Raw genomic sequence first — 134,358 nt, forward strand, 5'->3', positions numbered from 1 at the left:
CTGGTGGCACCCGGACCACTCCCCAAAAGCTCTCCCTGGCCAGGGGTAGCAGCGAGGACACGCCAGTGACCGGCTCCTCCCCCGCCATGATGGACCGACTGACTGACACTCAGGCAAGCAGTCGGGTGTCTTCTCCCGGATCGGATTAACCGTTTAACTCCTTTGTGCCAGTGCGCGCAGCGGCTAGGCAGGGTGCTCCGAAGAAAGCTGAGTTCCGGCGCCCCCTCCCCGCCCAGAGCGGGGCTCTGCGTGGGCGGAGAGGGGTCCCCTCCTTAGGTGGCTGCCCCCCACTGGCCCGGACGGAGGAGGAGGGGGGCGGCGCTGACAGCCGCGGCGGGCGGGGGGCGGGGAGGGGCGGGACGGGGCGGAGGAGCCGGGGCTGGCGCCGAGCGGGGCGCCCAGCGCGGAGAGCGCAGCCGGGCACGGAGCAGAGCGCCAGGCGCCGACAGGAAGCCGCGGCGCCCGGCCCGGGGGCGATTGGCCCACAGCGCCCCCCGGGGCGCCATGGCCCTACCGCGGCCGGGCGCACCCGCGGGGCCCTGGGCTCGTCGACTCGTGCGCAGCTGAGCGGGGTGCAGCTTGGAGAAGCCGGGGCCCCCCAGGGCGCAGGTGGGGGCCGGCGCCATGGAGCCCCCGGCCGCCCCCTCGGAAAGGAGCCTGTCTCTGTCTCTGCCCGGGCCCCGGGAGGGCCAGGCCACCCTGAAGCCACCCCCCCAGCACCTGTGGCGGCAGCCTCGGACCCCCATCCGTATCCAGCAGCGCGGCTACTCCGACAGCGCGGAGCGCGCCGAGCCAGAGCGGTCGCCGCACCGGCCCATAGAGCGCGCCGACGCCGTGGATACCAGCGACCGGCCCGGCCTGCGCACGACCCGCATGTCCTGGCCCTCGTCCTTCCACGGCACTGGCACCGGCAGCGGCAGCGCGGCGGGTGGAGGCAGCTGCAGGCGGTAAGACTCCCGGCCGCTGATGCGCGCGGAGCAGATAGGCGCGCAGAGAGCACGCAACTCGACCCGCCGACCGCAGGGGGCGCTATGATGCGGGTGGGGTCAATGTGACTCGCGGGGGCGGAAGGGGGTAGTTGTGCTGCGGGGGCGTCGGGGACCTGGCCCCCGGTTGTGCACTGCACAGGAGGCTTCCTACTGAAACCACTTCTGGGGTCCACTTAGGGGGCGCCATGCCGCGTGTGGTATTAGTGGGGTCTGGGGAAAGGGGCCACAGCTTTAGGGGGCTATATTCTTAGTCGGTGACAGTGCAGCAAGCACAGCAGCTAGACTGGGTACCATTTGGAGGGACTTTCTTGGGGGCATTGTCCTGAGGGTAGACTCGCTGTGTTTGGGGTATCCTTTGGGGCACTCTGTTGCGGACGTCTTCTAGGACTACAATGTTTACTCCAGGATGCGGGGCTCTCAGGGTCCTTCTAGGGGGTGGCAGACTGTATGGGGGGTGCATTCGTGGACTGTTCAGCAGCTGGGGTCCGAAATCCAGAGGGGCCTCTTGGGGGGGGAGCACTGTGTTGGGAGCCTGTGCATTGAGTTGGAGCCCCCTTCTCAGGGCAGGAGTGTTAGGGTCCAGTAGCTGCCCAGAGGCAGGGGATAGTGCAGAGGGGGCACCTGGTCCCACAATAGGGTGAAGGAAGGAGTCCCTCCCTCTGCCAAGGTGACAGTGTAGTAGGGGTGCTTGTGTTGGGCTTGCCCTGGCGCTATGCTCCAACTGACCTGAGTTTGCTCCAGCTGTTGGGGTATGAACAGCTGTGGCTACCGCAGCTGTATGCCTGGGCTTCTGGCATCTTATGATTGTGACACAGTGACTGTGTGTGTTCCAGGGACAGTGTGACAATGTGATAGTCACAGTGTGGCTGTGTGCTTCCAGGATAATGTGGTTGTGACTATGACTGTGTGTGCTCTAGGGCCACAGTGATTTTGCAGGGTGACTGTGTTCCTGGGACAGTGGTTGTGACAGTGACTATGTGTGCCCCAGGGATGCTGTGACTGTCACAGGGTGACTGTGTGTCCTCATGGGACTTAGTTATCATGGCACAGTGACTGTGTCTGTTCCTAGGACAGTGATTGTGAGATGGTGTCTGTGCTGCAGGCACACAGGGATTGTGAAAGTGTGCGTGACTGTGGCACTGTGATGTGTACATTCCCAGGGACAAAGTGACTGTGTCAGTGGAACTGTCTGTGCTCCCTGGGACACTGTGATTGGGACACTGTAACCATGCTTTCCTCTGTCTTAGATGCTCACATCTGCGAGTCAGTGCTCTTACTGGGGGGCTGTGTCCCCGTCTGCCTGGTATCTCCAACCACCTGGTGTTCTTAGTTATTGTATCTGCTTTGATGGTGCTCCGGGGTCTGACAGTGTGTGCTCCAGTGACGTGTGTGACTGGCACCCATGGGTGCCTCACTGCTTGGGACATTACCAAAGGTGGTCAGATTTGGGCTTCTCAGCCCTGAAGTTTCCAAGTGAGTCCCCTCAAGGCTGTGACTCTACTCTTCCTAGTTCTCTCTGGGGGTCTGCAGCAGCCATCATAGTCCCCCAGGCCACCCCCACCTCTGTCTCTGGCACCCCCAGCCCCAGCACCCTTGCCCCCACTAGCAATCAAGTGTCGCAGGCCCAGCACATGCAGCCTCATAGTTCCCAAAGGGAACTTCGTAGATGCTGGAGGAAAACAAAGCTGGAATCAACAGGAAATGCCAAGACTAGGGCAGCAGGCCAAACTGAGTCAGGTCACTGTCCAGAGAGACCAAGGAGGGGGTGGGAGGCAGTAAGATCTGGGCTACATTCCCTTTCAAGGCCCTGGAGACCAGGGGTCCCTGGGGTACTGCCTCTCAGGGAACAGTGGCTGAGTGGTAATAATCATCATTATTTTAGTGGAATCCATTTAGCAATGTCTCACCCTCAGGTTCCATGCCGGGGACTTTTCCATACATCCTTCATGAGATATTCCTATTGGACAGATGGGGAAACTGAGGCCCAGAGACCAAACCCTGTCTCCTTCTCGCCTAAGCTCACACAACCAACCAGCAAATAGCAGAGCTGAGATTCAAATGCAGGTCTGCCTGACACCTGTGTGCCTTTTTCTTTTTTCCTTTTCTGAGACAGGGTCTTGCTCTGTCCCCTGGCTAGTGTGCAGTGGCATTTTCATAACTCACTGCAACCTCAAACTCCCGGGTTCAAGTGATCCTCCTGTCTCAGCTGCCCGAGTAGCTGGGACTATAGGCACATGACACCACTCCCGGCTAATTTTTCTACTTGTAGTAGAGACAGGGTCTTGCTCTTGCTCAGGCTGCTCTCAAACTCCTGAGCTCAAGCAATCTTCCCCCCTCCACTTCCCAGAGTGCTAGGATTACAGGCATGAGCCACTGGGCCTGGCCCTGTGTGTCTTTGCATAAGTGTCTTACTATCTCTGAGCCTTGATTCTCCCATCTGTAAAGTGGAGCTGTTGTTGGCACTGCCCTGTGGGGATCAGTTTGAGAGATCTGTGAGCTTGGGGACGTGTGTAAGGGACTTAACACAGTGAGTGCTTTGTAGATTTCGCTCAGGGACTGAGATTCAGGTGGGAGGTGGGGCCTGGGTAGACCCTACTTCTCCCAGGTGGGAAGAAAATACGAGAACCTCAACCACATCCCCACATGGACTCAGGTTTGTGTTTCACTGTGGGCCTGTGTAACCTTCGGTGTCTGTACGAATGTCCACAGCTGGGACCGATGGGTGCGCTGTGGGCTGGCATTGGTACCAGGGTCCTCCCCTGGCCCCCTAGGCAGAAAGAGCAAAACCTCCAATGGGAAGGTCTTTCCTTAGAACGGGCATTTCTCCAGAAAGAGGGGTTCTACCTGTGCACACACAGGGGGTTCCAGCACTGTCCAGCTTGAAGTTCATTCATCCAGCCACCAGAAAGGGGGTCCAGCGAGCCCTCTCGATTTGAGTCAGAGGAATTCCCAAAGGGAGGGCACTCCGCCCCCACCCCCACCCCACCCCCGCATGGCATCCAAACCTCCCCTCCGGACCTGGGGATGTATGAGGCGGCTGAGTCACGGCACCGCCACGATCTGTCAAGAAGCAGATGGAGAGGGAGGAAGAGGACTCTGGTTGTGGGTGGGGGGTAGGGTGCCTGCATTGGGGGCGGGGCCAACATAGCGACCTGCCCCCACCTTGGGCCCCCAAACTCTCCCCATCGAGAGTGGCGCAGCGTGGCCCCAGGTGGGGTGGAGGCAACCAGGCTGGGGTCTCTGGTCCGTAGTCTCTGTCTCCACTTGGGTCCCCCGCCTCCCCTTGTCCCTGGCACTCCCACGTCCCTGGATGTGTACTGAGAACGGGTCTCTCCTCGCGCCCCTCCTTCCGCGCGCCCCCTGCTGGACGACGAGAAAGGGACAGCCCGGGTGGGCGCTCCGAGCGCGGACCTGCCTCCGGGATGCTAGTCCTCGAGCATAGCAAAGTCGCCGCCGCCGCCACTGTCGCGGCGCCCAGTATTATTATTTCATACTTATTGAGCGCCCTGGAGAGCGGGCGCTAGGCCGGCCAACCGCAGTATGCGACTGGGGTCCTCGCCCTCGCGGGATTGGGACCAGGCGGGTGCTCCGGTGTCCCACACTCCCAGCTAAGCGGGGTGGAGACTGCCGCCTGGCGGAGAGAGATGAACTTGGCCGAGAAGTTGCCCCCGCGGAGTCCCCTTCCCGCCTCCGCGTGCTTGCTCCCCAGGCAGATGCCAGGGCCTCCCGACACCCCTGCGTTTCAACTCCCAGCATCCTTGGCTCTGCACTCCTGCCCAGGAAACAGAGACAAGGGGACTTGCCCAAGGTCACGCAGCGAGGAAGGGGAGATTTTGAGGTTAAAAACCAGGTCTCCTCCCCTGGGGACCAGTAGTTAAGATTCACATTGCAGCCCTCTCCGCTGACTCGCTGTGTGACTTGGGGCCAGCCATTATATTTCCTTGTGCCTCAGTTTCCTCATAAATCAAACTGGGGTTGAAAAATAAGAACTGCCCACCCCCAGGCCTGTGGTAAGGCTGAGTTGGCTGACGTAGGTGCTGGGCCGCCAGGAGCTGGTGTTTGAAGAAAACACTTCCTCAAATGACATCAGCAGAGCGAAAGGGGGCGTCCCCCAAAACCGCAAACCCGGCGGGATGGGAGAGTGAATGTCCCATCTTTCACTGGGAACAGATTGCCTGCAAGCTTCTGTGCGTTGTTCACTGCCTGGGGGGGGGGGGAGGACAGAGTTTTGGGGGGCCTCTGAGCCCACTGTTTTCACTTCTGCGTACGTGAGAGTTCAAATCCAGCCTTTGCCCTTCACCTGCTGTCAGCTTCAGCCTTCGTTTCCTCGTCTGTAGCAGAGCTATTCATTCCATAAACATTGACCATCTTTGGGGCTGTGGCTTAAAGCCAGAGTTCCAGTCCGTGCTCTCTCCTGGAGTTCTCAAGCTAGGGGCTGAGTCAGAAATAAAGCCAGTAAAGCTATACAATAATGCCAGTCGGTGACACATGAGATATGAAGAAAAGAGAGACCCTGAGGTCAGGGAAAGCCTCTTGGAGGAGGTGTCATTTGAACAGAGACCTAAATAAAGTGAGGAAGGATGCTAGGAGGGTGTCTGATGGAAGAGGACATCAATCAGAGGGAACAGCCAGTGCAAAGGTCCTGTGGTAGGAGCATGTCTGATATGTTGGAGGCAAGTGTGTCTGGGGACACCACCCAGGTCAAAAGATTGTCCCAAACTTAAATGTCAATAGTGCCAAGGCTCAGAAGCTCTACATTCTCAGTGAGGTGATTTCACCTCAAAGGGGGTGAAATTTGGTTCTTGCTGGGGAAGGATGAAAAAAAAATCTTACTTTTAAGTAAAAAGCATAGATATAGTCACAGTCCATAAATAGGCGTTAACATTTTGTGGGGGAGGAGATTAGGGGGAAAAATGTCTACAAAGGCTATTCCATAGAGGGTCAAGAATGAAATAAAGGGTGACAAGCATTGGTTTACAGCCTGGTTCACCCACACACTGGTTGTGTGACCTTGAGCAGGTTGTTTCTCTGCAAGACTCAGTTTTCCCATCTGTGAAATGGAGACAATAGGATCACCTCGTGGGTGTTTTGTGAGGATTAAATGAGATCATAGTTAGTGGCACTGCATGCACAGAAAGCATTCTAAAACTGTTATCATCATCATCATCTTCATCTTCGTCTCTATCCTCTGGCCAGCGTACTGACTTGTGTATTATAAACCCTTAATAAATGTTTTGTCAAATGATGATAATAACCATAACTCATATTTAGTGAGTGCTTACTATGTGCAGATAATTTTCTGAGCCTTTTATGTGTCCACCCATGAGGCGTGTAGTAGTAGTGTGCCCATTTTACAGCTGGGGAAACTGAGGCTCAGGGAAATGAAGCAACTAGCCCAAGATCATATGGCTAAGAAGTGCCAGAGCCAGACTCAAGTCCAGACTACCTGTCTCTGGGCCCCATGGCATCGGAGTGCACAGCTAGAGAAGGAAAGGTATTTCACAGAAACGGGAACGTAAAACAGATATTCACCCCCTTTTTAAAATTTAAAACAAGCATCTCTCCTTTCCCTAACCCCAAAGGGCTGCAGACAGGTCGGGGTAGGCTCTGGAATTATAACCAGCTGGTTGACTTTGTTCAAGGTTCTTCACTTCTCTAATTCTCAGTTTTCTTATATGTGAAAGGGGATAATGTGTGCCCCATGAGGTCCCCGTAGTTGGGCATACAGAGCCACCGCTGGGGCCCCAGAAAGTTCCCATCTGCGTGTACTTCTGTGCCTGCTGCTGTGGGAAGGTTGGGTTGTTGGGGCCACCTCACGAGCTGTAGCACCCCAATTCTAAAAGGTGCCTCTGGGATTCTAAGGAGTGCCAGGATTTGGGAGGTGATCTCAGGGGTGCCTAGGGGCGGTGGGCACACTTGGGGCTTCTAGGGGTGTCAAGAGTTATAAAGCCATCTCAGGAGTTGTGGGCAGCATTCTGGGTTGTCCCCAAGGATTTTGGGCGCATGATGAATTCTGGCCTAGGGTGTGGGACTGTCTCAGGCGCTGTGGAGGAATCAAGTTCTGCCCCTGGGGTCTGTGGGGCATCGCAGAATTTTTGGTGGCACCTGCGTGGTTACAAGGGCATCTCCTATGTCTGAAGTCACCCCTGAGATTGTGTTGGGATTCTCTGCACTTGTGGGGGCATCTCAGGGGTGCTAAGGAGTTGAGGGACATCTGAGGGACAATGGAAGCATTCCAGAGGTCTGTGAAGGACTCTAGGATTTGGGGGCACCCACATGTGGTCTGTAGAAACGGCTCTGGGCATGTGAGGAATTCTAGGGGTGCTCTGGGAGGTGATGGAGCTCTCGAGGAGTTTGGGGACATCTGAGAAACTGTGGAGGGACTCCTGGGGTCTGAAGAGGTTTCTCTTGGGCACTCAGAGCACTGCTGGGGTTTGTGGGATGTCTCAGAAACAATGAGGACACTGCTAGGATTGTGGGGACATCTGGGAAGCTATAGGAGTGCCGAACTGCTTATTGGGGCCTCCCAGAATACCTAGGGGTTGTGTGGGGAAGCCCAAGGATTTTAGGGGTACCCCTGGGTTGTGTGGGGATGTCTCAGGGACAGTGAGAGTGCTACCAGGGGTCTAAGGGACTGTGGGGGCAGCTGCTGAGGTCTGTGGAGCCTCTTAACACCACAGGGAGTTTGTGGTAGCCCCAGTGATTTGGGGGGCAACCCTCGTGTTTGTGGAGACGCTTCCGGCTATTGTGGGGACATCATAGGGACTTCAGGGTGGCCATGGGGTCTGCGGGGGGAGTCCCTGCCTCAGCTCTGTGGGCGCCCCAGGCCTGCCCCGCCCCGGGGGCGGCCCTAGAGCGAAGCCGGAAGGGCCGAGGCGGCCGGGCGGGGTGGGGCCGCGGGCCCCGGGGCTGGGCGACCGGCCTGCGTGGGCCTCGCGGGGCGGGCGGTGCAGCTGCCCAGCGCCCGCCGAGGCGGGGCCGCCTCGCGGCCATGGCGCGGTCGCGCGGCCTAGGCCGAATCCCCGAGCTGCATCTGGCGGCCGAGGACGAGACGTTCCTGCCTGAGTCCCTGGCCCCGAGGGCGCCCCGCCGCCCGCGGTCACCGCCTTCCTCTCCGGTCTTCTTCGCCAGCCCGTCCCCAACTTTCCGCAGGCGCCTTCGGATTCTCCGCAGCTTCCAGGATTTTGGCCGCCAGGCGTGGGCTGGGTAAGTGCGCGCTGGTGGCCGTGGGTTCGAGTCTCCCCTGGCCGCCTGGCGCGCGCTGGGGTGTCCGTTGGTGGCTCGCCCTCCACAGACTCACTTTTCCTCTTTGGTCACATGGCAGTGATAAAAATCATCCCTGCCTGCCAGGGTTGCCAGGGAGAGATCTGATAGGGCATGCAGTAGATGCTCAATAAATACTATGTCCCTCCCACTTCCTGTGCAAAGCTGAAGGTGCGGTCACGATTTGGAGGAGTGAGATCCACCTGCCATCCAGGGTGTCCTGGGGACATGTGTTCAGTTCTGTTGGCCTCAGTCTAAGGGCCTGTGAAATGGGGCCAGCGGTGCCCTCCCGGTGTTGCCTTGCGGCGAGGCTCGATGTCACCGTGTGCACCGGGCATCAAGGGCAAATGCAAGTTCCCTTCCTGGCCAGACCGGGGGTGGGCTGCGGAGGCGGGAAGCCTGGGGGTGACAGGCCTGGAGGCCACATCCGGTCTGGTTTCCTAATGCCCCATTTATCCTGGAGGCTGAGGGTGGCAGCCCACAGGTGGGCAAGGGCTGGCGCTAGGGGCTTCTCCCCTCTGCTCTCCGCACGCACTTGTTTGGGAGCCCGGCTGGGGCGAAGGTACTGCGGGCGGGACCGGACCCAACGCGGCCCGGGAAGAGATGGGGGCGGGACAGAAGAGGAGGAGGGGTAGGGGCCTTTGGGAGCCCTGAGTGGGGTCCTGGGGGTGGAGGGAAGGTTACTGCCTCTCTCCGGGTCTCTCTGTCTATGTCTCTCTCTCCACTTCTGTCTCTCCCGTCTCTGTTTGGTCTCTACCCCTCCCACCTCTCAGTTATACCTGCCCGCATTCATCCGGCTTTTGTCACCCAGCCGCGGGCACTCCGCGGGGACTATCTGCGATCTGAGACCTAGAGCAGGCCGAGCTTGACGTCAGGGCAGGGAGGAGGGAGGCGGGGCCAGAGGAGGTGGTGGAGGGGGGCCCGGGGGAATGGCCCAGAGCTAGGAAACCGGAGCCCGGGGCACCCCTGAGGCCCAGGAGGGAGGGGAGCAGGCGGGAAATGTGCGCCGGTTCTGCAAGACCCCTGCAGGGGTGGGGCATGCATGGAGCCCTTGCGGCCCTGAGCCCCCACGCTATCCTCCCTGCTGCCCGACCGCCCCGAGTTGTCCCTGGGGGGGTCACCGAGGGCGTGGAGGCGGGTGTGGAGGCGGCGCCGCTGGCCGCGGCCACAAACACCTCGGGCCTGGCGAGCAGGGCATGCCACACTGCCGTGCCTCCGTCCCCATGCACGCCCCGACGGCTCTTGGCTTCCATGCGCTCTAGTGCAGCGCCCCGGGCCCGGCCCCGGCCTCCTGCCTTGGCATTGCCCCCTGCGGGCCCTGAATCCCTGACCCACTTCTCCTTCAACGAGGAGGACACCCGTCGGCGCCCTCTGGGCAGATCTGTCAGGTGGGTGTCCCATGGCCAGTGCCCTCCTTTAAAACAGGAGGGCACTGGCAGCGCTATGGGGGCTTTGAATCCATCTTGGGGGAGAACCCTAAGTGGCTTCCAGGATCTGGTTTGAGCCTCACCCCCTTCCCTGGCCCGAGAGGTCTGGGTACTGCTGAGGGCTTCCTGAAGGTGGCAGCCCCCAAAGTGGGTGCTGGGTCCTGCTCCATTCCTGTCTCTCCAAGGTGAGATCCCTTCACCCCATTTGTGCCCCTAGACCTGGGCTTCTGGCATTCACCTTGGCGGCAGTTATGGGTGTCCAGCGTCACCTGGGCTCCACTCCCAGGCCACTGGCCTGGAGCCAGTCCCTAGGGCCTGCTGAGTATGTCCAACTCTACCTCCCCCCACCCCTGGCTGGGGCTGCCAGGCTGAAAACCAAGCTGAGTGGGGGCGGGGCGGGGAGGTTCTGGGATGCCTGGAGGGTGTTTGGAATCAGCTGGACAGAACTGGGGCCATAAAGTGGCCTTTAGGTTCTCTGAGTACTCAGATACCCAACGCAGACACGCACACTCCAGACACAGCCATGCGCAGGGCAATCGAGGTCGCCTGGTGTTTACTGAATGAGGTACGGGTCTCCTGGCTGGTGGGGGCACCAAGAGAACCCTGCAGGGAACTCATGGCCACACACAGGTGACACACAGATCACAGCAACCCTGGCCCACCCCTCAAACAGCCTTGTCTGCACTGCGATCTCTGCAGGAAGTGTTGTCACTGAAACATACACCTGCAGGTTCCTGCAGGCTGGACTCCCACACCTGCACCCAGACACACACGGGAACACACCTTGTACCCGTTCAGGGGTCAGAGACAGTTACAGCGTCTGTGTGGCACACTGTCATAAGGTCACACAGACTGAGAAACACACTGATATAGACACTCAGATGCACACAGGCATGAACACTCAGCTCCCACTCACACACACAGATGTACAATGCCACACAGACACCTACATACACACAGGTCCCCTCCCCCTTCCCCCAGACTCTTACATACACTGACCCTCCTTGCACACCCAGCCCCACAGACAGCCGTGTCACCTGGCACCACGCGCCTGCCTGGGAGACACACACCAGCGCCCGCCCTCCGTGTGACCTTCACAAAGCAAATGCCAGGCCTTTCCATAAAGGCTGCCTGTCACCTACGAGTGAGCGAGTCAGGTGGAGTGGCGCAGGGATCCCGGGGAAGACACCAGGCCTCCCTGCCCTGTTTGTCTGCCTTGGGGGCAGACAGTGCAGTGCAGCTTTGTAGTTCAGTTGCCCAAGTTCAAGTCCACGTTCTAGCACTAACAACCAAGTTATTCATCCTTTCTGTGCCTTGATTTCTTTGTCTGGAAAACTATGCATTAATGCGTGTCCAAGCATAGCACCTAGCATGTGGCATTCAGTAACAGTTGGCGACATTCATTGTTATTATAATCTTTACCAACTGTGTTCCCTCCCCTGCCCACACCGCACACATCATGCTTGTTTGTTTCCCATTGGTCCCTGCAGCAGAAGTCTCCAAGGCCTGGATTGCCCCTGGGCTGAACACGCCCAGATCCTTGGGGACCCCAGGTGGGCAGGCCTAGGACCCCAGAGAGGTGGAAGCTCAGGTAGCAACTTCATTTGAAAGTGCCACCAAATAAATGGTCAGCCTGCCTGAGGGGGAGTCTTGGGCATGTCATTTCACCTTGAATAGAGTGTCTGGGTGCCTGGCTGTGATGTGGTTTGTGGCTTTGGGTCCCACTGGGATGTCACCGGAGCAGCCTTTAGCCTGATTTTGGGGCCACCCTGAACAGTCAGAGTGGTAGGCCAGGGAGGGGAGACTGTCCGTGGTCCAGGGGTCTGATTCTTGGGAATGGCTGAGACACCCCCTCCCAACTCCCAGGCAGCAGTTGTACAGCCACAAACCCCTCCCCTCTTCCTTCCCTCAACCCAGGGGACATCTTCCTGAAGCACAAACAGCAGGGCCCCGGGGAGTGTCCCTCTTCCCATCCAGGCCTCTGGGCCGCTGCTGACGTGAGCCGAGTCCCCTGGGGCTGGTGTATCTGCCAGCCGTGCTAGCTGGATGCCCTCTCAGCGGCCGGGGGCTCACCTTCCCTAAACTGCAGTGCAGCTTCGGCTCCTGGCCCCTGGGTCTTCTGTATGTAGGTATGTTCCTGTCCCCTCCCCTGAAGCCAAAAAATCCAGGCTGGGCCTGGCCATGGTTCTCAGGCAGTGAGGCCACCAACCCGTCGCAGCCCGTCTGTGACTCAGCCTCCCTCTGGAACAGGGATGTTAACCCGCCCCACAGAGGTGGTTGGAGATATAAATGGGTTAATGCATATAAGGCACCTCAGTAGCGCTGGGCACACAGCAAGAGCCCACTAAATGTCTGGTTGTTTTTACTGTATACATGAAAGGATCTAACCTGGCACCTGGTACACAGCAGGTGCTCAGTAAATGGGCATTATCATCAAAGGCCCAAGTGGTGGTCTGTGAATATTCCACCTTGAGTGTTTTTTTATAAATTTACTTTTAAAACCAACATATAGTAAAATTTGCCCTTTTTTGTTTGTTTGTTTTTTGAGACAGAGTCTCACTCTGTTGCCCAGGCTACAGTGCCATGGCGTCAGCCTAGCTCACAGCAACCTCAAACTCCTGGGCTCAAGCGATCCTCCTGCCTCAGCCTCCCAAGTAGCTGGGACTACAGGCATGCGCCACCACGCCCGGCTAATTTTTTCTATTTTAGTAGAGACGGGGTCTTGCTCTTGCTCAGGCTGGTCTTGAACTACTGAGCTCAAGCAATCCTCCCACCTTGGCCTTCCAGAGTGCTAGGATTATAGGCATGAGCCACCACACCCTGCCTTCCCTTTTTAATATACATTCTTTTTTTGTTGTTTGAGATGGGATCTCACTATGTTGCCCAGGCTGGTTTTGAACTCCTGGCCTCAAGCTATCTTCCCACCTCAGCCTCCTGAGTAGCTGGGATTATGGGCTTGAGCCACTGGACCCAGCTTAGTTAGTATACATTCTATGAAGTTTTTTTATTGTGGAAAAATACACATAACAAAATGTACCATTTTAATTGTTTTTTGAGTATACAGTTCAGTGGCATTAAGTATAAAATATTTAAAAATTACCTGGGCATGGTGCACCTGCCTGTATTCCCAGCTACTTGGTAGGCTGAGGCAGGAGGCACTTGAGTCCCAGAGTTAGAGGTTGCAGTGAGCTATGATGATGCCAGTGCACTTCAGCCTGGACAGCAGAGTGAGACCCTGTCTCAGTAAATAAATAAGAAAAAACTGTCCTTTTCCTACTGAATGGTCTTGGGGGTTATACTGGCCAGTGGACTTCAGGCTGTGCTTTGAGTGGGTGCAACAAGGGAGAGAGAGAGGAAAGGAAACTCCCAATTTCCAGTCCTACCCATTGAGAGTCCAAGATTTTATTGGAATGGTCCCACTGCTAAGAAATAAATTTGAAATCTCCTAGACCAAGACAGCAATCTCAGCTTCCATATGTTGAATCTTTTTTTCTGGGCCAGTCTTGGGAAGTAGGAAGACTTCATTGACTTAATTTCCCAGGTGAAGAAACTAGGCTCAGATTGGAGAGTGATTAGCTCTTGGTCACACAACAAGATCAGAATTCAAACCCAGACCTTTTGACTCCTCTGGCCAAAATGTTGACCAAGTTGCCCTCTGCCTACTTGACCCTCTTTAGATCATCTTCCCTCAGTGAGAGCAAATGCCTGCCAGGGCCAGGCAGCCAACATAGAAACAGAGTGGGGCTGGGCACAGTGGCTCATGCATGTAATCCCAGTGACTCAGGAGGCTGAGGTGGGAGGATCACTTGAGGCTAGGAGTTGGAGACCAGCCTGGACAACCTAGTGAGACTCTGTCTCTGAAAAAATGAAAAAGAATTAGCCAGGTGCAGTGGCACACGCCTGTATGCCTGTAGTCCCAGCTCCTCGGGAGGCTGAGGCAGGAGGATCACCACTTGAGCTCAGGAGTTCAAGGCTGCAGTGAGTGATCATTGTGCCTCTGCACTCCAGCCTGGGTGACAAAGCGAAACCTTATTTCTAAAGAACAAACAAACAACCCCCCTCCCGCAAATAAGTCACTGTGAAACTTCTGCTCTGCAAAAGGCACTACCAAGAAAATAAAAAGACAAGCTCTAGACTGGGAGAAAAAAATATATGATAAAGCACTTGTATCCACAATATACAATAAACCCTCAAATCTTAATAATAAGGAGACAAACAAGTGGAAAGGAATGGTTTCTATCCTCTCTGTAGCTGCGTCCTTGTCACAGTCCTTGTCTATATCTCCACTCCAGCCACACCAGCAAAAATCAAATCCTGCCCCAGGGCCTTTGCACTTGCTGTTCCCTCTGCATGGAGTACTTTTTGCCACCTCCTGATTCTTGGCTGGCTCCTCCTCATCCTTCAGGCCCTGCTGAGATGTCACCTCCCCAGAGAGGCCAGCCCCGACCACAGCATAGCACAATCCAGTTCATTCATTCATTCATATGTTTAATGATTCTTTGGGTGTCCACTGTGTGCCAGGCCACATTCTTGGTCCCAAAAACACAGCAGCAAGCAAAGTGGACAAAAATCCCTGCCCCACAGAACTTAGTTTTAGAAGGGAGGTTAAATGGTAAAAATAAGGAAAATATAGATTATGCCAAGTAAGTAGGATGATTTGGGGGGTTTGGGGGTTTTTTGGATTTTGGTCTTTTTTGAGACAGAGTCTTGGTCTGTCACCCTGGGTAGAGTGCAGTGGCATCATCACCATCATCATAGCTCACTGCAACCTCAAACTTTTGGGCTCAAGCGATCCTCCTGCCTCAGCCTCCTGAGTAGCTGGGACTGCAGGCATGCCACTGTGCCCAGCTAATTTTTCTATTTTTTGAAGAGACAGGGTCTTGCTCTTGCTCAGACTGGTCTTGAACTCCTGATCTCAAGCGATCCTCCTGTCTGAGCCTCCCAGAGTGCTAGGATCACAGGCGTGAGTCCCTGCGCCTGGCATTTTTTTTTTTTAAAAGGAAGGGAAATAGGAAATATCAGGGCAGAGGCTGAAATTTTAGATGGATTGGTTAGAGGAGGCTTCTCCGAGGAGGGAATATTTTAGCTGAGGACTGAAAGAGATGAAGGAGGAGCCGTTGGACATCTGGGCAGGAGAAACAGCCTGTGCAAAGGCCCTGAGGCAGGACCATGTACAGAATGTTTAAGGAACAGCGAGGAGGCTGGAGCAGAGTGAGTGGGAGGGGAGGGGGGAGGTCATGGGACAGGACTTAGGTACGGCAAGTGGGGACTTTGGTTCTTGTTTTGTGTGAGGTGTGAGCCATAGAAGGTTCTGAGCAGTGGAGGGACTTGACCTCACTCAGGTGTATACAAGCCCCCTCTCGTGGCCATGGAAGGAATAGACTGGGGAACGAAGGAGGAGGTGAGAAATGGACAGATTCTGGATGGATTTGGGCAGCAAGGATGATTTGAGGTGCAAAGGAGACGGGATGAGCCCACAACTTTTGGCCTTCGGGGGGTCCCCAGGACCAGCAATGGGGACTGATGCACTTAGGTCCTCAGCAGGTGTTCGATCTCTGCAATGCCCTCCCATCTCTTTGGGGGTGTCTGTCTCTCCTTAACATCCTCCATCTGCCCCCCAATCTCTGCCAGGAACTTCCTGGCTTCTCTGACACCATGTCAGCACCCTCTGACCCCTCTTTGCACCCACTGCCTGCAGCTTCGAGGCGGAAAATGGGCCGACACCATCTCCGGGCCGCAGCCCCCTGGACTCGCAGGCGAGCCCGGGGCTCGTGCTGCATGCCGGGGCGGCCACCAGCCAGCGCCGGGAGTCCTTCCTGTACCGCTCAGACAGCGACTACGACATGTCACCCAAGACTATGTCCCGGAACTCATCAGTCACCAGCGAGGCGTGAGCAACCCCCCTCCCTGCCTGCCAGCTCCCCCATGGCCACCTGCTGAGGTGTGAGCACTCCCTAAACCTGCTCAGCCTCCTCCTCCCTTAGTGGGTCTTCCAGGTTCCACCCCCACCCATTGAGGTACCCACCTCAGCCTCCTAAATCGCTTTCCTGTCCTCTGCTCCCCCCACCAAGCCCAGCATATTCCCGTCTTCCCTCCCCAGACGACTCAGGGCTGGTCGCCTCTGCTCCCCCCACCCACCTGAGCCACCCTCCCTGACTGCCTTTCCCTCCTCTGCCAGCTCTGGAAGCATGTCCACCCTTGTGCGGTATACGTGCCCTCTCCCCCAACCCCACAGAGTCCTCTCCCTGGGTGCAGCCCTCAGAGTTGCTTCTCTGGGGACCCCTGACTTGCCACTGTCCTTGGTTGCAGGCATGCTGAGGATCTCATCGTAACGCCATTTGCCCAGGTGAGACCTCCTTCCCGAAATGGTTGAGGAGAGAAGGGGCTCCAACCCTCCCCTCCACTTGGGGACAGGGCCCAGCCCTGCTGCCCCTCTGGGTAGACACTCACTGCTCCTGTCCTTCCCAGGTGCTGGCCAGTCTCCGGAGTGTTCGCAGCAACTTCTCTCTCCTGACCAATGTGCCCATTCCTAGCAACAAGTAAGTTGAGACTGGGCCCCCAAATCCATGATCATGAAGCCAAGAATACCTGGGTTCAACTCTAAGCTGTGCTGTGTGACTTTGGGCAGGCACTTGACGTCTCTGAATCTCTAGTCAGCCAACAAATCTCTTGGAGCCAGAGAGCCATTGTGTGTGGTTCAAGGGCCTAAGACACAGAAACTCTTATAAATAAAGACCTAGGAGTTCAGATGCACAGTGGTGAGGCCACAGCCCCAATCCCAGGGCCACTCAGGGCCCTGACACCAATTTGCTGGGTGAATGGCATCCTGTGGTGCTTCTGTTCCCCCTCTGTAAAGGCAGAATTACAATAATGCCTCCCTTAGATAACTGCTAGGACAAATTCAGGAGATGGTATACAGCAAATGCTAGAACACTGCCTTGCACATAGGAAGGGCTCAATAAATAGGAGTGGTTCTTATTATTTTAGGGAAAGATAATAAACAAATAATTATTATTTAGGGACTGTGGCTGAGAGCTACCAGTCCCTCTGGGGGTCTGGGGCTGAGGGGACAGAGCCATCCTTAGATAGTTGGAGGAATTTGAGGACTGCAGTCAAGGGAGCAGAGACCTGATCCTAATTCAGATCAGCCTCAGTTTCCTCATCTGTAAAATGGGTTCTGCTGGGGATCATTGAGAGGCTGCAGGCAGAGGACATGGCAGGATGCCTGGGACAACAGTGAGCACTAAAAAAAAGGAGAATTAGCACTGTTCATGGAGAGGGGAAGGGAGGGATCTAGAGGTGCCCAGGCTGATGTTGGAGCCCTATTTCTTTGCAGGAGGTCCCCGCTGGGTGGCCCAACCCCTGTCTGCAAGGCCACGCTGTCAGGTAGCTAAGCCCTGGGGGGTGGGAAAGGGCCCCTCTTGCTGCCCCAGTGGGGGGTCCCTCACCCCAGGTGGCTATCTCAGCTCCTTCCCCAGCACTCCACTCACCTGACGGGGTCACCACAGACTGGGGTCTCTGGGGGTCTGCCTGTAGACCTTCTGAGTCACCACCCCAGCTGCCCCTTCCCCAGAGGAGACGTGTCAGCAGTTGGCCCGGGAGACGTTGGAGGAGCTGGACTGGTGTCTGGAGCAGCTGGAGACCATGCAGACCTACCGCTCTGTCAGTGAGATGGCCTCCCACAAGGTGTGCAGGTGGTGCGGTGGGCAGAACTCCTGGGCAGGGCTGGTGGGGGCGGGGGAAATTGGGCGTGGCTGGTGGGTGGAGCCAACTGCTAGGTTGGACCTGTGGGTGGGGATAACCATTGGGCGTGGCTGATGGGGCGGGGCCAATCACTGGTGGGGGCAGGGCTATGGTGGAGCCAACCATAAGGTTGGGTCTGTGGGCAGGGCTGACCGTTGGGTGTGGCTGATGAGGGCGTGGCCAATCCCTCTACCCTTGGGTGGCAGCTTCAAGATTTGTAGCTGCTGTGTGTTCTGACTTTCCCCAGGGATGGAGGAGCCTGGTGTGTGTGGGTGTGTGCGTCTAGTTGTAGGTATGTCAGTAGGTGACCGTCTATCCCCAGGAGGTTGTATGCTTTTGTGATCTATGGGTGTGCATCTGTGGCTATGGGTCTGTGTAGCTGTTGATTTGGCAGCTACCCGTTTACAGCACTGGTGTGTTCCAAGCCGACTCTGAGGAGTGGCACACAGGTGTGTACCTGTGGGTGGGTGTGGGGTATGGGATCCACAGGAGATTATGCAGGGGTATGATATTGTAGGGTTAACTGTGTGGGCTGTGTCTGCAGGTGTGGGTTGGTCCAGGTCAGAATCTGAGTGTGTATCTCAATGTATTTATGACTGTGTGTGTGTTTGCAGGGCTGCAGGAGAGGATACAAGGCTTCCATGTACAGTTGTGTAGACCGTGCACTGCACAACTCCAGGGGATACCATTCAGAAACCAGGCAGTATGAATGATGCCTCCTGGAGTTGTGCAGCGTGGTGGTAGCCCTCGTGGGTGGGTTCCTATCAGCAAATAATTTGCAAGTGGGGGTGTCTGTGTTGGGGGATGCATATGTCAGTGGGTGGTGAAGGCTTGTTTGAGAACATGCAAGTCCAAAAGTGATTGTGTCCCCGAGGACGGGTCAAGCATCTGAAATTGTGACTATGTCTCTGGGTATGGGGTCTGCAGGTATTTCTGCAATGGTGCGTGCGTGCATGTGTGTATATTTGTGCATTTGTGAGTGTGAGTATTCCCTTATGGATGTCACGGTATGTCTGTGTCCAAGGGCATATGGATATTTGTGTTGGCTTGAAAGTGTGCCTGTGGGTGTGTTGAGTGTGTATCTGTAAGTGTGGCTGGCATCTTAGGTGTTTGTCCCTAGGTATGTGTCTGGGTGTGGATCTGTGTCTTTGGAAGGGGCATGTCTAAAAGCATTTGTGTCACTGCATGCTCAGCTGTGTACCAGTAAATGTGTCTCCAGGTGTGTGTGTGCACACACGTGTGCATCATGCAAGTGTAGAACTAAAAGCATTTGGGTATGTGTGTGTCCAATTGTGTGTTTGAGTGTCAAGCATCTGGGTGTGTGTCGTTGTCCATGGAACATCTCAGGATGTTTGTTGTATCTGTGAGTATATGGACTGTCTGAGTGTGTGTTTCCATCTCTGGATGTGTTCATGGAAGGGATATGTCCTCACAGGGGCAGCCCCACCTGGGTTCTGGCTGAGGCCTGTGGGCTCCGATGCCCCTTTAACGCCCCCCCACCCCTAGCACCACCTGATGTCGCATGCAGCCTGCCAGTGCTGCAGTGAGCACGCACACGCACACACACGGACACACACACGGAGCCCCGAGCCTCCGCAGCCTCCTCTTGGGACCCTTGCCCTGCCCCCCCCCATGGGCAGGGGCCCCCCACTGCCTCCAGCCACTGCCTCTGGGGGGCCCATCAGGGCTGGGGGCTGGCAGACCATGTAACCAGGGCTGCCACCGGGAGCGCGGAGGGGAAGGGAGCCCCCAGCCCTGCTGGGCCGGCCCAGGCCCCTCCGCAGCTCCCCCTTCACTACCCAGCCACCCAGCACTGCCCCTCCCCCGCCCCCGGTGGCTGTTAACCCCGGGCCTCCCCAAGCCCAGCCTCTGCGTCCAGCAGCCCCGAGCGGGGCTAAGGCTCCAAGATGCCCTTGGTGGATTTCTTCTGCGAGACCTGCTCCAAGCCTTGGCTGGTGGGCTGGTGGGACCAGGTAGGGGAACACAGGGTGGAGGGTGGGCAGGAGCCCCAGACCAGCGGGGCCAGACCCTCTAGCCCCTGATATGGGCTTGTGTGTCCAGCTGTGCACGTGTGTGGCCTGGAGATGAAGCCTGTGACTCTCTCTGTGTGTGGCCCAGGGCTGGGCGTGGATGGCGGGTAGTTGGGGGTGTGTGGCTCTCTCAGGGGTGTGTTGGGTCTCCTGATGGGTGTGACTGTGTCAGTGCCTGGATGTGTGTTGTGTCTGCGATGGTGTGTGTCCACCTGACCATACGCTTGTTTTCCTGGGTCATGGCATGGCCCTGTGTCTGAGATCGTATGGTTCTGACTGTGGTGTTGTGTGTTGGGCCGTGTCTGTGAGCCCGGAGCTGCCTGATATTTCTGGGGCATGTGACCCCAAATGTCACTGGTTGCCTTGCTGTGTGCCCTCTGCTTTGTGTGTCTGGGCTGTGTGACGCTGTGTAAGACTGGGAGCCTGGGACTCTGTGTGCAGTTGTGTGAGATGTTGTGGGTCCATCTCTGTGTGTGTGTATGTGTGTATGTGTGTGAGTGTGTCTTTTTGTGTGCCCAGGGTCTCTGACAGAGGAGTGAGTGCCCATCCCAGCATGGGCCATACAGGCTCACCCTTCCTGCCCTGTGTCCCTGACAGAGTCTGCTCCTGCTTTGGGGGTGCCTTGGCAGAGCTTGGAGGTGGGGAGCTGATGCCCTTTTTCCTCCAGGCACAATGTCACAGCAGAGGCCTGTGACAAGTGGCAAGGGGTGGCCCAGGAGGGGCCCTCAAGCCCGATTTGGGGTATATTCCATTCATTTGTGTGTCCATCCACCTCCCTGGGGTTGGGGGAGAGGGGGCTATTATGGGAACCCCCTTCCCCATCCGCTGGGTGAACAGACTGGGCTTTCCTCATCTCATCATTCTCCCCTGCCCCGGCCAAACCTCTTCTTCCCCCAGAGCTTGAGTACTCCATTCTCTTCTTCCAAATTGGGCTGGGGGCTAGGGTCAGGACCCCCAGGATTGCGGACCACATCTGGCATGACATGGGCCAGGGGTAGCTCTGGGAAAGCAAGGGTTAAGGGGCTGCTGGCCTGCCCCCCTTCCTTCCCAGCTCAGCAGCTGGTTGGAGGGGGAGTTGCTAAGGAGACTCCCATTGCCATGGTGACGGGATTCTCCTGCTACTCCATTGGCTTCCTGTTAGGCAGGAGCCCCTCCCTTCCACAGGTGCTCCTCTGGCTCCTCCTTGGATTAAATGGGGAGGGGAGCCCCTCTTTCCTCAGGCAGGGAGAGGTCTGCTGATCTGGAACCTGCCAAGCCTGGGGACCCCCATCTGGAAATAGGAGGGGAGGGAGGGCTGACCCTCCCCTCTAGCGGCCTAGTAGGGGCTCTGCTGGCTGAGCAGAGAAATAGGAGGGACCCATGGAGTCTTCAGGAGTTTTTTGGGAGGGACTGACACCCCTACACAGACTCTGTGATTCTCCCATCATCCCTTCCTTCTTGACTCCTTCACCTTAGTTCAAGAGGATGCTGAACCGTGAACTCACGCACCTGTCAGAAATGAGCAGGTCAGGAAACCAGGTGTCAGAGTACATTTCCACAACATTCCTGGGTGAGTGAGGGGCAGCATATGGGTGGGGGGGGGGGGTGCTAGAGGAGGCTGCCCCCGACCCTGAGTCTTATCGCCCATATTTTCCCAGGGACCCTGACTCTAAAATCCCCAAAGATTGAAGTAACCACACTCAAGAACTCCCATACTTGGGATGCCTCCAAACTCAGTGGGACCCCAACTTCTATAGAATCCCACATTTGAAACATCTGTGAGATTAAAACCCCCTCCAAACTCAGTGGAACCCCAGTGGATCTCTCAAACTTAAGACCCCAAGAGACCTCCAAACTCAAATAGGATTCTTAAACTTTGAAAAGCCTCCCATCTGAGGCTGGGTTCAGTGGCTTATGCTTATAATCCCAGTTTTTTGGGGGGGCTGAGGCAAGAGGATCACTGGAGGCCAGGAGTTCAAGACCAACCTGGGCAACATAGCGAGACCCATCTGTACAAAAAATAAAAAAAATTAGCCAGGTATGGTGGTGCATGCCTGTCGTCCCAGCTACTCAGGAGGCTGAGGGAGAAGGATCACTTGAGCCCAGGAGTCTCAGGCTGCAGTGAGCTATGCCATTGCACTCCAGCCTGGGTGACAGAGAGAGACCTGTATCAAAAAAAAAAAAAAAAAAAGCTCCTAGCTGAAAAGCCTCTTTGGGAGGTTTTCAATTAGAATCAACAACCTTGTATTAGACTCCCTGAACTCAGAAGAACCCCCTCAAACTCAAGAGAGATGCCCAAATTCAGTAGAGTTCTTAAACTTAAGAGAAGCTCTGTGCTTTAGAGCCCACAAAAAAACCCCAAACTTTAGCCAACTTCCAAGCTGAAAAGCCCCTCAAATTCAGTAGAATTCCCAAACTTGATATGAACCCTCCCCCACCAAATTCAGTAGACTCCCAAAACTTTTGATCCCCTAACTCAATAGGATTCTCAAGCTTAACCACCTGTAAGAAATTCCCTAAACTTAGGAGAATTTTCTAACTCAGTGGAACCCCAAGTAGAGTAGACTACCTTAAACTCATTGGAAACCTTAAGCTCATGGGTACCTCAAAGTCATCGTAACCTCTGAATCTAAGATCCCCCAAGCTAAGGGTATCCCCCTAAACTCAGGAAAATTTGATCCTCACAATTTACTGCCCAAACCCAAACTCACGATTTACCACCGAAACCCAAAGGTACCCCAAAATTCAGGAGCCACCCACCCAAACTCCAGAAATATGTTCAGGATTTTAAATGCTCCCACCAATGAGGGCGTGGTATGGCTCAGAATTCTAAAGATCCAGCCAATGGGAGCATGGCATGCAAATGACCCCATTAAGCCCCATAATTGACTGGCAGCCCCAGGTCACAAAGGGTGGCCTTGGCTGGGCTCTGGAAGCCCTTGAAAGCTCAGGAAAAGTATTCCTGGGGCTAGGTCCCAGGCAAGGTGGTGCCAAGGGAGGGTTGGGCAATGGAGCCAGAGACCACCCTTCCCTCTCTCATCCCAGCGAAGCCCCCCCCAACCAGCAGTCTTGGCCACCATGGGGATGCCTTCTCCGCCCTAGACTGTTCCCTGGGCGTCCCGGGCAGGAAGCAGCTTTCCCCAGCTTCCTCACCCCACTTCCTGACTTCCTATGCCACCCTCCAGCCAAACCTGGCGATCGGACTCGGGCCATCCCATAGCCCTGGGCCGGCCCCAGGGTCCCCGTTCCAGCCCACCACCTCCCAGAAGAATTCCTATGTCTCTTTTGGCTTCCCTCCTCTGAGCAGCCATCAGTGTGACACCCAAAAGGTGTCTGTCCTTTCTGGTGAGGCTTCCCAGTACGTGGCAGAGGGCTAGAGGGATAAGGGGAGCCCCCGGGGCTGGTGGGGGTTGGGGGGCACTCAATGCTTTTGCCCCCACCTTCTGCAGACAAACAGAATGAAGTTGAGATCCCATCACCCACAATGAAGGAGCGAGAAAAACAGCAAGCGCCGCGACAGAGACCCTCCCAGCAGCCCCCGCCCCCTGTGCCGCATCTCCAGCCCATGTCTCAGATCACAGGGGTGAAAAAGTTGACACATAGCAGCCTGAACAACTCTAGCATCCCCCGCTTCGGGGTGAAGACAGACCAAGAAGAGCTCCTGGCGCAAGTGGGTGGCGGATGGGCAGAGGCTGGGCTGGAGTGGGGCAGGGGTCTCCTGGGGCCCAAAGGAGAACTGAATATTGGGTCATGTGTTAAGCTGGGTTCCCTGGAAACAGAGGCTGAGATAAGGATTTGGGGGGACACCTGCTTTATGGAGAGGGGCTTCAAGAGGAGGGAGGGTTTAAGGAAGAATGGAAGGAAGCCCAGACCAGGCACTGTGGCTCACACCTGTAATCCCAGCACTTTGCGAGGCCGAGGTGGGAGATTGCTTGAGGCCAGGAGTTCAAGACCAGCCTGGGCAACATAGCCAGACCCTGTCTCTAAAAAAAAAAATAGAAAAATTAGCTGGGCATGATAGTGCCGTAGTCCTAGCTGCTTGGAAGGCTGAGGCAGGAGGATCACTTAAGCTCAGGAGTTCAAAGGTGCAGTGAGCTATGATCACACCACTGCACTCTAGCCTGAGTGACAGAGAAGGCCTTGTCTCTTTAACAAAGAAAGAAACCAAGCGAGGAAGTCGTCTCAACTGGAGTCCCCCATATCAGTGATTGTCTGGGGGCTGCCCCCAGAGGGGCAAGAGGAGCTTTCTGAAGAAAGGGGTAGCCATGAGCCTTAGCAGGCAACATCCCAGCCACTGGGGGATTGGTGTACAGGCCAGTGACATGGGTCTGGTCAGAGCTGTGCTGTTGAATATGTCACCCACTGGGTGAGCAGTAATGGTGCTCCCTTCAGACCAGGGCTCCAAAGTCCTACGAAATGTTCTCGAGGGCCCTGGGCCTTGCAGGCTCCTGACCTCTGGCCTTTCATCTTCCCCAGGAACTGGAGAACCTGAACAAGTGGGGTCTCAACATCTTTTGCGTGTCGGATTATGCAGGAGGTCGCTCCCTAAGTTGCATCATGTATACGATATTCCAGGTGATGCCTGCAGTGGGGAATGGGCTGGGGTGTGCACGGCACAGAGCACGGGGTGGGGGGTTGGCACGGAGGGGTGGCAGGGGTCACCACCCTGCCCCTGCCTGCCCTCAGGAGCGGGACCTGCTGAAGAAATTCCGCATCCCTGTGGACACGATGGTGACATATATGCTGACGCTGGAGGACCACTACCACGCCAACGTGGCCTACCACAACAGCCTGCACGCGGCCGACGTGCTACAGTCCACCCACGTGCTGCTGGCCACGCCTGCCCTGGATGTGAGTGCCTGCCACCTGCCCTGTCCCCCAAACCCCTGCTCTCTTTGTGTCACTTACTGCCCATCTCCAATGTCCTGCTTATCTCTCTGATCCTGTGTCCTCTATTTCTCTGTGACCCTGTTTTTTATTTCTCATCTCTCTCTCCAGACTCCTAATTTGTTTGTTTGGGGTTTTTTATTTGTTTGTTTGTTTTCTTTTTTTATTTTCCCTTAGATTCAGTCCTGGGATTTTTGTTTGTTTTTTGAGACAAAGTCTTACTCTGTCACCTTTGCTGGAGTGCAGTGGTGTCATCACAGTTCACTGCAACCTCAAACTCCTGGGCTCAAGCCCATCCCCCTGACTCAGCCTCCTGAGTAGCTGGGACTACAGGCATGTGCCACCACACCCAGCTAATTTTTCTTCTTTTTTTTTTTTAATTTTTCTTATTTTTTGCAGAGACGGGGTCTCGCTATGTTGCCCAGGCTGGGACTCCTGTCTTTCTTGACACCCCCCTCCCCCAATCTCACTCTGACCCCCTCATCCCTCTTTTGCCACGTCCGTCATTCTAACATCAGTCTCTCTCTGCTCCTAGGCCGTGTTTACGGACCTGGAGATTCTTGCCGCCCTGTTTGCGGCTGCCATTCACGACGTGGATCACCCTGGGGTCTCCAACCAGTTCCTCATCAACACCAGTGAGTGGTCCTCCCCGGGGGCGGGGCCTACAGGGCTGGGGGCGGGATCGGCTGGGTTGGGTTGGGGGCGGGCCTGCCAGACTGGGGGTGGGATTGGCCGCGTTGGGGCGGGGCCTGCCAGGCTGGGGGCGGAGCTGCCCACATGGGCCTCCCCCTGACTGCTGAGGCTCGGCCACAGATTCGGAACTGGCGCTCATGTACAACGACGAGTCGGTGCTCGAGAATCACCACCTGGCTGTGGGCTTCAAGCTGCTGCAGGAGGACAACTGCGACATCTTCCAGAACCTCACCAAGCGCCAGCGGCAGAGCCTGCGCAAGATGGTCATCGACATGGTGGGCGTGGCGGGAGCAGGGACAGGGACATAGCGGGAAAGGAATCCTTCGAGTCCTGGGCTTTGGGGAAGGGAAGGTCTGAGTCCCAGAGGAACCCTCTGGAACCTGGTGGGTCCTGTGGGTGGGCTCCAGTGGCCCCTCTGACGCCCCCTTGCCCACAGGTGCTGGCCACGGACATGTCCAAGCACATGACCCTCCTGGCTGACCTGAAGACCATGGTGGAGACCAAGAAAGTGACCAGCTCGGGGGTCCTCCTGCTGGACAACTACTCCGACCGCATCCAGGTGCCCCCCGCCCGCCGCCGCCCTACCGCCATATGAGGAGACTGGACCCTTCTCTCCATCTCCCCCTTCATTTTCCCCACCTGTCTCCATCTCCCCCCACCTCCTCTCTTCCCTCTTCTCCCCACGCCCAGACCCCCTTTCCCGGTGGGAGATAAGAAAGCTTGCGGGTCCAGACTGTACAGAGGCACCGCCTCTGAAGGTCCTCCACCCATCCCCCCCACCCCATGCAGGTCCTTCGGAACATGGTGCATTGCGCGGACCTCAGCAACCCCACCAAGCCACTGGAGCTGTACCGCCAGTGGACAGACCGCATCATGGCCGAGTTCTTCCAGCAGGGCGACCGTGAGCGTGAACGTGGCATGGAGATCAGCCCCATGTGCGACAAGCACACGGCCTCCGTGGAGAAGTCGCAGGTACAGGCTCTAAAGGCCCTAAAGTGTGACATGAGACTTTCTCACCCTCCCCACTTTCTGTCCTGCCTGAAGAAACCCAGACTTCTTGGGTTGACGCGTCTGCCCTTCCAGACCTGGGGCTTTCATCCTCAGGAACGCCTCTCATGGTCACAGATGTTGTCAAAGCTCCAGCCATTCTGGCTACATTCCAGCAGGGAAAGGCCTCTGCCAGCAGAGGCAGCCCCCAGCATCTTCCATCTACAGGTGGTCACACAGCCACCATCCCTTTGCAAAGGAGCCTGGGAAATAGGTTTTAGCTGGATCCATTTCCTCCCACAAGAAAAATCAAGGTGCTGTCACTAAGCAGAAGCGATGATATCTGCACAGCAGTATCCCATGAAGTTATTTCTAGTGTCTCTTTCTTGCAAAAAATACCATAATGAATATCTGTGATGTACCATGATTTTTTTTTAAGAGACAGGGTCTCACTCTGTCACCCAGGCTGGAGTACAAGTGGCACGATCATAGTTCACTGCAACCTCGAACTTCTGGGCTCAAGCGATCCTCCTGCCTCAGCCACCTGAGTAACTGGGATGACAAATGTGAGCTACCATGCCCGGCTAATTTTGTTTTCATTTTTCTAGAGACAGGAGTCTTGCTATTTTGCCCAGGATTTGTTTTTTGGTTTTTTTTTTTTTTGTTGTTGTTGTTGTTGTTGTTGTTGTTTGAGACATTGTCTCACTTTGTTGCCCGGGCTAGAGTGAGTGCCGTGGCATCAGTCTAGCTCACAGCAACCTCAAACTCCTGGGCTCAAGCAATCCTTCTGCCTCAGGCTCCGAGTAGCTGGGACTACAGGCATGCGCCACCATGCCTGGCTAATTTTTTCTGTATATATTTTTAGTTGTCCAGATAATTTATTTCTATTTTTAGTAGAGACGGGGTCTCGCTCAGGCTGGTCTCAAACTCCTGACCTCAAGCGATCCACCCGCCTCGGCCTCCCAGAGTGCTAGGATTACAGGCGTGAGCCACCACGCCCGGCCCAGGATTTGTTTTTTAACTAATCCTCAATTGCTGTATGTATGGAGGTGTTTCCAATTTTTGTTTACATCTTGTATATGACTCTTTTTCTTGCACAAGTTTTTCCAGGGAGTCACAAAATGAATACATCAAATGGTACAAGTATGTTTTTCATTTTATTAGTCCCCACGATATAGTAGTGCCATCTGCCCCAGGGGCCAGCTGTTTATACCCTCTCCCCCCTCCCCCAGGTGGGTTTCATAGACTACATTGTGCACCCGTTGTGGGAGACATGGGCAGACCTTGTGCACCCAGATGCCCAGGAGATCCTAGACACATTGGAGGACAACCGGGACTGGTACTACAGTGCCATCCGGCAGAGCCCTTCACCACCGCCCGAGGAGGAGCCAGGGGGGCTAGGCCACCCACCCCCACCCGACAAGTTCCAGTTTGAGCTGACGCTGGAGGAGGAAGAGGAGGAGGAAACATCTACAGCCCAGATACCATCCCCGGCCCAGGATGCAATGGAAGGCCAGGGATTGTCCACCACTGAGGAAGGATCCCCAGCTCCGGATGAGACCTCAGCCCAGCCTGCATTCTCAGCAGAGGAACAGGACATGTCTCCGGAGATCGAGGTAGAGGAGGTGTATGTGATAGAGCAGCCACACTCAGAAGGCAGTGCACCTATAGCCCTGGATGAGCCCATATGCCAGGAGGGATCGGTGGATGCCGTAAGCTGCAGCAGCCCCCCTGCCCTGTGTCTTGGAAGCCCCCTTCTGCCTGCCTTGAGGACCCCGTCCATTTCAGAGGAGGCCCCGGGCCTCCCGGGCCTCCCCTCCATGGCGGCCGAGGTGGGGGCCCAAAGAGAGCATCAGGCTGCCAAGAGGGCTTGCAGTGCCTGCACAGGGACCTCTGGGGAGGACCCCCCGACACTTCCAGCTCCTGGCGACTGGGAGTCAGGCAGAGACCCCACCTGAGCCCTAGCCCCTGCTCCCTGTGGCCCTCCCTGCTCCCCTGCCCCCACCTGCCCCCACGACCACCTCTTCCTCCGCTGCCTCAAAGACACTTGGCCCTCCTGAGAAAAAAGAAAACAGAAAAGTGGGTTTTTTTCTCTTTTCTTTTTTTCCCCTTTCCCCCCGCCCCCACCCATGGGGCCCTTTTTTGGAGGTGGGGGCTGGGGAACGAGGGGCTGAGGTCCCGGAAGGGATTTTATTTTTTGAATTTTAATTGTAACATTTTTAGAAAAAGAACAAAAAAAAAAAGAAAAAAAAAAAAAGGATGCAACACAGCAACTGTAGACGCTCCTGTTCCTGGTTCTCCTTTTCCACCTCCAGACCCCTCCCCTCCTCCCTTCCCGCCCCTGTCCCCCAAGTTCAAGACTGAGTCTTCCGGGCCTCTTAGACCTCTGCACTTGGGCCCAACAGGCTGTGGCACCTCATTCTAGGCTTTTCTTCTGAATTTCAGAGGGTCTCTCGAAACCAGCCAGGAAAAGCCATTCTGGGCAGGGCTGGGGGACGGTGGGGACGGGTTTCACTCTGGGAGGCCCCAACTCCAGCCCCTCTCTGGCTCCTTGTCCCCCCCCAACAAAAGTCTTCCGCCTCATTTTGCACAACCCCGGCAATACTGACTAGGGGGTCATCGAGCCGGGGGAGCTGTTCACTTTAGGACGCAGGGGGTGGTGTAGCAGGGGGTGGTGTGGTCAGAAGGGCCTCAGGCCTGAGATTTGAGGAGGGCCTGACCCCCCTTGCTTGCCACTCCCTTTCCCCTCCCACTTTGGGTTCACTTTGAATTTTCTCCGTTTGGGGGGGGCGGCTCTGATCCGCACATACCCCTCCCCCCTTCCAGCTGCTTGTCCTCTTGTTTCTGCCTTAATGATTTCCTTGGCCATAGGAGAAGGGGGTTGCAGTGGCTGCCACCTGCACCTTGTGTGCAGGCCCAGAGCCCCCATCCTGGCTGTCCCCCCCGTTTCCCAGCGTCCTCCTTACTCCCTTCCAGACTCTGACCATAGCCCCCAACCCTTTGCCCTAGGAGGAAGCAATAATGGTATATACCCTCGTCCCCCATCCTGGGCAACTGTTCCCACCCTGCCACCAAAGTAATTTCTCCTTTGGCCTAACCTTGCCTTGCCGATCCTCTCCCTACCCCCCCCCCTCCACCCCCAGCTAGCCCCTGAGCAATACGACAGACAGATGCAAGGCCATTTTTCTCCAAGCCATGGGGGACTGTTTGGAAGGAAAGACCCCCTCCCTAGCCCCCAGCCCCCGTCCCCACACCCCTCAGCCTGGTTCTGCCACTAGGCAGAGCAGGGACTGTCTCATTCATTGCCTGCCCCCACCCAATCTGAGCACACGGTACTGTAGCCCCCAATTTCTCCCTAGCCTTCCATCTGTCTGTCCCCCCTACCCCAGTGGGGAGTAACCCCCACTTCCCCCTCCCCCACGATGCTGTACAGGGTTCATTTTTGTAGCGAAAGTAGTTTCCGTCCCAGCCGGCAACCGGAGTGGGCCTTTTCCTTCCTTTCTTTTCGTTCGTACTTTTTCTTTTTTTTTTTTTTCTTTTTTCTTTTTGTACATAACTGTAAGGTTGGTTTGTAAATTATTCTACAGAGGCAAAAAGGGAAAATAAACTTGCCCTTCCCTGGCTAACCCTGTCGGGAAGGTAGGGAGGGGGTCTCCCAGAAAGAGAGACCCACTCCTGCTGTATTATACAAATTGTACCATAGTCCTGGGGACGGGTGGACTCACTACCGCTGCTGTTTTTACGGGAAGTCGTGTCATCACAGGGGGCGAGCACTAGGCAGAGCCTGCCTCCTCCCCCTTCCCCAAGAGCCAGGGGGTGACTGGTGAGACAGACCCCCACCCCAATCAGGGCTCCTCTCCCCAGGGTGGGCGCAGGACCCTGTGAGCTGCTTGTGTGTTGTCCACTTCGGCGATCAATAATTCGGTCTGTTGATCGATAATCCTTCAATCTTGTCTCCAATTAAATTGAGGCTTTCACTGATTGTCCTGGCTGACTGTGGTTTCATTCCTCACCTTGTACCTTGAGGTACCTCCTTCCTGCAGTGTCTGCTTGAGCAGGGGAGGGAGGGCTCTATCACTACCTGTCCCCAAGTAGGTGGAATTGTGACTAGAACTCAGCCAGAGGCAGCCCCCAAGCCTCAGCCAGGTTATAAAATGGAATTTCAGACCATGCAGTCTTTCAATGTCAACAGACACAGGTAAGCCCCACTTCTTGTACTCAAAGTATTTCTGATACAACTTTTGAGTTCTGAGATCTAGCAGTTACCCCTGGAAAACTCAAGGGGGCCACATAAATGCCACCTCCACTATCTGGCTACCAGGTTCTGATGAAATGTCTCAAGTGAAATTCTGCCAGGCAGACATTAAACTTGATGTACAGACACAAAAGAATTTATACCTGTAAGTTGCATGAATTCGTAGCATTCTGTCCTTGCTGGTGTTGCAACCTTCACATTGCATTTAAAAAAAAGAGGCCAGGCACGGTGGCTCACACCTATAATCCTAGCACTCTGGGAGGCCGAGGCGGGTGGATCATTTGAGCTCAGGAGTTTGAGACCAGCCTGAGCAAGAGCAAGACCCCCATCTCTACTAAAATTATAAAGAAATTATATGGACAGCTAAAAATATATACAGAAAAAATTAGCCGGGCATGGTGGCGCATACCTGTTGTCCCAGCTACTGGGGAGGCTGAGGCAGGAGGATTGCTTGAGCCCAGGAGTTTGAGGATGCTGTGAGCTAGGCTGATGCCACGGCACTCACTCTAGCCCGGGCAACAAAGCGAGACTCTGTCTCAACAGCAAAAAAAATAAATAAATAAATAAAAAAGAAAGAAAGAAAGTGAATATCTCAAAGGCAGGATTCTGTGTCCCTTCAAGCCTGTAAGCTTTATGGGTAGCAGGCAAGTTGAATCCTCCAAACACCCTGACACAGGATGACTCAGGATTTACATTCTGTTTTTCTAATCTGTGTATGCACATGAATCTCAGATATTTTAACCAATCCACATATTTGGTGGTTTTTTGGAGGTTTTTTTGGTGAAGAGTAAATGAGCTGATACATGGTAAAACACTTAAAAGTTTAAGTGTTACGTTCTTTTTTTTTTTTTTAAGAGATGGGATCTTGCTATGTTGCCCAGGCTGGTCTCAAACTCGAACTCCTGGGCTCAAGCAAATCCTTCAACCTCAACTTCCTCAGTAGCTGGGACTACAGGTGTGTGCCACAATGCCTGGCCCAATCCACATATTTGAATACTGCTAATTCCACCTATGGGAGCCCATCTTTCCAACATTTATTAGGCTAATTAGCAAGCACCTGGTTTCACCAATAAAACAGTTCTGACACTTGTTATGCTCATGTGCAAAAATTTAGGCTTTGGGTAAAGATATGGATAGTGGAAATGGTTGTGATGTGGACTTTGATTAGAATACTGACCGCCTCCGGGGTTTAATAAACCGAGATACACATGGACACACACATAGCGCCTGCAGGCACACTGGGATGGCTAGATGTATATATTCATAACATGAATGTCGTGAAATAAGATGAACACATCTTGCCCGAGTCCGAGAAAAGGTTGACCCACCTACTTTGCCATTTGTCTTCAGTTTCCAGGGCCTCTGGGTTTGAATTCAGCTCAAGCTGGGTGACCTTGGGGTGATCTCTCCGAGCTTCAGCTGTTCAATCTATAAAATGGGGATAGCAACACCCCCAGACTTACAGGGTTGCTCTAGAGTACAGCTATCCAATAAAACTCCCTATGATGCTAAGAATGTTCTATATCTGTGCTACCCAATGAATTAGCTACCAGTCACATGTGGTTATTGAGCAGTTGTAATGTGGCCAATGCAACTGAGGGACTGGAGTTTTGATTTTTCCTATCCATAGTGTAGCCACGTGTCGCCAGGGGCTACTCTATTGGACTATGCTGTTCTGGGACTGAAGCTAGAATTAATGGAAAGGATTCAGGCTGCACAAAATGAGCTCTGCTTGACAGTGGCTGTAAAGATTCACAGTAGATATCAAGGCCCAGAGGAGTGGGGCCAGTCTGGACCCAGAGAGGAGAAGCAATGCTGGGAAACTAGGTAGAAGTTTTCAGGGAATCTGAACTTTGTGCAAGAAGCCAAGAGGAGACACAGACATTGTCCCCAGGGTGTTTCAAAGGGAGGCAGAGTCGGGGAAAGGGTGTTAGGCTGGAGGTCAGGAGGCTACAGCACCAATCCCAGCCAGCAGGGGTTGGTGGATGCCCCTGGGTGAGACTTCTTGCTCCAGGTCTCAGTTTCCCCAAGTGTAAAAGGGCAGATGTGATGTCCCAAACACCACCTTTATTGGGACAAGGGGACAGACTGAGAAGGTAGGTCAAAGGGTACGGGTGGTATGTGACCACCAGCTGGCTCTCTAAAATTCCCCCAGGTGGAGAGTTCATCTTTCCTCAGACAAAGGTGACCAAGGGCAGTGGTGTCTTGTAATCTGAACAGGCCAGGGGGACCTGGGGAAGGGGGTGAAGTCGGTTATTCTCTGAAGTTGACATCAAGGCCAGGCATGGTGGCTCATGCTTGCAATGCCAGCACTTTGGGAGGCCAAGGCAGGTGGATCGCTTGAGGTCAGGAGTTCGAGACCAGCCTGAGCAACATAGCAAGACCCCCATCTCTAAAAAAAAAAAAAAGAAGAAGAAGGAAAGGAAAGAAGAAAAATAAAGTGGACATCACCTGCTGGCAGGCTATGTGGTCTTTAGCAAATGGCTCAACCTCTCCCAGGCTTTAGAGAGCCCTGCCCTGTGCTGAACTTTCTAGGTGGGTTAACTCATTGACTCTCCAGCTGCCCTTGACATACCCACTATCATCAGCTCCATTTTGCAGATCAGGAAACTGAGGACCTGGATGAGATCACAGTGTGGAGAAAATTCAGGGAAATGATGCCAGGATCTTGCTTTAGCTCAGTGCCTGTTCTACAATGATAGCCACCACGATACTTTTATATAATATTATCATTTCATTTGCATGACACCTTAAGATGTGGGGAATATTTCCCCCTCTTTAACAACATCAAAACATAAGGAAGTGGCCTGCCGAGGTGGCTCACGCCTATAATCCTAGCACTCTGGGAGGCCAAGACGGGTGGATCGTTTGAGCTCAGGAGTTTGAGACCAGCCTGAGTAAGAGTGAGACCCCGGTCTCTTCTAAAAATAGAAAGAAATTATCTGGACAACTAAAAATATATAGAAAAAAATTAGCCGGGCATGGTGGCGCATGCCTGTAGTCCCAGCTACTCGGAGCCTGAGGCAGAAGGATTGCTTGAGCCCAGGAGTTTGAGGTTGCTGTGCGCTAGACTGATGCCACGGCACTCTAGCCTGGCAACAGAGTGAGACTCTGTTTCAAAAAAAAAAACAAAAAATAAGGAAGTACAAATCAAAATAAGACACATTCATTTTCATCTATTAGTAAATAATTAGAAGATGGACTATGTTTGGGGTATACAAAGCACTTTCACAGCTCATTGGTTTGGAAGGTGGAACATACAGCTTTCCAGGAGTGGTCTGACAATACTTACCAAAAACATAACAACTGGGCCGGGTGCAGTGGCTCCCACCTGTAATTCTAGCACTCTAGGAGCCCAAGGTGGGAGGATCGCTTGAGGCCATGAGTTTGAGACCAGTCTGGCCAACACAGTGAGACCCCGTCTCTACTAAAATAGAAAAATTAGCCAGGTGTAGTGGCTCTCCCCAGTAATCCCAGCTACTTGGGAGGCTAAGGCAGAAAGATCACTTAAGCCCACGAGTTTGAGGCTGCAGTGAGCTATGATGACGCCAATGCACCCCACGCCAGGCGACAGAGCAAGACTCTGTCAAAAAAGAAAAAAAAAAAAACACTCACCCATCAAAATATTTTTTTTTAATTTTTTTTTTTTTGTATATATATTTTTAGTTGGCCAGATAATTTCTTTCTATTTTTAGTAGAGATGGGGTCTCACTCTTGCTCAGGCTGGTCTCGAACTCCTGACCTCGAGCGATCCACCCGCCTCGGCCTCCCAGAGCTAGGATTACAGGCGTGAGCCACCGCGCCCGGCCTCCATCAAAATATTAACAGTGTCTCCAGTGGTCAGATTAAAAGAGATCTTTGTTTTCTACTTTGTAGTCTTCAGTATTTTCTGAACTTTTTTGCAATGAGCATGTATTACTTTTATAATCGGGGGAAATTATTTTATAATCAGGGAAAATAAAAAAACACCTGAATTTGTTATCTGGGAGCCAAAAAACTGTGGTGGATAAGCACACGGACTCTAGATTCAGCTTTCCTGGATTCTGGTTCAGACTTTCCCAAGTTACTGGCTGGGCTTTGAGCAGGTTACTTACCTTCTCTCTGCCTCAGTTCTCCTCGCTGGAAAATGCAAGTAACGATAGCTCAGGTTTACCAGGAGATATTTTTTTGTTTTTCTTTTACATAAATGATCGGACATAATGCTCACAACAGCTCTATCAACTACATACTATTATTATTAATATAAAACGGGTTATAGGCAGAGGCAAGCCAGGAGGCAGGGTTGGGAGCTCGAACCCTCGAGCGCCCCCTGGAGGAAGACTGGGGAATCGACAGCAGGATCAGGAAACTGCGCAAGCGCAGAACGAGTAGAAGGCGTGGCCAAGTCGCGCGGGAGTTTTTCCCCACACTACAATTGGCTGGAGTACTTGTCATCCGCCAAGAAAGCAGCCAATGAGGGGCGTGGGCGCTTCTGTCGAACCCGACGGCTGAAAGAGCTGAGGTTCCGCGGAGCCTAAGGTGCTCCGAGACGCAGCAGGTGCGAGGGGCCCTGAGGTAGGTGAGAGTGACCCCAGCGTCGTCCTCCTTTCCTGAGAGTACTCTGGCGTCAGTCCCCCGCTCCTTTAAGGGTTACCTGGTGTCATCCCTTTTTGCTGAGAGTTACCCAGAGTCGTCCCCGCTTCCTGAGGGGGAATCTGGCGTCACCCGCTCTTCCTGAGGGGACCCTGGTGTCCCCTCCCTTTCCTGATGGGGCCCTCGCATTGTCCTCCTTTCCTGCGGGAGACCCGGGCATAATCCCCTCTTCCTGGGGGGGAACCTCAAGTCGTTATCCCTTCCTGATGGGACCCCAAAGTTGTTCCTTTTTCCGGAGAAGGGGCCTGGCATTGTCGCCCCGTTTCCTGAGGGTCTCCTGTGATGGCTTTTCTGACACCGCAAGGGACCTATCATAGCCCCTTTTTTCTTAAGGGCAACCCCTTCCTCGCTTCCAGTGTGAGGAAAACCCCTGCAAGGGCTTGAGTGGTCCCCGTAGATATGAGAAACCCCCAAGTCGCCCCCCTCGCGCTCTCCTCCCTAGTTGGTGAAAGGGGAATTCAACACTCAGATCATCCCTCAAAGTTGAAGGGGAGATGAAGATGAAACTAGCCGATAAAGAACTCACATGCCACATGTGAAATTGTTTAAGGAACTGGGGCTGTTTCTCCTGAAAGAGAAGCCACAGAAAGAATGTAAAACTGCCTTAACATATTGATCAAGTCCTTCTCACCACTGCTGACATCGTCGTTGGCAGGTACTTACTGAGTGATTGGAGATATGCAGGGTTGTCACCTGGAAGAGGCATCATTTTTTTCCATGAAGTCCCAAGAGATCTGATGGCAACAGCAGAGGGAGATCAAAAGGGCTTCCTTGTGTTGAACTGAAATCCTAGCAGGCTGGGTAGCTCTCCTCTTCCAAAGATCTGACATAGTCCACACCCTTGGAGAAGCATCTGGAAGACCTGGACAATTGCATTTAATCCCACACACATTTATTGCACCACTATCTTTTCCAAGAATTTGCCTACTCAGCGTTCAACTATATGTGAGGCTCCTATTGTGATCCAGTGTTCTATGTGTGGAAATAAAATAATGAACAAGACAGAATAAGAATATCACCATGTGTCGTGGTGGCTCACACCTGTAATCCCAGCACTTTGGGAGGCTGAGGTGGGAGAATTGCTAGAGGCCAAGAGGTCAAGACGAGCCTGGGCAGCATAGCAAGACTCCATCTCTACAACAACAACAACAAAAAAAGAATAGAAGAATCATGGTGGAGGGGGAAATGAGGAGATGTTGGCTAAGGGGCACAAAGTTTCAGTTACATGAGATGAACAAGTTCTGGATATCTCACATATACCAATGTGAATATAATAAACAATATTATTTTGTATACTTTTTTTTTTTTGAGACAGAGTCTCACTCTGTTCCCTGGGCTAGAGTGCCGTGGCATCAGCCTAGCTCACAGAAACCTCAAACTCCTGGGCTCAAGTGATCTTCCTGCCTCAGCCTCCCCAGTAGCTGGGACTACAGGCTCACACCACTGTGCCTGGCTAATTTTTCTATTTTTAGTAGAGACAGAGTCTCGCTCTTGCTCAGGCTGGTCTTGAACTTCTGAGCTCAAGCGATCCACCCGCCTCGGCCTCCAGAGTGGTAGAATTAGGCATGAGCCAGCACACCTGGCCCATTTTGAATACTTGAAACTTGCTAAGGGGGTACATCTTAAGTGTTTTCACCCAAAAAAAGAAAATGGTAACTGTGTGAGCTGTTGGAGATGTTAATTAGCTTAATTGTGACTATTTCACCATGTATATGTATATCAAATCATCCACTTGTACACTTTAAATATATACAATTTTTAATGGCTTAAAACAATTATGATATATTTGTTCACTAAGTACAGAGCTGCCATGCCCTCTCCAGGTGCACTACACTTCCAAGCACCTTGATTTATTCACCAGTCCAGTAGCTCCTCTATACAATTTTTTTTTTCCAGAAACAGGATCTACTTGTTGCCCAGGCTGAAGTTCAGGGGCTTGATCATAGCTCACTGCAACCTTGAACTCTTGGGCTCAAGTCATCCTCCTGCCTCAGCCCCCACAAGTATCTGGGACTGCAGGCAGAAGCCACTGTGAGCAGCCTCTATACAATTTTTAATTGTAAACTATACCTTAATAAAGCTGAAACAAAATAAAAACCTAAAATAGCAAATAAACAGTTAAAGAAATAGAAGAATAAATTATGACTACAAAACCAACAAATACCTTGTTTATGACTTCTACAAACTACTTTTTCCTAGAGCACTTGTCACGGTTTCTGGTTGCACATTAACAAATAATCCAGACTGGGCCCAATGGCTCACATCTGTAATCCTAGCACTTTGGGAGCCAGATCCCGTCTTTACAGGACAAAAAAATTAGCCAAGCTTGGTGGTGCATGCTTGCAGTCCCAGCTACTCAGGAGACGGAGGTGGGATGATTGCTTGAGCCCAGGTGTTTGAGGTTACAGGTTGCAGTGAGCTATGATGACACCACTGCACTCTAGCCTGGGCAACAGAGGGAGAACCTGTGTGTTTAAAAAAAAAAAGGCATCAAACTGTACATGTAACATATGTCCAGTTTATTGTATGTCAATTATACCTCAATAAATCTGTAAAAAGAGCTGGGGCATGAGTTTTATACAGAGAGGATGGTATATGCCAACTCCTTGGGTCAGAAAGAGTCTAATACTACTTTAGAAGAACTGAGATGGCCAGGCAGGGTGAAGTGGGATGAGTATGGGGAAGATGTAGGGTAGAAATGAAAGAGATCTCATATATGATAGTTGAGACTTGAGGGGAAAAACACCTCCAACTTTTTAGCTAATGTTGTTATTAATCTTTCCTGACCTTGAAGCTGAGACCAATTGAAGGCAGAGGCAGCTGAAATTTCCACTTTCCCACCACAGTTGTCTGATCAGGTGATTAAACCCCAAAGGAGCCTGGAATATGTAGTCTCCAGTGTTCCTGCTTAAAATGTGCTGTAATGAAATAGAAGTTACAGCCCTGCATTGTAGATGTAGTGTTGGGGCTCACAGGAAGGATTATTATTTATTTTATTTTATTTTTATTTTTTTTTTGAGACAGAGTCTCATGCTGTTGCCCAGGCTAGAGTGCCATGGTGTCAGCCTAGCTCACAGCAACCTCAAACTCCTGGGCTCAAGCAATACTACTGCCTCAGCCTCCCGAGTAGCTGGGACTACAGGCATGCACCACCATGTCCCCCTAATTTTTTCTATATATATTTTTAGTTGTCCAGATAATTTCTTTCTATTTTTAGTAGAGACGGGGTCTCGCTCTTGCTCAGGCTGGTCTCAAACTCCTGACCAAGAGCGATCCTCCCGCCTCGGCCTCCCAGAGTGCTAGGATTACAGGCGTGAGCCACCGCGCCCAGCCTAGGAGGGATTATTAAATTCTTTAAATAGGGAACTTCCTGAATGTATGTGAAGTTTGTTTGATTTATAAGAAGTAGCATTCACTCAGAAGTTTTGAAGAATGCTAATTTTAAAAACAGGAACAAGGCTGGGCGCCGTGCCTGTAGTCCCAGCTACTCCAGTGGCTGAGTCGAGAGGATCACTTGAGAGCCTAGAGTTTCAGGTCGCAGTGAGCTATGATCATGCCACTGCACTCCAGCCTGGGTGTCAGAGGGAGACCTTGCCTAAAAAAAAACAGAAAAGAAAAAAAAAGCCAGGTGAGGTGGCTCACGCCTGTAATCCTAGCACTCTGGAAGGCTGAGGTGGGAGGATTGTTTGAGGCCAGGAGTTCAAGACCAGCCTGAATAACAGTGAGATACCCACCCACCCACCAGTCCCTACTAAAAATAAAAAAATTAGCCAGGCATGGTGGTGCACGCCTGTAGTCCCAGATGCCCCAGCACCTGAGGCAGGAGGATCACTTGAGCCCAGAAGTTTGAGGTTGCTGTGAGTTATGATGACGCCACTGAGCTCTAGCCAAGGCAACAGTGAGAGTCTGTCTCAGAAAAAGAAAGACATGTTATAAATCTGCAATAATTATAACAATGAAGTTGGTACAAAAATGGATATTTAGGTCAATAAAACAGATTGGAAAGTCAACAAAAACAGAATACAGTCTCACGCATAAATGGGAATTTGTTATATGATAGGAATAGCATTGAAAACTATGGGTAAAGAATGCATTATTCAAGAAATGGTTTGAAAAATGGTTGTGCAGCAAATGACTACATAAAAAGTGAAATTCCAACTTTATACCATACACACTAACAAATTCCAGATACATTTAAAAACAGTGCAAAAACAAAACTTAAATATGTTTGAAGAAAATATATTTTGAAAAATTTCTTAATGACTCCACAAATCGGGATCCTTGTTTTTTTGGAGGAGGGGGGTGTGTTTTGATTTTGTTTTTTAAGAAACAGAGTCTTGCTCTGTCACCCAGGCTGGAGTGCAGTGGTGCTATCACAGCTCACTGCAGCCTCCAATTCCGGGCTCAAGTGATCTTCCCACCTCAGCCTCCAGAGTGGCTGGGACTACAGGTGGGCCACCACCACACTCTGCTACCTTTTCGTAGAGACGGGGTCAACTATGTTGCCCAGGCTGGTCTCAAACTCCTGGCCTCAAGTGATCCTCCCACTTTAGCCTCCCAGAATGTTAGGATTACAGGCATGAGTCATGGCACCCAGCCAGGATTCCTGGTTCTAACAGAACCAACAAAAACTAACTGTTGTCAATTTAGGAGGAAAGGAAAATTTACGGGTGGGAGATAATTACGTAACAACTGGATAGGAAGCTGCAGAAAATTCCAAGAACCGAAAGTCCTTCTTAAATATGAACCATCAAAGGAAAAGAATGATACATTTGATTGTGTCTAAATGTATACAGAACTGCTGGAATATTTGTTACAACCACTTTCCAGGGCGATCTATCAGCATCTAGTAAAACTGCCTACCCCTGATCTAGTAAATTGCACCTCTTAGCATCCACCTGGAAAAATAAACACACTTGTGCTGAAGGAGACATGACTAGGAAAGGGTGTTGTAGCCTTACCTGTACTTCTAAGAAAATGGAAACAACCTAAACATCTATCCATAGTGGAAGAGTAGCTAAAATAGAACATTGTGTAGCTGGGTAAAGGAATGTGACCATAGACCTAGAAGATCTGAGGGGGAAAAACAAGTTGCAGCATATACCCAACATTATGCCATTTATGTGGAGTAACATAGAACATTGCTGCAAAGTATTTTTTTTTTTTAAGATTAAAGCGGGCTGGGATGGAGAGATAGTAAAATTTCAGCTTTATCTGTAATGCTCTAATTTTTTTTTTAAGTAATGGTTATATATTTAACAGTTAAAGAGAAATGAGCATGACCCACAGGGCTTGCATGGTCTAGCCCCCTGACTATGTCTTGGTTCAGCCTCTTTTTATACCATGTTCCTCCTCCCTCGTAGAGCCTCATTGAGACTTGCCCCCCAGTGCCACAGGACCTTTGCACATGTTGTGCTGTTTCCTGTCCAGAATCTTACACTTCAAATGCAGTTCCTTTGGATTTCTGTGAGATAAGCCTCTTCTTCAAGAATGCTTTTGCAAGCCCTGTAGCCTAGGTCAAGCTCCTGTCCCTTTGAGAGCTTACCTTTGATGGTAATGACATACAATTTATGTGATTGTTTTATTAACTCCAGTTCCACAAGAAAGGAATGGTATCACGCTTGGTCCACATTGTCTGAACACCCCACTTCATGCCTGGCACCGAGTAGCCACTATTTGCTGGCAGCGAACAGTTCTTAAGTGGCTGCCTCTGTGAACTTTCCTGAAACAATTGTATCTTGAGGCTGCAAACCTAACACACCCAAAACCCAGCCCGTCATCACTTCTCTTCTGACTCCAGCCTCCTCCAAGCCTCTCTACCATTGGCTGTTCAAGCTTGAAACCCAGGATCATTCTGGATTCTTCAACCTGGATGTCTCATCATTCTCTTCGTGTGTAGATTCTACTTCATGCCAACAGCCACTGGCCCAATCCAAATGCCATCATCTCTCACCTGGACAACTGCAGATGTCATTTATCTAGTCTTCCCAATCCACACCCGTTCCCAGCCAAGCCATTTCCACCTGGCTCCCAGAGCCATTGACTTCAAAATGCAAACTTAACCATGACCCTCGTCGGCATGTTGGTAGTTATTGCTTCATCATCTGGCTTACCTGCAGTGTGACCAATGGTCTGGGACCGAGAAGGGGTTCCTGGGCTGCTGACCTTTCAGTGTTCAAACTGGGAAAGTCCCAGGCAAACCCGGATGAGATGGTCACCCTTCTCTCCTGCTAAACTGTGATTTCCACGAGGGCAGGAATCACCGTGGGCTAGTTCACTGCTACCACCCCAATGCCTAGTGGAGTAAGGACTGGAAAAAAGTTGTTTTTCTGGAGTTGGAAAGTGAGTGTAAATACTCACCTTTGTTGGTCCAGCAGCTGCCACAGGGCCTAATGCCCAGAAGGCATCCAAGTACCATTTTTTGCAGATAAGGAACTGTTCACTCAAGGGCTGATCCCCTAACTGCTATTAATATATTGAATCAGCTAAACCTGACTTCAAGACCAGAGTGCTACCCCTTTTGAAAGGGGGGTGTGGCTTCAGGCAGAGCTGTGTGGCTTCTGGCCACCGCATTATGTGTAAATTCCCTTAGCTGTAGATGAGGTTGCTGTTTCTGGAATTTTCACTGCTATACACACTGACTCCATGGGACCCCTTTAATATTTCCTTTTCCCAAGTGCAGTGGTACAGTGCATTGTGGCTGAGAATGACTGCTTTGGTGTACTCCACAGGTTGAATCTGAACGTCACCACTTAGTGGCCTTGTAGCCTTGGGCAAGTCACTTCTCTAGACCTCTCCCTCTCTACCTGTAAAAAGAGTTCAGGGCCAGGCACGGCAACTTGCACCTGTAATCCTTGCATTCTGGGAGGCCAAGGTGAGAGGACTGCTTGAGCTCAGGAGTTCAAGACCAGTCTGAGTAGGAGCAAGAACATTTCTCTACTAAAAATGGAAAAATTAGGCAGGCATCGTGGCTCCCACCTGTGGTCTCCGCTACTCGAGAGGCTGCGGGAGGAGGATCACTTGAGCCCAGGAGTTTGAGTTTGCAGTGAGCCAGGAGCTATGATGATGCTAGTGCACTTTAGCCCAGGCAACAGAGTGAGACTCTGTCTCAAAAAAAAAAAAAAAAAAAGAGGAAAAAAAATGTTTCCTCTCTAAGCTACTCAGAAAAAGCTGTGAATTCCCCAAGAGTTGGGGCCATACGTCATATGTCTTTTCTCCAGCCCAGCATAAATAGTTGATTGGTAGAAGAACAGAGGCAGGCCACATGCTACCCCCACACAAATTGTTCAGAAGGGACCAGGCGGTTGAACCCCTTGCCCAAGATAACCACCAAGCAGCTTCATTTCCAAGAAACCCCTTTGTCCTTTTAATACCCAGGTACCTAAATAAAACAAAGGTTCAGTCTGTGTAACGACAGCACATAACAAATGGCCGGATAGATTTTCACCAATTTTGGAAGGCATGTTGGAGATGGTTTCCCTTGAAATATAAACTGCATGGCATAGCACATATGAGATTGACCTCAGGAGTCCTAGGAGATGTGTCAAGGACTCAGGGCATTGTCTTCCAAGGCAGCTGAAACTGGGAGACAATTGTGCGGCTTGCCTACAGGGACAAAGATGCCCTACATATCAAAATGCAATCGGCATAGATAAGAAACGGGTTTCAAAGATAAGCCCTAAATGAAGACTTGCGTTTATTTCAGGAGAAGAGCCCTTTCTGTTGCCGGCTTTAAGATTTCCAGCTAACAGCCCATGTGGAAGACACTAGTTAGTTTGTTCTTTATTTTCCTTGGAAAGTTACAGGGTTACTTATCAACAAAATAACTGCCCAGGGCAGAGATATCCAGTGGCTTCTATGTACAGGACCATCCCCGGGAACCACATTTCTGGAGGGGCTGAAACCCCTAAGTCCTCACTGGGTCCCCTCCGAGTCTCCAGGAATGAATCACAAAGCTGCCAGGAACAAAAACCAGCTTGACCTCAGCGCCTGCTTTCAACCCAAAGGGAAGTGATGGCTGCCGGTGTGCAACCAAGGCCTATTTTCTGGCCAGCACTGTGGGGGCCTCTCTTCCGGGGGCTCCGCCCATCCCACACCTCCTCCCAGGCAGGCTGTCTTGGACATTTCTGGGACTCCTCCAAGGGGCTTGTGGGTTCCTGTCCTGGCCTTCCTTTTCTTTCCAGCTGTCACTGTAACACTGAGGCATCCCAGCATCCCTTCCTGGAGGATGAGGAATATGTGCGCTAAGGCCTTTTCTTTTGTCCTTGTTTTTGTACAAAAACAATACTCTCTGTCGGACTGTTTTTTTTTTCCCCCACCCAAAAAAAATCCAAAATTGGCTCAACAGGTACAGTTCTGCTGGTTGATCTGCTTCCGGCAGGGTTCCATGGTGACAGCGACGCCTACCCCACTCCTGCCAGACGTCATGCAGGTCACCTCGCTCCAAGTGTCTGTGTCTGGGTCGTAACACTCCACGCTGTCCAGGAATGTGTGACCATCATAGCCTCCTGCAGGGAGAGCAGAGGGGATGGTCACCACAGGTCACACCACCTCAGAGGGCAGGGAAAGAGAGGAGGATGCAACCATGAGAGGCAAAAGCCACCTGTCCCCAATTGGTGGGGATACTATGTTGCCCAGGCTGGTCTCGAACTCTTGGCCTCAAGCGATCCTCCCACCTCTGCCTCCCAAAGTGCTGGGATTACAGGCATGAACCACCCGTGCCTCGCCATGGACTCTTTTCTATCCCAAGCCTCACCGAGGACATAGATTCTTCCCTGGTGCACGGTGATCCCCAGGGCACTTCGCCGATGTTTCATGGGGGCTACAAAAGTCCACGTCTCTGTTTCCACATCATAGCGCTCCACGCTGTTCAGCTGGTCCTGACCGTCGTACCCTCCCGCAGCATAGATACAGTTGTGCAGGACACAGATGCCTAAACAGCACCAGGCAGAGAGGGTGACTCTGGGGCTTAGCCTTGGGGCCCCAGCCACCACCCTCCTGGGGGAGCCCTCCCCTCCCCCTATTCCCCTCTCCTGAGGAAACCCTCAGAAACAAAGCTGGGAGAGAGGCTGGGACTCTAGTAGAATCCAGCTCTTTTGTGGGTGCCAAGGGTAAACGGTGGAGCACAACGGTTTCACCCCTGGACTGGGTAGGATGTTTCCTGGACACTCCCCTCCCCACAGTCCCCACCCACCTGCCCCACTTCGGATGGTGTTCATGGGTGTGATCATCCGCCACTCATTCCTCTCTGGGTAGTAGCACTCTGCCGAGTTAAGGCGGTTCGTCCCATCAAAGCCACCAACAGCATAAAGGAGACGGTTGAGGACAGCCACTCCCACCCCGATCCTTCGTGTCAGCATCGGGGCCACCAAGTGCCACTCGTCCCGCTCTGGCTCATACCTGCAAGGGCATAAGAACAATGGTGACAGCAGTGATCAGAGCTGACCTCGGAATTCTTACTGTGGGTTTGGTACCCTGCTCATTTCTTCATACGCTTGAACTCTTTGGTCTTCACAGCCATTTTCCAATGAACCAGGTATTGGCAGCTCCATTTTCCAGATGAAGAAACCGAGGCTTACAGCCATCAATTGAATGAGGTCACACCCACATCTGTTGGACCCCAGTGGCTTGGTGACACCCCTGCTAGGCCCTCTGCTGAGTCCTATGTGTGTGATTTCACCAAAGCCCTACCCAGTCACAGATGATGACAAGATGGAGTGCCAGAAAGGTGAAATGGCATGTCTGGGGTCACCAAGGAGCGGTGGAGCTGCAGTTTAACCCCAGAGCCCCAATTCTAACAACTAGGCTACGGCCAAGAATGGTTTTTCTCAAAGTGTGATTGATGCTCAAAGAGCTCTTCAAGGATGAGGTTAACAGGCCAGCCATGGTGGCTCACACCTGTAATCCTAGCACTCTGGGAGGCCAAGGTGGGAGGATCACTTGAGGTCAGTGGTTCAAGGCCAGCCTGATCAAGAGCGAGACACAGTCTCTACTAAAAATAGAAAAAATTAGCCAAGCAACCAAATAAAAAAAAAAAAAAAAAATTAGCTGGGTGTGGTGGCACATGCCTATAATCCTAGCACTCTGGGAGGCCAAGGCGGGAGTCTGAGACAAGCCTGAGCAAGAGTGAGATACCATCTCTTAAAAAAAAAAAAAGAGAGAGATGGAGTCTGACTGTATTGCCCAGCCTGGTCTTGAACGCCTGGTCTCAAGTGATCCTCCCACTTTGGCTTCCCCAAGTGTTGGGATTACAGGCGTGAGCCACCACACCCAGCTCAACAATTTCAAACTGATGGACCATTTTCCAAATCTGCACAAAGGAGCTATATGTGTTTGTGACCATCCTATAAGCGTTAACAGTGCCAGGCACATCATCCAAGGTCACTGACTATAAGTTTAGCTGCACCTTGAGACGTCTCCTTCCTGAAGGCAGGGAGCAGAGACCAGGACTCAACACCAGGGAGAATTTCTGGATCCCAGTGGCTTGGGACACTTGAAGCCCACCCCTCCAGGCCCTGGCCACTCACCTCTCCACACTGTTGTGGTGGATGCAGCCATGGGAGCCGCCGACTGCATAGATGTGCCCATCGATGACGCCAACCCCAATGCGGTTGCGTGGCACGCTCATGGGGGCGCAGGGGGACCACTGATTGGTCATGGGGTTGTAGCAGTCCAGGGCGCTGGAGTCGGTGTTGCCATCCGGCGAGTTGTTCCGGCCGCCCACTGCGTACAACAGCCCGCCCACCACGCAGCCGGCCAGGCCGCTGCGTGGCACCTGCAGGTCCGCCAGCCGGAGCCAAGTGCCATCGCTAGGGTTGTAGGCTTCCAGGTAGCTAAGGGACTGGCGGAAGTAGCCGCCCGCCGTGTAGATGAGCCGGCCCACCTTGGGCGCCCGGCACGGCATCACCTGCGTGGGCTTGTGCAGGGTGAGCTCCTGGAAGATCTTCACCAGGTAGTCTTTGCAGCGGGAGTCTGACTGCAGGATCTCGCACTTTTGCAGTTGCATCTGCAGGAAATGCGGGGTCAGCGAGTGGCAGCGCACGGCTCGGAGCAGCGCCTGGATGTAGAAGCGCCGCTGCTCACAGTCGTACTTGACCCAGTTGATGCAGGCGTGGAAGACCTCGGACTCGCAGCGCACGTTCAGGTCGTCTCGGCTGATGAGGGTCACTAGCTGGCAGTGAGACAGGTTGAAGAACTCCTCTTGCTTGGCTACCTGCAGGGGGCGGGAAGTGGGACGGGCTGACTCCTGTGTGTCTCCCCCACCCCTCACCAAGCAGGACCTTGGACAAGTCACTCAAGGTGCCTCTGAAGGTCTCAGCATAATCATCTGCAAAACGGGGATTCGAATAGTATGAACCTCATAAATTGTGAGGATTAGCCGGGCGTGGTGGCCGCGCGCCTGGAGTCCCAGCTACTCGGGAGGCGGAGGCAGAAGGATCGCTTGAGCCCAGGAGTTCAAGGTTGCAGGGGGCTATCCTGCACTCCAGCCTGGGCGACAGAACGAGAGACCTGTCTCTAAAAAAATAAAAATAAATAAATAAATAAGTTGTGAGGATCAAATGAGTTACAGTATGTGCCAGGCACTCAGATAAATGGGCAAGGATGCAATATACTATGTATACTTTTGTATCATTTGGTTTTTGAACTCTAAGAATATGTCGCCTATTTTGCTACTGTTATTGTTGTTACTATTTTCTGCTCCGAGAAGCAGGGGTTTTAATTTTTTTTTTTTTTAAAGAGATAGGGTCTCGCTCAGAAGCCCATGCCGGAGTACAGTGGCACCATCGTGGCTTACAGCAACCTCAAACTCCCCGGCTCAAGTGATCCTCCTGCCTTACCCTCCTGAGTAGTTGGGATTATAGGTATGAGCCACCACACTTCACCTATTTTTTTTTTTTAATGAAATCATTTTCCAAAAGGACAGACTGAATCAAAGGGGGGGAAAAAAAAAAGCAGCAGTGATAGAATGTTCTAGAATTTTAAAAAGTGCCGGCACTGAAGAAACCAGCATGAGCTGTAATTTTGGCCCTACCACTTTCTAGCTATGTGATTTGGGCACATCTTTGAAATGCTCCATACCTTGGTTTCCTTTGTAAAATGGACATTGCCACCTCACAGCAGGGTTACTTCTAGGGTAGACAGGGCCCTGGACAAATATTGCTGGTAAGGCACCCATCTATATAAACAATTTCGATCTAGTACCCTAAGCTCATGCAATCCCAAGAAAGAAACACTGTGCAGGCCGCTGTGAGGGACCTACTTGCTGGACCACTCTTCTGGAAGCCAATGGCCCTAGGACTAACACCAGAGTGTGTCTCTGGACCTGGTCAAGCCCACAGGTAGTGTAGCAGAGAAGACAGCAGCCATCCCCAGAGAGAAACAGGACCAGGGTAGCATCCACCCCAGCCGGTCCCAGCCACAGTACTTAGAAAATAGGCCAGGCACAGTAGCTCATGTCTATAATCCCAGCACTTTGGGAGGCCAAGACAGGAGGATTGCTTGAAGCCAGGAGTTTGAGACCAGCCCAAGCAATATATCAAGACCATCTCTACAAAAAAATACAAAAATTAATTGTGTGGTGGCATGTGCCTGTAGTCCCAGCTACTCAGGAGGCTGAGGTGGGAGGATTGCTTGAGCCCAGGAGTTTGAGGCTACAGTGAGATATGATCACACCACTGCACTCCAGCCTGGGTGGCAGAATGAGACCTTGTCTCTACAAAAAAAGAAGAAAAAAAAAAGGAAAATTTCCAGGCGGGCACTCCAAAGCACAGACTTCGGTAAGGCTTGGGGCCTGGGGCACTGCCCTGCCTTCCTAGGCCGAAGGTCAGTACCATCTCACAGGATGGGAAGAGTCAATGATTTAAAGGATGTGAGTCACTTAGAACAGGGGCTAGTCCACAGCGAGTCCTCAATAAACACTTACTATTATCACCTCAAGGGTGCAATCTCTAGTTGTTGCCACCCACGAATTAGGGCTGATCATTGTGATTTTTTAAAGAACTCTATTTTCTGTTGACAATTTCCTCCACTGAGAAATGAAAATGAAACCAAAAACGGCATGAGGACATTGCGTGGACCAAAGAACACACAACTAAGGGTCAGACTTGCAGCCTGTCGTGGGTGTCCCATAAATATCTGCCGATTGCCTAAAAGGCCAGGCTGCCCAGTGCATCCCAGGGTTTGGCAGCTGTTGTGTTCGCTGCACTCTGTCCCCGCTTTTGGCCCCAGAAGAACCAGGGAGCCCAGAGCCCCATGAAGATGTCACTTTCGCCAACTGTTAACCAGAAACTCCCCACTTGTGTGGACTAGGAGTTCAGAACCTCATTTTTCTCCAGCTCCCTGCCTTGGCCTTTCACCTCTCATTGGTCCATCCCTGGTCCTTCTGACATTGTCCCCAATCCCCTGCTCCAAGACCCCTCTCCTTGCTCACCTCCCCGAAGTGCATGTAGATGTACTCCCGGGCACGCTGGTGCAGCTCGGTACAGCCGATCTGCTCAGCAAAGTTGGCGATGCCAATGGCATTGCTGGGGTCCAGCTGCTGCACCAGGAAGTCACTGCAGGCACGGACGACACTGTCAATCTGGTACATGACAGCACCATTCATGACGTGGAGCACACACTTCTCACCCACGGAGATGGAGGCGGTGTAGGCGAACTCGATGAGGCGCTCCATGACCTTGGGGTGGATGCCCTCGATGGACACCACCTCCATGCCCTGCTCCCGCAGCCCGTTGGTGAACATGGCCTTGAACACGGGACTGGATGAGGCCAGCACCACCTTGTGGGCCATGAACTGGGCAGCCGGTGCGTCCTCATACTTGACCTGCAGGGTGACATCACACAGCTGCTGGCTAAGCCGCAATTCATTCATGATGCCAAAGGCCTGTTTGGTGTGGTCCTCCAGCGTGTAGCTGAAGGTACGGTTGCCATGCTGGGAGGGCGTCACCTCAGCCTTGCACTCAGTGGAGGCGTACATCACCGTGTCCCCTGCCCCCTTGGGGCACTTTGAATTCAGGGGCAGGAATCGGCTGCGGGCCCCAGCCCCGCTAGGCCTGGGTTCTGGCTGCATGGGGTTTCAGGTGACAAGGAACACCACCACCTCTGGCACTCAGGGGCCTGGAAGAGAGAGAGCACAGGGCTGGGGGGCAGAACCTGGCGCTAAGCCAGCACGTGCCAGGGGTCCTTTTGTAAGATAAAGCAATTCCCAGGTTAGTTTTCCTTCCCAAGCAAACCACCTAAAGTGGAATCCATTTGCACTTGCAAACTTCCCCCAACCTCATCAGCTCAAGGGCCCATCTTAAAACAACAGAGTGAGACCCTACAAAAGAAAAAAGAAAAGGAAAAATTAGCTGGGCAAGGGGCTCAAGCCTGTAGTCCCAGGTACTTTTGGGAGGCTGAGGCAGGAGGATCACTTGAGCCCAAGAGTTTGAGGTTGCAGTGAGTTATGATCACACCACTGCACTCATACCTGGGCAACAAAGTGAGACAATGTCTCCAAAAAAAAAACAAAAACAAACCAAAAAAAAACCCCATAGGTCAGATCATGTCTCTCCCCTGCTCTAAACCCTCCAAACACCTCCCACAATACTAGAAGTAAAAACCAAACTCCTCAGTGACCTGCAAGACCCTATGCAATTAGCCCCTGCCCACCTCCTTCCTTTGCTCACTCTGTTCCAGCCACCCAGCAGCCCTTTCCTTCCTAGAGCATGTCAAGCTCATTCCTTCATTCACTTCACCAACATTTATTGAGTGCCTACTGTGTGCCAGGCACTGATCTGGAGAGTCAGGGAGGAATGTAGTAAGAGCTGATGGGGACAGAAGGGGTTCATGGAAAGCCCTGGTGAATGGAGGACCAGGGGATGAGTTCTGTGTTGAAAATGGGGGCTGGGGGTCTGCAGGAGGCTCCCCCCGGCCCACCCCCCTTTCTCTCATCTTTCTGGGGCTCAGTTCAGAGTCCCCTTCTCCTTGTTTTATTTTCATCACAACGCTGTCAGGAACTGATCTCCTTTGCTTGTTGCCTGTTTATTGAGGGGTGGACCGTCCCTCTCACCCCCAGCTGCAGCCCTTCAAAGGCAGGGAGCCCCGTGTAGGTGAGCGTTGGGCCCACGCTCTCTCGTGTGCCTCCCTGTGTCGCGCCTGGGGCCTGGCACCACGCAGGGGTCAGCAAATGGGTGGCTGGCTGGCTGCCCACTCCACTGTGCCTGGCAGAGCGCCCTCCTCCACCCGCCCCTCGGCGCCGCCTGGCCCCTTCTCCCGTGCCAAGGCCCTAGGTTTGCCTCTCGGTCGTTGGCCAATCGGTCAACGGTGCCCTCCTGGCACCTGGCACTTCCCCCCAAGAAGCGACGAGTGGAGGACTGCGCATGCCCCGCCTGAGCCGCCACCGAGGCCTGGAGAAGGGAGGAAGTGACCCCGCCGCGGCCTCTGGGCTGCCAACCCAAGAGTGCAGATCAAACCCCCCAACTCCCCGAGGTCCCCGGGCCTCCGTCTGAGCAGCTCTTCCTGGGTTCTCCGCCCAGCTTGCGTGGCTCGCGGGCCACCCCGCGAGTCGCGCCGTCCAACAAAAAGATTGGACCTGGGCCGCGCCCTCCCGGGAGCCGCGGAGGGGACTTGGAGGCGCCCCGGGCCGTGGCGCCGCGTTCCCGGGCCCCCGGGCACTACCGCAGGGGCGCTCACGGCCCGCCGTGCCCGCAGTCCGGGCACAGGCCGCCTCACTCACCCTGCCATGGCCGCGCTCGGGCTCCGCCTCCGCCGCCCGAGCCCCGGCGCCACCATCGCGGCGCGTGGGGGGAGGTGCGGAGCGTGCAGGTCACCATGACTAAGCAGAGCTCGGCGCCGGCCGTGTCAGAATAAAAGTCCCCGCGGCCCCTGGCCTCAGGCGGTGGGGACAGCAAAGGGCCGCTCCCCAACCCCCGCCCCCGCCTGCTGTCGCCAAGCTGCGCCGCCCCAGCGCGGCGACCACAGCGCTCGCCATTGCTGCGGGGATGGGGACCGCAGTCCTGGGCGCAGCCGTCCTCGTGGAGGGAGCCGCCAGGAATCACAGCCCCTGAATCAGGGCCCGCTCGTCTCGACCCGCACCTGGGATCTGGCGGACACCCCTCCCCGCCGCTGCTGCCCGCGCGCTCACTTAGGACCCCGCGTCGCCTCCGCAGGGGTGCCTCGGGGTGGGGATACCCCCGGCGCTCAGCGGCTCCCGGCACAGTGGTGCCACCTGCGCACTGCGCTTCCGGGGAGGCCCAGGGGCCGGGAGCCTGCCAGGGCGGCTCCTGCCTAACCTTCCCTGTCGGGGACCCGCGGGCGCTTCTGCGTTCGGGGGCGCCTAGTCTCCAGGGCGACGTGGCCTGCGGGGTCGCGGCCGTCGGGTGGGGGGCAGCCTCGGGACGCCCGAAAAGGAGGCGGGCAGAAAGCGGAGAGGGCGCGGCGGGGAAGGAGCAGCGATACCCCGCCCTTCCCGCAGGTGCTGGGCGCCCGTCGGGTAGGAGCGGGGCGTCGAGCGAGGGCTCAGGGCCTGGCCTCCCTTCGCCCTGTCCCCTCCATCCGCCTGGTTTCGTCGCAGGTCGTCTCCGTGCCGGGGTGCACCCCATGACCAGCGCTTCTCCCTTTTACTCAGCACAGAGCTGGCCTCACGGTCAGGCGTCCGCATGATCTAGCTAGAATTATCTACCTGAGTTTTTTATTGTCTATTTTTCATTTACCTCCGATCAAGACGCGCGTGGTACTTGCCTTAGTGGGATTGGAACCCTGGATCTCCGCTTGCTAGCTCCGTGCCCGTGGGCCATTACTTAAAATTTCTTTAGGCTTCACTTTCCTCTCTGTAAAACATGAATAACAGCAGCTACCTGCTAGGTTATCATGAGGACTAAATGTGAAGGCTTGTGCCCAAGAGATAGGAAACGGTTGCTATTTTCGATGGCTGAGGTTACTGATTTATGTAGGCCGTTTAGGATGTAAAGTTACCTTTTAAATAAATGTATTTAAATTTATTTTAAATAGTCCATCTAAATGAAAAGTGAATGATAAAAGGAAACGCTAGGTTGAAGACATGGTGATGTAAGAAAGGGTTCCTGGAGCCCCCTGGGTGAATTTGGAGGATTCAACGACCCGGCTCAGCGTGTGAGATTAATTGTGTGCAGAAGGGCTGGGGCGGTTTCCCCAACGCTGCCTGAATGTAGCTGCAGTTCCGGACACCTCCTGAGGGGGCACTCTAGCATAATTGGTGAATAGGCTGAGTGGCCAAGGTTGACCCCAGCACCCTCCTGGCAAGCTTGGGAAGGTGACCTGTCATATGTCCCCAAGTCAAACCTACAGGCCCCGAGAGCCAGCGGTGCCTCTTGTAGAGATTTAGCCAAGGTACAGTATGGTGTGTAATGACAAAGTATTGGGCCCGATCCACATGCCCCTCTTTAGAGGCCCTGGCTTGGTAGTGGCACACCCATGTTGTGGAATACTATGTAGTCAGGTAAAAGGAGCAAGAAACTTACTATACAGATATTTACCTCAATTTTTTTAAAGGTGAGAAAAAGAACAAGTGCTGTGGGCTGGGCATGATGGCTCATGCCTGTCATCTTAGCACTTCGGGAGGCTGAGGCAGGAGGATCGCCTGAGGTAAGGAGTTTGAGACCAGCCTGAGCAAGAGTGAGACCCCGTCTCTACTAAAAATAGAAAAAATTAGCTGGGTTTCATGGTGCAAGCCTGTAGTCCCAGCTACTCGGGAGGCTGAGGCAGGAGGATGGCTTGAGCCCAGGAGTTTGAGGTTTCAGTGAGCCACTGCACTCTACCCAGGGCAACAGAGTAAGACTATGTCTCAAAACACAAACAACAACAACAAAAAAATACAAGTGCTGCGGACTGAATTGTGCACCCCTCCCAGTCCTGCGTTTAAAACCTAACACCCAATGTGATGATATTTTGGAGGTGGGGCTTTGGGGAGGTGATTAGGTTTAGATGAGGTCATGAGACCTCCTTTTTTTTTTTTTTTTTTTTTGAGACAAAGTCTCTCTGTTGCCCGGGCTAGAGTGCCCTGGTGTCAGTCAGCCTAACTCACAGCAACCTCAACCTCCTGGGCTCAAGCCATCCTCCTGTCCTAGCCTCCCTGAGTAGCTGGGACTACAGGCATGTGCCACCATGCCCAGCTAACTTTTCTTTCTTTCTTTCTTTTTGTTTTTTGAGACAGAGTCTCACTCTGTTGCCCAGGCTAGAGTGCCGTAGCATCAGCCTAGCTCACAGCAACCTCAAACTCCTGGGCTCGAGCAATCCTACTGCCTCAGCCTCCGAGTGGCTGGGACTACAGGCATGCGCCACCATGCCCGGCTAATTTTTTATATATATATATTTTTAGTTGTCTAGCTAATTTCTTTCTTTCTTTTTTTTCTTTTTTAGTAGAGATGGGATCTTGCTCTTGCTCAGGCTGGTCTCGAACTCCTGAGCTCAAGCAATCCTCCTGCTTCGGCCTCCTAGAGTGCTAGGATTACAGGTGTGAGGCACCGCACCCAGCCAGGATTAGTGTTCTTATAAGAAGAGACACCAGAGAGACAGAACTTTCTTTCTCTCTCTGCCATGTGAGGACACAGTGACACAGGACAAGAGCCCTCACCAGACCCCGGGCATGCTGGCATTCTGATCTTGAATCTCCCAGCCTCCAGGAGTATGAAAAACAAATTTCTGTTGTTTAAGCCGCCCAGTCTAGGGTATCTGTTGTAGCAGCTCAAGCCAACTAAGACAGGAAGACATCACAAAATGCGTGGATGTGCAACAATTTCCAAGATATACCATTAAATGAACAAGGCAGGATGCGGAACAGTGCTAAATTTGTATAAAAAGACGGGAGATGTATTTATATATAAGCTCATGAACCCACAGAAGAGCTCTGGAAGTTCCCCAGGAATCCCACAGATTGCGCCCCAGAAGGGGAACTAGGTGCTTTTTGAATTTTGTAGAAAATCCATAATTCCTTTACCATGACACCACCAAACCACCGAAAAATGAAGTGGGATGTCTAAGGAGGCTGCAAGGTACCCCAGCGTACGCCTAGGTAGGGGCATCTTGTACAGCAGAGAATTGGATTCAGTCCAGAGAGCGACCTGGGACCACGAGCTCAGGCTCGCGTGTGTCTGTGTTCCTGGAAAGAGGTTGGTTTCTCGTGCATGTGGTTGCAGAGGCGGTGTGAGCCTCGCACGCCGAGACTTAGGTCCCCAGGCTGGGTCAGCAGCGACCCCCAAAACACCGCTGGTTTCGAGGATGCCTGCAGTTCCAAGGTCTCCCGGAAGGTGGCGCGCCGTTCCTACACCGGACGCCCCCTCCCCACTCCGCCCCCTGGCCAGCCCTCCTTGCAGGGGTCTGGAATGCGCCTGGGGACTTGGGGGCCTGAGGCCAGCGCGCCTGGAGCCTTTTATGGGCACAAACTGCGCCCTGGTATTGCCCCCAGCCAAGAATGCAGACCCCCCCGGGGGAGACAGTGTGGGCCTGGTCTCTCCAGCCTCCAGAGGGGCCAGATGCCGATGTCTCCTCCCGCCTGGGGACCTGAAGCCAGGCTCTGACACTGGAGCCAGGTATTCATTCTTTGGAGTTTGCTCATCTGTCAAATGGGGTTGAAGAAACCTACCTTGCAAGGTTGCAGTAAGGCTGAAAAATAGGTGTGGCCTAGCGCGGTGGAGGAAACCGGCCAGGCATAAGAAATTATAATTGCTCTTATTACTTTATTATATTTTTATTTTTATGACCTGACAACGCACTCAAAGAAATTTTATTGTCAGGATTTGGCCGGGTCTCCCAAAGTCAAATTTTGGGGTGCCCTGCCTGTGGCGTTGTCCTTGACAACTTTCTCTTACTGTTACACCCAATTCCTCAGCAGTTCTGTCCGCTGCCTCCAGAATCTATTCAAAGTCCACGTGGTCTGAGCGATCAGAGTCGCTGTCATTGCTCCAGTGCAGTCCCTGTTCACCTGCTTCCACCCTTGTCCTCCACAAAGGTCACAGAGCACCTGCAAACACTTGAATCAGGGCAAGTTCATCCTCTGCTTAGAACCCTCTATGGCTCCCACCTCACTCTGAACAAAAGCAAAGTCCTCCCCATGCCGCACAAGGTCCTGCACCATCTGCCCCTTCATCTTCCATCTTTTGTCACCTTCCACTCCATAGCTGCTGCAGCCACAGTGGCATCCTTGCTTTTCCCAGAACACATGGGCACATTCCAGCCTCAGGGCCTTTGCACTTGCCATTCCCTCATCCCAAAATGCTTTTCCTTTAGGTGTTCCCAGGACAAGGACATCTCAGCTCACACCAAATGTCACCACCTCTACAGAGAGGCCTCCCCTGACCACCATCACCATCTCTGTATTGTCATTGGAATTATCTCCATTATTTTGTCACTCCGTTATTGTCTGTGTTCCCCACTAGAACGTCAATTCCACGAAAGCAAGGATTTTTTTGTCTGTTCACTGTTATGGGGTTTAGCGTCCATAAATACATTTCCCCTCCGTCTTTTCCGCCTCCACCATCTTCGGCTGTGTTTCCTACAATTTCCTTTATATAAAAAGAAAAAATCTGCAAAACGGCTCTCAGGAAAGACAAAAGTGGGTGTGGGCATCAGTCTGCCACCGGTTCGGGTACCAGGGTCTGGGCGGCCTTGGGCGCACTGGGGCTGCCGGTGGAGCCGCTGGTGTCCAGCTCTTCGCGCTGGGGCGACGAGCGCTCTGAGCTGCCGTCCAGACCCGGGGGCAGGCAGTGGCGCAGGCCGCCCGAAGCTCCCGCGGTGCTCCCGGACCGCTGAGAGCTACCCGGGCCTCGGCAGCAGGGGTGCCGGCCGCAGCAGAAGAGGCGCAGGAGCGCATGGCGCAGGTCGCGGTTGGTGAGCGTGTAGATGATGGGGTTCAGAAGCGAGTTGGCCATGGCCAGGCCCAGGAAGGGGTCAGCTTGCAGAAGCACAGGACAGGCGCGCGCGGGGCACGCCACGTCGAGCAATAGCAGCAGGAAGAGAGGGCCCCAGCACGCCACAAAGGCCACGAGCACAACGCTGAGCGTGCGCAGCAGTGCCAACGAGCGTGGCGTGCGGCGCGCCCGGGTGGAGGTGCCCCCGCTGGTCCCGGGCCGAGCCCGCAGACGCCGCGCGTTGGCACGCACCTGGCAGTAGATGCGCGCGTAAAGCGCACAGATGGCGGCCAGGATGCCCACGAAAGCGAGCACACAGAAGAGCACGTAGGCCTTGGCGTAGAGAGGCAGGACAGTGGAGCAGGCGTCCAGACGACCCAGGCAATTCCAGCCGAGCGCCGGCAGCAGCCCAAGGAGCAGCGACACTCCCCAGGCGGCAGCAGCCAGCGCCAGCGTGCGCCCCCGACTGGCGGCCGGCGCGGGCCCCCGGCGCGCCATGGTGAGGCGACGCTCCAGCGCGATGGCGAGGAGGCTCAGCACGGACGCAGCGAGCGCCACGAAGACGCCTCCCTCACGCGCGAACCATAGCGCGGGCGACAGTCGCAGCGTGAGCGGCCCCGACAGCAGGATGTTGGCGGCGTAGGCGGCTCCAGCCAGCAAATCCGACAGCGTCAGGCTACCCAAGAGCAGGAACATGGGCGCGTGAAAGCGCGGGTGGCGCCCGAGCACGAAGAGCACGGCCAAGTTCTCGAGCACGATGAACGCGCACACCGCCAGGCACACGACGGCGTCGGCGCGCAGCCCCGCTCCAGGCTGGTAGCGGGCACCGCGGAGCTTGCCGGTGTAGTTGTAATGCAAGACGATCACCTCGCTCACCGGCGCGGGTCGCAGCAGCCCCGACTCCATGGGCTGCGCGCCCCAAGGCTGTGGAGAGGCAGGAGACAGTGTCAGGCCAGCCGACCCCGTGGGCAAAGTCCCCGCGGCCCGCGGACCCCAACCCCTGCCCATTACCCACCACCCCCCCCCCCCCCACACACACACACACACACGCAGGGGTCCCAGGGGAGTTCAAGATAGACGGGGTGTCCATGGAGACAGACACGCACAACCACACACAGGAAAACAACACGCAAATACAGTGACACATTGACAAGGGCAAAAATACACAGTCACACACCATCAGGGAAACACGAAACTACGTTCATACATGGGACAGACCAACACGGGCAGCAACACACAGGGACAAAAATTCAGTCACACGCATATAGGGTCTCACACCAGTTCACAGGCGACAATTTCACAACCTCCATACTTCACACCAGCCAGAGACTCAGAGCACTGAGCTCCACGCCCTGGCCTCCTTCACGCAAGACTTTTTCCTGCCCAAACCCCCTCATCCACGCAAAACCCCCGTAGAAAGTTGATCTATCCACCCTGTCACAGAGGCAAAGCCTAGGACAGCGGACAGGATCCATATGCACCCGCAGGTTCTTGCAGAGGGGCACAGATGTCATTAAAGTAACACACTTTCCACCTGTGACCGCTCCCTTAAATCCGCTGGCCAACTCTCCCTTTAGTCCCAATTTATAGATGAGGAAACTGAGGCTCGGAAGAAATACTTGGCATAGAAGCAGACACAATGGTTTTCACGTTTCCACACAAACACAGCCAAGCAGAAACGGTCACACAATCATGTGTGTCCCACATAACAGATGAGAAAACCAAGGCCTGGGGAGGGAGAATGGAACTTTTTTGCACACAGAAGGGGCCGATGCATCCCAGACGGCTCCGGTCACACACAGAGAACCAGCGTGAGAACAGACCGGCAGGAAGTCACTGGCTCAGCCACGCTGGGGTGGGGGTTGGGACCCAAATACACGGGGACACGGTTACACATGCTCTGGTGGAGACCACCACCCTCCTACCGGCTTGTCTGACGGCAGGACTGAAATATGGGAACGTGCAATGGCATGGCCAGAAGGGGGCGAGGCCAGGGGATTCCAGGTGCCCCCACACCCACCTCAGGCACACACCCAGCCGGGGAGTCGCCCTTCCCCTCCCCAGAGGCCTCTGGGAAGGGACCAGGAACCCCTGCAAGGGGCCGTGCGGCTTTCCAGACGCAGAGACCCGCCGCCAAGGGTGATCCTCTCCAGGCCAGGCCGAGCCCGAAGCCCCCAAGGGCCTAGTGCTGTACACTCACCAACAAGCCCTGGTCGTGCGCCCCCCGCAGTCGCGCTGCCTGGAGCTAAGTGAGCGGCCTCTGCTCTGGGGGCGGGGCTGGAGCTGGCAGGCGAGGGGGCGGGCCAGCGACGCCAAGGGCTGGCGGTCGCCAGCAGTTGCCCCCTCCCTTAGTGCCGGGCACTCAGCCCGTGGCTGCCAGCCTGTGCCACCCGCCGCGGCACCGGAGCGCGCCCCGGCGGCGACTGGCACCAGCAAGGCCTCCCGGGGACGCTCCGTCGCGGTGGGAGGATGCGGAGAGGCGGGAAAGGGGAGGGTTCTCCAGCGGGAGCGGCCGCAGCCGGAGCCCCTTCCCCGCAGCACAGGAGTCTCGTCTGTCCTTGGGTGCCAAGGCACTAGCCCCTCCCCATGTCTCACCTACCTGCCAACCGATCCTCCTGGGCTGCACCCCGAGGACGCCCCTTCGACGGAGGGACCAGGGCAGCGGGGGCGGGGGACGGATCTTCAGTACGGGCGGAGTCTGTGTTCTCCCCCAACAGATCCCTGCGGTCCCGGGCACAGGTCCCTCCCCATTTGCTGCTCCCACCACGGGCTGGGCTCGGGCACGTGGGGGAGGGGCGGGCGCTGGCAGGATCGTGGTGAGAATTTCCCCCTCCTCAGATAAGACACGTCTGCCCAGTCCCGCCCCGGCTCCTGCATGCCTCGGACCGGTCTCTCCCACCCTTATCTCTCCCGACAATGTGATTTACTCATTTCTCGTGTTTCTGGGCTGTGTCCTCAGCCGCCTGTCACCCCCACCGGGCTAGGGATTTGAGTCTGTCATGGGCAAGTGCTGGGGGACACAGCCAAGACCCTATAAGTGTCTGCTGAGTGAGTGAATGAATGAATGAATGTCTGGCCTCACTTCCTCTGTGTCTCTCTCATCGGGTCTCTCAGAGTCTCTCGTCTGTGTTTTCTCCCTGTCTCTGTGTGTGTCACTCTCCATCCCTGTCTTGTCGCTCTCCCACGCCTCTCCCAGGCCGCTGCTCCTCCAACGGGCCAGTCCCAGCTGGCCCCGCACCCCGCCACCCCCAGTTCCCAGGAACTTCCAGGCCAGGCCCAGTTTCCCCAGCCTCAGACGGGCGGCGACAGCCGGGAAGGGGGGCTGGGTCTTGCAGCTGTGACCTGCACCGGGACCATGCCCTTTGCCCCTGCTCTCCAGGCCCTGCGGGCTGCGTGGGAGTGAAAGCGGCCCAGGAGAGAAGATCCAGGAACCGGGGATGAGAGTGAGTGGGGGAGGGTGGAGGAGGAGCAGCCAGGCCCGGTCACACCCCCAATGTGGCCCCTTGGAGATCTTGGCTCTCGCCCCCACGGTTCCGGGATGGGCAGAACCGCTCCTGCCGGCTCCGACCAATCAAAGACACGCTTGACGGGGGCGGGAGGAGCGTTAACCCTTTGGTGCCGGGTTCTCCCACAGCCCTGCGGACCGAGCCTCCCATCGGGCCCTCTAGGATGAGCCCTGAAGGTCCCCCAACACTGCGGGCCTCAGCTGGCACCCAGCAGGCACTTGATAAATGACCTTCTGCGAAGGGGAAACCGCACTCCAGGGTGGGGAGTTAGGTGGCCGCTTCACACCTCCCAGGTGGCAATCTCGCCTCCCCAAAATGGGGCTCTTCCGGCTGCCACGGGTTCGGAGCCCTGCACCCCCCCTTCTCCTCCTGCCTCCCTACGCTTCTTTCCCACAGGGGAGGACCCTGGGGACTCAGGCTCGGTGCTTCCATCCCTAACTGCCACTCCGCACTTGTGACCACAGTTCTTAAAACAGATCGCAGCCTGAGCAAGAACAAGACCCCATCTCTACAAAAAATCGAAAAATTATTGGGGTCTGGTGGCGTGTGCCTGTAGTCCCAGCTACTTGGGAGGCTGAGGCAGGAGGATTACTTGAGCCTAGGAGTTTGAGGTTGCTGTGAGCTATGATGACACCACTGCACTCTAGCCTGGACAACAGAGGGAAACCCTGTCTCAAAACAAAACAAAACAAACGAACAAACAAACTCAGATCTCGTCCCTCCCCTGCTCTAAAACCTCCCATGGCTCCTAATGCCCCTCAGAGTGGGCACTCAAGTCTTCAACTTGGCCCCCAGGCCCTGCACATCTGTCTTCCTTCCTTACTTTGGTGCTGTCCCCCAGCCCCACTCTGCTCCAGCCCCCCACAGGGCTGCTCCTTGTTCCTTACACACTTGACCTTTGAACTTGCCTGGAGCTCCCTTCCCCCAGCCCTTCCCAGCCTGTCACCTCCTCAGAGAGGCCTTCCCAGATCTGTCCTCCTTCTTCCCAATCTCCAATGGCCATTGGCATCATCTGAAATCACCTTGTTTGTTTATTTATTCATCTGGCCTGTCATGTGTCCTCTGTCTGTCCCTCTGCCCAGACAGGTAAAGGTTAAGGTCTCAGAGTCTAGAGCCAGGCTCAGCCACTTTGTGGTCTAGGACCCTGGGCAAGTGATACCCCCTCTGAGCCTTAGGGTCCTCATCAGTAAAATGGAGGTCATAACTGCACCCAATCGCAGGGCTGTTGTTGAGGGTGAAAGGAGTGGTTTAGAAGAGCCAAGGCATACAGTGAGAGCTCAGTCAATGTTAGTGCAGGTACTAGTGGTCCACCACTGTGTTCCTGAGAAGGAATTAGGAGGGCACTCGGGTCAAGCTGCATTGCCACCACCCTGAGCCCAGCACCACCCTGAGCCCCCCACCCCATACCTACTCCCACCCCCACCCAGGGAAAGCCAGGTCTCTTCCCAGGTGCAGGGCACCCCTGGCCTCCATGCTCCTGCCGCAGCCTGCAAAAGCCCGCCCGCCTGAAGCATGTCTGGACTAGCACACCTGCCTGGCCGGTTCTGTTGCCAGGGCACTTGCCCACAGGGGCCACCCTGCCCGGTGCCTACTCTCGCTAAGCCAGGTCTGCCCCTCCAAGAGGGCAACATGCCTCCTGTGGTCCCCTCAGCCCCCCAGACCCGCTCACAGAGTCAGAGGGCTACTGCAGAGCTTCCCATTCATTCCCACCCGCCTTCGCACAGTCCTGAGACTTAAAACATGGCCATGGGGAGGTGTGAACTGACAACTTTCCCACACCCAGACACAAGAGCAGTCAGGGTTTGGGGGTGTCTCAAACTGGAGGCCCAAGAGCCACCTCCAGCTCACACCCACAAGCCTTGTTTGTTCAGCTCAGTAAGTTTTCTGCATCTGAAAGCTGTGTGAACTTGGACAGAAACGGGTAGGCCAGTCAGTCCATTTGTTTCTTGTGGGAGTACGGGATAATGATTCTGAAACTAGTTCATGCTAGAGTTTAACAAATAAATACATATGTTGTAGATTTGGGCAGCCAAGGTTCATACTGTTGGAGAATGAAGTTACAAATAAGGGATGTGGTGCTGAACTGGGGTTATCAGTGTGAACTCATGTTTGTTTTGATAGATAAGAAAATAAATATGAATATTTATATATACATGAGTTAGCACGCACACACCAGGCTCTGTCTTCTGAGAGTCCAGAAACAGTGACACCCCAATAGTGATGAGCAGTACCCCAAGCAACTGGGTCTTGGTCTCTAAATACCATTTTCCAATATGAAGAACCAGGGCTCCTTGGAGAAATGGCTGATTCTAGGGCTAGGGCAGAAAACAAACAAACAATCTAGAGCATCTCTCAGTGTCAGAAAGTGCTTTTTAAAAATGCTAAAAGGGGCCAGGCTTGGTGGCTCACACCTGTAATCCTAGCACTTTGGGAGGCTGACGTATGAGGATCATTTGAAGCCAGGAGTTGGAGACCAGCCTGAGAAACATAAGGAGACCCATCTGTACAAAAAAATGTGAAAAGTTAGCCAGGCATGGTGGCATATGTCTGTGGTCCCAGCTACTCAGGAGGCTGAGGCAGGAGGATCGCTTGAGCCCAGGAGTTCGAGGCTACAGTGAGCTATGATCGTGCCACTGCACTCCAGGCTCTATTTTATTTTTAAATTGTGGTGCTGTTCACATAATATAAAATTAACCACTTTCAAGGCGCAATTCAGTGGCATTCAGTACATCTACAATGCCGTGCAATCCCCAACTCTATTTCATTCCAAAATATTTTCATCACCCCCTAAAAGCCCCCACACCCATTAAGCAGCTGTTGCCCACTTCCCCTCCCCTGGCCCCAGGCAACCACCAATCTGTGCCCTATCTCTGCAGATTTACCTATTCTGGGCATTTCATATAAAGGGAATCATACACCATGTGACATTTTGTGTCTGGTTTCTCTCACTCCGAGTCATGTTTCGGAGGTTCTCCCATGTTCTAGCATGAATCAGGGCTTCACTTTTGTTTGTTTGTTTGTTTGTTTTTGAGACAGGGTCTCACTCTGTCACCAGAGCTGGAGTGCAGTGGTGTCATCATAGCTCACAGAAATCGCAAACTCCTGGGCTCAAGTAATTTTTCTGCCTTGGCCTCCTGAGTAGCTGGGCCTACAGGCACCCAGTACCACACCTGGCTAGTTTTTCTATTTTTTGTAGAGATGGGGTCTGGCTCTTGCTTAGGCTGGTGTCGAACTCCAGACCTCAAGTGGTCCTCCTGCCTTGGCCTACCAGAGTGCTGGGATTACAGGATTATAGGCCAGGACTTCTTTTTTTTTTTTTATGGCTGAATAATAATTGATGGTACTTGTGTACTTTTTATTAGAGATTCTAAAAGGCTCTGAAAAGAGACTTTGAGTTGGGAAGAGAAGGCAGCATGGTAGTGGGGGATCAGCTTGTCCCAAGGTGCTGGGTGGCACTGGGGCAGGGCCACACCTCTCTCCTACCACCTGTTCACACCGAGGCCTTATGAATTCTCCAGGGAAAATCTGACTTCACCCTCCTGCGAGTGGCATGAATTATAGCTTGGGTAAAACCCAGGCCAAGGAAGAGAGATGGCTCCAAACACTGTGGCGGTGGCTGGTGGCCAAGCCCTCCCTCAGGAGGTAGAGAAGGCAGAGCCCTAATCACTCCCCACAAGCAACCCCTCTTGGTGCCCCTTGGCACCCCTCACTCCCAGCCCTAGATTTGGAACCCTGCAGTCAGCACTTCCTCTCTCATTCTCTCTCTCTCTGTTTGTCTCTCTCTGGGCCCTTCATACTTAGACATTCATTTCACAGGCTAGGTGGGGAGAGAAAGAGAAAGAACAACCAGGCTGAGGGATCAGATCAGCATGTGCAAAGGTCTGGAAGCTGGAAAGAATATATATGTTGAACAAACTGAAGTCAGTTCAGTTGGCCTTGAACTTGGCTTAGGAAAAGGAAGGAGCAAGGCACAGGAGAGGAGGTTGGGGGTGGGACAAGGGCCATATCTTGTGGGGCCTCGAATGCCAGGCCTCTGGAGTCTGCCCACCTCCTCACTGTGTGGCCATGAACTCGACCTCTCTAATCTCATTCTCCCCACCTGCAAAATGAAGACATGAAAGTCCCTTTCTTTCTCACAGTGATTTTTCTGGGTAGGATTGAAATCATTAGTGTAACAAGCTCAGCACATTGCCTGGCCCAGAGCTAACCACTTGATAAATGTCAAACATTGTTACTTTTTAAACAGCTTTATTGAGATGTAATTCACAAACCATAAAGTTCACACATTCAAAGTACACAATTCTGTGGTTTTCAGTGTATTCACAGAATTGTACAACCATCACTACGATCTAATTTTAGGATATTTTCATCACCCTCTAATTAAACCCCATACTCATTGGCAGTCATTCGTGTTCTCCCCACTCCCAGCCCCTGAAACCATTAATCTGCTTTCTGTTTCTATGGATGGATTTGCCTATTCTGCGAATTTCTTAAAAATATGATCATACAATATGTGACTTTTGTAACCAGCTTCTTGCACTAAGCATAATGTTTTCGAGGTCCATCTGTATTGTAGCATAAATAAGGACGTCATTCCTTTTTGTGGCTGAATAATATTCCACTGTATGGATGGATAGAGCACATTTGTTTACCCATTCACCTCCTGATAGGCAACTGGGGTCTTTCTACTTTTTGACTAGCTTGGATAATAGTGCTATAGACATTTGTGCACACTTTTTTGTGTGGATGTGTGTTTTCATTTCTATTGCGTAGGCATGGCACACCTAGGCATGGCATTGTTGGCTCACGTGGTAACTCAATGTTTGACATTTTGAGGAATTGTTTTCCAAAGCAAACAGCGAGACTGTTTTCCAAAGCAATTATAATATTTTCCCTTCCCACCAGCAATGTTAAATATTCCAATTTCTCCATGTCTTCAGCAACACTTTTTATGTTCTGACTTTTTTTTTTTTTTGAAACAGAGTCTCACTCTGTCACCCAGGCTGCAGTGCAGTGGCATGATCATTGCTCACTGTAATCTGGAACTCCATCTCAGCCTCCCGAGTATCTGGGACTGCAGGTGCACGCCACCACACCCAGCTAATTGTTTTATTTTTCTATGTTGCCCAGGCTGGTCTGGAACTCTTGAGCTCAAGTGATCCTCCTGGCTCGGCCTCCCAATGTTCTGGGATTATAGGCATGAGCCATTCTCTTTCCATGTTTTGAAATGTCTTTACTTGCTCCTCACACTTGATCAACAATTTGGCTGGAAATAGGGCTCTGGGTTGAGAATTCTTTTCTGGTAGGGTTTGAGTCCATGCACCCATTGTCTCTTTGCTTCTAGTGTCTTTGAACTTGCTGTTTGTTCTGCCAGGAAAGCATGGCCTTCCTCTCTTTTTCTAATCCCTACCCATCCTTTAAATCTCATGATAGGCGTTTCTAGTGTAGACCACTATTCATTGAATGAAAAACTACCCTTTGCAGTGAGGTGACTGCCTTGACTAATTCTGGCCATTGAAATGGGAGTGGAGATGACATATATCACTCTGTACGTCAGTCACTTTTATTTTATTTTATTTTTTTGAGACAGAGTCTTACTCTGTTGCCCGGGCTAGAGTGCCATGACATCAGCCTAGCTCACAGCAACCTCAAACTCCTGGGCTCAAGCGATCCTCCTGCCTCAGCCTCCCGAGTAACTGCAACTACAGGCATGCGCCACCATGCCCAGCTAATTTTTTCTATATATTTTTAGTTGACCAGCTAATTTCTTTCTACTTTTTTAGTAGAGATGGGGTCTGGCTCTTGCTCAGGCTGATCTCAAACTCCTGAGCTCAAATGATCCGCCCGCCTCGGCCTCCCAGAGTGCTAGGCCACTGTGCCCGGCCTGTATGTTAGTCATACACTCTGTATGTCAGTCACTTTTGAATAGAGATGTCAAAAAGCAATATAAAAGCAATTAAGTTTCAACATGGATTTTGGGGGGGGGGAGAAAAAGAAAAGCAATTATGTTACTTTGAGTCAAGAGGGTTTTTCCTAAGGTGTCATGCCCTCCCCACTGTCGCTAAAGTGGGGAGGATATGAGACACGATTCTGCAGTCTCCCTCTTGCTCCCCTGCAGTCTCCCTCTTGCTCCCCTGAGACAGTGAGTTCTAGATGCAACCCCAAGATGGTAGGAGCCTCACTAGTCTGGGCTCCTGCATGACTGTGTGGAACCAAACCCCTGCCAGTGTGTGTAAGATGAATAACACCAGGAAGAAACAAATTGATTGTGTTAAACCAATGAGCTTTGAACTTGTTACTACAGCAAACCTTGACCTATTCTGACTGGTACAGAGTGTGACTTAAATGAAGCTTCTGTAGGCAAGTCCTCCCAGATCACAGCCCCCAAACTGGATTACTACCCACTATTGTAAGCTTGTGTTTTCATACACAATCATTATTGCAATTGTAACTGTGTAAATATCCACGTAACAAGTTCATCATCTGTCTCCTCCAATCTACTCCAGAAACCCCAAGGGGAGGCAACAGTATGTGGATTGATTCATTGCTGTGGCCCCACACCAAACATAGTATTTACCATACAGCAGGTGTTCGGGCTACATTTTTTGAGTTAAAGAAGAATTTTGCGTGCATCAGTCAAAAAGGCAAAAATAAGCAGAGCTCATTTCTAGAGCTTTCTTTCACACAACCCAGGGTGTAATGGATGCATGAGAAACAAGACAGGCTGGCCCCAAGGAAGCACAGGAAGTTTGACAAGGAAAGTGATCTGTTGTGAGAAAGCGGCTAGCCACATATTTATGTGTCTTCAAGACTGTGCAATTTATTCCAGCAACTGCTTAGCCTGGGCGAGATTGATTCCAGGGCATGGGAGCTGGGTGGAGATGCACAGAAACATTTTTGGAATTGCTGAGAGGGCCACGATAAATTTTATGCACAGACACCATAATATAGTCACCAGGAGAAAATCCCAACTTACTGAATTCTGTAATGTCTCGTGTCTTGACCTAGGCAATCTTATATTTCCCACACTGTCCAAAACAGTAGCTACTGGCCACATGTGGCTTTTCAGTGCTTAAAACATGTCCAGTCTGAATTAATATGTGCCGACAGCCTGATGCACTGGTGCACACCTGCAGTTGCAGCTACTCAGGAGGGAGGTGGAAGCAGGAGTATTGCGTAAGCCCAGGAGTTCAAGTCCAAGTGCAGTTTTGAGTTGGTGCCCTAAGGTCACCATACTGATTTGTTTTTTCAACTTTATAGAGGCATACATGACATGCAATAAGCTGCACATACTAAAATGTTCCAGTTTGTGTATATTTTTGACAATGATTGGTAAAGTCAGCCTTTTTCATTTTAGTGGTATCTGACTCTGATGTTATTTTGCATTGCCCTGATGGTTAATGATGTTGAGAATCTTTTCTGGTGTTTACTTGGCATCCGTTTATCTTTTGTATTCAAATCTTTTCCCCAGGTTTTTATCAGATGGTTTTCCTGATTCTTTTTTTTTTTTTTTTTTTTTTTGAGACAGGGTCTCACTCTGTCACCTGGCTAGAGTGCATCATAGCTCACTGCAACCTCAAATTCCTGGGCTCAAGTGATCCTCCTGCCTCAGCCTCAGAAGTAGCTGGGACTACAGGTGCACACCACCATGCCGAGCTAGGTTTTCTATTTTTTGTAGAGACAGGGTCTCGCTCTTGCTCAGGCTAGTCTCAAACTCCTGGCCTCAAGCAATCATCCTGCATTGGCCTCCCAGAGTGCCCAGTTTTCTGAGTTTTTAATGAATGGCAGAGCCAGGCATGGTGGCTCACGTCTGTGATCATAGCACTCTGGGCAGCCAAGGCGGGAGGATTGCTGGAGGCCAGGAGCTCGAGATCAGCCTGAGCAAACAACATAGCAAGTGGGACTCTGTCCTCATCTCTCACACACACACACACACACACACACACACACACACACACACAAAAGAGGTTCCTTCCAACTGTTTTGTAGATTTGAGGGGCCAGAGGTGGCAGCAAGGAGGACAGGGATTGTGATGATGGGAGCTGGAGCTATGGTGGGAATAAAGAACGACAACAGCCAACAACAGTAACGATTGACACCAACAGGGTGGCTGCTATGTGCTGGGCACTGTTCCAAGCTATTTGCATATTCATTTCATCCTTCTTCCAAGCACTAGAATGGGGGCTCTGTTACTACCCCATTTGGCAGATGAAGAAACTAAGGCTAAAGGGGCGAGGTCACTTGTCCAAGCCACCTGGACATGGCGTATGCCTGGGTGGTCACAACTATGATGTTGCTTTGGGGACACAAGGACAATTAGTGGGAAGACTGTTAGGTGGTAGAGACTGGAGGTGCCAGGCTGGCCTCCTGGGATCAAGGGGATGGAAGGAAAAGCCGGTGTGGTGAAATGCAGGATGAGTTCAGGACCGAGCCTGCGGAGCTGGGGGCATGTCCCAGGGATGAACACAGGTGGCAGCTGGACACTGGGCTGGGGACAGAGACCCAGGTAGGGTGCTGATTTTGCAGATGGACTCATGGGGAAGGAGGATGGAAGGCTAGGGATCCAGGCCTGTCCTTGGAGGGAGGAACTGGCTGTGGCCATGGGATGTGGTGTGTGGGGTCGGCCACCAAATCAAACTTAAGGGTGTCACTTGTGACCTCCATATCCCTGCTGTCCTTGATCCCATCTCACCGGTCCATGAGCCCTGAAACTGGCCTCTGCATCTCCAGCTCTTGCCCTCTTGTGTTCTGCCCCTCTGATGTCTTCTCCTTTGGCACCTTTTCTTCTTTTATGCGGCCACAGCTGAAATTCCTGGCCCAGTGTCCCCTCCTGCCCCTTGAGATGTCCTGAAGATCCTCCTGTGCCTCTCACTCCCCACATCCTCAAATTCTCAGTCCGTTCCACAAGTTGGTTGTCACACCTACTGTGGTGTTGAGCACTTATTGTGTGTCAGCCCACGTGCTGAGTGTTTTGGACACAGCAATGACCTAGATAGACATAGATCCCCCCCACCCTGTGTGTTCAACCCATGAGGTGGGGAGACACAAGTAATAAACATATAAATTTTATGTATAAGATCAGGGCCACAAACAGTGAGTGGCTCAAATCTGTAATCCCAGCACTTTGGGAGGCTGAGGCGGGAGGATCGCTTGAGGCCAGGAGTTTGAGGGTGCAATAACCTATGATTGCACCAGCCTGGGCAACAGAGTAAGACTCTGTCTTTAAAAAGTAAATAAATAAATAAAATACCTGAAGGAGGTGAGGGAACCATGCAGAGGAGAAGAGCCATCCAGGCAACATCAGAAAGAGCAAGTGCAAAGGTCCTGCGGTAGGAGTGTAGCTGTCAAGTTTGAGAAAGGAGGCAGATGTAGTGGAAGAAGAGAGGAGAAGGAGAAGAAGGGAAGTCAGGGAGGTGACTGTCCTTTTGCACTTTCTCCTTCATGGTCTACACCCTAATCCAAATCCTCATCTGACTTCTTTCAATGGGCTGAGGACAGAGCCCTTGGGCTGGCCACTAGAGGCCACTCTGTCCCTGGCTCACAGGGTCACTACATTATCATCTCATGGTTGGCTCTAGGTAAGCCCTAACTGTCCTTCAAATGGCACTCTAAGGACTTTACACAGATCAAGCCAGCTCATCTTCCAACATCATTATGAGTTAGATGCACTTAAATTTGTTTCCTGTAGTCCCAGCTACTCAGGAGGCAGAGGCAAGAGGATCGCTTGAGCCCAGGAGTTCGAGGATGCAGTGGGCTATGATCAGGCCACTGCATTCCAGTCTGGGCGACAGAGCGAGACGCTGTTTCTAAAAAAAAATTTTTTTTTAAACCCAACTATACAGGACCAGAGAGTATAGGATGTTTTTTTGTTGTTGTTTTGGATTCTTTCCCTGGGCATAATTCTTATCAAATGTCGTCTATGTTGTTGCGTGTACTAGAGCTCTGTTTTGCACATGAGGAAACTGAGGCACAGAGAGGCGTGGCTTGCCCCAATTAGGCCAATTAGGCCCCAGGTCAAGGCAGGTTCTGGGTCTGCAGTCCGCAGAGTGGCGCTCTGGTGACGGGGCGGGCGCGGGCAAATGCGTACTCACACCTGGGCACCTGCCAGGCAGGCGGTCTGTCCCGAGACCTTGGTGGGGGCGGTCCCGGGGCGGGGCTTCCCGGCTCTGGAGCCTCCGAGAAGGACCTGAAAGGGGCTCTCGCACGCCTGGTGGTGCGATAAGGCGGGCGTGGGGACCCGCAAGTTGGCGGCGGGGGTTGAGATCCCAGCGCGGCGACCCGGTGATAGGGGCAGGGGCCCTGGCTTGGGGCGGGGCCTGGGCGGGGCGTCCGGACGGGCCACGCCCCCTCTCGATCCGGGGGCCTGAGCCGCTAAGATGGCGGCGGCGGGGGCTGCTGCGGGCCGCGCGGGGCCCGGGATTCTGGGGCCGGGGACCGAGTAGCGCCCTCCTCGGCCCCCGCGCGTTCTGCTCGCGGGGCGCCTTGGGGAGCGGCGGCCACAGCCCCCACCCGGGCCCTCGGTCTGCCCTCCCGGCGCGTCCATGAACTCGGTGTCGCCGGCCGCCGCGCAGTACCGGAGCGGGAGCCCGGAGGACGCGCGCCGGCCCGAGGCCCGCAGGCCGCGGGGCCCCCGAGTCCCGGACCCCAACGGCCTCGGGCCCTCTGGAGCCAGCGGCCCCGCTCTTGGTTCGCCCGGCGTCGCCCCCGGTGAGCCTGACGAAGTGGACAAGTTCAAAGCCAAGTTCCTGACAGCCTGGAACAACGTCAAGTACGGTGAGGAAGGGGCTTGGAAGTCATGGGGAGGGGGAGGGTTCAAGGGAAACCAGACCCTGTTCCTGCTGATTTTTCCATCGTACGTTCCCTTCCTGTGAGTCACCTGTGGGTCCTCCGCCCTGCCCGGCCCAGGGTGGACCTGGGCAGGTCGAATGGGGAGTGTTTTCAAACCCCGCCCATACCCCCGTGTGACCTTGGGCAAGATCCTTTGCTTCCAGGCGCCTCCATTTTCCCCCTCTCTGTAAAATGGGTACAATAATTAGAACTTCCTTAGTTTATCTTGAGTGGATGGTAGACACTCATGTAGCGCTTGCCAGGGGCCCCACCTCCCTGCTCAGAGGGATAGTGCACAGATGCCCCAGGGCCACCCCTCAGATAGGAACCAGGATCGTGCCCATTTCACAGATGAGGGAATGGAAGCGCTGTTGCTGTCAAGCAAGTGCTTCATCTCTCTGGGCACGTCTCCTCAGGTTGGGCAGTTAAAAGCCGGACGAGCTTTAGCAAGATCTCCAGCATCCACCTCTGTGGCCGTCGCTACCGATTCGAGAGCGAGGGTGAGCTGGGGAACAGGACCAGGGTTGGGGGAGGCCCCCTCGGGGAGTGTCGCTGGTGGCAGCTAGGTAACAGGCTGCTCTTGTAGGTGACATCCAGCGTTTCCAGCGGGACTTTGTGTCCCGCCTGTGGTTCACATACCGCAGGGACTTCCCGCCCCTCCCTGGGGGCTGCCTGACCTCAGACTGCGGCTGGGGATGCATGTTACGCAGTGGGCAGATGATGCTGGCGCAGGGCTTGCTGCTGCATTTCCTGCCCCGAGGTGAGTGGTGCTGGGGGGGAAGGGGTGCCCTAGGAGTACAGGGCCATCCACACATCAGCAGTGTTAGAATTGTTTGCAAACGGAGTTCAACGTCATGTTGGAATTGTGTGTCATTGGAATTGTGTGTCCAGTAATTTTTGGGGGGGAGTGAGAGTTTATAAAATAAGAGTCACAGGACTGTGCAAATTGTAGTTAATCATGGGATCCTGGAACATTAGAGTTGCATACAATGAATGAATAAATGGGAGCTGTGCCCTACACACACACTAGCACCGTTTGACTTTGTACTCCCTCCCTACCAGACTGGACATGGGCCGAGGGCACAGGCCTGGGTCCCCCTGAGGTGTCGGGCTTGGCCTCTCCCAGCCGGTACCATGGGCCTGCCCATTGGATGACCCCATGCTGGGCCCAGGGCACCCCTGAACTGGAGCAGGAACGCCGGCACCGGCAGATTGTGTCCTGGTTCGCCGACCACCCCCGGGCTCCCTTCAGCCTACACCGGCTAGTGGAGCTTGGGCAGAGCTCAGGCAAGAAGGCGGGTGACTGGTATGGGCCATCGCTGGTGGCGCACATCCTCAGGTGAGGACCGCTGCAGGGAGCACGGGAGCCTCTGGGTACCCCCAGGAACTCAGGCCTTCCTCCCGCCCTCAGGAAAGCTGTGGAGAGCTGCTCCGAGGTCACCCGCCTCATGGTGTATGTTTCTCAGGACTGCACAGGTAAGCAGCTGGGAACCAAGGTCATGAGGGTCGCACTCTGAGCCAATCACTGTCCCATTCAGTCTTACTCTACAAACAGTTCTAACCTGTGAAAATCTGGTCTCCTCTGCCTCATAGGGTTGTGTTGATTAAATGAGTCAATAATGCAAGTAGGCTGGGCACGGTGGCTCACTCCTGTGATCCTAGCACTCTGGGAGTCAGAGAGAGTCGCTTGAGCTCAGGAGTTTGAGACCAGACTGAGCAAGAGTGAGACCCCATCTCTACTAAAAATAGAAAAATTAGCCGGGCATGGTGGCGCACGCCTGTAGTCCCAGCTCCTTGGGAGGCTGAGGCAGGAGGATCGCTTGAGCCCAGGATTTGGAGGTTGCTGTGAGCTAGGCTGACGCTATGGCACTCTAGCCCCGGCAACAGAATGAGACTCTATCTTAAAAAAATAAATTAAAAGTAATAAAAGTAAAACCCTTATAGCAGTGCTTGCCACATAGTAAGTGTTCACTAAAGATAAGCTATTATTATTATTCCTAACTACCCTCAAAGTCAGTTTAGAAAGGGTTTTAATTAATGGGAGTCTCCATGGGTTAATATCAGGAAATCTACAAAACCTATAAATTTTTCTGCAAAATTATAGGTGTCTGGGGACAAGGTTTGATATTCAGAGAACTGCGTCTCCAAAAAGGGTTGAAGCCACTTCTCTGGGAGCAGGAAATGGGCTCAGTTTAAGGGCACAGTGCTCAGTGCTGAGGGTCCCAGGATCATATGGAGGAATTTTAGGGACACCAGAAAGACCTCCTTTGCTGACAATGGCAGTGTTGCCCGATAAGAGGTTGCAAGGGCAAGGTTGGGCCTCTGGGGTAAGAGGGCCACACTCTGGGGTTTGCAGGGTAGGCAAGAAGGTGACCTGGCACCATCCTGTCTCTCCAGTGTACAAGGCAGATGTGGCACGCCTGGTGGCCAGACCAGACCCTGCAGCCGAGTGGAAGTCTGTGGTCATCCTGGTGCCCATGCGACTGGGTGGCGAGACTCTCAACCCCGTGTATGTGCCCTGCGTGAAGGTAGGTTCAGCCATGTTCCAGGGCGCCTCCACCTGAGAGCCCTCCAGGCTTTTTTAGCTTGGCTTAGAGCTGCTGTTCATGCCTCCTTCCTCCCGTCATCGTTTTAGCCAATAATTAGGGAGCACCTACTATGTGCCACTCCCTGTCCCAGCTGCCGGGGAGTCAGAGGTTAACAGAGCAGGCAGAAGTTCTAAATGTGCCCAGGAGAAGTGGACGTTCTGATGAGAGAGTGCTAGGCCATGCATCTGTAACCAAGCTGGCATTTCAGCTTGGACTGGAAAGAGAAAAAGCTAGCACAATGAAGGGCAGATGCAGGTGACAGCAGAGCTTAGGAAAGCCCCACTTGTACCAAGATGCAAATGAGGAGCCAGAGAAGTGCTGAGGCTGGAAAGACCCCAATGTGTCTGCACTCAGAGTAAAAGCGAAAGTTCTCCCACAAGGCCATGCACCATTTTTGTCCCTGCCACCTCTTAGACCTCATCTCCTCCTCACTCACTCTGCTTCAGCCAAGCGGGCCTCCTTGTTGCATTGAGAGCACTTCTGCCTCAGGGCCTTTGCACTTGCCGTTCCCACTACTTGGAACACTCTTTAACCAGAGATTCGGGTGGCTCTCTTAGGTCTTTTTTTTTAAACTGACACTAATCCAAAGTAATTCTTCAGATCATCTCTCAACAGGGGCCTCTCCTGATTTGCCTATTTAAAATCGCAGAGCCCCCTTCCTTCCTTTATTCTTTTCCATAATGTCATCTCCTTATGTCACACAAGATAGATAACCCATTTACTCATCTCGTTCCTTGCTCTTTCTCACACTAGAATGTCAGCTCCATGAGGGCAGGAGTTTTGTCATCTTCACTGCTACCCTCCCTGGGTCTGGGTTCCTGCATAGTGGGCGTTTGCTGAGTTGCCTGAGAGCACTGGCCTCAGCTCCCACCCACTCTCTCCTTGCAGGAGCTCCTGCGTTCGGAGCTGTGCCTGGGCATCATGGGTGGGAAACCACGGCACTCGCTGTACTTCATCGGCTACCAAGGTAGGCCCTGCCCCACCCCTCCCCACCTCCTCTTCTTTCCCTGCCCCCACTCACGCCTGCCCCCTGCAGATGACTTCCTGCTCTACCTGGACCCCCACTACTGCCAGCCCACTGTGGATGTCAGCCAGGCTGACTTCCCCTTAGAGGTGAGCTGGGATCCCAGGGTGGGTGGGGGTGTGGGGAGGGTGCCAGGGCCTCTGAGCCGCCCTTGTCTGTCTGCCCCAGTCCTTCCACTGCACCTCACCCCGCAAGATGGCCTTCGCCAAGATGGACCCGAGCTGTACTGTGGGCTTCTATGCTGGAGGCAGGAAGGAGTTTGAGACACTCTGCTCAGAGCTGACCAGGGTGAGCAAGAGGAACAGAGGGGTGGCGGGGGGACAAGGGCAGTGCTGGGGGTGAAAGAGGAACACAGGCCTCCAGTCCAGCAGATATGGGGGTGCTGCTTCCAGGCTGAGTGTCATGGTCTGGGAAATGACGTGAATAACAGCCACCTCTGAGAACATGAGGGAATGCCAAGGCTGACTGTTCAATCAAGGTTATCCTGCACACAAGCTACAAAAGCCCAGCTCTAACTGATTGCACCAAAAAAGGGGCATGTAACTGAAAACTTGCGGGCATTGGTGCTTTGGGGACAGCTGCATCCAGGGGTTCAAGTGGTGGGACTGTCTCTTGGCTCTGCTCTCCAATCAGGGCTTTACCCTGTGGTGGCAAGAGATGGTCTCTAGCACTTCTGGGCACCCAACCTTCCAGTTCATTGGAAAGGGGACTCCAATTTTACAGTAACTCCAGCAAAAATCCCAGGTCTGTCATTCATTAGTTGGCTCAGGTCACATGCTTACCACTGAGCCAATCACAGGGACCAGGTGATGGAAGGTACTGACTGGCTGGCCTGCCCTGAAGAGGTAGGTGCTAAGTATACCTAGTAGGACTGTTAACATGGCATGTTCCCTGTGTTTGGGCCTCCTCCCGCCAGGTCCTCAGCTCCTCCTCCGCCACCGAGCGGTACCCCATGTTCACCTTGGCCGAAGGCCACGCTCAGGACCACAGCCTGGATGACCTCTGTTCCCAGCTCTCCCAGCCGACGCTGCGGCTCCCTCGCTCAGGGCGGCTCCTCAAGGCCAAACGCCCAAGCTCCGAGGACTTCGTGTTTTTATAAAAGGAGGGGATTGGGGGGAAGATGCATCACTATTTATTTTTTTATTTATGTCAAGGCGGGTGTGGGCACTTGAACTCTGGCAGTGATGGGATTTCCTGTTCTCAGCCCCCAACAAGCCCAGCTGCAACGAGTCTAGGAGACCACTAGGCTGGGGCTATTCAGCCAGGGACAGTGCCCATGCCCCTGCCTCCCACCAGCCAGGCCCTCCTGGCAGGGAAGAGAGGGAGGGTGGACCCCCGGGCACCCACTCAGGGCCTGACTCAAGTACTGTAGTTTGCACTGGACCGCCTGGGCCTCTGGCTGGTCCTGAAGCCCCTGTCCCAGGGGAACTGTGGCCACCGGGGTCTAATAAAGCTGTTTGACTTGAACATGGCTGTGGCTGGGCTCAGCATTCTGAGGGGATGTGGAGTCCAGGAGGTGCCTTAAGGTGAGGTTTCCAAGTCACTTGGGTAAGTTTGTGAAGTAGGCCTCAGTTTCTGCATCTGTGGGCTGGGCTGACTGGCTTGCCCAAGGTAGACATGAGGTTCTAGTGGCAGATGGTCTTCGGCACTAGGAAGGGGATCCATGCCAGGGCTTGATCTGCAAGGAGGAGCCCGGGGGCCCTGCCTGCTCCCTGGCACTCAGGAGCCACCCTTGGGCCTCTGCTGCTTCCTCTGCTGCCGGCCCAGCTGACGGAAGTGCAGCCGTCTGGGATTGAGCCCAAAGGCCTGCAGTCTCTGGCGGCTGAACTCGCGCCCACCAAGCGTCACCGTGGGCCCCAGCAGCCGTGCCTTCTTGCCCCTCTTCTGCCTCTGGGGGGCTGGCTTCTGGGTGGGTGACATGGGGGCCTCCTCTTCCTGTGCTGGGGGGCTCTCGGGCCGGGGCCGCTTCCCGCAGGCCGCATCAGGCACCGGCAGCTGCTCTCGAGGGACAGCCTTGTCTCTCTGTGGCTTCCCTGTGGCCTCTGTGGGCATCTTTGTCCTAGAGGAAAAAAGTCAGGACTCAGCCCAGGCTGGTTATGATTAGGCTCGTTCCTGGGCACAAGTGTCCCATTTTACAGATGACGAAAGGAGGAGCACTGCCGCCTCCCTGGCATTCAAACCCGGGTGTAACGCCAAAGCCAGGGTATTTCTTTTGAGTTTTTGTTTGTTTTTGCTAATTTTGTTTGTTTTTTGGGTCTCTCTTGAGAGAGGTCTTGGGGTCTCACTCTGTTGCCAGGCTGGAGTGCAGTGGCATGATCATAGCTCATTGTAACCTCGAATTCCTGAGCTTAAGCGATTCTCCTGCCTCAGCACCAGTAGCTGGGACTACAGGCATGTGCCACTACACCTGGCTAATTTTTCTATTTTTTGTAGAGACGGGGTCTCGCTATGTTGCCCAGGCTGGTCTCAAACTCCTGGGCTCAAGCAATCCTCCCGCCTCAGCCTCCCAAAGCGCTGGGATTACAGGCGTGAGCCACCACACCCAGCCCAAAGCCATGACTTTTCTACTGAATCCAAAGGCTGGATTGTGGTGCTGATAATATAATTCTGGTATTTGTGCCTGAGCCTACACTCAGCTACTCATGTAAATTAACTCAATTTAGCTTTAAGTCAGTTCTATAAGCTTCTGTCACCCTTGCCTTATAGCCTGGGAAATAACAATCGTAATAACAGCAGATGCCCAAAGGGTGTTTACTATACCTAATCACTCTACCAGAACTAACTCAGCCTCCACCTTATCTTATAGGTGAGCAATAGGCCCAGAGAGGGGCAGGGACTTGCCCAAGGTCACACAGCTATGGCCCAGCCAGTATTTGAACCCTGGTCTCAGAGAGAGCACTCTCAAGGTCACATGACAAAGTCACATAACAAGAGGCTGCCAGAGCAAGACTGAACCCTGGCCTGGTGGGCTCCCGGCTCCCCTCCCCCACCAGCAACGCTCACTCTGGGCAGAGGGACTTGAAGATCTGCTGCTTTTTCCAGGAGTTCTGGGCCTTCTGGCTGTATGCCCTCTTGTCCTGCAGCTCCTCCTGCTCCGACCTGCAGGCACCCGCAGACACGCCCATCACTGGGTGCTCTGGGAGGTGCCCACGCTCGCCCCTCCTCTCGGGGCAGCCAGCCCCGCCCCATCACCTGTACATGCAGGTCTTCTTCAGGGAGCACCACCGGTTCAGTTCCTTGTCATCAGCAGCGAGGATCTGTGTGGGAAGTTAGGAAAGGAGGGTGATTCCTCAGCAGCCCTGACACTGAGCCTTAGCCACCTCATTGGTCAAAGCAGGGTAATGCCAGGACCACCCAGCAGGGATGTCACGATGGCTGGAGAAGTCACAATGACTGCCGAAGCCCCTTAATGTTTTCTGCAGGGGTTGCCAGATGAGAAAACTGAGGCTCAGAGAAGGAATGCTTGTCCTAGGTCACGCAGCCAGGAAGTCAGCTGACTTCAGATTCCAGTTGGAGCCCCTAGGCCCTGGAGTCCTCACCTGTACGCTGCCATCCCCCAAAACCTCAGACCAGAGCAGGTCTCTGCCAGCCACCGAGTTTATTAATCCCAGCAGCTAAGGCTCACATTCCCATGCGGTAGGAACTATTGTTTTTTTGGTTTTTTTTTTTAAGAGACGAAGTCTTACTCTGTCGCCCAGGCTGGAGTACAGTGGCCTGATCACAGCTCACTGCAGCCTTGGACTCCTGGGCTCAAGCGATCCTCCTGCATCAGCCTCCATAGTAGCTGAGGGTTCAGGTACATACCACCACACCCAGCTAATTATTTTTATTTTTTATAGAGACAGGGTCTCACTGTGTTGCCCAGGCTGGTCTAGAACTCCTGGCCTCAAACAATCCTCCCACCTCAGTCTCCCAAAGTGCTGGGATTACAGGCATGAGCCACTGCCTGCTCAAGTCTTAACGGCCACCCTGGTGCTGATATACTGTGATGGAACTAAAAGTGGTATTCACAGGGGCACTGTTTTAAGCCCCCTGCCTCACAGAAGCCCTTTAAGGCAGGTAATAATACTGTACTGTCATTAGGAAACAGGCTGTTGTTTTGTGGTATTTCTGTGTAACATAGTCCAGGGCTCAGGGACAGCTCTCTGCCTCCTCTTGCATATAGGGTGCCGCCCAGTGTCCCCTGCTCCCCCCGGGGCCCCACCTCCTCGGTGCTGAGCCCGAAGTCGCAGGGCACCACGGTGCGGTACTTGAAGCGACAGGGCAGGTCATCAATGATGTCCTCGTAGTCCAGCTGGTAATACTCATCCAGGTACTCCTCAAACGTCTTGTCCCCTGCACAGGACGGAGCCAGGCTGCTAAGGAGTGCCAGTCCCTGAGAAGACCCTGGGTCACCCACAGCCCACCCACCCGGGGCTCACCAGGGTCAAACACCGGCTTTTCCTGCCCCACGGCCACGGCGAAAGGCGACTTGCGCTTCTTCTTGCCCATCGAGGGGGCCTCACGCTTCTTCTTCCGCTGCTGGCTGGGATCGTAGTCGGCGTCCATCTGCCAGGACATGCAGGTCAGATCCAGCCAGCCTTCACTCAGGGCCACTGGGACCCTCTGAGGTCCCCTGGGATTCCCCCCAACCCATGGTCCCTACATTGAAGTCGGGGTCCTCACAGTGCAGCTCCTGCTGGCTCCAGGCTCCATCCTGGTGTGGCCCGTCCCAAGTGTCCCAGTTCCAGTCATCTGGTTCCAGAAAGGACAGACAGGTGGGGTCAGGGCGGGACCTTGGGCTACAGGCCCAGTCCCCACCTACAGCCTGGTGCCTGGCCGGCCTCACCTTCAAGCCCTTCCTCTTCCTCAAATCGCGGCTTCTCCTTTTCTGCGGTGCCGTAGTACTCGTCCCCGAAGCATTTCTGCAGTCACACCTGGGAGCTCAGCCCCCACGATGCCAACGACCCCACACCTTTTTGTTTCCCTTAGGGACAGGGTCTCACTCTGTCATCCAGGCTGGAGTGCAGTGGAGTGATCATAGCTCACTGCAGCCTCAAACTCCTGGGCCCAAGCCATCCTCCTGCCTCAGCCTCCCGAGTAGCTGGGACTACAGGCAGCACTACCATGCCTGGCTAATTTTTATATTTTTGTACAGATAGGGTCTCACTATGTTGCCCAGGCTGGTCTTGAAGTCCTGGCCTCAAGCAATCCTCCCACCTCAGGCTCCCAAAGTGCTGGCATGAAGCCACTGTGCTTGGCCCCAACTAAACTTTCACGTGGAAATTGGCTACATCCCAATCTTTCCTTAGGACAGTCCTAAGGTAGATGCTATAGGTGGATCCACTGCACAGAAAGAAAAAGGGGCTCAGAGAGGTCAAGCCACTTCTCTGAGGCCACACAGTCAGGAAATGGCTCCTGATTCCAGAACCACGTTTCTGAGGACTCAGCATCATGGCTGAGCCAGGGCAAAGGGACGCACCTGCATGAGCTGGTCGTGCTGGGCAGGGTCAAAGTCGTCCTCGAGGTCCCCCTCCTCGAAGCCCAGCGTGTCGTTGCCTGTGACCTTGCGCAGCTTCTCCAGCTTGGCCAAGATCTCCTTCCCCTTCAAGTTCTTCAACTGCTTCAACTCCTCCCGCTTCTTTGCTTTCTCCTGTGGGGTGGGGGCAGCACGGAGGGCGGGTGTGGGCTTTCCTGGCAGGCTGGGGGGGCGGGGGAGGTGTTCTCCCTTGCTGGCCATGCCCACACTCACCCTCTTCTTCCGCTCCCGCGTCTCCTCCCTCTTCTCCTTCCTGCGCTCGTCCTTGCGGCGCACGGAGGATGCGATGCTACGTGGGTAGGTCTTGACCTGGGGACAGCAGAGAAGCCCAGAAAGGCAGCTGAGATGACATGGGGCCCCCCCAGGGGCTGGGTCCCCCCAAACCCTGCCACCCACCGAGGCCGAGTCAGGCTCCTCGAAGCGGAAGTTGTACTTGTGCTCAAAGTCCTCCTGCTTCTTCAGGAACAGCTCCCCCTCGTCGGAGGAGTCGTCCACAGCCAGCTGGACTGGGGCAACCCTGGGGAACAAGATGGGGTGAGGCTGGGGGCCACCCCAGCTAGGTCGGGCACCCCACTCCTGTGTGCCTGGGCACCAGACGTGCGAACTGATTTCATCCTCCAAAGAACCCTTTATGTCTATTACAGTGAACTCAGTAAACAAGAAAAAAAAAAAAAAAAGAAACCACCCTTTATGGCAGGTGTGTGCTGCCATTCTCTCCATTTTACAGATAGGGAAACTGAGGCATGAAGTCTAACAGTAGGGCCAGGATTTGAACCAGTGCCATCTGGCTCCAGAGCTCACACTTTGTGTGTGGCTCCGCATCACAGGAAACTTTAACTCTGCTACCATCTGTGCGAAAAACATAAGGGTGCCTTTTGTGGGCCAGCGCTGGCTGAGAATGTTGTAGGAAGCAGGCATGAGATCCAGGCCCTTGGGGGACACGGTGGCTCACCCTTTCTCCTCCTCCTCCTCCTCCTCCTCCTCCTCCTCGTCCTCATCTCCCTCCTCCTCGTAGCGTTTGTTGAGGATATAATCCCGCAGGAATCGCTCCCCCTCTTCCAGCTCTGGGTCGTTCCAGTATTCCTTGAGATGGGTCTAGGGGGTTGAGGGGGTGACAGGACCCAGGTCACAGCAGGGGGATGGGGAAGGAGGGCGAGCATGGGCACCCAGTGGACACAGCCAGCCTCTGGAGCGGATAAGTTATCCCCATTTTAGAGACAAAAAAGCGGAGGCACGGGGATGGGCGCACCTCATCTTCAGAGTGTGCACTCTTGGCTACCCACCCCCAAAAGGGTCACTTTCTGGAAAGAGCCCGGATGCAGGCAGAACAGGCAGTTTAGTCAGTGAGCAAGGACACGGGAGAACTCACCAGTTCCTCCAAGGACTCAGGGTTCTGAAGCTCTTTTTGGCCCTTGAGCCACTCCATGTAGTCAGCTTCCTCCTGCGCCTGGGGAGGGCCAGCGCTGAGGGTCTGTGGGACCCCCCCGGCCACCCGCCACCCCTGCCCCACCAGTCCAGCCAGGCCCCAGCACCCACCTTCTCCTCCCTGGTTTTAGCATGTTTCTGCAGCAGCCCGGAGCCACCCTCCCCAGCGCTGTCCTCATCCTCGCTGTCCTCCACGAACGCCCGGAAGCTGCCCACGCCATGAAACGAGACTCAGGACAGGCAAGCTGGCCACCACCCACTGCCCCCAGATCAGCCCTGTTTACTAAGCCCTGAGTGCCCCTCTCGACAAGCTCAGAGCAATGCTAGGACATTATTAGCCCCATTTAACAGATGAGGAAACTGAGGCATGGAGAGAGCAAGTGACAGAGCTCAGTCTGAACCCGGGCCCATCTAACTGCCGAGTCTCAACTCCCATCCATTGGGCCACTCGCTGCGACCCAGCCTTACCCTTCCTTGAGCTGTTTCTGTTCTTCAATGTAACTCTGAGACGAGGTTTGCTGCAGAGGAGAGAGTGACGTGAGCCTCAGGCCAGCTGGGGGCCCCTCAGCCCCACACCCGGCCTCCACCCCATCCACCTGGAGTCTCTGATCAGAAGTCTCCGCGTCGGAGTTCTCCTCGTCAATATATTTGCTGCCAGGGAAGGAAGGAGTCCTTAGAACATACTGTTCTCAGCTCACCTGTCCCCATGGGATTGGGGGATTGTGGGGTCACTGAGGCCCCTGCTTTGAAGGGTTCCCTCAGCCGGGCGCAGTGGCTCAAGCCTATAATCCCAGCACTTTGGGAGGCTGAGGCAGGAGGATCACCTGAGGCGGGGAATTTGAGGTTACAGTGAGCTATGATCATGCCACTGCATGCCAGCTTGTGTGCAGGGGTACAAAATAAATAAAAATATAAATAAGGGGTCCCTCAATTCTGTGAAGTCACTGGGTTTTTTCTGCCTCTGCCCCCTAAGAACCTTGTCCTGGGAAGGCTGGGGGCCAGAGGGTGGGGGTGAGGGCTTTCTCCATACCCTTCCTTCTCCAGGATAACCTTCCTCTCATAGTCCTTCAAGTACATGGGCCGCACTTTCTTCCGTTTCTCCAAGGCTGCTGGCTCCTCCTCGCTCTCTGACAAGGATGCTGTAAGCCCGCAAGAAGACGCTTGCCATCACCCACAACCCCCTCCGCGCCTTGGCAGAGAATCTTACGGGGCAGGCCCTGGGTCAGACAGAGGCTTCAAACCCCCAATCCACCAATTCCCAGCAGTCGAAGAGGTATCACACTTGCCACCACTTGGTGGCTTTGGGATCATTCAACGAGCAATTTCCACTCTGAACGGTGCAAAGCACATGGTCCTTTTTTTTTTTTTTTGAGACAGGGTCTCCCTCTGTCACCCAGGCTGGAGCACGGTGGCGCAATCACAGCTCACTGCAGCCTCCAACTCCTGGGCTCAAGTGATCTTCCCGTCTCACCCTCCTGAGTAGATGGGACTACAGCACCCAACCACACAGTCCTTATTAACTCCACCACCAAGTAATAACCTGAGATGCTCCGCTAAGCACTTGTGTCATCGTTCATTCAATAGTCATGACAACTCATAAGGTACTGAGAGAGATGAGGCTCAGGGAGGCATAGCCCCAGACCTGTTCTCTGATAGAAGGTGGCATCTTTCTGATAAATGAGGGGGTCCTTCTTCTTCAACAAGGAGAGTGTCCTGTAAAAGTCATGCTCCTCCTGGGGGTCAAATTCCTAGGGCAGGAAGAGGGGTGAGGACCGATTTCAGAAGGGGAGGCAGTGAGAGCCCTGGTGGGTGCTGGGGACCGGGGCAGGTGGGCTGAGAGGGTGTGGCGATCCGCAATCCCTCTGCAGGAAGGCAGGCGGTCATACAGCAGGAGGAAGAGGAGCTGTCCTCTTGGGGGTGGGCAGGAGCGGGCCACAGGTCGGTACAGGATATGGGCAGAGGAAAAAGGGGGCAAGGAGAGGGTACTTCCCGGGAAAGACAAGGGACTGTCAAGGGGCAGATGAGTGGGGAGGGCACGTGGAAGACAGTGGGGCAGGGCAGAACATCAGGGCAGATGTGAAAAGAAGTTGGGCGCCCCACGTGGCACAAGGAGTAAGTAGTACACGGAAAAGTGGTTAGATTCTCGAGGATGAGGAAGGGAGGATTCGGCTCCTGGAAGGCTGAGGGGTCGCCCCACACATCAGGATGGGCAGGTGCGTCCGTGGCAGGGGAAGGAACGTAGGGGTTGTGGGCCATCCCTGGGGATCTGGAGGGCGCTGTCAGTCACTCAAGAGATGGGAGGGGGCGGGGGTTGGACACTCCCGTGGGGCGCCCCGGGGGTGGGAGTTAGCCGCCCCCTGTACGTCGGGGTCGGGGTGCAGTGAGGGACTTGGACGCCTCGGCACGTCCGGGACAGAGACAGGGAAGCGCACCACGCGCTCGTCGCTTGAGTCAGACTCGGAGCTGGAGTCACCGCCGCTCTCCCGGTCCCAGTAGCGATCCTTCACTGTAGGGCACAGACGGGACCCCCCCCACACACAGCAGATCAGCCTGGGGGACCAGATCAACCCCCACTTCCCGACGGCCCTGCGCGTGCCGGCGCCCCCGCGCATGCGCCCCGCACTCACACCGCTGCAGCTCCTCGCGCTCCCGGTAGCGGCCGTACCGCGCGGCAAACGCCGAGTTCACCCGCAGCGGCGACGCAGCGCGCCGCTCCCGCATGGCGGCTCTGCGCCCCACTGCGCAGGCGCGTGGAGGGCGCCCGTGACGTGGGAGGGGCTGAGCCCGGTCCCGCCCACTGAGAGCTTTAAAGGGGACAGGACCAAGGATAGCCCCGCCTCTGACTTTTACGGGTTCCCTTTCACTTTGCGAAAGCAGTGTCCCCGCCCACGCGTCACGCCCCTGCGGGGAAGGCCGCGGCCACCGCCCACCCGCCCCACCCCCGGAGCTCCGGGCACCCAGCTGACATCTGGGGGCCCTTTCTCCACTCGCGGTTTCCTGCCTCCCTTCCGTTCCGCCAGCGCAAACCGCTGCCCCACCCAATTCACTCACCCTGGCGCCTGGGAATAGCCACTCTCTCCCCTCCCCCACAGCATCCAGGATCCAGATCCCCCCGTGCTCATTCCCACCAACATCCATCCTGGAGGCGCGACTTCCCATCCCAGACTCAAAAATCGGCAGCCACCCGCGCTATGATCAGGCACAAGTCTTAATTTAATGGGTAAAAACATTAAATTATCACACGCAACAACTTTTCCATAAAGCATAATAAATAGAATCTATTTCTTTTAAAACGCTGTACAAGAGACTGGAGAACAAGCTTCCAACAAAATATGAACGAACTCATGCTACCCTCTTATGGATTTGGAACCACTCCCCCCACCCCCATGCCCGAAGCAGTGCTCACGTTTCAGGTCACTCTGAGCACAGCCAGCCCAGGTCTCCAGGTTCCAGGAGCCCTGGAGACAATGACATTTAATATGGGGCTAAGGCTTTAAAAGGTCTGCCCATCGGTCTTGTCTGTGGCCCCAGGAGGCTGGGGCGCAGAGGAAACTGAACCGTTTAGGTAGCTGTTGCCTGCAGGAGCCCTTCTCTGTCCAACACACCGAAAGGGGTGAGAAAAACATGTGAGACGTCCCCCAAACACACGCACCCCATAAATCAACACCAATAAAGCCACAAACGGGTGCTCCTCCCCCCTTCGGGAGGAGGAGCGAGAAGAGAAAGTGTTTCTTCTCTCCTCTTCTGCTTTTTAACCCAGCAGGGTTCTCCTGCTGGAAAGGGTGGCCCCAGGTCACAGAGGGGCCACCATGTGGCCCTGCAGGATGTCCATGATGTCCTGAGCCCCCCTCTGCCGTGCCAGCTCCAGGGGTGTGAGCCCCCTGGCGTCCCTGTGATGGAGATCAGATTCAGCTGCCAGAAAGCCGACCACAGTGGTGTGGCCCTCCTGCACCGCCAGATGGATGGGGAGTGCCCCAGTGCCATCGGGGGCGTTGACATCGGCGCCATGCTCCACTAGGACCTTCAGGGTGTCCAGGAATCCAGTACGGGCTGCGTCATGGACTGGACTGGTACCAGAGATGTCCTGGACATTGGGGCTGGCACCTTGCTTCAGCAGCTCCAGAGCGATGGTGGTGCTGCCAAACATCATGACCTGTGTGGGGGACAGAGGGTCAGGAGGTCCCCAAAGGAGGGGATAAAAAAAGGGGGCTCACTGGAGAGAGAAGAGAGAGAGGTCTTCCAGGCATAGTGGTCGCTGGTGAAGGGTCCTCTTAGAGACTGGAGAAGCCCAGGGAAAATAAGTCCACAGTGAGCTGTTTGAGATCCCAGAGAACAAGTTCTCCTGAAAATAGGGACCCTAAGAAGCTAGTCACTCCCTTAAGAATAAGATGGGACCCCAATCCAGAGAATAGCCCCCATGAAAACATTCCAGGAACCTAAGACCCTCATATGAAACTCCCTCCAGGAAATGGACCCCCATAGACTGAGAACTACCCCCAAAGAACTTGGCAGTCCCCTCAGGGGCAAGGATATGTCCAGGGAATTTGAAATACCCCCTCTCCATGGAATAGCTGCCTCCTATATAATGGGGATGTTTCCTCGGGGTACCTGAGCCACGCTCAAGACATGGCATTCCCCTGTAAAATGCCCCCCAGGGATAGGGGCCTCATGGAATGTGACAGCATTGCGCCACTGTGCCCCCACAACATACTGAGAATCCGCACAACCCTAGGAGTGAAGAACCCCCCCCCCAAGTAACTGGATACCTCTCAGAGAACCCCCTAGAAAATGGGGACCCCAAGGGAGACATGAATCCCTCTTTCTAGAGATTGGATCTCGCCACAGAAGCCCCAAGAAACCTGAGCGGTCCCCATGGAAACGGGATCCAAAGAAGCTAAATCCCATCCACCTAATAAGAAGCTCCCCAGGGAAAGTGAATCCCCCACATGCGGAGAACAAGGAATTGTCCAGAGAAGATGGAAAGATCTCTCCTCCCCCCAACCTCACCTCACCCATCACCCACCTACCAAAGGGGACCCTGGGGAACATCAGCCCGGAGAAGGAGGACTGGCCCCCAGGGGTTCACCACCGGAGCCAGGGGACGAGAGGGAAGGGGGTCTGGGGTCTCTCCACACTCGCCCCGCTCCCCCGCCCCCTCCTTGCCCTGGGCCAGCCGGGCCTCACCTGCAGCGCCGTCTTGCCGAAGCGGTTCAGGGCGTCGGGGTGCACCAGCTCTCGGTGCAGAAGGCGGCGCACCTCCTGCACGTCGCCCCGGGCCGCAGCCCCGCTCAGCCGGTCGCCGGCGCGGACCTCCTCCAGCAGCATGTCGACACTGGCGGCCTGCGAAGCCCCCAACCCCACCCCAGCCCGGTCAGTGCGGAGGAGACAGCCGGCGCTGCCCCCGTTCGGCCCTCCCGGGGCTCGGCCGCGGCGCGTCCGGCCTGCGCTAGACTCCCGGCCACGCTCGCCAAGTCTGGGGCTCCAGCGCGACCCCCGCCCTCCCAGCCGGCTCCTCCCCCTGTCAGCCGGCGGCAGGCGAGCGCCTTGGAGCCCGGGCCCAACCCTCGGCCACTCGCGGGGCCCACCCCGGCGCCCGCCCCTTGGGGGCCGGGTCTCCCCCCAACTCACCCTCCCTCTTCCTTGGCGGGCGGAGTCTGCTCTGAGCCTGCGCCGAAGCGGCCGCCGAGTCAGCCGCCAGGGGGCGGAGCCAGAGCGCCCGCGGCCCCGCCCCGAACGCGGCGGATTTGTTTTCTTACAAACTCGCCACAAAGTAGCCGAGCCGCGTTGCCCGGCGCCCGACCTTGCGGCGCCCCGCCCACACGGCCTGCGCAGCCAGTGGCTGCGCGTCGCTGGGGAGGTTTGCGCGATGGCGTGGGCGGTGTCGCTTCTGATTGGCCAGGACACGGCGACCGGTGGACCGCCAGCAATGGCGGGGTTTTTGGTTTTCAAACGCGCCGGGCGGGCGGGAAAGAGGGCCGGTTTAACTGACCCGAGGAAGAAAGGTCAGGAGTAGGGTAGCGCGGGCTGTTCTGGGACCACGGCGCCCCCGGGAGGCAGGGAGGCAGAGCTGGAGCCACCCCGGCCGGGGTTCCACCATTCGGCCACGCGATGAGCGTTCATCAGCCCTTACCATGCGCGGGGCGCTGCGTTTCATTCATTCGCTCCCCGCTCTCTGGGACAGTTCTGGGCGCCGGGGAGCGGACATTCGAGCCATTAAATAATATTAGGTAGCGTTAAGCACCATGAAGAAAAGAAAAGGGGGAAATAGGATGGATGAGGAAGGAATCACCCTTCCTGACTCCGACCGAACCAGCCCTGGCCAGGAGGAAGTTTGACCCTGCAGCTGCCACGTGGGCCAGAGGTGGCTCCAGAGGCCTTCCTTCAATGATTGTCTGAGCACCTTGTGGAGATGCCCAACTGGAGAGCGGGCCAGGTGGCCCCTGCTGTGGGACACCTACGGTCTAGCGCGGGAGACAATTAAATGTTTTCAGAATGGCGAACGCTATGGAGCTGATAAAACAGGCTAAGTCAAAGGCCCTTGGGAAAGGAAAGCCGTTGAAATAGGGAGGTCAGACAGGGTCTCTCTGAGGAGGTGACATTTGACTGGGGACCTGAAGGGCAGGGAGGAAGCCTTGTGGATATCCGGGGAAAAGCAAGCCAGGTGGGAGCTGGTGACTGCCTGCCTCCTGTGGTATAGAAAGGGAGGATGAGAGGAAGGGAGGACAGGTGGAGGAGGGTCATTGTGCAGATCAGCCCCGAGGGCTGCATGAGAACTTGGCTTTAACAAGGCAGGAACCACAGAAGGGTTCTCAGCAGTGATCTAACTTAGAAGTTAACAGGAGCCCTTTGTCTGCTAAGGGGGGAACAGGGGACCAGGGTGGAGGTGGCTGCCCTGGCCCAGTGAGTGATGACTGGGGCTGAGGAATGGATGTGTATGGCCCACTCCCATCCCAGCACTGCAAGGATGTCCCTGGCAGCCCCAGTCCCCAGCCAAGAAGCACATACATGGCAGGTAATTCATCTTTTTAATGACATCCTAAAACTCAGAGGAGTGGGCCAACAGGGCCCTCTGGGCTCAGCAGCTGTGAAGGAGGAGGGACCCTCGACACCCCTTAAGGCAGGTCATTGTAAGAAGGCACTCATGAGGGGGACTTCAAGCCCCTCTTGGATTTCTTCATATAAAATCAGAGAGGAGGGAGACAGAGAGACCATCCCTCCCAGGCTACAGATAAAGGAAGACTCGAGAAGGGGGCAGGTGCTGGGGGCAAGAAACTGCTAAGTCAGGGACCTGCCCTCACACAGACACACACACGCCCCACCTTCTCTCCCTCTCTGCAATCTGCAGCAGGGCCTTGGTGGAAGGAGGCCCCACATTCAAGCCCCCACCTCTTCTCGCTTCTAGCTGGTACGAAGTTGATAATCTGCAAGGAAATGATGAGCAGGCAGCATCTCAGAAGTGGGAGGAGGGGAGAGAGGGACAGCCCCCCCAAATCCATCCCCTGCCGCAGTGCTTATGACTGACCTTGGGAGAACGCAGGTACTGAAACCATAGCAACAAGCCGGTTTCCAGGCAGCAGATGGTGGTGCTATGTGTTCAGACCCTTGTCCAAACCTCACGGCCACTCTAGAGTTGGTGACTGCCCTCATTTTATTTTTTAAAATTTTTCAATTTAAAAGAATTTTTTCAGAGACAGGGTCTTGCTTTGTCACCCTCAGGCTGGAGTGCGGTGGCTCAATAATAGCTCACTGCAGCCTCACACTGCTGGGCTCAAGCCATCCTCCTGCCTCAGCTCTTGCTCAGGCTACTCTGAAACTCCTGACCTTAAGCGATCCTCCCACCTCAGCCTCCCAAAATGTTAGGATTACAGGCCTGAGCCACCGCACCCAGCCCCCTACACCCATTTTGAAGATGTGCAAACCAAGGCTCATGGTGGCATGACAAGGAGAAACAGACCTGGGCCAGGCCTGTTGAGTTTTCTGAGCCAGAATGTGGTCAGAGCCCCAAGTCCCCACCCTATTCCGTCTCCTTGACCCCATCATCCGAGGGAGCTGGCTGCCTTACCTCCACTCTGGGTGATGTAGCGAACCCAGGGCAGAGCCTGGTAACCGCTTTTCTCAATGATCTTCATGTACCGGACCTGGAAGGGAGTGAGAAGAGGTGGTCCAGGCTTGCGGGACTGAGGTGATGAGGGCCAGGGAGAAAGAGGGGCTTAGGCCAAGGGAATATATGCGGCACAACTTAGGAGAATAAGACAGCACAGGCTGGGAGTAATGAGGTGACATGGCATGAGTGGGGGAGGGGAAGTGGTCCAGGACAGTGGGGAAAGAGGTGGCATAGTATAAGAGAGGAGACGTGACACGGATTTGGGAGGACAAGATGGCACAGCCCAAGGGAATGGTGAATGGCTTGCAGATGGGAGAGGGAGAAAAAGTGAACAAGCTACTGGGCAATGAGGTGGCACAGGCCAGAGGGAGAGGGGACCGATCCAGGCTGCAAGCAGAAAGAGGCAACATTGAAGGGAGACTTCAGAGTGGTGGTGACACAGGCCAGGCAATGGAGGTGACTTGAGCCAAGGGACAAGAGAGAGAGCAACCTGCAGGGGTCAAAGAGAAGAGACTTTGCCTACTTCCCTCACCTGGATCCCAGAGACGGTGAAGTAGGGAATCTCAAACTTGACCCCGATGGGGGGCCTGCCCTCCTCCTCCTCCTTCTCCACGCTGGGGAGCCCAAAGTGGGCTCGCATCAGGTACTCCTTGCCCCCCTGAGGGCACATGGGGGCATCAGACACACCACAGGGCCCCCTACCCACCCCAACCATCCTCACAGCAGCCCCCAGAGCAAGCTCTGCTCTCAGCCCATTTCACAGACAAGAGAGTAAAGGCTCTTGGCTTAGACTCACAGCAGAAGCTTCTGACTGCAAAACCCCATCAGTGGCGGTGGCAGGGTCTATCATCTCATGTTTCTCAGGCTCCAGTGACCCCCACCCCACCCCACTAGATGACAGGGACAAACTAAATCCTCCATCAGCCCAAGGACATGGATAACATGATCATGCCTATTTCACAGATGGGCAAACAGCCTCCCAAGCCCATGCAGCTCAGAAAGGCAAGGGTGAGGAATCTGAACACAGGGTTGGTTTCCTTAAGACATTGAAGGGGGAAGCACTTTTTTTTTTTTTTTTTTTTTTGAGACATAGTCTCACTCTGTCACCTGGGCTAGAGCGCTGTGGTGTCAGGCTAGCTCACAGCAACCTCAGACTCCTGGGCTCAAGAGATCCTCCTGCTTTAGCTTCCCAAGTAGCTGGGACTACAGGCATGCGCCACCACACTCCATCACGGGGGGAGGCACTTAAACCCACTTCCCATGATGGAGCCTCACTTTGCCCATCTGTGACATAGACTGGCATGGCTCCCACCTTCGTCACTCCCAAAGAATAACCATGTGCACTTGTGTATGGGTCTCTGACTTACTGTCCGCCTTGCCCCCATGCAGCTAGGGCAGCGCCCACACCACTCCAGCCCCCACTCCGAGGTCGCCCTCCTGTCTCCAGTGCTCACCGGGAAGGATTTAATACTCCAAATAACGACGTTTTTCTCCGGCACATACTTGGCACTGCCCACACTGGTCTTGAAGCGAGGGGAGTCAGCATCGCTGGGGACAGGCACAGATATCTCCACGCCATTGGCCACTGACTGCTTCTTAAACTGTCCCTTGGCCTGGCAAGGGAGAGAGCAAGGGACATGAAGAATTCACTCACGTTGGCTCACACCTGTAATCTCAGCACTTTGGGGAGGCCGAGGTGGGAAGATCGGTTGAGGACAGGAACTCGAGGTTACACTGAGCTATGATGATGCCTCTGCACTCTAGCCAGGCCAACAGAGTGAGACCCTCATAAATAAATGACAAACCAAGCAAAAATTAATTAATCAATAGAGCGACCAGGGAAAGCCTCTCTGAGAAGGTGTCAGAACTCAGATATTTTAGGGATTCAGATGTGTAAACAATTACTTTTTGTTTTATTTATTTGTTGATTGATTGAGACAGGGTCTTGTTCTGTCACCAAGGCTGGAGTGCTGTGGCATCATCATAGCTCACTGCAGCCTCAAATTCCTGGGCTCAAGTGATCCTCCTGCCTCAGCCTCCCAGGTAGCTGGGACTACAGGCATGTGCCACCATGCCCAACTAAAATCGTGCATTGTTAATAAGTGTCCCCCCTGGCCCCACCTTGACCATGATTTCCACGCGGCTGTGCGAGAACTTCTCAATGACAGACTCAATCCAGATCAGTGGTTTGACCTGCAGACAGAGGAAGGAGGAGATTTTAGAGACTCAGGGGTCAACCCTGAGCCCCCACTGAATGCCACGTGCATGGGGCTTGGCCCTGCCTCACCTGCGTGCTGAGGCGGTAGGACATGAGCTCGAAGTCACCATCAGGAGGGATAAAGGAGATGGTGCGGTCATTATCAAAGCGTGAGAGCCGCACGCACTGGTGGAATTTAACATCCTCCAGCTCCACCGACTTGTTCTTGCTGCCTGAAACTCAGAGCCCAGAGTGCAGAGTGACCCTGGGGGCCAGGAAAAGATCCCTGTCCCCTCCCCATCTTCCCTGCCCACCACTACCACGACTCCTATTTTACAGATGAGGAAACTGAGGCCTAAAGAGGATGAACAACAGCTGGCAGGGGCAGAGCTGGGATCCGAACCTAGGGAACCTGGCTCTTGCCGTCGTGCTTTTAAACGTTATTCTGTCTCCTTCTCTCACTAGGATGTCATATTTGTGTTTTTCTTCACTGCTACGTCCTCAGAGCCTAAATCTGCCCATGGCACACAGCAGGTGCTCAATCATGAACAAGCAGCTGCAGTACTAGTGTTGGCCAGCAGAGGGCACACGAGGGCTTATTTCAAAACCGGCTGCAATTCTCTGGGTCACCAGAGGGGGCGGGGTCTCCAGCTCCCCCGGGGGCTCCAGGGAGAGGGGCCCGCACCAAATGCTTACGGCCAGTGAGCTCGAAGAGCACGCGGTCATTGAGGCCCAGCCGTAGCTCGGGCATTCCGGACAGAAACACCTTGAGCTTGATAGTGCCCACGATCTCGCTCAGCAGGACGCTGCCATTGGCATTGACCTGTGTGGGTGGGTGTACATGAGAGGTTAACATGCACAGAGCCCCCTCTCCTGCCCTCAGGCCGTGGCGTGGCGGGGGTGGGGTGCAGGTATGGGGGCTCACCAGCAGGTTGACAGACTCTATGACATCGATGAAGACCTCGTTCTTCTTGTACTTAATGCCCTCGGAGCGCCAAGACACAGCGTTCGTGACCGTGGGTGGCACTCGCGACTTGCCTGTCTCCAGCTTGTTGCCCTGCTGCGTGATGTACCTGGCAGGAGGGCAGCGGGGGACAAGCAGCTGGACCCAGGAGGGACACCTCCTTGGCCCTCCTTGAGTTCCTTCCACCCACCGCCCCGCCTGTGGCTGCCCCTGGGTCCACTCACTCTTGCAGGATCTTGCTGTCGGTGGTCTGGGGGAAGCCGAAGTCCATGAGCTCATCCAACAGCTCATAGACGATCACAAAGTTGTCCCGGATGCTCTCTTCCTCCAGTTCCTTGAAGTATTCGCAGAATACCTGGGGTGGGGGCCAGGGGGAGACAGAAACCCACATAGGTTTTGGTATGGTTGTGACCACAGGCTGGGTCTCTACTCATTCAGCCAGCCCATCCGACAAGCAATTATTGAGCACCTACTGTATGCCTGTGCTGGGACAGTCATCGTGAACAAAGCAGACAGGGTCCCTACCCTTGTGGAACAGTCTAAAGGGGTAATGGTTAGGTAATGGTACCAATCTAATCCAATATGTTGGGTGCAGTAACAAACACAAGAGAGACAGAGAGATCTGGAGAGACTTCTGGAAGGAGGCATTAAAAGAGCTTTTAATCATTTGTGGGGGGTGGCAGGGAGCACAGATCCCTGTGTATTTAGTGATGTTTACAGACCCACCCCAGACTGAGGTAAGTGCATAAAATACAACACACAGCATGGCCAAGGAACCCCATTATATGGAAACAGCCAAGTTCTTGAATACCCTGAATTCTATCCACTGGCTGTCGGCAGTCTGGGGACCCCAGGTTAAGAGGCCCTGGGAATGAGTAGGCATAACCTCAGCAGAGAAACTGTCACTCATTCAACACTTTCCCCCCAGCTCACCTCACAGCGAGTTCTTTGTCATTCAAGCCTCAGCTCCAACGTCCCCTCTTGGGTGAAGCCCTCCTCTCCAGTGAGAATAGCACACAAGTCACTGGTTATCACAATGTGCTGTTTAATCTCCTTAATGCCCTTTAACTGCAGTACATTGTCTTATTCCCTCCATTAACAGTGAGCCAAGAGAGCCGGGATTTGCCTGTCCCCTGTCCACAGCCACATCCCCTGCCCTTTCCTGGCAGAGACAAGGTGAATCAATAGATATCTCTCGAATGTTAAAAATTATTTACTGAGCACTTTCTCAATGATCAACAATGGTATATAATAAGTGATCAATACATTGGTATTATGTGATTATTATAATATCTGTGATATGCTAACAATAGTAAACCTTTGTTGAGTACTTACTGTATACTGAACACTGTTCTAGGTGCTTTACGGGTATTGGTTGGATTAATTTGTACGACAACCCTGAGGCAGCACTTGTTATAATCCAGTTTAAAGGCAAAGGGAGGAGAAGTGACTTGCTCACGGTCACACAGCCAGGAAGCATGGGAGCTGGGATTGAATCACTAGCCCTCTGGCTCAGTGGAACCAAAACTCTCTGAGACCTCTTTGGTCCCTGCCCTGTAGGGAGAGATGTTGTCCTAGGCAGCTATTAAGATACAGAGTGATGAGGCTTTGATGGGGGAAGGACAGGGAAGGGTTTCCTAGGACAGATGGCTGCTGAAGGAGGTGGCCAAGACGGGTGGACACACAGAGCAGCCAGCCAATGGAAGGCCAGCACCTACCTCCACCGTCTTGTAGAGAAAGGAGTACACCAGCGAGGCGTTGGCGTTCTTCAGCGTGGTGGCCACCACTAAGGGCAACGAGGTTAAGGAAAAGGTGCCATTTGGCGGGACATAAATAGAGTATAGACCCTGAACCTCCATCCTGTCCCCTGCCACCACCCCAGTCTCAACCTGCCTCCCAGCCTTAGCCATCACGGATGTGCTGTGCAAATTCTATACTCAGCCCACCCTCTCTGGGCCTGAGCTTCCACCATTCTGGACATCCAGGGCCCCCGCCTGGGTGGATACAGTAGAGGTTGCTGTGTTTGATCCACAGGAAGTGGACTTTGCCGTGGCTCAGCAGGGGGGCCAGGGCGCCTTCCTCTTCCCGCTGCACGAGCAGAGGCATGAAGTGCTCAATCTCACTCATGGCCACATCGCCCTTGTAGTTGCGGCTGATCAAGGGCTGAGGGTGGGTGCACAAGATCCAGTCACTGCCAGCATCCCAGAACCTACCACACTGGGGCATCGGAGTGCCCAGTTCTGAACCCTACTTCCCAGCTGAGCACCTTGGGTAAGGCTCTGCCACTCCATGCCTGTTTCCTCCCCTGTAAAATGGGCAAGTGATAATAACAGCTAATGTGCCTAGATGCTCGCTGAGCCCCTGGCTGTGTTCTACTAAAGACTAGATGTTTTCTACCTTGTTAGTTCTCACCACAACCTTGTGAGGTCAAGTTATCAGGTGCGATCATCACCTCCATTTTACAGACAGGAAAGTTGTTATAAACCACATACCACATTCCTGGGAAACCAGGAATTCAACCAAGGCACCCTGGCTCCAAAATTCCTGTTGTTGCTCCAGGCTTCATAAGCACCAAATTGGTGCCATTGGGATTATTTGAAAAAAAGAACAAGAAGAAAGAAAAAAAAAAAGAAAAACAAAAGAAAAATGATACATATGTATATACATATATATACACATACATATGTATATGCATTTTTTTTTTCAGAGACAGGGTCTCACTCTGTCACCCAGACTGGAGTGCAGTGTTGCCACCATATCTCACATTAACCTCCAACTCCAGGGCTTAAGGGATCCTCCTGCTTCTGCCTCCCAGAGTAGCTGGGACGACAGGTACATGCCACCATGCCTGGCTAATATTTTTAATTTATTTTTTTCAGCCTGGGTCTTGCTATGTTGCCCAGGCTGGTCCTGAACTCCTGGCCTCAAGTGATCCTCCCACCTTGGCCTCCCAAAGTGCCAGAATTACAGGTGTGAGCCACCATACCCAGCAGGTCCTCAAACATCTTGGCTCTGACTATTATGATTAGCAGAAATATTATTTTCACCGCCAGTTATTATTGCTGTTAAAGAACAAGACGAATAAAGGGGACTTCAGGGAGGCAGCCCCAGAGAGGAATTAGGGCCTCCTGGCCCTGGTCCCTTCCCTGGATATTAACACTATGGATGCTTACCGTGATGGAAATAATTTCAATTTACTGAACGCCTAATGCTTGCAGCAGGGCTATTGTACTAAGTGGTTCACACGCATGGAGTTGTATTCATGCTCACTGGGTGGGAGTCTCTGTTATTCCCATTTTTACATACGAGGAAACTGAGGCTCAGAGAGGTGAAGCCCCCTGCCCCAGGCACACAGCCAGGAAGTGAGATTCCACTCAGGACTCCTAAGGATTGGGGGGGAGTGCCAGGGGGGTGTTCCTACGCCCCCTTCTGGGGCCTCCCAGGCCTGGGCGGAGGAGGCGCCCCTGGATCCGCCAGAGCGCGGCCTCACCTGTCGGTCCCCTAATCCCTCACGCCCAGTCTCACCTTGCCCTTGACGTCGAGAATGAAGACCGCCGAGGCGGACATGGTGACAGCCAGCGGGCCTAGGAGCAGGGGAGGGAGCGCCAGGAGGCGACGGTGGCGCCGCTTCCTTCTTCCTGCGGAAGCGCCCGCGCCCAGGTGAGCGGCCAGGTGTGTGCGTCTTAAAGGGGAGGCCGCCAGGTGAGCAGCGCTGTCGGCCGACGCGAAGACGACTGCCGGGGTGGTGGGCGGGCTGGGAAGGGCGCGGCTTCGGACGGGACGGTTGACCTGCCTCACTTTCTCAGGCATGCTGATGGGCAGAGACCCCAGACCAATCAGCTATTCATTCATTCACTCATCCATCCACCCATCCATCCATGTATCCACATTCATCTTGTTCCTTCTGTTTCTCTCCCACACTCATGTCATTCCCAATAGGGAAGGGACTTTCTCCTCTTCATGTTTGTGTTCCCAGTGCCCAGTACTGAGTGCTCAATAATATTTGCCTAATTCATTGATTCATTCATTCATGCATGCAAAAAATTTTCCTAATTAAATTTTTTCTTTCACTCAAATATTCTTTCACTAAGTGACAAGGCCTGTGGGTGGCACTCTGAGCAAGACACATGTAGTGACTTTCATTACTATTCCTAATGTTACTGTTGTTCCTTCGTTCCAAAAACGTTTATTAAGCTCCTACTATGTGACACCTAGGTGTCGCTAGAATGTTGAAAAGAAAAATGATCATTATTATTATAACTAACAACACCTACTGTGTGCTAAACTGGACATACAGATGCTGTTCCATTATGGTTATAATGATTTATTCAGTGAGTGAATATTTACTGTCCCCTCCGTGGCACTATGAATGGTGAAGTTAAATAAAAGCTTTTTTTTTTTTTTTTTTAAAGACACGTGTTCCCTCTCTGTCTCCCGGGCTGCAGCAGTGGTGTGATCATAGCTCACTGCAGCCTCCAACTCCTGGGCTCAAAAAATTCCCCTGGGCCGGGCGCGGTGGCTCACGCCTGTAATCCTAGCACTCTGGGAGGCCGTGGCGGGAGGATCTCTTGAGCTCAGGAGTTCGAGACCAGCCTGAGCAAGAGCGAGACCCCATCTCTACTAAAAATAGAAAGAAATTAGCTGGACAACTAAAAATATAAGTAGAAAAAACTAGCCGGACATGGTGGCACACGCCTGTAGTCCCAGCTACTTGGGAGACTGAGGCAGTAGGATCGCTTAAGTCCAGGAGTTTGAAGTTGCTGTGAGCTAAGCTGACACTTCTGCACTCTAGCCTGGGCAACAGAGCGAGACTGTGTCTGGAGAAAAAAAAAAAGAACTTATCATCTGCCACAGTTCTCCTTCACGTCATCTTAGAACACGAAATAGAGGCACAGGTAGGTAAAGACATTTGCTCAAGGCCACACAGCCAGGAGGCAGTTGTGCCAGAATTTGATTCTTGGTCTTGGGATTCTAGAGCCTGTTCTCAGCTTGCTCCTAACTGCTTTGCTGTATTTAGACATGCAAAGATTACTTTTTTTTTTTTTTTTTGGAGACAGAGTCTCGCTTTGTCGCCCGGGCTAGAGTGCCATGGTGTCAGCCTAGCTCACAGCAACCTCAAACTCCTGGGCTTAAGCCATCCTCCTGCCTCAGCCTCCCAAGTAGCTGGGACGACAGGCATGCGCCACCATGCCCGGCTAATTTTTTCTATATATATTTTAGTTGGCCAGATAATTTCTTTCTATTTTTAGTAGAGACGGGGTCTCGCTCTTGCTCAGGCTGGTCTCGAACTCCTGACCTCGAGCGATCCACCCGCCTCGGCCTCCCAGAGTGCTAGGATTACAGGTGTGAGCCACCGTGCCGGGCCAAGGATTACTATTAATATTATTATAGTAACACTGGTTCAGGCCTATGTGGGGCTCGGTATATGTAGGCATGACACTATATGTCTCACATGCAGGAATCCGCAAGGCAAGACAACCCTCGGCCAGGCACAGTGTCTAATGCCTCTAACCCCAGCACTTTTGGAGGTCAAGGTGGGAGGATCACTTGAGGCCAGGAGTTTGAGACCAGCCTGAGCAATATAGCAAGACCTCATTTCTATGAACCATAAAAAAATTAGGTTGGCTTGGTGGTGTGAGCCTGTAGTCCCAGCTACACAGGAGGCTGAGGTGCGAGGATCACTTAAGCCCAGGAGTTTGAGGCTGCAGTGAGCTATGATTGCGACACTGTGCTCCAGCCTGGGTGACAGAGCAAGATGCTGTCTCTTAAAAAAACAAAAAACCCTGTTAGAAAAAGCTATTTTCTTCACTTGTCAGTTAGGGAAACTGAGGCTCAGAGAGGGTATGTGACTTGCACAAGGCATTCAGCTAGAAGTAGTGGCAAAGCTGGAATCCAAGCCCTGCAAAGCCCAAGATTTTATGCTGCCTCTGACCAAAGGAGGGGGAGGTCCCCCATGCTCTTTCCAGCCCCCTGCTTAGAAGGTGACGCCAGGGAGATGCAGACTCTGCCAGGCATCGCTGACCCTCACAAGAACCCCTCCTGTAGGGCTCTGAGATGTTTTCAGGCAGAAAACAGAATCCAAAAGCCTGGGCCTGGTGCCCTGGAATCTGAAACTCAAGGCCTGTTTAGCTGAAAAATTCATGAGCCCAAAAGCTTCAGCGGAGTCAGAGAACAGTGCAGCTCTGTGTGTCCTGGCTCTGCCCAGGCTGCCCCGCCTCGGCTGCAACCTCCCCTGTCCCCCAGAGGCGGTGGCCTTGTCCCAGTTCCCTCTAGATTCCTGCAGCCTCCCCCCAGCCTCCACCAGGGACACTGCTTTTAGGCCCCACCTTCATTTTATTCATTTATTCATTCATTCATTCATTTATAGAGACAGGGTCTCATTCTGTCATCCTGGCTAGAGTGCAGTGGCACAATCAGAGCTCACTGGAGCCTCAAACCCCTGGCTCCATGCAATCCTCCCACCTCAGCCTCTCAAAGTGCTGGGATTACAGATGTGAGCCACCGGGCCTGGCTAAGCCCCATCTACAATCCCTTGTCCACACCATGAAAGGGATCTCCCTAAAACTCCAGTTACTGTGGCTTTCATGCACTCTCACATCCCCCATGGCTCCCTACTACCCTCAACCCCCACCCCCCCACACACACACACACAGTCAGACACTTGCTGACCTCTGCCACAGGGTGCCACTTGAACCTGCTGCCCCAGACACACCGACTTCCCTAATTTTAGTTCCTCTGTCTCTTTCTCTTTTCCGGCACCTGATCTCTCTCCTTGCAGAATGCCTGACCCCTTCTGCTCTGTCCACCTCCTTCTCACTCAGCTCTCAGATCTCCTCTCCTGGAAGCCCTCTCTGATTGCCCACACTCCCACCCTATGTCCATTGCAGACCCCTCTTCTAGGTTTTCCTGATGCCCTGTGCTTCCCTGTCACAGCTATGTTGCACCACATTTTAAAAATCCATTTAAAATTTTAAATTGTGATAAAAATAGATAACATAAAATTTTCCATCTTAACCATTTCATTATTTTTTTGAGACAGGTTCTCACTCTGTTGCCAAGGCTGGAGTGCAGTGATGTGATTGTAGCTCACTGAAGCCTTGAAGTCCTGGGCTCAAGTGATCCTCCCACTTCTGGCCTCCCAATGTGCTAGGATCATAGGCCTGAGCCACCGTGCCTGGCCCACCTTAACCATTTTAATGCACAGCTCAGTGGCATTAAGTACATTCACACTGTTGTGCAACAATCACCACCATGCATCTACAGGACATTTTCATCTTCCCGGACTGAAACTTTGTCCCCATTAAACACCAGCTACCCATCCCCCTGCCCAGCCCCTGGTAACCTCCATTTTACTTTCTGTCTCTATGGATATGATGACTCTAGGGACCTCATATAAGTGGGTCTGTACAGTATTTGACCTTTAGTGACAGGCTTATTTAAATCTATTTTTTGAAATAGAATTTTAATTACCCAAGAAACACATGAATACTTTCACTTAGAGAGAGAGAGAGAACATTACAGATCAGATAAAAGTCCCTTTGACACTCACCCCTCATTCCCCAATCCTGGTCCCTCTAATAACCACTCCACTAGCATGTTAGATCTTTCTCTGCTCAGTTACATGCAGATGTATGTGTGTGAATGTGTGTGTGAAGTCATATCTCTCTTTCTCTTTTTTTCCAATGCCATATGAAACCAAACAAATAAATACAACTTGCTTTTAATTTTTCTTTTTTTAAGAGACAGGATCTTACTCTGTTGCCCAGGCTGGAGTACAGTGGTGTGATCATAGCTCACCACATCTGGCTTTTTTTTTTTTTTTACAGATGGGATCTTGCTGTATTGCCCAGGCTGGTCTCAAACTCCTGCCCTCAAGCGATCCTCCCACCTCAGCCTCCCAAAGAGCTGGGATTACAGGTGTGAACCATTATGCCAGGCCTATACTTGCTATTTTTACTCACAAATATAACCAGCAAACCTAGCTGGGCCACCCTGGAAGGGGTATGGCTAGCGGGCTGGAATGTATGTGTGGGCTGTGAAGTCAGACTTCCTGGGTTCAAGTCCTTGCACAGCCCCATACTTACTGTGTGACAATGGGTAAATTGCTTAATCTCTCTGTGTCACTTTCTCCAACTGGACAATTAATATAAAGATTTAACATAAAGTACTTAATACCTTGCCAGATACTGACTAAGCTCACTATAAACATTCACTCTTGTTAGAACCTGCAGGGCCACCTCCTTCTTTTTTAAACTATTTAAAAAATTCCGTTTAAAAATGTAACATAAGCCAGGCTCGGTGGCTCATGCCTGTAATTCTAGCATTGTGGGAGGCCGAGGGAGGAGGATTGCTTGAGGTAAGGAATTTGAGAGCAGCCTGAGCAAGAGTGAGAACCCGTCTCTACTAAAAATAGAAAAAATTAGCCGGGCATGGTGGCACACACCTGTAGTTCCAGCTACTCAGGAGGCTGAGGCAGGAGGATCCCTTGAGCCCAGGAGTTTGAGGTTGCTGTGAGCTAGGGTGATGCCATAGCACTCTATCCTGGGCAATAGATTGAGACTTTGTCTCAAAAAATTAAAAAAAAACCTGTAACATATATTTTAAAAAGGCAGAAGTCAAGTATTCACAAGCTAAACCAAACTGTGTAACCACAAACTTGTTTCCTGTTCCCCAGAAGCCACACCTGTGGTCCTGGCAGTTACTACTGTTCCTAAAGGGAACCACTTATCTGTATTCTGTTACCCCGGGTTGATTAGTTATTCTTGTCCTACAACTTTATTAAACAGCATCTGGCCTCTTTCACTCAACATAATGGTTTTTTGGGGGGGGAGATTCATCCATATTATTGAGCATTTCAATAGTTCATTCCTTACTGCCAAAGAAAATTCAATGATTTGCTTAATCGCCTGTTGATGGGCATTTGGGTTGCTTGCAGCTTTTGGCCATTATGAATAAAACTACTATAAAGTTGCTATGAACATTCATGTAAGAGTCTCTATGGAATGTTTCCTTTTCTTTGTTTATGCCTTTCTTGGGTAAATACCTAGGAGTGGAATGTCTAGGTCATTAACTTTACAAGAGACTGCCTGACCTTTTTCCAAATGGTTTTGCTATTTTACATTCCCAAACGCAGTGTAAGAGAGCCCCACTTGTGCCAGATCCTCGTCAACACTTAGTATGGTCAGTCTTTTTGATTTTAGCTATTTGGGTGGGTGTGCAGTGGTATCTCATGGAAGTTTTAATTTGCCTTTTCCTGATGACTGCATGGTTTTTACCCGCTGCATGGTAAATTCTCTCCTGTGACCGTATCCTCGGGTTGTATCCACTCCCCCTGTTGATGGACGCGTGTGTCCTCACCCATTTTCCACAATAACTATCAAGGCTGCAGGTAACATCCCTTAGTGCGTACACACCATGCACCCACACCTTCAATGGCTTCTCTAGGGTCAATGCCAGAGAGGAATTAATTGCACAGGGTGAACATGGTTTGGTTTTACTCTTTCTGCCACAAAACATTCTGCCCTGAAGCATTTGCTCACTCCATTTAATGTCACCAAACGATAAAATTCTTGCCAATCTGGTGAATGGAAAATAGCATCTTTTTGTCTGTTCAGTGGCACACGGTCGGTGCTCAGTATTTATTTGATGAACAAATGAATGGATGGATGAATGAATGAATGACAAGCAGCTCTCTCCTAGCCAGCAGCACACACCAAGAGGGTCTGCTGAGAGCCAAGACTGGAGACAAAGGTAGGGGCCCCACCCCAACCCGGGCCAGGCCCCGCCCCTAGCCCCGCCCCCGGCCCGCTCGGGGCTCCCATTGGCGACGACGCGTGGGGGCGGGCCCGGCAGGCGGGGCGGGGCCGCGGCCCGGGGCGGGGTGCTGCAGCCCGCGGAGCCTCCCGCCCGCCCGGGCTGGGGTCGCGCTGGCTCGGACTCCCCTCCCCGCCTGCTGCGGCCATGGAGGACGAGCGGAAGGACGGAGCCTACGGTAGGAGCCGCCTCCCGCCCAGGGCCGCCTCTGCTGAGTTGGGGGGCGAAGGCGAATGGCGAGCGCGGGGGACATCTGCGACCTTATGCACCCGCGCTGCCGCGAGGCCCCTCCGCCCTCCAGCCCTCCCACCCCGCGCTGAGCGAACCGCACGCCCTCCGCTCCAGCCAGGTCGCCCCGCGTCCCCTCCGGGGAGCTCCAGCTCCCCCTCTGGCTGATGGGCCGGGACGCATGGCGCATGCTCCGCCTGGGGAGGTCCCGTTATCTGGGCGGCTCGGATGGCGGGCGGGGGAGGGGAGGCGCGGCGACAGGCGTTTGGAAAAGGGACAGGGCCCCGACCTCTCCAAATACCCCTCTTCTTCCAAACCCTTTTGTGCACTTCTTCCTCCTGCGGTCATGCCCCCTGTCTCCACTAGAAGTAGCCGTTCCGGGCTTTGGGCCAGATGGGGAAACTGAGGCAAGCCTGGGCAGACCGAATTCCTGGGTGGGAGCCCACCGGGTCTGGGCGGCTGCCTGAAAAGGGCGGAAACAAGGGCGTCTCTGGTCAGGGGACAGGAAGGAAGCCGGAAACAATTGAGAAACTTTCCCCATCCTGTGCAAGGGGCTGAGGGCACCAGCCTCCCATTTCGCAGGTCCCGGACACTGGGACCCCCATCCCATCCCGCGAACCTGCGAGGGCGGCCTTAGCCACGTGGCCTACGGTGTGGCCCTCTCCTGGGTTCCCACGGTGGGGGCACGTTGGGGTCCTTTCTCTTTATTTTGGGTGACCAGGACCCAACTTGGCCCAAGCCTCCTGTGGCACTGCCCTGGGGCTAAGGGGCTTTGTCACTCCCGCCTTGTGTGACAGGCACTTCCTGGAAACTGTGAGACCTAAGGGCCTTGGGGAGGGGGCGGAAACTGCTGGAAAATAATCAAAACAAGCAGGCCAGACTACACCGCCTCCCTCCAGGGACCTTGCCTCAGGGGACTGCAGGGAGAGATAGGTGGGAGAGGCAGGGACTGTCCTGGCCCAGCCCAGCCAAGAGGGAGGCACTGGGACCTGGCCACCGCCCAGCCACCCCTCTCCCTGCTTCAACTGCCAGCCCAGACCTCTAGAGGGGCTCTCTTGGTCTTGGTTTTGGCTCAAGCTCCAGCCCCTGGGGCTGCTGTGCCATGTGTCCTTTGGGAGTGACTGGCTGTCTCTGACCTGGGAATCTCAGCCAGGAGTCCTGGCTAGGCCCTGCCTGCCTGCCTGTGGCATCTTTGGTCTCCCTGAGATCCAGCTGGGGTGAAGGTGGGAGGCAGAGTGGACAATGATTTTATTCACTCAGCCTTGAATTTGGCCAAAGAATCGACTTAGCCGTGGGTGGGACTAAGCTAACCCTCTCGGGCCCAGCCAGGCCCACACAGGAGACAAAGGACCTCCGCCTGACAGATCTGGTGCTGGGCTCTGGAGCACATTCAATCAACAAGTATTTACCGAGCACTATACAGCCAGGGGTTGAGACGCTGGCGACATAGCAGCAAGCAAAGGAGAAAAAAAACTGACCGCAGGGAGGGTACAAGGGACTACATATGTAATTTTAGGTTGTTTTAAGTTGTGAAGCAAAAAACAAGACACTGTCGCTGTGTGTGGAAGAAGCATCAGGGATTATTTTAGGTTACTAGGGGCTGGAGGTTGAGCCAGCCGTGGGAAGATTTGGGGGAAGTGTGTTCCCCGCAGAAAGGACAGCAAACAAACCACAGAGTTCCTTAATTAGTTTTCACTGTGAGGGCAGAGGGGGCCACCTGGCATGACTGCTCTTAGTAGGGATCTTGTTTAACTTGTAGGTGATTCACTAGAGTGCTCACTAGAACCAAAATCCTGGGGGCTTTGGTCTGCCCCGTGCAGTCCCTGCCAGATAAGGGGAGCATTCCCGCAGGAATGCGTGCAAGAGTGGCTCATGTACCCTTCCCTCCTGCCCCAATGGCTTTATGTCAGTTATTGTGAATTCAAGGGGTGACATCAGACAGACCCAGGCTCAAATCCTGGCTGTGACACTTATGAGCTGTGTGGCCTTGAGTGAGTCAGTGACCTCTCTGAAACTATGCATCCTTGTCTGTAGGGTTGGGTGGAGCACAGTCACAGATGGGAAGTGTTTTGCATGGTTCCTGGCAAGCTCTACGCACTCCGGAGACCTCTGAGGCTGGTGACACTGGGGGACATGGATTTCCCGTGAGCTGAAGGAGAAGTAGTCTTCTCTGATAGACATAGACTTGAGCTGGACCAGGCAGGACAGGAAGCTCCTTCCTCCGTCACAGATCATATCTAGAGGAAGAAAGGCAGTAGCTCCAAAGGAAATGGGGAAATGGCTCTGGGCCCCGGCGGATGTCAGCAATGGGCATTGCCAGCCTTCCCACCCACCTTTGGCAAGAGCAGTGCAGAAAAGGATTCTAGAACCTAAAACAGTAGACTCTGACCAGGGAGGGAAAAAATTGGGGGAAAAAGTAGTGGTGCTTGTTAAAAAAGCAGGGTCTCTGGCCCCATTCACTAGAATCTACTTAAGCCTGCAGTGGGACCCTGGAATCTGTTTTTTTTTTTTTCCTTTTGGAGGGGTACAGAGCCAGACTGTGTCACTCAGGCTACAGTGCAGTGGCATTATCGTAGCTCACTGCAACCTCAAATTCCTGGACTCAAGCAATCCTTCTGCCTCAGCCTCCCAAGTAGCTGGGACTACAGGCGTGCATTACCACACCTGGCTAATTTTTACTATTTTTAGTAGAGGTGGGTCTCGCTCTTGCTCAGACTGGTCTCGAACTCCTGAGCTTAAGCAATCCTGCTGCTTCGGCCTCCCAGAGTGCCAGGATTACAGGCTTGAGCCACCTTGCCCCATCAACTTTTTTTTTTTGAAGCAGGAAATACATACATAAAAAGGCACAGATTCTAAAAGTATGAGGCTAAACGAGTTTTCACAAGGCTGAACACCTCAGATAACCAGCACCCAGATGAGAAAAAAAGAATATTATCAGTAGCCTCTCAGGCTCAAGGAGGGCCTAGAAGTATTATTATAATTTTATTAGTATATAAATTTTTAATTGAGGTATAATTTACATACAAGAAAACCACACAGATTTTAGGAACACAGTTAGATGAGTTTTGTCAGATATATAGACCCATGAGAACACTAACCCCCCAAAAAGATATAGAGCCACAATCCACAAACTACAGTCCACAGGTGGCATGTGCCTTGTGGCTTGTTTTTGCTTGTTTGTTTCTTAATTTTTTTTTATTGTGGTAAAAAGCACTTGACATAAAATTGACCATCTTAACTATTTTTATTTTATTATTTTTTTAGAGACAAGGTCTCGCTCTGTCATCCAGGCTGGAATGCAGTGGTGTGATCATAGCTCACTGTAGCCTTGATCTCCTGGCCTCAAATCATCCTCTCACCTCAGCCTCCTCCTGAGTAGCTGGGACTACAGGTTTGCACCACCATGCTCGACAGATTTTTAATTTTTTTTTTTTAAAGATAGAGTTTCACTATGTTGCCCAGGCTGATCTTGAACTCCTTGGCTCAAGAGATCCTCCAGTCTTAGCCTCCCCAGTAGCTGGGACTACAGGCACGTGCCAACTCACCCAGCTTCATGTTAACTATTTTTAAATATATAGTTCTATAATGTTACTTAAATTTAGATTGTTGTGTGGTGGCCTGTTTTTGTAACTGGGCTAAGAATGGCTCTTATATTTTTAAATGGTTGTAAAAAAAAGAAAGAAAAAAAAAAAAAGAAAAAGAATACACGACAGAGATGATATGTGAACAGCAAAGCTGAAAATCTTTAATATCTGGCTCTTTATAGAAAAAAACTCACAGAACCCCAGTAGAGAATTTTCCCCGGAGACTTCTCTTGTGCCTTTTCCCAGGCAACCCCCAAAGAGAGTGTTATTTTTCTTTCTTTATTATTTATTTTTACTTTTTAGAGACAGAGTCTCACGATGTAGCCCAGGCTGGTTGAATTCTTGGGCCCAAGTGATCGTCCTGCCTCAGCTTCTATAGTAGCTGGGATTATTACGGACGTGCCACCACACCCAGCCTCAGAGCATTATTTTTAAGTATGACTTTAAACTCTTATACAGCTCTCTGGCTTTCTCTCTTGCTCTCTCTCTCCCTCGTCTCTCTCTTTTTCTCTCTCTCTGTGAAAAAAAATAATTAAAAAAATCATATAATAAAATTAATAAATTTTCCCTGTAGGGGCAGGGGAACTAAAAACTAACAATGGGTCCTTAATCACATGGAAGATTTTAGCTTTCCATGTAAAAGAACCTTCTGCAAACCCTTAGCCAGTTGTCCTTACCCCAGAGGTAATGCAGCCAAGAAGTCTCCTTCCAGACCATAGACTACTAATTTCTGAGTTTGTGTGTGGCACCTGCATCTTTTTAAAGTTCCTCTGGCTGGCTTAATGAAAAAAATAGTACTGTTCCCACAGTGGAATACTATGTATCCTTGTAAAAAGATAAAATAGGTCCAACGGTGCTGGTGGGGAAACAATGTTCAATTATTACCTTATTCTGTGAAATTGCAAAGTAGGAAACACTGTGTAACAAAACAGGGTTAAGGGATAAGTAGTTACAAATTTGCTTGAGTAAGTGTATTGCAGACAGTGTCTGGAAGGAGAAAACAGAAACGGAAACAGGAACTGCCCCCAGAGACAGGAAGTGGGGTCTCTAGGCCACGGGTGAGAGGGGAGAGTGATTTGTCTTAGTCTAAAGGATTATTCAGGCTGGGCACAGTGGCTCACACCTGTAATCTCAGCACTTTGGGAGGCTGAATCGGGAGGATCACTTGAGGCCAGAAGTTCAAGAGCACCCTGGGCAACATAGCTTATATATTTAGACCCCATCTCTAAAAAAACAAAAATAAAAAAGTTAGCTGGGCATGATGGTGCACACCTGTAGTCCCAGATACTTGGGAGGCTGAGGCAGGAGGATCGCTAGAGTCCAGGAGTTCGAAGCTACAGTGAGTTGCACTGCACTCCAGCCTGGGCAACAGAGCATGACCCACTCCCAAAAGAAAAAGAAATGTCACATAGGAGTGCTAGTGAAAAATTAAAGCAGGGAAGGAATGCGTGGGAGTGATCTACAGGGCCTGGATGTGTTTTTTTTTTTTTTTTAAATAGGCACTTAAGCAACAAGGGGATCAGATAAGGCTATCTTGCAAAGTGACCAGGGAAGGAAGGAAGGGAGCTGTGCGGAGGCGAGTATTTCAGGGAGAGGCGGTGTGCAAAGGCCCTGGGGCAAGAATGTATGTGCTCTGGTTGAGCAGCAAGGAGGCCCTTGTGGCTGCAGAAGGTGAGGGCAGCATGGGAGTGGGTAGACTGTGCAGGGCCTTATATGCCACAGAGAGGACTTGGCTTTTGTTCTGAGAGAGATGCGAGCCACTAAGGTTTCTGAGCAGAGGAGGAATGTGACCTGACTCAGGTGTTCACCAGCTCCCTCTGGCCTCTATGGGGTCCAATGGCAAAAGCCAGGAGACCAGGACAGAGGCAATAGCACTAGTCCAGGGACATGAATCGCCTGGTACCAAAGTGCTAAATAAACGCACATGTCTACACAAAAGCTGCGAATGGCTTAGCTGGGCATGGTGGCTAGTGCCTGTAGTCCCAGCCACTCGGGAGGCTGAGGCAGTAGGATCGCTTGAGCCCAGGAGTTTGAGGTTGCTGTGAGCTAGGCTGATGCCATGGCACTCTAGCCCAGGCAACAAAGTGAGACTCTGTCTCAAAAAAAAAAAAAGAAGAAAAGAAAAGAAAAAAAGGACGTGTCTGGGCAGCCGAAATACTCATTCCCCAGGCACAGACTTCTGGAGAGGTGGAGGGCAGCCAGCCCTGGCTGCGTGGGTGAGGCCTTGGGCCACTGCAGCCCTTGGGGACTTGGCCAGTGTCCGGAAGCTGTGGGGGCTGGGTGGCATTTGATGTCCTGGCACTAGCATTGTGACTGGGCAGCCTGTGGTGGCTCCCTTATCTCCCACGCCCACTGCGGCTGGGTGTGCCATCCATCATGGCCAGCAAGGCCAGGACCCACGGGCCACCTTCCCCAACCCCCAGCCCCCTGATTGGACCTCATCTAACAGCCCAATTCCCCACCATCGCTGCATCCCTAGCCCTGCCTCTGCCAGTGTCTGCCAAAGAAAACGCCTGTGTTGGCTCCAGAAGGGCATTGGTTGGTTTGCAGCACTGTTCCTCTCCAGCCATGTACCCTGAGCAAGCAGCCTCAGTTTGCCCCTCTGCCAAATGAGATCACACTAACGGTTAGCGTGTGTTGAAGCTAACCAGAGCCATGCTAAGTGGTTTTTGTACATTGAGTCGTGGAAAACACCTACAGAGGAAATGCAAATATTAGTTTCATTCTATAGACAGGAAAACAGCAGCTGAGAGACGGAAAAGCTTTGTCCAACATCATCCAAGAAGGACATGAGCCCCCTCCTTGGTGTGAGTCCCCCACTTCCAAGCTGTGGCTCTGTTGGTACAATTACATTCCCTCTCTGCGCCTCAGTTTCCCAAATATTGTGAGGAATAAATGACATGACTTCTCATTCCTCCCCCACTCTGCCATTGTAGCCTCAAAGCAGCCACCAACAATATGAAAATGAATGAGCAGGCCATGTGCCAATAAAACTTTATTCATGGACACTGACATTTGTATCTCACATCATTTTCAACATCACAGAGTATTCTTCTTCTTTGGATATTTTTCAACCGTTTAAAAACGGAAACACCATTCTTAGCTCTGAGCCATCCAAAAACAGGTGGTGGCCTGGATGTGTGCCAGGGGTGGTGGTTTGTCAACTCCTGGTCAGGACAGTTAAGATGCTGTGGTTGGCAGAATAATGGAGCACCCCCCCCCACCCCTGCAAATGTCCATGTCATCATTCCTGAGACTTGGGAATATGTTAGCTTACAATGGCAAAAATGGGACTTTGCAGATGTGAATATGTTAAGAATTTTGAGATGGGAGATTATTCTGGATAATTCTGTGGGCCCTTATAAATGGAAGAGACAGGCAGAGGAGTCAGAGAAGGACATGGAACAATGGAAGCAGGGGTGGGCTTGATGTGATTGCTGGCTCTAAAGTTGGAAGAAGTGGCTACAAGCCAAGGAATGCGGGTGGCCTCCAGAAACTGAAAGAGACAAGGAAACAGATTCTCCTGTAGAAATTTCCAGAAGGAACACAGCCCTGCCAACACCTGTCTATAGCCTAGTCAGATGCATTTTGGACTTCTGACCTCTAGAACTGTAAGATAATGAATTTGTGTTGTTTTAAGCCACCAAGTCGTTGGTATTTTGTTACATCAGCCACAGGAAACTTATACAGTTGCCCCTTGAATGATGTAGGCCTTAGCAGCACCAACCCTCCACAAAGTTGAAAATCCACTTCTTTTTGGAGACAGAGTCTCGCTCTGTTGCCCTGGCTGGAGTGCAGTGGTGTCATCATAGCTCACCGCAGCCTCCAACTCCTGGGCTCAAATGATCCTCCTGCCTCAGCCTCCCCAGTAGTGTCCTACCACGCCTGGCTAATTTTTTTTTTTTTTTTCTGTTTTTAGTTGCGTGGCTAATTTCTTTCTATTTTTAGTAGAGACCAGGTCTTGCTCTTGCTCAGACTGGTCTTGAACTCCTGAGCTCAAGTGATCCCCTTGCCTTGGCTTCTCAGAGCACTGGGATTACAGGTGTGAGCCATCACGCCCGGCCCACATATAACTTTTGACTCCCCCAGAACTTAACTACTAATAGCCTAGTGTAGGCTGGGCAATCCTAGCACTCTGGGAGGCCAAGGCGGGTGGATTGCTCGAGGTCAGGAGTTCGAGACCAGCCTGAGCAAGAGTGAGACCCCCCCGTCTCTACTAAAAATAGAAAGAAATGATTTGGACAGCTAAAAATCTAAATAGAAAAAATTAGCTGGGCATGGTGGCACATTCCTGTAGTCCCAGCTACTCGGGAGGCTGAGGCAGTAGGATCGCTTGAGCCCGGGAGTTTGAGGTTGCTGTGAGCTAGGCTGATGCCACAGCACTCACTCTAGCCCGGGCAACAAAGTGAGACTCTGTCTCAAAAAAAAAAAAAAAAAAATAGCCTACCGTTGACCAAAAAGCTTACAGATAACATAAAGTCGATTAACACATTACTTTGTATGTTATGTGTGTTATGTGCCGTATTCTTACAGTAAACTGGACGAAAGAAAATGATATAAGAAAGTCATAAGGAAGAGAAAATACATTTCTTATTCATGAAGTGGAAGTAGATCATCATAGAGGTCTTCATCCTGGCTGGGCGCTGTTCCTGTAATCCCAGCACTCTGGGAGGCTGAGGCAGGAGGACAGATTGAAGGCAGGAGTTCAAGACTCAGCCTGGGAAACATAGCAACACTCTATCTCTACAACAAATTTAAAATTAGTTGGGTGTGTCGGTGCAAGTCTATAGTCCCAGCTACTCGGGAGGCTGAGGCAGAAGGATTGCTTGAGCCCAGGAGTTTGAGGTTGCTGTGAGCTAGCCTGACGCCATGGCACTCTAGCCTGGGCAACAGAGTGAGACTGTCTCAAAAAAAAAAAAAAAAAAAAAAAAAAACAGTTTAGTACTGTTTATTGACCCTTTGACATGTGCTGGGCACATGTATCTTTCTTTTCCTTTCTTTTTTAAGAGATAAGGTCTTGCTCTGTCACCATGCCTGGCTAATATTTTCTATATACATTTTTAGTTGTCCAGTTAATTTCTTTCTATTTTTTTAGTAGAGACGGGGTCTCACTCTTGCTCAGGCTGGTCTTGAACTCCTGAGCTCAAACAATCCGCCTGCGTTGGCCTCCCAAAGTGGTAGGGTTACAGGTGTGAGTCACCATGCTTGGCCTCAACTGTTCTTATTGTTATCTTGCAACACGGTTGCAAAGATTCAGCAAGGTCCCCTTCTGGAGGGCTTAGATCTGGCTCAATTATCAGAAACCATTAGTAGTTGCTGTTCCCCTCCCTGCATCGCCACCCAGCTAATGTTAATGAGAACTAATGGAACCCATCAGATGATAATACCAATGTTCCCTCTTCCCTGAGAGCCCACAAGGCCAGGCCTTGAGCCAAACGTATGCCCAGTGCCCCTCTCTGCACTTTTAATTTCATCTCACCTAGGGGTAACTCAAGTTCACGCAGCAAGGTCATGGCCCAGGTGTCCCACTTATGACGCCAAACCTGCAGGCTAAGCAATCGTTTCGTTTCCTGAGACAGCCGAGACCTCCCCATGTGCCCTCCCCTCTCCAGCCTGGCCCTGGCATGCTGCTCAAACACTGTCAGTGGCTCCCACCTACCCATTAAACCTGTTTTGGAGATGGTGATCCGTCCTGGGTGACTGGCAAACTGTTTCTCCTCTCTGAGCCTCAGTTTCCTGTGCTGTACAATGGGGTTAATGACACAGCCTCCAGGACAGTATAGAGGATTCGAAAGGTGGTGAGTTCTCTTCACTCACCACTCGCTGTTTTTACATAGCTACTCCCACTCTGCCAGTCTTGCTGCTGTGCCAGCTGATTCCAGAAACTTCCGGTACTCCTTTAGCTCTCCACCCACTCGCCTTACTGGTCTCAACACCTATCAGATGGCAGAAATATGCTCCTGCATTTTCCTCTCATACTTTTTTTCTAAATTTTTGAGACAGAATCTTGGTCTGTCACCCCGACTAGAGTACACTGCGGCCTTGAACTCCTGGGCTCAAGTGATCCTCTTGCTTCAGCCTCCTGAGTAGCTGGGACTACAGGCAGGCATCACCACACCCAGCTTCTTCCCCTCATACTTGTAATAGTTTTCAGTTGCATATCTGCATGATTAATACATATGGAATTTATTTCGCTATTGGTTGTGGGGGTTAAGTTTGTTTTCTTAGAAATGCACAGTTAGGGCTACTGAATGAAGGGTCTGCCCTTTCCCGGCAGACTGAAAATTCCACATTTATCAGGTATTAAATTCTTTTAAGTATAAAACTCTAATTTTTAAAGATGTGCACATGGAAAACTCTACGCTACATTTTTATTTTCAGTGTTTCCTCTATATATGCAGGTTATGTATCATGGTTATTCATTCAACAAACACTTACTGAGTCCCTCTGTTGTGCTTGGCACTAGGCTGGGCGCTGGGGACACAGGCATGGATGGACAATTAGCAACTGATATGTAAATGTGTAACCTGTCAGATGGTGATAAGAAATAAAATTTAAGGCCAGGGCTCACTTCAGCCACACATGGACTAAAATTGGAACAAAAAAAGAGATTAGCATGGCCCCTGTGCAAGGATGATGTGAAAATTCATGAAGGGTTCCATATTAAAATAAAAAAAATTTTTTTAAATTAAGGCCAGGTGCATTGGCTCACACCTGTATTCCCAGGACTTTGAGAGGCCAAGCTGGGAGGATCGATTTGAGGCCATGAGTTCAAAACAGGCCTGGGCAACATAGTAAGACCCCTGTCTCTACAAAAAGTTAAAAAAAAAATTTTATTTAAAAAGGAACAAAATTTAAAAGGTAAGAGGGAGGCCAGGTACGGTGGCTCTGGGAGGCTGAGGTGGGAGGATTGCTTGAGGTCAGGAGTTCGAGACCAGCCTGAGCAAGAGTGAGACCCCCATCTCTACCAAAAATAGAAAAAATTAGCCAGACGTGGTGGTGCAAGCCTGTAGTCCCAGCTACTCAGGAGGCTGAGGCAGGAGGATCGCTTGAACCCAGGAGTTTCAGGCTGCAGTGAGCTATGATGATACCACTGCACTCTACTTGAGGCAACAGAGCGAGACTGTCTCAAAATAAATACATAATTAAAAGGTAACGGGGAGCCAGGCACAGTGTTGCATACCTGTACCACTACATTCCTATAGCCCCAGCTACTCAGGAGGATTTTTGAGCCCAGGAGTTGAGTCCAGACTGGACAAAATAGCAAGACCCTATCCCCCCCAAAATAATAAAGTAATGGGATAAAGAGTAAAGGGGTGCTATTTTAGATAAGGTGGTCAGAGAAAGCCTCTCTGAGGAAGTGATATTTCAGGAGAGGCCTGAAGGAGCTGGGCCTACATGAATGTCTGAGAGAAGAGCTTTCTAAGCAGAACAGCTAGTGTAAAGGCCCTGTGGTGGGATGGTGCCTGGTGAGTTTGTGGTAGCCAGGAGGCCAGTGAGGCTGGAACAGAACAAGCCCAGGGGAGACAAGGAGGAGGTGAGGGCTGGGAGATGACGGGGCAGATTACGGAGGGCCTTGTGGGCCATGGTGAAGAGTTGGGCTTTTTCCTGCGGTGAGATGGGAGCCATAGAGGAATGTGGGCAGATGAAGGACTTGCCCTCACTCAGGTTTGCACAGGCGCCTCTGGCTGCCGTGGGGAGGAGAGCCTGCTCTGGTCCAGACAGATGAGGCTATGTGACAAGGGTGGGGGCTGGGCAGGGGAGTGAGAAGAGGTGGATTCTGGGTAGATCAAAGGCACAGCAGATGGGAAGCAGAGAGGCATCCCAGGTTCCTGGCCTGAGCATCTTGGAGGACAGAGCTGTTGTTACTGAATCATGGGGACATTTGAGAGCTTGGATGTGGCCATTCTGAGTATGAGGTGGCACACAGGATGGGGGAAGGGAAGTGTCACACGGATGTGGGTGTGCAGCTCAGGGGCATGGCCCTTGTGAGACCGGTCAGTGTAGAGTTGGCTGGCGAAGTCCTGAGTGTACACAAGTGTCCCCGGGGGACCCCGTGTAGGCGGGAAGAGAAGTGGCTCATGGCCTGGGCTCAGACCCACACTCTCTGTCCACTGCTTGGACTGGGTCGGGTGGAACCAGCCAGGCTTTGGGCTGGCAGGAACAGCAGGAACCACAGGGCTTCTCTGGGAGTCGTGGTCACCCAAGGGCGTAGCTTGGAGCCTCAGGCCGCGCCTGTTTGCTGAAGTCTGTGGCCCAGGTGGGGCCCTCTCAGCTGGAGGTCACTCTGGAGGAGAGGGATTTTCTCTAGGGACAAGCTGAATTAGTGACCAGAACCCCGCCTGGGGAGTGTCGGACTCTGAGGCAGCAGGTACAATTATTGAACTCCAACTGTGTATGACCACACTGATTGTATAACCCACATGATGGCTGTATACCCGCCCCCCACACTGTGTACTGCCATGTTAGCCATATAGCCAGCTGTGCTGTAAGGTATACAACTGGCCTCAAAGTTGAGAGACGCAGTAAGAACAGGCATAGTTTGCAAGGGAGTATACAGTTGGCATGTGGGCAGGATGGTTATTGTGGGGGTGTATAGCAGGCATGGGGGGAGTACAGCCAGCCGAGTGTACCATGTGGTTGTATACCTCCATGCTATACCTCCACAGTGGCTGTACACTCACACCAGCTGTATACCTTCACCCCAACTAGACACACCCACGCAGATTAAACACTCCTATGGCACCTGTATACCTCCCTGTTGACTGTGCCTCCACAATGACTGTATGCCCCATACTGGCAGCACCCACACACCTACCATGCACCCCCACATCGATTGAACACCCCGACACTGACCATACACTACATCCACCGCCAACTGTAAGCTGCAGTGCTAACTGTATACTCCCTGGTATTCCACGTTAGATCTTTGAGGACCAGTTTTGTTTTATACCTTAGGCCCACTTCCCAGTTGGAGAAACTGAGGCTCAGGAAAGAGACGGCATTGAGGAGTGTCCTCCGATTCAGAGGGGACAGAAGGAACATTTGAATCCAGGGACCCTCAGGAAGATGTGGGCTCCTCCAGGGCAGGGATTGAGTGAGTTTCTCACTGTACCTGGGACCCAACCCCAGACCTGCACCGGCTGTGAGCTAAATAAATGCAAATACATTGTTCTACAAAACAATGACTTCAGGATTAAAGAGATTGAGAGAAAGTACCGGGGACAGCAGCTTTGGTGTGGGGGTAGGAGGGCCACAAAGGGACCAGATAGGGACAGTTCCAGGCAGGGGGGCTGCCAGCCCCATTTTTTTAAGTTTTCAAGAGAGTGAAGATGTGGATTTTTTGATGGACTCTCTCACTGTTGAACTGTTGGCAATTATTATTATTTTTTTAAATGCGACAGACTAAAATAAAACACCTCCACGGCTCTGGCTTGGGTTTGGGAGTTTTCAGCCCAAATATTAAACGGTTGGTTGTGTTCCTCCTTCTGCTGGCTTTTGTTTTCTTTTTCCCTGTGCCTCAGTTTCCCCACCTGCAGAATGGGGCGCTAGAGGCGTCCTTTCTGGCTTCGGAGGTGTTCCAAGCAGTGTTGCCTGCGCCGGGTGGGTGGCCCGGGTCACGGCGGGAAGCCGCTGGTGGGTTCCCGGGGAGGAGGCGGGGCGGGCTAAATCGGGGTGGCCCTTGAGCGGCGGGAGCAGCTGCCGCCCCGCCCGGCGCCCTCCCCTGTCCCTCGGTGCTGGGCTACAGCCCAGCTCCCCAGCTTGGGCCGGTCTGACCGGTTTGGGCCGCCCCTCCTGGCTGTGCGCTGGGAGGAGCCGTCGCCAGCCCGGCGGTCCCTGGATCCCTCGGGGTTGCCGGCGCGTCCAGAGCCGGGGACCGGATCCGGGACCGAGAGGGCGCCCGCGGGGATGGGGGCCGAGCGGCAACATTACTACGGGAAGCTCGGTAGGTAGGACGGCCCGGGGCTGGCCACGCGCGAGGACCTGGGGCGCAGGGAACTGGGACAAGTGGGTGCTCTGCCCTGGACCCCCCACCGCCACCTGCCAGCCCCCTCACCACAGATCTCCCCCGGAACCGCCTCTGAGACCCCCCTACTCACTCCCTCACCTGAAGGATCTGCCCGTCTCCCCTGCCCGGCACTCCCGGGGGACCCTCTGCCCCATATCCCCATGCCCCACCTGGGACCTTCCCCCTCCTCTGCCTGGATTCCTGGTGGCCGCCATTCCCGCCCTCTTTCCAGCGGGTGGCAGCCAGGTAACAAGTCTGTTCCCAATTAATGACTTCTCTCTCTCGCCTATCCCAGCCTGCACCAACTGGGGGCTTGAGTGTGGTCGCCTAGGGGTGGGTGACACCAAATCTGCAGGGTGTCTGAATTTTACTCTCCTAAAGGCAAAGACAGCCCTAGGGGTTTCTGAGAAAGAGGGGAGGGGGGGGGTGGCCCTGCCCTGTCTTGGTTCAGCTTTTCTGCCCAACTTAAATCTTACTGACTTTCAGGAACGCCACAGAAGTATGACCCCACCTTCAAAGGACCCATTTACAACAGGTAAGGGCTCAGGGTGGTTTATCTTGGTGGGGAGAGGAGAGAGTCTCCCAGCTAATACTGCCCCAACCCCTGTCTCTTCACACACACACCCATGTGTCCTCTGACAGACTGTTCATAAACATTTGCAACTTGACAATTAAAAAATCCAAAAACCAATTTCCTTAATATACCTAGAGTTCTTACAAATGAGTTTTTTGTGTTTTTTTTTTTTTTTTTAGACAGAGTCTCACTCTGTTGCCTGGGCTAGAGTGAGTGCTGTGGCGTCAGCCTAGCTCACAGCAACCGCAAACTCCTGGGCTTAAGCGATCCTCCTGCCTCAGCCTCCCAAGTAGCTGGGACTACAGGCATGCGCCACCATGCCCGGCTAGTTTTTTCTATATATATTTTTAGTTGTCCAGCTAATTTTTATTTCTATTTTTAGTAGAGACGGGGTCTCGCTCAAGGCTGGTCTCGAACTGCTGACCTCAAGCGATCCACCGGCCTCGGCCTCCCAGAGTGTTAGGATTACAGGCGTGAGCCACCGGGCCCGGCCCAAATGAGTTTTTAAAACGGGCAGAAGACTGGAACAGATCTTTATAGAATAAGAAATTCTACAGACAAGGAGCTTATGAAAAGATGGTCAACCTTTATAAAAAGTAAAGGAATGTAATTTAGAACAATAGCCAAATAGAATGTCCGCATGGAAGCTTAGCAAAGATTTTAAAAGATATATTCTGCTCTGAAACTAATCTTTTGAGGGAAGAATTTGGAAATATGAAATTTATTTAATGTGCATCTATTTGTTCCAAAAATTTCAATTCTAGGGAAAAATTATTCCCAATAAACCTTGTACAGCTGGACAAAAATGTATGCTGTTGCTGCCATTTTTAAAAATGGCAAAAAATTTGGGACAGTAGCTGACACCTGTAATCTCAGCATTTTGGGAGGCTGAGGCAGGAGGATTGCTTGAGGCCAGGAGTTTGAGACCAGCCCGGGCAACAAAGAGAGACCCTGTCTCTACAAAAAAATAAAACAAAAAATAAATTAAAATGGCAAAACCCAACAATCTGAATCATTGGACATATTACATAGCACTCCTGGAGGCCAAGGCAGGAGAATCACTTGAGGTCAGGAGTTTGAAACCAGCCTGAGCAAAAGGAAGACCCTGTCGCTACTAAAAATAGAAAAATTATCCGGGCATTGTGGTGTACACCTGTAGTCCTGGCTACTTGGGAGGCTGAGGCAGGAGGATTAGTTGGACCCAGGAGTCTGAGTTTGCTGTGAGCTAGGCTGATGCCATGGCACTCTAGCCCAGGCGACACAGTAAGCCTCTGTCTCAAAGAAAAAAAAAAAAAAAAGGAAGAAACAGCACAATGGGTGTATCATAACAATTGAATTAACTAAAGAAAATTCTTTTGGAAAACATTTGTACCTAATAAAGAACCCAAGAAAATTATTAACAGTGGTCATTTATGGAAAGAATAATTAAGGAGAGGGACTTATTTCTTTATTGTATACACACCTGCATGGTTTTCATTTTTACCATGTTCATATTTAATCTTATGATAAGAAAAATAGTTCGAATTTTTTTTAAATGTTGATACATAGTTGGGTGTGGTGGTATGTGCCTGTAGTCCCAGCTACTTGGGAGGCTGAGGCAGGAGGACTGCTTGAGCCCAGGAGTTCGATGTTCAGTGAGCTGTGATTGCACCACTGCACCCCAGCATGGGTGACAGAGCAAGACCCTGTCTCTTAAAAAAAAGAAAAAAAAAAAAGCCAGCCATGCTGACTCATGCCTGTAATCTCAGTAATTTGGGAAGTAGGATTGCTTGAGGCCAAGAGTTTGAGACCAGCCTGAGCAACATATTGAGACATCTGCCTCTGCAAAAAATAAAGAAAACTTAGCCAGTCGTGGTGGTATGTGCCTGTAGTCCCAGCTGCTTGGGAAGCTGAGGCAGGAGGATCACTAATGCCCAGGAGTTGGAGGCTGCAGCGAGCTATGATTGCATCACTGCACTCCAGCCTGGGTGACAGAGCAAGACCCTGCCTGTAAAAAAAGGAAAAAACCTAGCACTCTGGGAGGCCGAGGCAGGAGGATCACTCGAGGTCAGGAGTTCGAGACCAGCCTGGGCAAGAGTGAGAGACCCCGTCTCTACTAAAAATAGAAAGAAATAATTTGGACAGCTAAAAATATATATAGAAAAAAATTAGCCAGGCATGGTGGCACATGGTGGTCCCAGCTACTTGGCAGGCTGAGGCAGAAGGATTGCTTAAGCCCAGGAGTTTGAGGTTGCTGTGAGCTAGGCTGATGCGACGGCACTCTAGCCCAGGCAACAGAGCAAGACTCTGTCTCAAATAAAATAAAATAAAATAAAAAAATAATAAAAGGAAAAACCCAAACTACTCAGGAAAATGTGTGCACATAACTCAAGGATGCAAGTATGTTTGGAAGGCAGGATGAGTTGTGACACCCACATCAACAAGGCTGTCACCCTGATGCTGCCTCTCTGCTCCCCAGGGGCTGCACGGATGTCATCTGCTGTGTGTTTCTCCTCCTGGCCATTGTGGGCTATGTGGCTGTGGGCATCATAGGTGAGTAGGACTCGGGGTTGCAGGGTAGGAGGTGACAGCCACAGCCTCTGTGGCAGGGGTGGGGCTGGTGCTGAGGAGTGTCAGTGCCTGAGCACCTCTGGGTCCCTCCACAGCCTGGACCCATGGGGACCCTCGAAAAGTGATCTACCCCACTGATAGTCGAGGCGAGTTCTGCGGGCAGAAGGGCACGAAAAATGCGTGAGTCCAACTCCTTGGGGCCCTGGTGGGGCTGAGGAAGTTTCTAGGTTTTCCCCATCTCCATCCATCCAAGAATCCAATCAACAAGTAGTTATAAACTTCCCACCACCCACCAGCCGCTCTTCTAGGCCTTGGGGACACAGCACGAAGTGAGACATTAAGCATCCTGTCCTCTGGCAGCTCCCATTTTAAGGAAGGCACACATAGGAGAGAGATCTGATGTCAGGTGGTAATGAGTAGATTGAGTTTTATCTGCGTGGTGTCACTGCCTGGCTGTGTGACATAGAGCAAGTGTCTCAACTTCTCTCAGCCTCATTTTTCCTCCCCTCTAAAATGAGGATCGCCTGGCACAGTGGTTCATGCCTATAATGTCAGCACTTCGGGAGGCTGAGGTGGGAGGATCACTTGGAGCCAGGAGTTCAAGACCAGCCTGGGAAACACAGGGAGACCCCATCTCTACAAAATCATTAAAAATTAAAAAATTTATATGGAGTGGCTGATGCTACAGTTGTTATTATGGTTGTGTTGTTTTCATTAAGATATTTCATATACGGTGGTTAAGAAGTCCTGACAATTTCCATCTTCCTTTTCCAACCCCAGGAACAAACCCTACCTATTTTATTTCAACATTGTGAAGTGTGCCAGCCCCCTGGTCCTGCTGGAATTCCAGTGTCCCACCCCACAGGTAACATGTCCCCCTCTCCTCTTTGTATGTCTTTCCCCCTGTGAGTGCAGGGTGGGACATCTGTCCTGACCCACCCATTCCCTTCCTTCTGCCCTCCCAGATCTGTGTGGAGAAATGCCCCAACCGCTACCTCACCTACCTGAATGCTCGCAACTCCCGGGACTTTGAGTACTATAAGCAGTTCTGTGTTCCTGGCTTCCAGAACAATAAGGTGAGCGGTAGGCTACCCTGGGAGCCCAGGCAGGGATCATGGGTGGGTGCTGGCCAGGGCAGCTCACCTCTCTCCCTCTCTCTTGGCAGGGTGTGGCCGAGGTGCTTCGCGATGGCGACTGCCCCGCTGTCCTCATCCCCAGCAAACCCTGTGAGTCAGGGGTTTCCTGAAGGTCAGGTATGGGGACGGGGGAGGGTCTGCATGGGCTCAGCCTGACTGATGCGATTCCCTGCTCTATGCAGTGGCCCGGCGATGCTTCCCGGCCATCCACGCCCACAAGGGCGTCCTTATGGTAGGCAACGAGACGACATATGAGGATGGGCACGGCTCTCGGAAGAATATCACAGAACTGGTGGAGGGGGCTAAGTAAGGACCTCGGGCCTGTCCCACCACTTTCAGGGGTGGGCCAGGTCATCCCCGAAGCTGGTCTGATCAGGGAGGGGGTCTGACCTGGGCCTTCTCCCCCATCCCCCAGGAAAGCTAATGGGGTCCTGGAGGCACGACAGCTGGCCATGCGGATATTTGAAGATTACACCGTCTCTTGGTACTGGATTGTCATGTAAGTGGGAGGGAAGGGGGCTCTCCCCTGGCTGTTCCCTCTGAAGCTGGTGGGGTAGAGTCTGCCCCATGCCTGTTTTGTCCCCCAGAGGCCTGGTCATCGCCATGGTGATGAGCCTCCTGTTCATCATCCTGCTCCGCTTCCTGGCTGGCATTATGGTCTGGGTGATGATCGTCATGGTGATTCTGGTCCTGGGCTACGGTGAGTCCCCACCTCCCTGTGACCTCCCCTTCCCAGGGTCAGCAAACTGCCCAGCCCTTCTAGAATTTTTTCCTAAGCCATCAGATATTTTCCATCTTCTCCTTGGCATATTTGTGAAGATGTTTGTCTCAGTGTTTATTAGATCAGAAGCTTGGAAACAGCTTCAGTGCTCATCAGTGGGGGATGGGTTAAGTCAGGCTCTCTGGAACTTTCTACATCAGGACCTAGATCTGTATGTTATTGACAGCAAAAGGCAGTCTCAGGAAGGCTACTTAGGCCCAGTGTGGTGGGTAACTCCTGTAATCCCAGCACTTTGGGAGGCCAAGGCGGGAGGATCGCCTGGGGCCAGGAGTTTGAGACCAGCTTGGGCAACATAGCAAGACCCCGTCTTTACAAAAAAAAAAAGGTTAGCCATGCATGGTGGCACGTGCCTGTAGTCCCAGCTACTTAGGAGGCTGAGGCAGGAGGATCGCTTGGACCCAGGAGTTTGAGGCTGCAGTGAGATATGATCACACCACTGCATTCTATTTAGACTAAGACTCTGTCTCTCAAAAAAAAAAAAAAACAAAAAAGAAAGAAAGAAGTCTACTTAGCACAGTGGTTAAGGATGCACACTCTGGCACCAGAGTGCCAGGGGTTTAAGTCCTGGCTCTGCCAATTTCTTGCTTTGACACCTTAGGCAAATGACTCAATCTCCTGTGCCTCAGTTTCTTCCTCTATAAATGGTGATAATTATTATTTGCAAGTTGGCAAGCTTAATGACAATGAGATAGTGTGAGGATAAAATCAGGGTAGGGGCCTGTTTAGCTTAGCCTATAGAATTCAGAGGCACAAAGCTCAAAAAACAGTGCTTCCTGTCTTGATCATTCATTTAAACTTTCCAGGAAGGAAAATACTTGGCAAACTAATCTGAGGATGCAAGTATCAAAATATTTACGTAAATAGCGGTTTCTAACTGGGTGCTGGCATTTAGGTGACCTGATTATTTTTTTTTACTTTATATTTTCCAGTTTTATTTTACAAGCTAAGATGAATGCTAAAAGTCTCTAAGGCTATTCCACTGCATGTTCACACCCAGGCTGCCCCTGTGAATTCTTGCAGGGTGGAAGGGAGCCTTCAGACCACAGGGCATCCTGACACCTACTCATTCATTCATTCATCAAACATGTTTTGAGAGCCATCTGGGTTCTGGGCAGTTTTCCAGGTCCTGGGCTTATAGCAATAAACAAAACAAGATAGATCCTTGCTCCTATGAGCTTTTATTCCTGGGAGTGTTAGGAAATTAGTAAGAAACAAATAAACCATGAAAACCTCTAGGATGTCAAAACAAGAAAGGGAGATAAGTTGGAGCATGGTGGGATGCAATTCTAAGTGGGAGGAAGGGGTTCTGGAAGGTCTCATGAGATGACAATGACCTGAGGATGTGAGGGGATCCAGCCATGGGGAGAGAATCTACCAGGCAGCAGGAACGGCAAGTACAAGGCCCTGTGGAATCACACAAGGGCAGCCCCTGTTTTTCTTTTTCTTTCTTTATTTTTTTTGGAGACAGGGTCTTGCTATGTTGCCCAGGCTGGAGTGCAGTGATGTGATCATAGCTCACTGTAGCCTCAAACTCCTGGGCTCAAGCAATCCTCCTACCTCGCCTCTGTAGTAGCTGGGACTACAGGTGCACACCACCATGCCTGGCTTTTTTTTTCTTTAATTTTTTGTAGAGACAGGAGTCTTGCTATGTTGCCCAGGCTGGTCTCAAACTCCTGGCCTCATGAGATCCTCCCACCTTGGCCTCCCAAAGTGCTGGGATTACTTACAGGCATGAGCTGCCATGCCCTGCCCAGCCTCAGCCTTGGTTTTTCCTTCTGTTATATGTGGGCAGTGTACCTGCTTCGCAAGGTCAGGGGAGGCGTTGGCGGGCTAAGCTGTGGTTCCCTGTGCAGGAATATTTCACTGCTACATGGAGTACTCCCGACTGCGCGGTGAGGCTGGCTCTGATGTCTCCCTAGCGGACCTTGGCTTTCAGACAGATCTCCGGGTATACCTGCACTTACGGCAGACCTGGATGGCCTTCAGTGAGTCACAGCCCCCCAGCCCTGCCCCCCATGAGGTCTTGGAGGGAGCAGGGAGCCCAGGCAGCTTACTCTCTGCCCTTTTCAGTGATCATTCTGAGTATCCTTGAAGTTATTATCGTCTTGCTGCTCATCTTTCTCCGGAAGAGAATTCTCATCGCTATTGCACTTATCAAAGAAGCCAGCAGGTTGGGGCCGGGGGACGAGGGGGCCAGGCTGGGGTCATCCTAGGGCTGTTTGGGCCCTGATGCCTATGTCTCTTCTCCCTAGGGCTGTGGGATACGTCATGTGTTCCATGTTGTACCCACTGGTCACCTTCTTCCTGCTGTGCCTCTGCATTGCATACTGGGCCTGCACTGCTGTGTATCCACCGCTAGCCTGCAGTCTCTGACCCCAGGGATGGCTAAAGGCCAAACTTGCCCAGAAGTGTCCTCCAGCTTGGGGTGGGGCTAGAACCCAGTGGGGGAATGGATCCTTTGGGGTCTCTGGGGTCCCCAACGCCAGACCTTGGGTTCCTTAACAAGCCTCCAGCTTCCTGTCCACTTCCAACGAAGCCGTCTATAAGATCTTTGATGATGTCGCCTGCCCACTTACTGGGAAAACCTGTAACCCAGAGGTGGGCGTCCCCCAGGGTGGGGAGGGCAAGTATTTGCCCCAGCAGGCCCCAGATGATTTGAAACCTGTCATCCCCGCTTGGAGATCATTCAGCAAACATTGGCCACCTGCTGTGTGCCCTATGCTGGGTGTGGGGGCTACAGTGGGGAAGAGACCCTATCATCGTATCCCGCAATTTCTCACGGCTTCCTCTTTTCAACTTGACCTGTCTCCCACCCTGGGTGCTGAACCACCCATCTCCCTACACAGTGACTTTATTTTCTGCTTCCATACCCTTCTCCTGACTTACCTGATGGCTGGTTCTTGTTTCCAGAACCCCTTCCTTTTCATAAGCCCTTATCCTGAACTTCCAATTCCTTCGTTTAACTGATGCCCTAAGTCCTGTCTACCCCATGGTCCACAAACCCGGGACCTGGTGCTCAGAGGCCACTCTGAACTCCTGGTCCCTGTGTTTTGACTCTGTTCTATGTCCCTCCTGACACAGACCTTCCCCTCCGCCAATGAATCCCGCCTGTGCCCCAATGCCCGCTGCCAGTTCGCCTTCTATGGCGGTGAGTCTGGCTACCACCGGGCGCTGCTGGGCTTGCAGATCTTCAATGCCTTCATGTTCTTCTGGCTGGCCAACTTTGTGCTGGCGCTGGGCCAGGTCACGCTGGCCGGGGCCTTTGCCTCCTACTACTGGGCCCTACGCAAGCCAGACGACCTGCCCGCCTTCCCACTCTTCTCTGCCTTTGGCCGGGCGCTCAGGTGAGCTGCGGTTGGGGGCGGGATGGGCAACGAAGGAGTGCTGGCCCGACCACTGACTACCCCCTTCGGCCCCTAGGTACCACACAGGCTCCCTGGCATTCGGCGCCCTCATCCTGGCCATCGTGCAGATCATCCGAGTGATTCTCGAATACCTGGATCAGCGCCTAAAAGGTACGGCCTTCCCACGGCTGGCATTGGCTCTCGCTGGGGCGCAGGGCTGAGTGGCAAACCGGAATTGGTTCTTGCTTGGGGTGGGCGGGGCCAAGATGGTGAGGCGGTGATTGGTTCCTGCATGGGGAAGGGGTGGGGCTGAGGTGCTTGTGATTGCGGTGATTAGTTGCTGTGATGGGGGAGCAGCTGAGAGAGCCCACTAGGTGGAAGGCTTACCGTGGAGGGGGGCGTGTCAAGCGGCCTGGCCTACCATTGGTTCCTGCTAGAGCTGGGCTGGGGTTTGTTGGCGCTGAAGAGGGCGGGAATAAGACTGGTATCTCTTTTCTCTGTGGCGCGGCTGTGGAGCTGTGATTGGTTGTACTTTGGGGGTGGGGCTAAGGAAGTGACAAGTATTGGCTTCTGCCTGGGAGGCGGGGCCGTGGCTGTCCTGATTGGTTCCTGTCGTGGGGGTGGGGCTGAGAACCAGGCCGGGTTAGTTCCTACTTGGAGGCCGGACAGAGAACCCCAAGGGTCCTGGTTCAAGTCTCCTCTCCCTTGTCTGTTTGGGGACATGGACTATGGGGGTCCCTATGAATCTAAGTCGGGTCTCCCCTCACCTCTGCATCCCTTTCCTTCTCTTCCAGCTGCGGAGAACAAGTTTGCTAAGTTTCTCATGACCTGTCTCAAATGCTGTTTCTGGTGCCTGGAGAAATTCATCAAATTCCTTAACAGGAATGCCTACATCATGGTGAGTCGGCCTGGGACCCCGAACCAACCCACCAGCTCCTGCTGGGTGGGAAGAGCCCCCATCTCCACCCAGGGGGCCTGATTCCTCCCTCCCGCCCCCTTCCAGATTGCCATCTATGGCACCAACTTCTGCACCTCGGCCAGGAACGCCTTCTTCTTGCTCATGAGAAATATTATCAGGTTAGGGAAGACACCGTCCTCCCACCGCCTTCCTCCTCCCCTAGTCCCTGATCCAGCATTCACACCTGCCCTTTACCGTCCCCTGCAGAGTGGCCGTCCTGGACAAAGTTACCGACTTCCTCTTCCTGTTGGGCAAACTTCTGATCGTGGGTAGTGTGGGTGAGTGGTGCCCACCCAGCCTGTTGGGGCTCTGCGATGAGTGTCATTTTCTTGGGGGGCTGTTTCCTTTAGCCAGAAACCTCCACCATCTCTGTTTCCTCCTCCTTTCCAGGGATCCTAGCTTTCTTCTTCTTCACGCACCGTATCAGAATTGTGCAGGATACAGCACCTCCTCTCAATTACTACTGGGTCCCTATACTGGTATGGACCTCTGGGGACAGACAGGGGTCTGGGGAGAAGGAGGTGTTGGGACTTGCTTGGTCTTCTTTGACTGGACAGATGTGAATGTGGGTCAGAGGGGGATTGCTTATTTATTCAGTCCACAAACATTTATTGAGCACCTACTGTGTTCCAGGCCCTGAAGTGGGGGGCTTCCCTCTCGAAGTTTTTAGGGGTAAACAAATATTCATCAATGATGATATTGGTGAATGTATGGTTTCAAACTGGGACATGCTGCTGGTGTATCCATACCGTACAGGGAACTGTCAGGGCCTGTGTTGGAGGATCTGGGGGGGTCCAGGTGGCATCCCCATACAAGTGATATTGGATCTGAGATCTGAAGATATAAGCAGTATCCAGGCAGAGGGAACAGATAGTACAGCAGCCCTGAGGTGGGACCGTGCCAGGAACAGTAAGGACACCAGTGGAGCTGATGTGGATGTTAAGGTTAAGGAGGTAACAGGACTGTGGAAGGGGTGGGTCTTCATCCCAAGGGCAGGGCTTGGAGCCCCGTGACCTAGTTTCTTATCTTAGTTCCTTAGCTTCTGTATTTGTTAGTTCTAAGATGAGTAAGTTTGGACAAGTTATTTAATCTCTCTAATAGTCAACAAATGTTTATGAAGCAGCTACCATGGCTCTGGGAGTCTCCAAATTGCTAGGGATATAGCCGTAAATGGGACAGACACAGTCTAGGGGGAGTGTGGGCATTAAACCTATAAAGCCCTAAACATATATGATGTTGCTGCTAGATGAAGGCCTTAGGAGGGGTGTGCAGTGCTAGGAGGACACAAAATAGGGTCTAGATGTCACAGGTGGCTTCCTGGAGGAGGTGGGACCTGAAGACTTGCTGTTTGAGCAGAAGAACAGTGAGGTGCAAACTAGACTTGAGTCGGGATAGCAGTGAGGGCAAAGGCCCTGGGGTTGAAGAAAGCAAGGGGTGTTGTGTGGATGGCAGGACCCTGCCAGCAGTAGTGAGGAGTTAGGATATGGTTATTCCAAAGCAGGCTTCTCAGCAGGGGAGGGACATAATCCCAGTGTGGAAGGGACATAGTGGGTGGGGGCTGCTCTGGGCAGGAACTAAGGCAGGAACGTGCATCTCCTCTCTCCCAGACAGTGATCATTGGCTCCTACCTGATTGCCCATGGCTTCTTCAGCGTCTACGGCATGTGTGTGGACACATTGTTCCTCTGCTTCTGTGAGTGACCCCTCACCCCAACCCTTGCCGGGCCCTGAGTCCCTTCTCCCTACTGGGCATAACATCTTCCGCCAATGGGGCCACACAGTTACCTGCCCAGTGCCTCCAGCTTCCCTGGGGACTCGCTATCCCTTGTCCTAGGGCCCCAGCATGCCTTCTTAGCTTCCCCGCTGTGCTCAGAGCGGCTCCACCCTCTCATCCACCACCCTGGCTACAGCTGGAACACTCTGCCCTTGGGCCCTCGGCTTCGGAGTTTCTGGCTTTGTTGGGAGGATCTGTGGCTGCCACTAACTCTGGTCTCTCGTCTGTTTTTTTTGTTTTGTTTCTTCTTTTCTCTTCCTCTCCTCCATGCCTGCTGGCTTCCCTGTTCCTCCCCTGCCTCCTTCTTCCCCTCCCTTCCTGACCACCCCCCATTTTCCCCCTGCCGGTTCCTGGGGGGAGCCCAGGTGAGGACCTGGAAAGGAATGACGGCTCTCAGGAGCGACCCTACTTCATGTCGCCCGAGCTGAGAGACATCCTGTTGAAGGGGAGTGCGGAGGAGGGGAAGCGGGAGGAAGTCGAAGAGTAAAGAGCAAGGGGGGCCGGCTTGGGGGCCGGCTTGGGGGCCAGGTGTCCTCCTGTAGACTGGGGGTGCATGCAGGGGGGCCTTCCTTGCCTGGGAGTGTGGGGCTCATGTGTGTCCCTCGGAGCCCGCTACAGTCCGGCCCTCTCTGGTCCTAGTGTGTCTTGCTTCCTAACCCTCTGAGGCTTCTCTGTGGCCCTCGTTCACCCACCCTGTCCCTGGAGGCCCCTGCCCAGGGGCTCCCCTCACGCCTCCCACTCTGGGGCCCTCTCTCCGCAGTGGAGGATCTGGAGAGGAACGATGGCTCTGCTGAACGGCCTTACTTCATGTCTTCCACTCTCAAGAAGCTCTTGAACAAGACCAACAAGAAGCTTGCAGAGTCCTAAAGGCCCCGCCATCCCCCACTTCTTGGGGAGCCTCACACCAGGTGCTCTGCAGCTGGGTCAGTCCCCGCAGTCCCTGGGGCTTACCTGAAGTCCTGTCACTGCCGCTCTGCCCCCTTCCTCATTAACCAGTTACCACAAGTTTCTGGGGACCTGGAGAATTTGGGGCACCTCCTCCCTATCTGTGCCAAGGGGCACTCAGAGTTTTCACGGTGGCCACCCCAAGACCGCAAAGGGAGTCTCTCCGGCCCCTCCCTGGCTTGGAGAGAGAGAAATCCGGTGGGGTCTCCATGTCTGGGTGGCGATGTGGCCCAACCTCCGCAAGCTCCCTTATGTTCCCTGTCCCTCTCTTAACGACGGGACAGACAACAGGAAGGACGGTATTTGTGTCTGAGTGAATTCCAGCTCCAAACCCTCCCAGTTACTGCTGCCTGCTCCTGCCAGGACAGAACCCCTCCTCCGTGGCTGAACAGTTGACTCAAGGGCCGCCAGAAGCATTTCTTTCTTCTTATTTTTTTTTAACCTGGACGTGCATTAAAGGGTCTATTAGCTTTTTTTCCATCTGTCTCAACAGCTGAGATGGGGCTGCCAAGGAGTGCCTTCCTTTGTCCCCTCCCCGCCCCAGGCGTGGCTGGGGTGGGAGTATGTGTGCCCAGGTGGGGGTGGCTCCTGGTGGGCGGTGGGGTGTTGATGGGAGGAGAGGGAGGGAGGGAGACTGTCGGGGGACAGCGGGGAGCAGGCCTGGGTGGCCAGGTCAGAGCCAGCTGGAGGACATTTTTAATAAGCCAGTGCTTAATGGAAACCGCCTGGCTGCCTGGCGCGGTTGAACTGAATTTCTCCCCCTTCCTCCACCAGTTATTGACTCAGCTCTCTTTGTAAGAGAGGAAAGAAACTGAATCCACCTGAGGGATGATTTCAGGGGGAGCGGTGGGGGGGCAAACCAGGCCCCTCTACCCACATACCTCACCTTGAGCACCCTTTTGCCAAACTTGTCGAACTCAGGGGACCTGGTTTCCCGGTTCCCCCTTTGCCATATTCCAACCCCCCCTCACCCCTGACTTCACGTCTCTGTTCATTAGCACTGTCCCAGGATCCCGGAGAGGGAGAACCCCCAGTCTGGGGTCTCTCGTGTCCTGTGCCTGCGCCAGCCCTGCCTGCCATCCTGTCCACACACCCCTGCGTGTAACTGCATTCCAACCACGAATAAAGTGCCTATTGTACAGGTCCAGGCCTGCCGTGTTTGTAGGGGGGAGTGGGCGGCTGGTAGGGGGCACCCCAGCTTCCAGTGTCCTGGGAGTCTCTGAGCTGGGGCAATTCTCCCAAGGGAAGAAGGAGGGGGCAGGAAACCTGTGGTCTGCTGCACTGGTCTGCTGGCTGCTGTCTCCATCTGAATTCTAGCATTCAGGCAGCTCAGGTTTCTCCTGAAGATTCCTGGTGAACAAATGCCCCTGATGCCTGGAGTCCAGAAGGCAGTGGTGGCCTGCCCACTTCCTTGGTCACACCCCAAGCATCTGAGGCCCCACTGTGTAGCCCAGCAGCTTGGGGGCTGCCCCTGGCCCTGCAGGCTCGGGGCTGCCCCCTGGTGCCAGCTGTCTGTAACTACCTCTCCCTCCCCTCCCCTCAGAATTTTTTCTTAAATAGCAACCATTTTTTGGCCATGGCAGTGGCTCACGGCAATAGCTCACGCCAATAGCTCACGCCTGTAAGCACAACACTTTGAGAAGCAGAGAAGGAAAAATCGCTTGAGGCAGGAGTTTGAGACCAATCTGGGCAACATAGCAAGACCCCCACCACTACAAAAAAATTTTTTTAATTAGCCAGGCATGGTGGCATGCACCTGTAGTCCCAGCTACTCCGGGGAGGCTGAGGCAGGAGGATTGCTTGAGCTCAGAAGTCGGAGGCTGCAGTGGGCCATGAATGCAGCACTGCACTCCTGCCTGGGTGAGACTGTTTCAAAAAGAAAAAAAAACTGCCACCATTTCTTGAGTATTTTGTTGCACACAATACCCAACTTCTGTTGACTCTCCTTGTTTTACCAAGGATGAAATGAAGGAGGGGAGGTTTGGGGACACGTCTAAAGGGGCTCAGAAGGCATTTAGACTCAGGCCTCCTCAGCCTCTACCCTGTACTGGTACTGACTGCTTTCTCGATGTTCTTGTTCCTCTGGGTCCTTCGAGTCTGGTGTTTTCCTTAACCCCAGCTTCTGTTAACCCCACCCACCTCCAAAATAGCTCCTAAACCCAGCCACTTCTCTCCACGTTTTCAGTTCCCAGTCCCCATTGTCACTCAGCTGAACCAGTGCAGTCCTGCCACCCTGCTCTTGTCTCCCTCCCGACACACACTGTTCCCCCCACAAGGGCAGGAAGGCACCTGTGAACACTTGCGTGTGAGGACATGATGCTTTCTCTGCTCAAGAACCCTCCATGGCTCCCACCTTACTAAGGGCAAAAGCCAAAGTCCTCCTGCAGGCCGGGTGCAGTGGCTCATGCCTGTAATCCTAGCACTCTGGCAGGCCGAGGCGGGAGGATCGTTTGAGCTCAGGAATTCGAAACCAGCCTGAGCAAGAGCGAGACCCCATCTCTACTAAAAAATTTAAAAAAGGAAATTAGCTGGACGACTAAAAACATATAGAAAAAATTAGCTGGGCATGGTGGCGCATGCCTGTAGTCCCAGCTACTTGGGAGGCTGAGGCAGTAGGATCACTTAAGCCCAGGAGTTTGAGGTTGCTGTGAGCTGGGCTGACGCCACAGCACTCTAGCCAGGGTGACAGAGTGGGACTCTGCCTCAAAAATAAATAAATAAATAAATAAAAACAGAGTCCTCCTGCAGCCCACCAGCACCCATCTTCCCCATTACCTCCCCACCCTCATCTCTCCCCTCCATCCCCCTTACACACTCCACTCGCTCTAGCCACCCAGACTCCAGGACTTGTGCCTGAAATACTCTCCACTTGCCTCTTTGTGTGGCTAGCTTCTCACCCTTCTTCTCTCAGCTTGGGGATCACCTCCTCTAGGAAGCCCTCCCTGCTCATCTAAAGTAGCCTCCCTAGGTGACCAGTGTCACCCTGTTTATTTTCTTCCTAGCACTTGCCACAGTCTGTAATTATAAAATGGCTGGGTGCAGTGGCTTACACCTGTCATCCCAGCACTCTGGGAGGCTGAGGCGGGAGGATCACTTGAGGTCAGGGGTTTGAGGTTGCAGTGAGCTATGATGACGCCACTGCACTCTACCAGGGGCGACAGAGCAAAACTCTGTCTCAAAAAAACAAAGTATTCAGATTTTGGACATGACTTGAAGATAGAGCCGACGCAATTGATTCCGTGCAGAATGTGAGAGGAACCAAAGACTCCAGGGAATGTGCCACGCAAGGGAGCAATGTCAATGTCCTGCAGAGGGTGCCCATTGCCTGATCCTGCCCTGAGCAATGGAGCCGGAGTTAGGCCTTGGAGTCGTCCTGCACCAGTAAGTCACTGATGAAAGGCTGCCACTGAGAAACATAAACTAATGGGCACTTCTGATTCTCTGAGTGCATAGGCAAAGTTGCACTGGCAACGTGGCCCAGAGCCCAAGGAAAGTCCACTGTAGAAGAGTTGCAGGTACTCACTGTTGGCAGCAAAAGCACAAAAAGCCCTGGCAAGGGTGCAAAGAAACAGTAAAAAAAGATCTGCAGGGATCTTGGCAGACAGTGTCCATTCCATGTAGGTTTATTTTGGACCTGCTGAATAAATCTCCCAGTGAAGTCATCAAATAGATGGCTTGGATGTCCGTGTTTGCACTTCAGGGGAGAATTCCAGGTTGGAGGCATACAATCAGGATTGTTCAGCTTTTAAAAAATTTCTTTTGTAGAGACAGGGTCTTGCTCTGTCACCCAGGCTAGAGTGCAGTGGCATCATCATAGCTCACTGCAGCCTGAAACTTCCAGACTCGTGATCCTCCTGGTTTAGCCTCTCCAGTAGCTGGAACTACAGGCACACACCACCACACCCCGCTGATTTAAAAATTTTTAAATATCTCCCTTTATTGCTCAGGCTGGTCTTGAACCCCTGGCCTGAAGTCATCCTCCCACCTCGGTCTCCCAATGTTCTGGGATTATAGGAACAACTGCACCCCACCTGTATTTAATTTTTTTTTTTTTTAAATGATGACTTAAGGGAAAAGGGGAATTCCCCTTGGCTCAGCTATCCGTGACATTGTACTGACTCCAGAAGAGCGGGCGGCGGATGTGGCAGATGACTGATCTACTCCACTTTGATCACTCTAAACCAAGCACTGTTTATGTAATGAATACACAGGCATGAACAAGAACTGTGTTCCCTGGTGCCAGAGTTGACCCTCTAGCCAGAGAGACAAAAAATAAACACCTAAACTTATAATAGGGCCAGGCGGCTGTGGCTCACACCTGTAATCCTAGCACTCTGGGAGGCCGAGGTGAGTGGATCGTTTGAGCTCAGGAGTTCGAGACCAGCCTGAGCAAGAGCGAGACCCCGCCTGTACTAAAAAAATAGAAATTATCTGGAAAACTAAAAATATATAGAAAAAATTAGCTGGGCATGGTAGTGCATGCCTGTGGTCCCAGCTACTCGGGAGGGTGAGGGAGGATTGCTTGAGCCCAGGAGTTTGAGGTCACTGTGAGCTACGCTGACGCCATGCCACTCTAGCCCGGGCAACAGAGTGAGACTCTGTCTCAAAAAACAAACAAACAAAAAATATATAATAGGACCGGGCACAATGTCTCATGCCTATAATCCCAGCACTTTGGGAGGCTGAGGTGGGAGGATCGCTTGGCCAGGAGTTCAGGACCAGTCTGGGCAACGTAGCAAGACCCCATCTCTATAAAAAATAAAAAAAATTAGCCAAGTGCGGTGATGCACACCTGTAATCCCAGCTACTACGGAGGCTGAGGCAGGAGGATCGCATGAGCCTAGGAGTTTGAGGTTGCAGTGAGCTATAACTGTGCCACTGCACTCCAGCCTGGACAACAGAATGAGACTCTGTTTCATAAATAAATAAATAAATAAATGGTGGTGATAAAAACTTTCAAGAAAAACAAAGCAGGGTAATCATCATAACCATGACTTTCTCAAGCTCTTACCACATGCTGGGCACTCAAGCAACTCTCTAAATCAGTCCTGGGCTTCCTCCATGGAGGAGATTTTGGTTCGATCCAAATCCTGTGGTTGTCATCATGATCCTACCTGCCCTTTATTGTGTTTGGGGCCCCTTTGACTGGAAATGCCACAACCTTGGGCCTTCTTGAGAAGGGACTCTGGACTTGGAGACGGAAAACTAGAAAGTATCCTTGTTTTGCCACTTGGTAGCGCTGTTACCTTAGGCAACTCACTCAGCCACTGAGCTTGTTCCCTCTTGTGTCACATAGACATCGTTGGTCTCTGTGTTAGGGCTTCCAATAAGGTTAGTATGTTTAAAGCCACTGTAGGCTCTATTAGCACCCAACCACTACCATCACAATGCTTCTGAACAGTCTAAACTTACTGTAATGGGTTTTGTCTCCATACATGCCCATTCATTTCACCACACTTTTCTTCAATCTCAAGCTCTATTTGTGAGACAGTTCTCTGAGCCACAGAAGGTGAAAAACAAAACACCAAAACCAGATGCAGAATAAAACACCTATTTATGTGAAAAACAGCAATACATACCATTTTGCATCTCCATAACACAAAAAGACTTTACCCTGGCTGCCAAGAGGGAGGGCAACTGGGTGTCTGAAGGAAGGAGATTGATTTTATTCTCTCATATTCTTTCGTACATTTGACACTTCATATGGCGTGAAAATATTACCTATTAAAAATCCTAAGTAAAATGTAAATAAAATAGAAGAGCAGTAGGTGCAGCACGCACCTATTTCTGTAATCATATTTTACATCTTACCTTCTTTATAACAGCTATCAGTTTGGGCGCATTTGTTCTACAAAAAGAATTGTGCCAAGTGCTTTATAAAAAGAATAAATCATCACTATTTCGTAGATAGGGAAACGGAGGCTCAGGGAGGTGCATTGTCATTGGTCACACAGGACTCAAACCCAGGCAGGCACTGGATCCTGTACCCTTTTATGTGCTGCACCATTCCTACGTTTTGCAAGGAAGACCCATTATTAAACTGTAAGTCTTGAACTTCTCCTCCCCATTTTCAACAACTCCTTGCTCCTCTTGCTCCAAATCCCTGCAAAGCGGGCATCTGTCAACCTGTCTAGCAACTATGCCCGTCGAGCACCAACCTGACCCTGGAAGAGAGCGAGACTTAGCTTAAGCACAGACTGTATATCGGGGACCTCTCAAGGTGCCTGGGAGGATTCAACGACACTACGCTCGGAAGGAGAAGGAACTCGGCCACTGGTGCCTTTACTTGTGACCCCCGGAGCTGTTTGTGGCCGAGCGCCGTGAGTCGCAGCCCCGGCTCTCCCAGGAGCCCTCTGGTGAGATCTCTTTCTTGCCTGGCTCTCAGTTTATCTATCTGTTAAAGGGGAGAAATGGCTGGAGGATCCCCACCAGGTTGGCGCTACACCAAGTAAGGTCTGCATGACCAAAGAACGGGAGAGCTCGCTGGAGCGAGTCCCAGGCTCGACGGGCAGCAACAAGGAGCTGGGACTCGCCCCTCCTCGAACACACCTCTAGCCTTCTTGACCTCTCACGGGAGACGCGAGCACAGTGCTCACCTCCGCTGGGGGCCGAAGGTCCCAGATCGCGCTCCGGTCCCTAAAAAACACTCACGCGCCAGCCTCTCAGAGTACTTCCGCCTAAGCACTCAAAGCGACAAGCGTAAGATGGCTGTCGCGCATGCGTGCACTCTCCCAGCCGCAGGGAGACCCCGCCCCTCACCTTTG

General features: G+C 53.0%; 8 protein-coding genes and 1 non-coding gene across 24 annotated transcripts; 4 read left to right on the forward strand and 5 right to left on the reverse strand.

The window, feature by feature from the left end:
* Positions 1-624: 624 nt before the first annotated feature.
* Positions 625-29,980, forward strand: PDE4A (phosphodiesterase 4A). Of its 5 annotated transcripts, none has more exons than XM_045545672.1 (15): positions 625-947; positions 15,378-15,569; positions 15,989-16,025; positions 16,148-16,218; positions 17,016-17,065; positions 17,253-17,365; positions 20,908-21,001; positions 22,881-23,101; positions 23,908-24,006; positions 24,118-24,282; positions 24,854-24,953; positions 25,132-25,286; positions 25,448-25,570; positions 25,801-25,983; positions 27,231-29,980. In XM_045545672.1, the coding sequence occupies exons 1-15, from the start codon at positions 625-627 to the stop codon at positions 27,954-27,956; spliced, it is 2,652 nt and encodes an 883-aa protein (XP_045401628.1). In that variant the 3' UTR covers positions 27,957-29,980. The 5 variants fall into 5 exon arrangements, with proteins under 5 accessions (XP_045401628.1, XP_045401600.1, XP_045401609.1 ...); XM_045545644.1 differs by lacking the exon at positions 625-947 and adding an exon at positions 7,944-8,195; XM_045545653.1 differs by lacking the exon at positions 625-947 and adding an exon at positions 8,585-8,814.
* Positions 29,981-42,642: 12,662 nt separating this feature from the next.
* Positions 42,643-50,794, reverse strand: KEAP1 (kelch like ECH associated protein 1). Its single transcript, XM_045545687.1, has 6 exons — positions 50,601-50,794; positions 48,315-49,000; positions 45,412-46,097; positions 44,079-44,284; positions 43,641-43,817; positions 42,643-43,392 (listed from the first exon to the last, which is right to left on the reverse strand). Exons 2-6 carry the CDS (start codon positions 48,951-48,953, stop codon positions 43,226-43,228), a joined length of 1,875 nt encoding a protein of 624 aa, XP_045401643.1. The 5' UTR covers positions 48,954-49,000; positions 50,601-50,794; the 3' UTR covers positions 42,643-43,225.
* Positions 50,795-54,556: 3,762 nt separating this feature from the next.
* S1PR5 (sphingosine-1-phosphate receptor 5) lies at positions 54,557-58,419 on the reverse strand. Of its 2 annotated transcripts, none has more exons than XM_045545706.1 (2): positions 58,346-58,419; positions 54,557-56,670 (listed from the first exon to the last, which is right to left on the reverse strand). In XM_045545706.1, exon 2 carries the CDS (start codon positions 56,650-56,652, stop codon positions 55,465-55,467), a length of 1,188 nt encoding a protein of 395 aa, XP_045401662.1. In that variant the 5' UTR covers positions 56,653-56,670; positions 58,346-58,419; the 3' UTR covers positions 54,557-55,464. The 2 variants fall into 2 exon arrangements, with proteins under 2 accessions (XP_045401662.1, XP_045401653.1); XM_045545697.1 differs by lacking the exon at positions 58,346-58,419 and adding an exon at positions 57,947-58,071.
* Positions 58,420-69,610: 11,191 nt separating this feature from the next.
* Positions 69,611-75,158, forward strand: ATG4D (autophagy related 4D cysteine peptidase). The gene is made up of 10 exons (XM_045545732.1): positions 69,611-70,025; positions 70,496-70,579; positions 70,666-70,839; positions 71,142-71,418; positions 71,491-71,555; positions 72,477-72,607; positions 73,556-73,634; positions 73,704-73,780; positions 73,860-73,979; positions 74,608-75,158. The coding sequence occupies exons 1-10, from the start codon at positions 69,794-69,796 to the stop codon at positions 74,788-74,790; spliced, it is 1,422 nt and encodes a 473-aa protein (XP_045401688.1). The 5' UTR covers positions 69,611-69,793; the 3' UTR covers positions 74,791-75,158.
* On the reverse strand, positions 74,817-83,362 carry KRI1 (KRI1 homolog). Its single transcript, XM_045545720.1, has 17 exons — positions 83,262-83,362; positions 83,067-83,140; positions 82,277-82,382; positions 81,665-81,773; positions 81,103-81,285; positions 80,746-80,842; positions 80,579-80,656; positions 80,162-80,304; positions 79,423-79,726; positions 79,153-79,323; positions 78,520-78,595; positions 78,337-78,425; positions 78,113-78,239; positions 77,896-78,026; positions 76,884-76,948; positions 76,695-76,790; positions 74,817-75,750 (listed from the first exon to the last, which is right to left on the reverse strand). The coding sequence occupies exons 1-17, from the start codon at positions 83,353-83,355 to the stop codon at positions 75,411-75,413; spliced, it is 2,283 nt and encodes a 760-aa protein (XP_045401676.1). The 5' UTR covers positions 83,356-83,362; the 3' UTR covers positions 74,817-75,410.
* A 462-nt stretch (positions 83,363-83,824) lies between these two features.
* On the reverse strand, positions 83,825-86,364 carry CDKN2D (cyclin dependent kinase inhibitor 2D). The gene is made up of 3 exons (XM_045545743.1): positions 86,263-86,364; positions 85,819-85,974; positions 83,825-84,787 (listed from the first exon to the last, which is right to left on the reverse strand). The coding sequence occupies exons 2-3, from the start codon at positions 85,957-85,959 to the stop codon at positions 84,428-84,430; spliced, it is 501 nt and encodes a 166-aa protein (XP_045401699.1). The 5' UTR covers positions 85,960-85,974; positions 86,263-86,364; the 3' UTR covers positions 83,825-84,427.
* Positions 86,365-87,640: 1,276 nt separating this feature from the next.
* On the reverse strand, positions 87,641-95,548 carry AP1M2 (adaptor related protein complex 1 subunit mu 2). Of its 4 annotated transcripts, XM_045545784.1 has the most exons (13): positions 95,425-95,501; positions 94,392-94,459; positions 93,906-94,062; positions 93,618-93,685; positions 92,124-92,254; positions 91,861-92,008; positions 91,632-91,758; positions 91,026-91,174; positions 90,860-90,931; positions 90,193-90,351; positions 89,271-89,396; positions 88,697-88,772; positions 87,641-88,055 (listed from the first exon to the last, which is right to left on the reverse strand). In XM_045545784.1, the coding sequence occupies exons 3-13, from the start codon at positions 94,024-94,026 to the stop codon at positions 88,033-88,035; spliced, it is 1,200 nt and encodes a 399-aa protein (XP_045401740.1). In that variant the 5' UTR covers positions 94,027-94,062; positions 94,392-94,459; positions 95,425-95,501; the 3' UTR covers positions 87,641-88,032. The 4 variants fall into 4 exon arrangements, with proteins under 4 accessions (XP_045401740.1, XP_045401729.1, XP_045401720.1 ...); XM_045545773.1 differs by lacking the exon at positions 94,392-94,459 and having other exon boundaries at positions 91,026-91,168; positions 95,425-95,548; XM_045545764.1 differs by lacking the exon at positions 94,392-94,459 and having other exon boundaries at positions 95,425-95,548.
* A 6,218-nt stretch (positions 95,549-101,766) lies between these two features.
* On the forward strand, positions 101,767-128,739 carry SLC44A2 (solute carrier family 44 member 2). 8 transcript variants are annotated; one of them, XR_006733889.1, is made up of 23 exons: positions 115,317-115,470; positions 116,020-116,068; positions 118,566-118,639; positions 118,753-118,837; positions 119,438-119,522; positions 119,623-119,733; positions 119,823-119,883; positions 119,976-120,099; positions 120,209-120,292; positions 120,381-120,493; positions 122,428-122,559; positions 122,645-122,744; positions 122,827-122,919; positions 123,088-123,172; positions 123,656-123,918; positions 123,995-124,089; positions 124,713-124,816; positions 124,922-124,995; positions 125,084-125,154; positions 125,267-125,355; positions 126,484-126,568; positions 127,410-127,572; positions 127,879-128,739. XR_006733889.1 is itself a non-coding variant. In XM_045545832.1 (23 exons), the coding sequence occupies exons 1-22, from the start codon at positions 115,434-115,436 to the stop codon at positions 127,514-127,516; spliced, it is 2,121 nt and encodes a 706-aa protein (XP_045401788.1). In that variant the 5' UTR covers positions 115,317-115,433; the 3' UTR covers positions 127,517-127,557; positions 127,879-128,739. The 8 variants fall into 8 exon arrangements, 6 of the variants coding, with proteins under 6 accessions (XP_045401759.1, XP_045401800.1, XP_045401752.1 ...); XR_006733890.1 differs by having other exon boundaries at positions 128,593-128,739; XM_045545832.1 differs by having other exon boundaries at positions 127,410-127,557.
* Positions 112,088-112,192, forward strand: LOC123631223. Its single transcript, XR_006733081.1, has one exon. It is a non-coding gene; the product is annotated as a U6 spliceosomal RNA (small nuclear RNA).
* Positions 128,740-134,358: the final 5,619 nt, after the last annotated feature.

This window comes from Lemur catta, chromosome 1, assembly GCF_020740605.2.
Source record: "Lemur catta isolate mLemCat1 chromosome 1, mLemCat1.pri, whole genome shotgun sequence".
NCBI lineage: Eukaryota > Metazoa > Chordata > Mammalia > Primates > Lemuridae > Lemur > Lemur catta.

What these genes read in the sequence shown, in the direction of transcription:
- PDE4A (XM_045545672.1), top strand. Translation starts at nt 625, where the DNA reads ATGGAGCCCCCGGCCGCCCCCTCGGAAAGGAGCCTGTCTCTGTCTCTG. An exon ending in AAGAAGAGCTCCTGGCGCAA is followed by an intron (nt 23,102 to 23,907) that starts GTGGGTGGCGGA and finishes CATCTTCCCCAG; the next exon opens with GAACTGGAGAACCTGAACAA. An exon ending in CCTCCGTGGAGAAGTCGCAG is followed by an intron (nt 25,984 to 27,230) that starts GTACAGGCTCTA and finishes CCCCTCCCCCAG; the next exon opens with GTGGGTTTCATAGACTACAT.
- KEAP1 (XM_045545687.1), bottom strand. Translation starts at nt 48,953, where the DNA reads ATGCAGCCAGAACCCAGGCCTAGCGGGGCTGGGGCCCGCAGCCGATTC. An exon ending in CACCACAACAGTGTGGAGAG is followed by an intron (nt 44,285 to 45,411) that starts GTGAGTGGCCAG and finishes ATGCCCTTGCAG; the next exon opens with GTATGAGCCAGAGCGGGACG. An exon ending in GGGAAGAATCTATGTCCTCG is followed by an intron (nt 43,393 to 43,640) that starts GTGAGGCTTGGG and finishes CTCTCCCTGCAG; the next exon opens with GAGGCTATGATGGTCACACA.
- S1PR5 (XM_045545706.1), bottom strand. Translation starts at nt 56,652, where the DNA reads ATGGAGTCGGGGCTGCTGCGACCCGCGCCGGTGAGCGAGGTGATCGTC.
- ATG4D (XM_045545732.1), top strand. Translation starts at nt 69,794, where the DNA reads ATGAACTCGGTGTCGCCGGCCGCCGCGCAGTACCGGAGCGGGAGCCCG. An exon ending in CTACCGATTCGAGAGCGAGG is followed by an intron (nt 70,580 to 70,665) that starts GTGAGCTGGGGA and finishes CTGCTCTTGTAG; the next exon opens with GTGACATCCAGCGTTTCCAG. An exon ending in AGGCTGACTTCCCCTTAGAG is followed by an intron (nt 73,781 to 73,859) that starts GTGAGCTGGGAT and finishes TGTCTGCCCCAG; the next exon opens with TCCTTCCACTGCACCTCACC.
- KRI1 (XM_045545720.1), bottom strand. Translation starts at nt 83,355, where the DNA reads ATGCGGGAGCGGCGCGCTGCGTCGCCGCTGCGGGTGAACTCGGCGTTT. An exon ending in ACTCAAGCGACGAGCGCGTG is followed by an intron (nt 82,383 to 83,066) that starts GTGCGCTTCCCT and finishes TTCCTGCCCTAG; the next exon opens with GAATTTGACCCCCAGGAGGA. An exon ending in CTGAGTCCTTGGAGGAACTG is followed by an intron (nt 80,305 to 80,578) that starts GTGAGTTCTCCC and finishes TCAACCCCCTAG; the next exon opens with ACCCATCTCAAGGAATACTG.
- CDKN2D (XM_045545743.1), bottom strand. Translation starts at nt 85,959, where the DNA reads ATGCTGCTGGAGGAGGTCCGCGCCGGCGACCGGCTGAGCGGGGCTGCG. An exon ending in TCGGCAAGACGGCGCTGCAG is followed by an intron (nt 84,788 to 85,818) that starts GTGAGGCCCGGC and finishes TCCCCCACACAG; the next exon opens with GTCATGATGTTTGGCAGCAC.
- AP1M2 (XM_045545756.1), bottom strand. Translation starts at nt 95,466, where the DNA reads ATGTCCGCCTCGGCGGTCTTCATTCTCGACGTCAAGGGCAAG. An exon ending in TTCTCTACAAGACGGTGGAG is followed by an intron (nt 92,255 to 93,617) that starts GTAGGTGCTGGC and finishes CCCCCACCCCAG; the next exon opens with GTATTCTGCGAATACTTCAA. An exon ending in GCTCTTCGAGCTCACTGGCC is followed by an intron (nt 91,169 to 91,631) that starts GTAAGCATTTGG and finishes TCTGAGTTTCAG; the next exon opens with GCAGCAAGAACAAGTCGGTG.
- SLC44A2 (XM_045545796.1), top strand. Translation starts at nt 115,434, where the DNA reads ATGGGGGCCGAGCGGCAACATTACTACGGGAAGCTCG. An exon ending in GAACTGGTGGAGGGGGCTAA is followed by an intron (nt 120,100 to 120,208) that starts GTAAGGACCTCG and finishes CCCATCCCCCAG; the next exon opens with GAAAGCTAATGGGGTCCTGG. An exon ending in CACATTGTTCCTCTGCTTCT is followed by an intron (nt 126,569 to 127,014) that starts GTGAGTGACCCC and finishes GGGGGAGCCCAG; the next exon opens with GTGAGGACCTGGAAAGGAAT.